The 121,611-nt window shown below is 40.4% G+C and overlaps 7 protein-coding genes across 14 annotated transcripts; 1 reads left to right on the top strand and 6 right to left on the bottom strand.

Annotated features, from left to right (window-relative positions):
• The first annotated feature begins 13,746 nt into the window (after positions 1–13,746).
• Positions 13,747–15,182, top strand: LOC118566476 (neuropeptide B-like). The gene is made up of 2 exons (XM_036148735.1): positions 13,747–14,087; positions 14,783–15,182. The coding sequence occupies exons 1-2, from the start codon at positions 13,809–13,811 to the stop codon at positions 14,909–14,911; spliced, it is 408 nt and encodes a 135-aa protein (XP_036004628.1). The 5' UTR covers positions 13,747–13,808; the 3' UTR covers positions 14,912–15,182.
• A 2,163-nt stretch (positions 15,183–17,345) lies between these two features.
• LOC105936194 (guanine nucleotide-binding protein G(o) subunit alpha-like) lies at positions 17,346–31,939 on the bottom strand. 3 transcript variants are annotated; one of them, XM_021323749.2, is made up of 10 exons: positions 31,744–31,939; positions 31,272–31,461; positions 31,098–31,189; positions 30,893–30,985; positions 29,354–29,514; positions 26,103–26,231; positions 23,993–24,122; positions 23,817–23,888; positions 18,198–18,285; positions 17,346–17,689 (listed from the first exon to the last, which is right to left on the bottom strand). In XM_021323749.2, exons 2-10 carry the CDS (start codon positions 31,399–31,401, stop codon positions 17,499–17,501), a joined length of 1,086 nt encoding a protein of 361 aa, XP_021179424.2. In that variant the 5' UTR covers positions 31,402–31,461; positions 31,744–31,939; the 3' UTR covers positions 17,346–17,498. The 3 variants fall into 3 exon arrangements, with proteins under 3 accessions (XP_021179424.2, XP_012732356.2, XP_021179425.2); XM_012876902.3 differs by having other exon boundaries at positions 31,272–31,407; positions 31,744–31,937; XM_021323750.2 differs by lacking the exon at positions 31,272–31,461 and having other exon boundaries at positions 31,744–31,937.
• A 1,551-nt stretch (positions 31,940–33,490) lies between these two features.
• Positions 33,491–48,310, bottom strand: LOC105936195 (ethanolamine-phosphate cytidylyltransferase). Its single transcript, XM_036148386.1, has 13 exons — positions 47,852–48,310; positions 42,323–42,411; positions 39,793–39,954; positions 39,639–39,705; positions 39,475–39,559; positions 39,346–39,387; positions 37,611–37,743; positions 36,523–36,605; positions 36,295–36,372; positions 36,156–36,221; positions 35,993–36,058; positions 35,818–35,906; positions 33,491–34,702 (listed from the first exon to the last, which is right to left on the bottom strand). The coding sequence occupies exons 1-13, from the start codon at positions 47,983–47,985 to the stop codon at positions 34,588–34,590; spliced, it is 1,209 nt and encodes a 402-aa protein (XP_036004279.1). The 5' UTR covers positions 47,986–48,310; the 3' UTR covers positions 33,491–34,587.
• Positions 48,311–58,355: 10,045 nt separating this feature from the next.
• LOC105936187 (transcription factor MafG) lies at positions 58,356–79,650 on the bottom strand. 5 transcript variants are annotated; one of them, XM_021323748.2, is made up of 4 exons: positions 79,437–79,650; positions 65,261–65,333; positions 64,451–64,512; positions 58,356–64,169 (listed from the first exon to the last, which is right to left on the bottom strand). In XM_021323748.2, exons 3-4 carry the CDS (start codon positions 64,451–64,453, stop codon positions 63,717–63,719), a joined length of 456 nt encoding a protein of 151 aa, XP_021179423.1. In that variant the 5' UTR covers positions 64,454–64,512; positions 65,261–65,333; positions 79,437–79,650; the 3' UTR covers positions 58,356–63,716. The 5 variants fall into 5 exon arrangements, with proteins under 5 accessions (XP_021179423.1, XP_012732338.1, XP_012732336.1 ...); XM_012876884.3 differs by lacking the exon at positions 79,437–79,650 and adding an exon at positions 78,633–79,349; XM_012876882.3 differs by lacking the exon at positions 64,451–64,512 and having other exon boundaries at positions 79,437–79,649.
• Positions 79,651–81,034: 1,384 nt separating this feature from the next.
• Positions 81,035–87,206, bottom strand: pycr1a (pyrroline-5-carboxylate reductase 1a). 2 transcript variants are annotated; one of them, XM_021323751.2, is made up of 9 exons: positions 87,064–87,179; positions 86,916–86,948; positions 86,774–86,845; positions 86,591–86,661; positions 85,522–85,701; positions 85,202–85,423; positions 84,980–85,072; positions 81,811–81,974; positions 81,035–81,566 (listed from the first exon to the last, which is right to left on the bottom strand). In XM_021323751.2, exons 3-9 carry the CDS (start codon positions 86,838–86,840, stop codon positions 81,398–81,400), a joined length of 966 nt encoding a protein of 321 aa, XP_021179426.2. In that variant the 5' UTR covers positions 86,841–86,845; positions 86,916–86,948; positions 87,064–87,179; the 3' UTR covers positions 81,035–81,397. The 2 variants fall into 2 exon arrangements, with proteins under 2 accessions (XP_021179426.2, XP_012732331.2); XM_012876877.3 differs by lacking the exon at positions 86,916–86,948 and having other exon boundaries at positions 87,064–87,206.
• A 1,139-nt stretch (positions 87,207–88,345) lies between these two features.
• On the bottom strand, positions 88,346–90,565 carry LOC105936186 (myeloid-associated differentiation marker-like protein 2). The gene has a single exon (XM_012876880.3). The coding sequence runs from the start codon at positions 89,773–89,775 to the stop codon at positions 88,864–88,866; it is 912 nt and encodes a 303-aa protein (XP_012732334.2). The 5' UTR covers positions 89,776–90,565; the 3' UTR covers positions 88,346–88,863.
• Positions 90,566–94,321: 3,756 nt separating this feature from the next.
• Positions 94,322–102,376, bottom strand: notum1a (notum, palmitoleoyl-protein carboxylesterase a). Its single transcript, XM_012876861.3, has 11 exons — positions 101,750–102,376; positions 98,527–98,579; positions 98,315–98,410; positions 97,950–98,010; positions 97,804–97,862; positions 97,614–97,716; positions 97,337–97,528; positions 97,140–97,237; positions 95,973–96,120; positions 95,819–95,866; positions 94,322–95,723 (listed from the first exon to the last, which is right to left on the bottom strand). The coding sequence occupies exons 1-11, from the start codon at positions 102,091–102,093 to the stop codon at positions 95,420–95,422; spliced, it is 1,506 nt and encodes a 501-aa protein (XP_012732315.2). The 5' UTR covers positions 102,094–102,376; the 3' UTR covers positions 94,322–95,419.
• Between the last annotated feature and the right edge of the window lie 19,235 nt (positions 102,377–121,611).

Here is a 121,611-nt window from a genome sequence, read left to right as displayed (position 1 = left end):
ATGGCCTCAATCTCCAACTGTAATATCATCTTTATTGTCATTGAAACATACATTATAAGGAAATTTGTTCTCTGCTTTTAACCCATCATCCTTGGGGAGCAGCGGGCTGCCATGTGCGGCGCCCGGGAAGCTTTCTGGGGTTAAGGGTCTTGCTCAGGGAGCAAGGGGAAGCTGGAATTGAACCCACAACCTTGTGATTGCCAGTTGACTACTCAACCCATCAAGCCACAGTCACCCTAAGATGTAACATCCTTAACCTGCCACACCAGGTTATGATCCTGCGAGCTCTGCATTTCCAGTCCCACAACTTAACCAGTGGACCAAATCTCAGCCATCTCAGCCACCCAACTGCCCTGTGGTCCCCCAGCATCTCCCTTGTCTTTTCTATATTAATGTGTAATTTATGAGCATCACACCAGTTCACACATTCATCAACTGCTGATCTATGATAGCTTGGATTGGAATCAGTGTTTTACAGGCTAAGTGATATGATATAAGCTGAGAAGAAAGTTTTGGTACATCCATGCATTGATTGGTTGTAAGCATTCATTCCGTGGAGAGATGGGTTCAGAGTCACCTGGTGACATTGTAATGTAGAACTGTGTATCATCTGCGTAGTTATGGTAACTAATCTTGTTTTTTGTTGTAACCTCAGCTTGTGGCACCATATAAATATTGAATAGAAGGGGTCCCAGGATTGAACCTTGGGGTACCCCACATGTGACTTTTGTCCGCTCTGATGTGAAGTTACCTATTGACACAAAGAAGTCCCTGTTCTTTTGGTAGGATTTGAACCAGTTAAGCACTGTACCAGAGAGTACGACCCAGTAAAACCATCAAAGGGGTTGGTCATTGTAAGAAAAAGCTATTTAACTGTTGAAGTACAGCTTTTTTAATACTTTTACAGATAAATATCAGGTTTGAGATTGGCCTGTAATTCTGCAGATGTGATTTGTCCAGATCGCTCTTATTTATCAGTGGTTTAATAACTGCAGTATTTAAAACCTGGGGGAAAACACCTAATGAGAGGAATGAATGTCAAGGATTAACACACAAGCGGGCATAATTATGAATAAGGAAGGATACATGATTTTCTCCCTTTAAAAAAAATATATATATATGACCCAAGCTTGAAAAATGGAGAGCCATCCACCTTGCTCAGGAGTATGCATGCATTTCCACAATCAAATCTTTTTCAGTATGGTGCTATCGGCTGGACTATCTTCTGATCCTTTGAAAATCAGTTCAAAGTGTCAGACTGCCATCAAGTCTTGCTTCTGCTTCTCAAATGGATTTAGGCCTGCACTTAGACTGTGACATTCAAACACATGAATATACTTTAATCTAAACGCTTACACTGTATTTCTTGCTGAATGTTTAGAGTCATTGGCATTAGAAGGCAAGCCCCTAGGTGAGCTATATGAGCCCCCTGTGCAGCATTTAGCACCATCCATATTCCCATTACCTCTGGGCTGCTTCCCTATCCCTGCTAAAGAAAAACACCTCAACTTCTTGACGCTGTCAGCATCATGTTTAGCTATGGGGAGACTGTTTCAGGGTAATTCACAGTGTGATTTGTTTCCTCACAAATGGAGTTCAAAACCTTTCAGTTATGTGTAGCGTGACCAGGGCACTTTCTTTGATGTTTGTTGTATCTCCTGTATGGCTTGTCCCAAACAATAAATGGAGCTAAGTATGGCTTTCTTTCATCAATGCCTATGTACTTGCCAGTGTTACTTAAGGATCTGACTTGTAGCACACACAACTAATAGATGATTGGTCAACAGTATCTACCATCTGAGCTGTGGATCTCTGCAGTTGCTCCAGAGTTACCATGGTCTGCTTCCCTGAACAATATTCTCCTTGCCTGGCCTATAAATGTTGGTTAACTTCTTAAGGCAATCGGTTACACTTTACCCTATTTAAGAGTATCAGTGTAAAAAAGACTGAGTGCATACAAACTTCTCTTTTTTTTTCTTTTAAAAGACAACTGAACGTCCTTCTTCTTTGAAACAATTTACTAGTTTGTGTTTGCCCACCCAGTGTAATCCAAATATAAATACTAAGATTATTGATTTATAAACTAGCTTGTGACATTTTCTTACACGCTTATCCCTCATGGGGTCGTGAGGGTTGCTGGTGCCTATCTCCAGCTGTCAATGGGCGAGAGGCGGGGTACACCCTGGACAGGTTGCCAGTGTAACACAGAGACAGACAGGATAAACAACCATACATGCACACACTCACACCTAAGGGGAATTTTGAGAGGCCAATTAACCGAACAGTCATGGTTCTGGACTGTGGGAGGAAGCCGGAGTACCTGGCGAGAACCCACGCATGCACAGGGAGAATATGCAAACTCAATGCAGAAAGACCCAGGGTGGACTTGAACCCACCTTGCTGCAAGGCAACAGCATTACTCACTGCGCCATTATGCAGCTAAATATATATATATATATATATATATATATATATATATATATATATATATATATATATATATATATATATATATATATATATATGTTACTTAGGTTGTTTAGTGCCGCACATTTTTCTTTCATAAGTATCAAAGAAGAGAAGCCATCAAAGCTTTCTGTGTGTACACCTATAAGTCAAAATGACGTTGCATGAAATCTTTTAAGTCCCAGGGTTTAGCGGCAATGCTATGAAAAAGAAAATAAGACATGATTACACCGAGGCCGCCTTAAGCAAACGGTTATTAATGAAACATGTGCTTGTTGAACTTTACCTGCAAACTTCGCTGTGCATCCCACATTCATCACTCTCACGGGAGTCCGTCTGCTTCAGCCTGCAGGTGACGCAGGGTGATGAGGGTTTCTGTTTCTGCATGAACGGCTCTATGGAAAAATCATTTGTAGCTAAGACAATATCTCACATGTCTGTCTTTCTCATGGAGTAAACATGCTTAGATGATCTGAGCATCACCCTCTTGTGTTTGGGTTTTGTTATGTTATACCAGTTGATGTTAATGAGCAAGGTAGAAACAATTAATCGGATTAATCTTATACAGAAATAATCACCAACTAATTTACTGATTGAATCAAATCATTAAATGGAGTATAAAGACTCTAAGACGCGCATTTGCTGAAAGAACAACCCTTTCAGAGCATTTATTGAGCCAGAACTATACAAAGAATATATACAGTTTCAAGTCGAAAACCCTAATATGCTCTATCCAAAACTCCTCAAGTGGCCTAGTTTTACCCTCACCTGTAGGCTTAGTTTTTGGTGGTATTCATTTTTGCAGACGGCTTTCTAATGGTGCAGATGCAAGCACATATTCAATACCAGTAGTTGCTTTTGTCAGGGTCAGATAAACATGCTTTTTTTTTTAAAACATCAACCCCTGAGTTTCTGAACAATGCCATTGACAGTGTAGGTTTTGTACCATACAATGTGAGACACGTTGCAGCACACGTAGTTATGATGACGACATTTCTGTTGTCAACTGTTAAGTACACTGAAGAGGGAAAAGCATGAAAGGAGGTAAATTGAGGCATCCGTTTCATCCATTTCTTTTTATAACTCAAAGGATCAAAATTACATATCAACGTCAGGATGTCACAATGCAAAATATTTATTTAAATCCAATCAAATAAGCTTGCCATGGGATCAACTTCAGCGTAACATGCTGATTTTTTCATTGTCAGAAGACTATTGTCTTTCTAATGACAAACGTTAGTGGGAATTCATTAAAAAAGGTCGGGTGCACAGACTTCATGTCATGTTTGGTTTGGAAACGACTCAAATGCAGAGCAGAATTGATGTCAGCTGTGTGTTTAGTAGCCAAAAATAAAGACAACTTACAAAATTGGTCTTTTTTCGAGGAAATCAAACAGGAAGCACAGGAATTGGACTGGGCAAGGGATATCTGAAAGACAGAGAGACACGGGACAGAGAATGGGCGCAACGGAAGAATCTAGCAATGGACAAAGAAAACCCTACACCTTATAAACAAGGGAAGGAGTGAAAAAGGCATGCCGACACAGCTGGCATTAATAAGGTGGTAAAATAAGGAGTAGGCACTAATGAAGGCAGAAGAACTGAGGGGAGGAGAGTGATGAGCAGGATGTGAGCAGAGGGAACCACAGGGAAGAAAACAACCAGAAGTGACACAAAATAAACAAAGAACAAGAATAAATGAAATGACTACAAGAATCCTCCATTCATCCCCTGTTTCTGCTTGTGCAAAACTGTGTCGCTGAAGTAAGAGGTTCAGGGAAAAAAAAGAAACAGATATCCATCTGCCTGGTGACACTTTCCAGCTAATTTTAACAATCTCATGAGATAAGCCTGGAAAACCTCCCAAGGCAGACACCTAGGAGGAATCTTCATCAGATAACTAAAACAGCTGAACTGACTCCTTCCGATGCGGAGGAGCAGTGGCTTTAACCTTGACCCATGTTAAGGAGCTCCTCACACTGTCTCTAAGATTGAGATTGGCCACCCTAGTGAGGAAGCTCACCTCAGCAGCTTGTGTCAGGAGTCTTGTTCTGTCAGTAAAGGACCATATCTCAAGAGGTATAGGCGACTGATGAAATGTGGACAGATCACTAAATCAAGAGCTTTACTTTTTGGCTCAGTTTTTTCCACTGCACAGTTTGACCGGAGCAACACTGTCATTACAGCAGACCAAGCCCGAATTGTTCCACCCATCTCCATCTTTATTATATCATCACTCAAGAACAAGAGACCGAGAAATCTGAACAGCTTCACTTGAGGAAACACAATGATCCCCAACCCAGAATGAGCAATCACCCATCTTGTGGACAAAAGACTTTGAGGAGCTGACTATCATCCCTTGCTGCTTCAGAGTCAACTTCATCTCACTCTGCTGCAAGATGAAGGTCATGGCCTGAAGATGACAACAGAACCGCCTTATCAGCCATCTACCACAAGAATCTCTGATGAGTTATTTTCTGTGTCATGGCGGTAAGACATCTAAACTCAACTTGACAACATCCTGCCCATGAACAGCTTGAACAGGCTCGGTGACAAGGAGCAGCCTAGGTGAAATGCAAACAGCACTCAGAGCAAGCATGACTTTATGTCAGTAATGCAGACCCAGCTCCAGCTTTTTATATATAAAGTACACCACGCTCTGGCTGTGGACCTTTTTCTATAATGTCAACGAATACCAAACATTTCTATTGGTACCCAAAGTAGATCTAAATATCAAATTCTGTGCTAAACGTACATTGAGGGAAAGCTTTGAGAAACTTAAAAAAAAAATAACGAATTAAAACTAGAGAAAGAAATACAAGTATTTCAGTCTGCATTACGCCCATCATCTTCTCATCCCAATTCCCCACTGGGAATGAGCTGAACGGATCTCTCTCCTCATCTTTTAGTGCGTTCATAACAATGCATTCCCTCGCCTTTCAGAGTTCCACATACCTTCACTATAAGCAGATCCCTCTGTTCTACAAACTCTAGATCTACAAACTCCAGATACTTGGGAAATACCGTTCCTGAGGACCCGCTGACCCCAGAGGCTGTGGAAAGGTTTAAAGACCTACCGTTTTAAGAAACATTTTGATTTATAAATATTGTGTGAGTGTTTTTGCCAGTGCATCAAAGCCCACTGCTCCCCGACGGATGGGTTAAACATTTCATTGGACGGTATGTTGCAATGACAAGTAAAGATGATTATTAGAATAATTCTTCATCTGTCACCAGGTGGAGGAATCTCCAGTGTAACAGATGCAAAAAGTCAAACAAAAGTAAAAACACAGATACACATATTGAACCAAAAATAACTAGGTGTGAACAGACATTAAACAGAAAACAAAAGCGGTAAGCCACAGCAGTAATGAAAAAAAAAAAAAAACAGGAAGTCCTTAAATAAATGATAATACTCAAATTAAATGTTTCTGTACAAATTATGTGCAGGGGATGCCCCAGGGGAGAGATCAATAGTTTCCTCTCAGCTGACATTATAGGCTGCTTCTTCAGCGGACAGCAACCCACTGTCAAAAATCATCTTTAGGTCCAACACATGAGCTCCGAATGACATTAAATGAACAGCTTTGGGTTTCTTAGCAAATGTTGTGGATAAGACAAGATAATTTTTTGATTCACTGTTGGAAAAAAAATGTATTCACCCAATTTCACACTTTGTACAGGCACTTTTTCAGGATAAGTAAAAGAACAAGAAAAACAATCACAGACCGCAACAAATAGTTTAATGGGCAAATTGGCTACCTTTAATCCATGAAATATATGTAAGACTGAGCTTAATTAAATCATCTTTGTGTTAGCTTGAAATTTAAAACACAGTTATCACCAGAAAAAAACAAACAAAAACAACATGAATATACATTTTCAGTTTCTGCTGTCAGCAGGTGTTCTGCGACCCATTTCCACTCAAGAAATAAAGAGTTCTTGCAAACAGATCATTCACTTTTTCACTCCCTCATCTGTTGCCAGTTACTGTGTTCATTTGTGTAAAAATTTAATATGGTCTTGATTTCGTATCTGAAAGATCATAGACTGAAGTGAAAAAGTGTTCAGAAGATAAAACGGGAAGTGGTATCAGGGGTGGGTGGCGCTGAGCTTTTATTGTGGCGACCAGCTGAATGAGCAGCTTCAGTTTGGGCTAAAGCTTCCAGACAGATGTTCCGACTTGTATTCCGACGATACAATTAAAATAAAAAATTTCTAATTTGTAAGAAAAATTGTATTCTGGATTTATGAAATTAACTTTTAAACAGCTGTTTAATGTGTTCCGACCCTTAGTTTTTTTGACTAGCATTAGATACATGCATGTAGGAACACTATGACCTTTTCGAGGTGCTTTCTGTACGGTTTCGAAAAAAACCTGAGAAACTTCTAGTAACATGTCTCACAAGAATCAAACCATGAGACACTCTTCACATGAAAGAGATGGCAACAAATACCTGACTGTCGGAGTCATTGAAAACAACTCTTTCCAAGAAACATACCAATAAATATGTAAATATGTTGCACAAAAAAAAAAACAGATTCAGATCATGAATTGAATTTGAAAAGAAATTGGGTAAAAAAAGGCATTTTATTCCTGTGTGTTTTACACCTGTAAATCTCTGTTTGTTTATTTGTCGTTTGTTGTTTACAATTTACACATTTCTACTTTTTATACTATGTGTTTGATAGACGACTCTATTTTTGCATTTAATTTAAAAGGAAAGCGCATGCGTCTCAGCAGCTCCACTTCAGATGAGCGAGACGTCGTATCCGAACGATGATGGTTGTTGGGTTTCAGCATCTTCTCAGTAAACCTGATTGGTGTTTTATCTTTCAGACAGTAATGAAGAGCGTACTGTCTTATAGACAGACTGAATAAGAGTCGTGCATGTTTTCAACAACAAAAGAGAAATCCACCGATCAAAAAAAATCTTGCAGACAGGAAGCTTTGCACTTCTTTAAACGGCGCCGTGAGCAGTCATATCAAGAGGATGCCCTATTTGAGCTGGTTCCTGAAAGACAGGCAAAATGTTTCTAGTGAGGCTGCTCAAATAAAAATATGTGTAAAAAAAAATTGTTTTTTTTTATGAACTTTACCTGCAAACTGAGCTGTAAATCACAGTTTCATTTTGGTAGTCCTTGTGCTCCCTGAAAGTGAGATTGCATTTTAGTATTTCTACCATTTGTGCCAAATAAACTTTTCGAACGTTTATTAAAATGTCACAAATGTCAGACAGTCTCACCTGTTTGAATTTCTACTCCATTTGAATTCAATAGCTGCATAAATGACTTCTGCTGTTGTTTCTTCAACTTTGACAGCATGTGATTGGTGACTTTCTTTACACATAGCCAGGTTAGCATTGTCTATTCCCTGAGAAATATTAAGAGTTTAATGAATGAATTTTAAAAGCACAGTTAAAATATACATTAGAAGTTCTAGTTTTAACCCTAACCAGACAACAAAGTAATTTTCTGCATTTCATCTCTGACGACTCTGAGATGGGTTTCATATCTTTCATTGATTTGGTTTCAGATAATCCTCCATTAGACTGATGACGCTAACTGCAATATAAACCAGGGAAGCAAAGCAGGACCACCTGGATTTCCTGCTGATGTGTCGCTTCCAGTATCCTCATTTTGTTTTTGGCGAGCCTGAAATAGAGCAACAGCAATATTTGTTATTTTTTAAAAATCAGAATAAGACCATTTTACAACTTCCTGTGCATTGTACCGAGACAACCAAATAAATTACACAAAATAAAATCTGATGTACTGTCACTCAGCTGATTTTAGGATTTATTATTATTATTTATAGAAAAAAAATGATCATGTTTTCATCAATGATAAAAGTTTTCCATGAGGTATGGTCATAAAAAGAATGCTTGGATCTCCAGTTTGTCTTGTGCTATAGTTGTTATTTAGAAATTAAAATTAAACTACTTCTTAGAAGGATGAGCAACATATAAAAAGACATTTTCTGCACTTTTTATTTAAACATTTAATAGCGATGATTAAATCTGATGAACAGACAGCTTACCTACAAACAGCAATGATAGTGCTCACGGCTAAAAGCACAGCAACAGTAACGATGATGAGCATGTTTCCCATAAATGTCTCCCAATAAGCTGTGAAAGAATAACAGTTTTTTTTCAGGTCTGCCTAAAATATAATGTAAAGATGCAAGACAAAGTGACTTATGAATGCACAAAATGTAGGAACAGGTCTCTCTTGAAAATGACATTCTGATATGATTCTACTGATGTTCTGTATTAATAAAGGTCAAACAGAATAAAAAAAACAAACAAACCGCGATGAACGCATTCTCCAATAACCCGTTCATAGAAAACAGATCCCAAAGTGAAATACTCACGCTTCGTCTTCAGGGTGAAAACTGTGGAGTTCTGACTTCCATGCTTGTTGGAGACGCTGCATAGATACTGACCGGCGTGTACGGCAAACAACTCCGCCTGACGTCCGACCGTCTGCGTCTGACCGTCGGCGATTCTGAACCAGCTGTAATTTAGCACGGGCGGCTGTGCCTCGCTGGAGCAGATCAGGACCACGCCGCCGTCAGCGCCTGCCTCCGACGGTGTTCCCATAAGCACGGAGGTGTTCTGGGGCCCATCTGAAAATAAAGGAACGCGTTCAGGTTTTGTGTTTCCTGTAGGGGGAACGTTGTACAAAAGCGTGACGCCGAGGCTCATCCGTCACGTTGTCCGGCTACAAAGCCGTAGATTGCTGCCACACTGAACACTCGTAATCTGGCCTGCATCATACACTTGTGCGGCGGAATGTAAATGGCCTGTTTTTTGGGGATGGGGGGTCGAATCCTTTTTAAATAATTTCTTCCAAAACTATGAGCATCAATTTATTTGTTCGGCCAAGTTTAATTTTCTCCAACATTTTATACTTTTTAAACACAGGAACAGTGCAATACACATAAAAAGAAGCAAACCACCCGCCCCAACCTGCCAGACAGCACATGTAAGCAGGGATAAATAAAATACATGGAAGAAGAAACACATAATACAGATGCACAAGTGTACTGATTGGTATGTTTCTAGTCCGTTGTTTGTAATCAAAGGTTGAAGGTAGTCAGTCAAAAGCAACTGAACAATTCTGTGACCTTAAGTTCATGAGTTGCAAAGAGAAGCCATTTTTTTCCATACAGAAAACTCTCCACACACTTGAAGCTCAGTTTTCCATTTTGTTGGTATGTATTCAGGGAAGGGTGCCCAAATTTTAAGAACTATCTCATCTAGGGGGTGTCGTGGCCGAGTAGTTAGAGCAGCGCGCTTGCACTCAGAGAAGGATGCAAGTACCCGATTCCATCCCAGTGCCGTCACTCTAGGTCCCTGAGCAAGACCCTTAACCCCAGATTGCTCCCCGGGCGTCGCACATGGCAGCCCACTGCTCCCCAAAGGTGATGGGTTAAAAGCAGAGAACAAATTTCGTTGTAATGTATGTTTCAATGACAATAAAGATGATATTACTATTACTATTAGTTTTACTTTACCCTTCACAGCTACCTGTGATCTTCCACGAGGGAGGATACTAAAGATCTCCCAGTACGGACAGATTTTTAGGCCTGGTTTACATAAGTAAATGTAAAAATATCAAATGTGCTAGTAAGAGACTACTAAAGGTTTACACTTAGCCAAAACCGTTCAACCAAATTTTCAAAAAGTCCCATTATGCTGTTAGCAGTGCAAATGTCCACATTTCTCAGAGACAACAAATGGGATATACTGTATTTATCAAAGTCTGTCTATGGGGGCCAATACTTACGTTCAACAACGACGCGAGCGACTGCTGAAGTTGTTCCTTTTTGACTTTGCAGGGAGCAAGTGTAGTTTCCAGAATGTTCAGTGGACACGTTGTTTAATTGAAGCACAGGTCCTTCGTCTATGGCTTTTCCATCTTTAAACCAGGTGAGCATGGATGAAGCATCATGACCGTCGCAGCTGTTGATGCAGGTAAGAGTCACCGAATCCCCTTCTTTTATCTCATCTCCATCGGCGTTTTGCACCAAAACGTTCAGATCTATGAGGGTTTGAATTGGAATTTTCTTTCTTAATTTTTCACTCATTTGATAAAAAAAGTATAATTTTAGAAAATAACTTACCAATAACCTTCAGTGTTAGACGCTTAGAGGAGCATCCTTTGTTCATATTGAATCTGAAAAAATATTTCCCGGCATCGTAACGCTCCACTTGGTGTACTTTCATAGAGCAGTTGCGCTCTTTGTCTCCAATGTACTCATACCTTCCAGAGCCATGTCCAGGGTGACGTAAAATCAAACGAATATTAGAAGACGTGGTGTGACCCCACATGAATCTGTCTATTTCTCTTTTTTCGGTATTTTCAAATAAACATAAAAAGACAACAGTTGAGCCTCTCACTGCACACATGGTTTCCTCGCTGTACTCCACGAGGCACCTGTTGGACAGCACACCTGAAAAAGATCAATTTCTACATGTCACAATATATTTTATCCCTTTGAAAAACATCTGAAAAGTTTTTTTTTTATTATTATTATTATTATTATTATTATTTACCTCCGACAATCAGAAGCAACAGGGTCCACACCAGTCTCCCGCTCCCAGCTAACATATTTGCGGTGAGTCGAGTCAAACTTTGAACAACATCTATTTGTTACAGATGCTGTAGCTTTTAGAACAGTGAACCATATGCGATGTCTTTCTCCTTCTGTGCTCTTTTAAATCTTTCGCCCTTGATTTGCAGCTTCCTGTCAAGAGAAAAAAAAAAAAAAAACAGGGACTTAGGTCGAAGACACGCTTCTCAGACTGTAAAAACCAGGTCACTTACACAATGTCTGCTTCGGCTCCTCATATTTGAATTTGAGATGTAGGCCTACGAAATCTCTATGCAGGGACTCGCGCTTCGTGCACTGCAGCCTGATGTTCTTTTGTTGTGGTTAAAGCGCAGTTAGTGCAGGGTTGGCACTGTGATAATTTAATGGGTTCTGTGCAACACGATCACGCAGCGTGCCAACAAAAAGTGTTAGCATTACCGCTCATGATGGGTTATTCCCCTTTTACGTGTTTGTTCTTAATGGACTTTCCTGGGCATTGCCGAGGAGTACAGTTCTGCCTGTGGTGTGGAAGGTTGTTAAGTCGTTTGGAGAGTGAAAAAATATCAGCCGGTGTTGTTCCAACAGACTCGTGTCCTTATTCATGCTGAAATAATTGAAGAACGATAGGGATTCACGAGATTACACGCTGTGAGTTATTCCCTACCACTTTCTAATAATCATAAAAAAAAATAGATTACGGTCTTAAACATCAGGATTTCCCCAGAGGCCAAAATATGACCACATTAGAAGTGAACTGTTGTTTTGAGCTACATGCAGGATCCTCTGACCCTTTCTCTCCAACACTGTATTTTGTTACGTTTATATTTGAATTTAATTTGCAGCATGTTTCCAGTTTTGCATCATCTTATATATATATATATATATATATATATATATATATATATATATATATATATATATATATATATATATATATATTTTTTTTTTTTTTTTTTTTTTTTTTATATACAAATTATTGTGTGCAGAATCGTCACATGACAAACTTTTTTTTTCTAAAAAACGTTTAAATTACAGTGTGAACTGTAACAAATTAAGTAAAAAGCAAATGAGGGTGAATAATATTTACAGGAACAAACGGAGAGGCTTGAATTGATTCAAAATCTAATGCTGTTAAATTACTACTTTACCATTTACCATTTGAGATGACTGGAATTTATTTGGACATGGAGGCTCTGAGAAGTCATTCCTCTGTAAACAAAGAATCCAATGTGTGGTTCTACAGTTTTTCATGACATCTGGAAAGGGTCAGCCTAACGCAGTGCCTAATACCTCTATGACTCTGTCTCTCAACTCAAACTCACTTTAAAAGCACAATACTTTTGTGTTTTTTTTTTAAATAAGATAAGATAAGATAAGATAGTCTTTATTGATCTCACAATGGAGAAATTCACTCGTCACATCGGCTCATACAAGAAGGTGCAGAGTAGGGAAGGTGCATTCAGTTATATACAGTGAATCTTCATATCTACAATGGATCAAAAGAATACCAAAATAAATAAATAAATAAATAAATAAATAAATAAATAAAATACAAAAAAAAATACAAAAAAGGAAATAGGAATGTAAATGTCTCATTTACATTCTTAGTGGTCTATATATATATATATATATATATATATATATAAACATATCTATATACTTAAATATATACATATATCTATGTGCCTAAATGCTAAAATTCCTAAGTTAGATGTTAATATAATCTGGGGAAGTAAAACAAATGCTTTTATAATGGTGCTTTCTCAAACTTGACTTAAGAAACCAGCAGGTTTAATCTTTATTGACCTTTATAAAGTGTACAGAACTGATCCGGTTGGAAAAGAAGGAGGAATCGCCCTATAAGCTCAGCAGCTCAATTTTTTTATTTTTTTTTCCTTTTTCTTTGAGATCCTCAAAGTGTTTGAGATCCTTAACTGGTTTCTAAATTCATTCTTCTGGGTAATTTAGATTAAGTCTGACTATCTGGGACCTTGGCTTGTGTGACATCCTTTAATGTACAAATTGTTAATGAACCAACAAGGGGGGGGGGGGGGGGGGGGGGGCATTACAAAGCAACACAGAGAGACACAGGACAAACAACTACACACACCCACAGCAATTTAGAGAGACCAATTAACTTAGTTAATTAATTAACTTAATTCATTAATTAGTCATATTTCTTTTCTCGTACTGTGGGAGGAAGCTGGAGTACCCGGAGAGAACCCACACATGCGCAGGGAGGACATGCAAACCCCATGCAGAAAAAAACCCAGATCGAACCCGGGGTTCAAACCCAGAACCTTCTTGCTGCAAGGCAACAGTGTTTAAATCTAATTTACTTGATTTTATTATAACAAATCTATTTTCTAAACAATCTTCAGTTGGCATATTCTCAACAATGGGACAACCTTATTAAAAGTAAAAGCTGACCAGGTGGCACAAGCAGTTTATTATTGCAGCCTCTGGTTTTGTTTTGTTTTTTTTTTTTTTTGTTTTTTTTTTTTTTGTTTTTTTTTTTTGTTTTATCATTCCGCAAATCAGAAAACCCTGAAGAAAGTTTTCAGTGATGGTGGCACGAACTGATTTATCTTTCTCTCTCTCTCTCTTATGACGTTAGGCTCTGCTGGGCTGATGATCCGGACGCCTATATAAAAGGATCCCGGACAGTTAGTGGAGCCAGAAAGAAGCAGCAGCAGCAGCAGCAGCAGCGACCCAAAGAGCAGATCAGACCTCTGCTCTCGACATGGAGATGACTTCTAAGCTTCTGCTCCCCATCGTAGCCATCTCCCTCCTCGTCGCCTGCAGCCCGTCGGAGGCTTGGTACAAGCAGGTGGCCGGGCCGAACTACTACTCGGTGGGCCGGGCGTCCGGCTTGCTCTCCGGGATCCGGAGGTCGTCATCGTTCGCAAGGAGAGAGGAGTCCCCGTCGGAGAGCGGAGAGTCCGCCAGCAGCAGCAGCAGCAGCAGCAGCAGCAGCGTCCTGTCCCAGTTACTCTCCCATAACTCCGTGCTCAAGACCATGGTGAGCGGGAATTCATCCACGCAACCAACTTTTACATTAGAATTATTATTTTATTTTACTATTTTTTTGTTCTAGCTGATAACACCGCGCCACATTTCAGAAATGTAAAGGCGCTTTTCTGCCTTTACGAACGGAAATTGTCCATTCAGCACCCCTCTGATTTTTTGTTGTTGTTATTATTAGTACTTTATGTCATTCATATTGTCCCGAAATATGAGACTAATAGACTGATCTTAAATAAAAAAAATAATTTTTTTAAAAAGTTTCGTTTTAAAAAAGCGTGCAGCAAAATAGCTTATTTTTTATTTATTTTTTATTTTTTAAATAAAGCTGAGAAAGCCTAATGAACCATGTTGGATTCATATATTTTTCATGTAATTATGTGAAAAAAATGTAAATGTTTACTTTGCAAAATGTATTTAGGAAACTAAATTAATCCTAAATAACAAAGTTATTTAGGATAAATCTACAATATTGTCTTTCAGATATATAGATAAAAATTTGCAATAGGAGCCTTAATGTAAACTGGCTGTAACATAATTGGACTGTTGCTGCAGGTAAAGAATATTTGGTGGTGTGTAAAAGCAGCTTGAAACTTGTTAGCGTCAATCAAGCGCACAGTAGCACTCATGATTTTTAGATGGTTAAATCCTGACTTTCTGGTTATCTAATCTGTCTTCATTCTCTCCAAACAGCCTCTCTGCATCAAAGACATTACCCCAAACCTGCAGAGCTGTGAGCTCTTCCAGGAAATCAAGGGATCGCTGAAGTGCAAAGCAGAGGTCTTCCTCTCCCTGGACTCCTCAGACTGTGAAGGAGACTGATCGCTGTCCGTGGATCACGAAGGCTACTTCTTAAAAAAGGGACATTTTTGAAAGAAATGCATCTGTGTTAAATGTGACAGGTATCTTGATGGAAGAAGTCTGTTTTTCATGCACCATGCGCTAATGTTTTTTTTTTTCCTGATTTTATTTTTTTAGGATGAAATATGTCAAATTGTTTAAATGATACAGTATTAATGTTCATATTCGGTCTGAGTTTTCATCAATAAATGGATCATGCTGTGGATCTGGTTGAAAAATATTACACGCAAAACACATGGGTGTTGTTTGATTCTTCACATTTCATCACTTTGTCAATGGAGGAGCACGTAATGTTTTATTTAGCCTTTAAACGAGTTTGATCGTCATCCTGGAACTTACTCCCAAGGATACGATTTTCATTTTGGGATTTATTTTATTCACTAACTAGGAATGTTACACTTGAATATTGCGGGATTAAAATGAAATGTGAAACCAGCCACAAGAGGATGACATCGAGACAAAAAACATCACCAAGCCACAGCAACTTGGAAGACGAGTAATTAGTGTGTATTTAGCATTTAAAACACAGATTTTAAAAATAACAAACTCATCTGACATACATTGGGGAGGAATCCATTACTTCATCCCTCAAAGACCAAGAAAATAAATTTCTGATAAAAAAAAAAGATAATTGAAAAACAAATAGGTCCCACAGTAAGTTGCCGTTGTTTCTCTTTTCATTAACACACTAAATATTGACATGAAACCCCGCTGTAAGGTCAACCAGCCATGTCGTTGGTTAAATCTGTCCGTCAACCAAAGCAGAGTTAAAACGAAAATACTTAAAACCCCTTGAACTTTGCCATATTTTACCAATTACGTATTGTTGCATTTCCAGCTGCATTTAGGAATACATTTCTAATAGTTTGCGCAGGTAGGGAATTACATTTTTGCCCAGTCTTTGTAAAACAGCTCAAGTTCACTGAAAATGGATGAAGAGCGTCTAAACGGCAATGTTCAAGTCTTGCCAGAAATTCTCAGATGTCTAGGTTTGGACTGGACAATTTTAATACATGAATATATTTTCATGTAAACCATTGTATCTCTGCACCACAATTGCATCTTTTTGCTGCTTTTAACAGATTTTCCTCCAGGATTACCCACTACTAAGCTCCACCCATCTCCCCATCACCTTTGATCGGCTTCCCAGTACCTTTTGAAGAAATGCCCCACCACCAGATGATGCTGCCTGGACAGTGCTTTAACACGGGGATATTGTGTTCAGGGTAATCTGGAGTGTTCATTTTCAACCTCTCATAGCACTTTGACGCAAGCCAAAAAGTTCATTTTGAGTCCCCACATGTTTGTGCTGTCTCCTGGCACTTCTAATAGATTTCTTCTTGCTACTCATCCATGAAGAGCAGTTACAGGAAGGATACAACTCTATCCCTGACTTGGCTGCTGTGTCCCTTGGTCTTTATGATGCCGTTTGTTTGCCAATGTTCTGTCCTTCATTTTTTTTTATATTTGACAGGGACAGTATACATTAATTAGCATTCCTGCAAATTTACCAGAATTGGCCATCTTTTTTTTTTTTCCATCTGTTGTCCCTGGACAGATCTTAAAGTTGTCTACCTAAAAACACAACAGTAAGAGTTTTACAGTGAACAATACAAATATAAAAATAAATAAAAACAGCTATAACTCTTCAAAACGTGTTTAAAAATACAGAGTATATACACCAGAGACACAAATGGCTGCATGGTTTGGTTATGGAAGACACATACAATTAATGCTGACATGTCTGATGTGTTACGAGCCAGTTTTTTTAGATGCTTTATAAAAAGAGTGTATGTTGTGAGTTCTCTGATGTTCTGAGGGACAGAGTTCCACTTCATAGAACGGCTGTATCTATATAGAGATCAACTGACACATTTCTAGTCTCTGTTTAATAGGTAACTCCTAACGGCATTAGGTCGCAACAGATTATTTATGAGCATCGGTGTATAGACAGCCGAGTAAACGGGCAAACCAAATTCAAAATATTTGCACTGTGGACTCTGGATTTTTTTTTTTTTTGTTAGTTATTTTTTTTGGTATGGACCCATTTGTGTCTTTAATTAAAGATAACTAATTTGCCTCCCTCCAGTTAAACACCAAGGGGGGGATATATATATATATATATATATATATATATACACACATACACATACATACACACACACCCCTAAAATCCACCCAAAGATAACACCAACCTGAATTCAGACAATGGGGCATATGGGGAAAATCGGACGAGGTGACCAATTGCAGACTGCAGTCTGTGCTGTTTATAAATGTTATACATGGAAATTACTGGAGCTGGGATGCTTAAACTACTGAATAACTGTTGTTGTTTTTTTCACCCCTCTGGCAGGAGGTTAGTATAGACAAAGAAAGAGAGAGATTATCTGGAATTAAATATTTTATTTAAAAAGCATCATATTAAAAACAGCACAGTTTAAAGAACTGTTGTCAAGTGAAATAAAAGTTGAAATAAATAAAAAGCTTAAATAAATAAAAATAGAATTAAAATGATAAACAATGCTTAAACATAGAGTATAGAGGAGTCCTAGAACAGCTGGACAGCTGCCAGGTTTTCCTTGATGATCTGATCAATGACCATGTGGAAGACCTCCCTCATGCTTTCAGTGTCGGTGGCCGTGGTGAAGTGCTGGTACACAGGCCTGGTTGAGTCCACGTTGCAGGCTGCGAAAACGGCAGCAAGATGGCGGGCGGCAGCATCCACGTCACAGTCTGCTCCTAGATGGGGGCGAAGGAGGAAAATGTGTTTGTCTCCTCACAAACAGTTTATTCACTTCATGAAATATAAGACACCACAAAGCATCGGCACTTTTTTCGCCCCCTCAAAATCCAAATGCATGAAACATGAAAACACAGAGAACCCCTGAAAATGAGCCTGAAATGATGCATCACCATGACCCTGTCCAAACACATAATATGAACAATGTATGTCAATCTGTATGCACAAGGATGTCTGTTTATCAAATCAGCAGATGCGATGTCGCAGGAATCCAAAGAGCTGCATTTGTAAACAACTTTCAGTCGTGGGAACAAACCAACATGGCCATGGCAGGACTGAAGAGGCCATTTTCTGTTTTGTCTAATGTATTTTTTAATGCGTCACTCATTTTACAAATGGAATCTAATATGGCAAATTCAAAACACCATGAAATCAGACCAGATGCTTGAATTGGCTTTAGCCTAAGACATTCAGAGAAAACAAATTATCTGGATGATTTTAGTTTACCTTGATAGCATGAAAGATAAAACCTCAAGTGTCTCCTAGAGTGCAGGATCTTCTCCCGGAAAAGATCGGTTTTGTTCAGGAACAAAAGCTGTAAGATAATCAGAGGGGAAAACAGTATAAGAGATATGTTCCAAAACACAAAAAAATTGTGTTTAAAATTTGAATTAGTTTTAAATTAACGTAGCAGAAGAAAATAACACAATTACCAAAGAAAATGAAAAGTAAAAAATAAAATAAAAAAATACAAACAATATGTTCAAAGGAGCAGGTATGAAAAACTATAACCATTTTAACCCCTCCCCTTTTCCAGCAACATCATTCTAATGACTTCCTAGTCCTAGACATATTAGTTTGTTTAGAAACATAACACTTTCATAGTTCCATCCAATATATCCATAATTGTTCGAGTGCTTTTCATATTTACATGCCAGTAAAGTGTTAGTAATTTCAATCATAATTGTCAAATTTTTTTCAATTTGATGATGATATCATCATCATCATCATCATCATCATCATCAATAATAATAACGTGAATGACTAATATTAACAAGAGCAACAATAAACTAACAATAACAGCAGTAATAACTGAATATTTACATCACATATTTTTACGCTGTGATCATCTTCTTGAATAATGGTTTAACCTTTTTTTATGTTGGACATTGCTTTATCTCCACATTTGAATTGCAATAATTTTGAGCCCACATACCAATACACAAAACTCTCTTGTAGTTCTGACTTATCAAAATTTAAACTCAAAATTGTCCCTCGTGTTACAAAGTCCTTCCTTTTTTTTTTAGGAAAAGATAATTTGTTTACATTGTATGAATGGTGCAACAGAATAATACAAAATAAGAAAATAATCAACCTTAGGGATTACTCTCATTCTTCATTTTTGTAATGTTAACGACAGTACAGTAGTAAAGTTTTTATAATATTTCCCCACAGAACTGCACATCAACTCAAGGTAAAGCTAGAGAACAGTAAAAAATGTGTAGAGCTTTTTTGTCCAGGACCTGTTTGGGTTTATGCAATATAAAAAAAAAAAAAAAAAAAAAAAAAAACTTTTGACAGTTTACTTTGTGTATGTCCAAATTGGGGTTTCCAGATTGTTTTATCATCAACAATGAACCAAAGAAATGTATATTCATGTACTCTAATTATTTACTCCCATGAGCTGTATCTGGATTTCTATATTTGATCCACAGTTTCCAAATAGCGTTATTTTTTATGTTTTGGTCAGATCCATCAAACCTTATTTTCAGTAACTTCATCTTTTTTTTTACATAATCAAACCATTGCTCACCATCATATCCAACAAAAAAAATATATGCATCATCTGCAAATAACATACTTCACATGTTTGATTTATATGCATTAAAACAAAATTTAGGCCCCAACACTGACCCTTGAGAAACCTTATAAGCAATTAAGTACATCCTGTTTTTTATTCCCACTCTCTGTAATCCCGAATATTTCAAGTTTATTAATAAATCATGATTGTGTCAAATGCCTTTTCATCGTCTAGAAATACTCCTGTAACAAGCTTTTTATTATCGATTCTAGATGTAATTTCTTCTATAGACTAATATGGCTTATGTCCTTCATAGTTTGATCTAACCCCGTACAGACTTTCCTGATCAGTTTACACTTTTCCGTGAATGATTCCAGTTGATTATTAAACAACCTCTAATATTTCTGGAAATTGCCAAAGCAGAAAAAAAAAAACAGTCTGTAATTGGTGAAGTGATGTTGGTCCACCAGTTATAAGCAAATGTGACAGTAGTGAACGATAGAAAGAAATTAAAATGCAACTGAAATAGCTCTCCAACTGTAGGATTTTCGTCATTTTCACGTGGATCGTGGCTTCTTAAAAGCCTGAGTCACAATTCAAAGCATGACTCACAGCTGGGCTGTGCAAGCAAGATGGATCAGTATCAACTGTCAGCAGTCAAACTGTGTAAAGTGAGTATTTGAACATGAAATGGCCAGAGTCAACTGTAATGTGTTTGCTGTGTGGCCTATTTACTGTAATCTCTCTCAAAAGAAATCTGCTGCTAGAGAGCTGCAGTAAAACTGAATAGAACTGTTCGCCCCAAGCCCTCAAACTAGAAAAGAACAGCCCAGGTTATTCAGATGAAAAAACAAATAAAAATACCGCAGCTGTTGCAAAATTTATACTATTAGGACAAAGAATTTAATAGACAATATATACATTTCATACATGCATGTTATTTTTAAATTACATATTACACTTCACTAAGAAAATTCTTCAAAAGAATAGCTTTCAAAACAAACAAAAACATTTATTTAAAGTGTATCATATTTATATAGAAATGTGTTCTCACCAATTATTTTACATGGTCAATTTTACATCACTATGCATTAGTTAAATACAGAGATAGAAAAGATCCCAATTTTATATTCCTAAACAACCCTTTTCATACAGTGTCCTAGACCATTGAGTATCTGTTTGTTTTCTTAGTATTCGAGTGTTTTCTTGAGTTATAGAAGCAAATCATTAAAATGCTAAAATCTCACATGCAATTTAATTGTATTTTATTTTCTGAAGACTGTTGTTGCACCTTTAAATTGTTGTAGTCAATTAGTCTAATTTAGGTTTTATTGAGTAGATTATTATCTATTATTAAATTATTATTCCCTACTAATTATTATTCCCTACTACCTATTCTTTTATCGTGAAGTTTTTTTCCTTATCATTGTAATGTGTTTTCTAATAATTGTTTAAATTACTTGGCCATGTGTAGAACCTCAACTAATGCTTTAACAGTATTTGAGAAATAAACTGACTTCACCTGACACCAACTTTCATTATATATATATATATATATATATATATATATATATATATATATATATATATATATATATATATATATATATATATATATATATATATATATATATATTTTTTTTTTTTTTTTTTTTTTTTTTATTTGATCTCACTTGGTAGTCATAATCTGAGTGACCCCTTGCTGGTTGATATTACACTCATAATACCCTTTTTTCAGGAGGTCTTGAGTAAATTATAGAAAATGTCGAAAATGTATTTAAGCTAATTCAGTTAAAAAAAAGGCAGGTATGAAACATCGCCATCCTAGATATTTCACTGTGATGGAGTCCTTTTCGTACCTCAACAAGTCAGGCAAAGAACGGCCAAAGTAAAAGGTACAAAATGCTGATTGGGCAAAACGATAAGCACCAAAGAGGATTTAGTTATTGTTTACAGCTTCACTTCTTGTCTAAGCCAATGGCATTCTGATTGCACTCTGCAGAGCAAATCAGATCTAACACCAAATACATGCATGCGGACTTGGTCTCCTGGTGAAGGAGTTTACTTTAGTTTATTAGTGCTATAAGAAGTTTCCCTCATTATGCACATGGTAGATGACCAAGGAGAACAATTGACCTGTGTGATTAATTATAATTCAAAAGTACCTCTGAGAAACCCTGTTTGATCATCAAATCCAACATAATTAAAGTTCCTGTCCAAATAGGAAATTAAATATCAAGTAATCTCCAGCCACACCATAGTTCTGTTATTTCCAACCACCTCTTTTTCCACAGTGCAGAGACAAAATGAATGAGCCCCATAGCATTTAGAAGAAAAGCACTTAAAATGATTCAAGCGTAAGATAGCTAAAAGGCAATACAGACCTTCATACCTTGAGACAACTGCAGAAACTGATAAATTATCAATATTTTTCTAACTGGTCATGGTAACTTTGTACATTCCAATAAAATTTGTCTTCTGGATTTAACCTAATCCTTAGAGAGAGCAGGGGGCTGCCACTGTGCGACTATGATGGGGCTCACGGTTTTGCTCAGGGACCCTGGGTGACAGCCTGCGGGGATCGAAACAGGGAACTTGCAGCCTGTCTGGGATGCAAGCGCCATGGAAAGACCACCGTTCCCTAATGAAACTTCCTGCCACAACCAAGATTTGAACCTAGGTTTCCTGCATGTACACCATGACTGCACACAAATCGTTTCTGTCCATTTAACCAGACCAACTCAGCGACAGCAGAAAATAGACGCCGCAGCTGTAAAACATGGTAGCAGCAATCTAGAATGTGTATGCCAATTATGCCCATTAGATACAATCAAAGCTTTGTCATGCTCTGTTTGCTTAGCTTGTAAGATTACTTAAAAAGCCAATCAGTGCACCTGACTCTCTGTCATATTTAGCATGGTGTGAAAATAGAGAATAGCAAGAAAGGTTAGGGCTAAACACGGTGCTGTCCAAAAGGTTATATACCCCCTTAAATGATTTATTGCTATCTTATGTGGTTTTGTCTGACATTTCGAAGCAAATTACGGCAAAATGCTAAGAAATTGATGCACCATTTTCAAAAATGCTTACAAACAGAGACCTGAAAAAAAAATGTAGTGTGCTTTTACCCGCTTGTAGACTTTGTACTTTGTGAAACCATCTTTTGCTGTAATTCTTTTTTTCCTACAACTGTTGGTCTTTTGGGTTCAGTCTCTGTCATGCTTGCACATCTAGAGACTGACAATTTTGCCCATTCTTTGCAAAACAGCTTAAACTCAGATGGCTTAGATGGGGTGTGTCTTATCAGCCATTTTTAAGAATTGCCAAAGATGCTCAGTTAGATTTTGGTCCTGACTTTGACTCTGTAATTTGGACCTTGAGTCTGTAATAAAAATCCATCCATCCATCCATCCATCCATCCATCCATCTATGGTTTACCAGTCTTGATCTAAGCCACTCCATTGTAGGTCAGGCTGTATGTTTAGGGTTGTTCTTCTGCTGGCAGGTGGACCTCCACCCCAGTCCCAAGTCTCTCGCAGCCTCTAACAGGCTTTCCATCCAGTAATACCTTGTATTTAAGCTCCATCTGTATTTCCATCAACTATGATGAGTTCCTATGTCCTCCCCAAAAGCATCCTCACAACACTGCTATCACAACAGTTACAGTTTTTAACGGTGTGGATGCCATGTTCAGGGTGTTGTGTTAATTTTCTGCCACACACAGAAGTTTGCACGTTTTACCAAAAGTTCAGTTTTCGTCTTATCTGATCAAAGCTCCTTCTTCAAACATGTTTGCTGTGTCCCATTAATGGCTTGTGGTAAACTACAAAAAAGGGGGCTCAACATTTTTCTTCTTACCACTGTTATAAGGACCAGATTTTTGCAGTGCATGACTAAATCAATGCCCTGACAGTTCCCTCCCGAGACAGGGATATCTGCAGCTCCTCCAGAGTTGGCATGGCACTCTTAACTGCTTCTATGAGCAATGATCTCATTGTCAGTCAGTTTAGGCGGATTTGGTTTTGGTAGTTTAGCAAATGCAATGGATCAAACAGTGAATGGTTAGAGGCTTAAACAGAAAATATGTTTTAACCTAACTGTGTTTTAAACTTCAAACTTTATCCCTGACCAGTCAGCTGCGTTCCTCAGTCTTCATTATTCTCCTTGATCATTAATGTTCTTTGACAAACATCTGAGGCCTTCACAGAACAGAGGCTCTTAGGCTGAGATTAATGACATGCAGGTGAACTCCATTTACTATTCAGGTGAATTGTGAATGCAGTTGTACCTCACAGTCTTCAGATTGCAAATAAAGATAAACTTACCAGTGAGGTTTTCTGGAAGACTGCGTTTGTGCAGACTGATGAAAACAGTTCCAGACTTTCCTGAAGCCGATTCTATTAACAGAGCACGAGAGCAGGTAGATTGAGCAAAGAAAACTAAATAAGTCCGAAATAAAAAAGGCAACTGTTCATATAGTTTAAACACTTTAACGACATACCACTGATGGATCCTCCAACAACGTCTGATCATAGCTGCTGAGGGCCACGACGAACAGCAAGGCGTGAACGGAATCAAAGCAGCTCAGCCACTTTCTCCTTTCACTTCGCTGGCCACCAACATCAAACAGTCTGCCAACAAGCAACAACTAAAGTCAAGATTTATTGGGGAAAAAAAAGGCTCAAAATTATAGCAAAGACTTAAGTATTGAAGGAAATTTGTGAAGTAAACCAAACATCTAAAGCGTATGAAATTAATCCGCAGGTGGGGTGAACTAATACCGAAAGTAATCTTTGTTTACAAAGCAATTTCATTCACCATCAAGTGCACTAAAGCGATAAAAAAAAAGTCAACACTATTCAAAAATACTGAAGGCATCGGTTTCAACATTGTGGCACCGGGTGAACCTGAGGGTCTGGGTGACACAGATAATGAGTTTCCATTTGGGCCAAAGAGTCTCCAGGTGCAAGATTGCCATTTGTCACCGGCGACGAGGCATTTATCCTGTGAGTCAGTTTTACCAAGCTGGAGGAGAAGTGCTTACTGGAGTGACAGCAGCAGTTAAAGTGGTGGAAAAGGAAAACAAAAAATTTTAAAAATAAAGAAATCACTGCAGCTTTTCCGTGCAACCAATTTAAAAAAAGGTTAGAGCCTGTCACTTAGTGAGAAACTTTATCCGACTAAAACTTAATTAGATAAAATATGCAACATGTGTAATTGCACAGATCATTTGGCTACTGTAACTGCCCTAATGTTTAATTATGTGATGCCTCTTGGTCACGTGTTTTATGCATCTGGTTTTGTATTTTGTATTTGTTGTATGCGTTATGCTGCTGTCTCGGCCCGGTCACTCTTGAAAAAGAGGTTTTAATCTCAATGAGTTATTAACCTGGTTAAATAAATGATACCTACAGTATTTTCATAAAACAAAAACAATACCAAAAAGAGAGAAATAATGATCTGAAACAGTAGAAACTTTAGAAATCAGATATTAGAAATAAAATCAGTTAAACTGCTAAAGTATACTCAACTTCTGATTATATCATGTTTTTTTTTTATTACACTTCTAATTCAGCATAGGAGGTCTATGGAGGTTCTAACACATGGCCCACATATTTAATGATGTCTGTGTCCAAGAAAGGTAGGCTAAGCACTTGAGGAAATGTGTCTGATTAGAAAAGAAGAGTTTAAATGGTTCTCTGTTACGCATCTCCAGATTTGTTTGAATGTTCCTGGATCACCGGAAAGTTTGAGGCCATCAATATTTCATGTCCGACTCGTCGCCGGGAGGCGTCCCCTTGCCCGGTTCACCGTCAAAAGCTTGTTCTGTTTTCTGTTGAAATCCCTAAAGGGGTTGTTGGGGAGTCTTCAGTGGTTCAATAACTCAGTGAGACTGCAGCAAGTTTTCATTGTGGATATAGATCAAGATGTCGGTTTTATTGACTGGCCCATTGTCAGTCAGATCAGTTATTTTCTTACATTTTCAGTCATTTTAGTAGTCATCCTGAAGACCACGAAATATGTCAGCATATATGTTCTTAGTCTCAAAAATAGGCTTGAGAACATCTGTCGACTAAACTTCAGTAACTAAGGCTTTTGTGTGTGTGTTTTCTGTGTCTGCGACGTCACCTTTTTATTTAATAAAACAGTGCCTCAGCTAACAATATTCTGTCATAATCGCTACCCATAACTAATGTAATGACCTTTACTGTAGTCTGTGTTGAGTTAATGTTAATTAGTTAACACAAGAAGGGCTTCAGGCCTGACAGACCACCCTTCTACACTTCAACCAATTGTTCCATTTATTGATGTGATTTAAAGTTGTTTGATTAGTGATTTAAATGACCTAGTTTTAAAATTCCATTACTTAAGATTAAGGCCCATCTTAAAGTCACAATGATCTAGTTTGCTATATAAATTTAAAAGATGGAAAAAAAAGAAGAAAATAAATAATCAACGCACCCTCGCAAGAAAGTATTATTTTTATTTAATAAATCTTCTGTATGTCTAGTGGTGGGGAATTTATTACTACTAAATGCAAATGAGCTCATTTTTCAGTCTTCACCTTGGAAGAAAGTCGAAATAATGTGGTGTTTATTATTAAGTCTTACCTAAAGATTGTTTCATCGACTTGAAACTGTGTCTCAATGATGCCACAGGTCCTCACTCTGACTCTCAGGACATCCGTCTCAGTGGGAACGTAGTTTAGGGAGATGATTCGACTTATGTTCTGAAAGAAACTACAGAGGACGGGGAGAACAAGAAGCGATTTACTAATATATACATAAACTGTATACAGAAACCTTTTTTTTTTGTCTTTGGCTTTTAATATTCTTTATGAATTCTTAAGCAACATCACCTCACATACGGAGGAAACATTTTGATAACAGAAAAATGTGATTACAAGATGATGGATTATTTCCACAAAAGGTGCAATAATATCCACAGGATAAATGCAGCCAAGCTTTCACCGCTCCTACAATACATAAACCTGTAGGGAATGTCATCTAAACTATACTATAACAAGTTTACCTACCTAAATATGATATTATGGTACTTTAACACTTTCAACCACTGGACAATGTTGAGAATAAAAATACTTTTGCTGCTGTATTCATAACACCTGAAAATTGCTAACACCCTAACCCAGATAAATGGGGAAAAGCCCTTTACTGTACCGCAGGACTGAACTTTGCAATTCCGAGAGTCGCCTGCAATGTCATCTAGGATCAAAAGAAAAAGCAGGAGCAGTCTCATTTCTTGGAAGCGTAAGTGAGAATAGAAATCTTTCCATGAAACTCTGATTCAAGATGTGTCATGAGAGTCATGCCTGAAATCCCACGATGTGTCTCAATATTGTAAAGAGGGAAATATCTGCAGACTTTTACGGGCAAGTAGCCAAAATCAGACTTGGAAATTAGAATTAAAATTTTGATATTATTCAACTGTTTATCAAAACAATTATTGTTCTTTGTCAAAATGCAGCTTTTTTTTTTTTTTAAACCCACTGTGAATTTTTTTCCTTTTGTTGTGATCCATTGAGAAAAGAAGGTTATCCTGCATTTTTAGCAGATTAACCTGCTTTTATTATATACTCATACAATGTCAATTGGAATGCATTCTATTTTAATTTGGATTTCTAGTTAATTAGTAGTGAATCTGAAGTTATGACTAAACCAGAATAACTTTAAATTTATTAGAGCCGAGTTCTATACATCTAGATATAGATTGGACCCGTTTCTCATGTAAAATGCCCTCAAGATGTTGCTGTAAAACTGCATCACATAAAGTGAAGCAAAACTGAATTTACTTCATCCAAGAATTTGAACGGAAAAGAAACACCTGCCACAACTTGATGCCATTTAAAACATCCCCTGATCGCTTAGATCCTTGCATTTATAAAAATGCTTAATGAGAAACGTTTCCTTAAACACAACTTATAACCACAGATAACTCACTGTAAAAATCTTTTAGCAACATTAACCACTCTCTTCAAGCCCACGCTACCATCAGAGAAGTCATTTTACACATTTGGGTGCCTGGGGAAGTCAAGTGTGTCACGACACAGTCTAATCCAACATTTCTGGAGGGAGAAATCAATGGTCGGGTCCTGCAAGGTGAGCTCACTGAAAGAGAGCCAGGCGAGTCTCGTATAATCCCCCAGCAACCGACTTTATCGAGTTCCAGTAATGAAGCTGTCACACCTCCGTCCTTTCTCCGTCTGACCACCTGGAGTAGATTTTATCTTGACTGATCGGCTCCCTGTTGCCTCAAAGATAAGAAGTTCAATTCTGCCCACTGAGTGCGCGTTTATTTAAAAAGGCTAATTTCTTCTTTCACTCAAGACCCCCCCACAATTCAACATTTCACCAAATGACCACTTCAACATCCGGCCTGAACCAGATATTGTTTTGCACAAGTGCAAATTTGGGATGGCATTTATGCAAACGTATTCCATTATTTATACAATGATGAGAAACAAAAGCCCTTAAAATTACTAAACACTGAGCACAAAGCAGCAAGGTAGAATTTCGTGACGCTGTGTAGGCCACTCTGCTGTTATGTAATTGGCCATGCAATGATGCTCTTTCAAGAGCTAAAGGACGGAGAGTGGGGGAAACCAGGTGTGGCTCGAACGAAAACATAACAGAACAAATGTGTAACAAAAGTATTTGTAACACGGCTTCACATTTCCTCATCTTAAGTCAACTTGAAGATATTTCACTGGACTTATGTGAAAAAGCAACTCAGAGTAAAACAGATGTGAAGCAGAAGAAAACATGTATTTTAGACTTTTTTTTAAAGAGAAAAATCTGAAAAGTGTGGCATGCACTTGTATTAAGCCAACTTAATCGATACCTTAATTGATAACAAAAATGAAAATCTTGGTGCACGTACAAAGTCCAATGCGTGGCTAAAAGTTAGCATTGCACCTAACCCTCTTCATGGTGAAACACTGCAATGGCAGCATCATGCCATGGGGATGTTTTTATGAAGCAGGGACAAGGAAGCTGGTTGGAGATTATGAGAAGATAGATGGAGCTAAATACATGGCATTCATAGAGGTAAACCTTTTACAGACTGAAAACCATTAAAGACTGGGGCGGAGGATCACCTTCCAGAGGGACAAATCAAAACATGCAGCCAGATCCACAATAAAATGGTTTAAATCCATGCAGAGTCCTGTTTTAGAATGGCCTAGTCAAAGTAAACACCTGAGCCTATCTGTGTAGTTGTGGCAAGGCTTGGAAATACATTTTCACTTCTCTAGATTTGATCAAACCTGACCTATTTTGCAACATTTATTTAGGGGAACTAAACAAATGGCATGTTTTTAAGATAATTTTATATTTGTGCTATTTTTCCTTTAAGTTCACAGTAGCACAGTAACTTGTCCTGGTATTTCACATGAGTTATCTGGATTTTAATCCTCTTCAAAGCAATGCCAGTTTTACAGCTAAAATAATAAAAATCATGAAACCTTTAGCTTACATTACCTTTAGCTGCAGCTCCACGCATTCATATGCTGCAATTTAGCTTCTCATTAAACATCAAAATAGTCTCTTTCATCATTTTCCCCACCCCCCCATCTGCTCCACCCTAATTCCTCTCCACATGGATATCGGCAAACAGTTCTTTTTTTAATTTGATGTGGTTCCAATTAGGCCTCCTGTTCCACAAATGTCACGCAAATCATTTCCTGTCGGGAGTTATTCTCAGCGCTGCCTCCACCATTTGCTCTCTATTGACAAGATGTGGCTACACACTTCTTACTGGGCAATTTCCCTTGACATTTCCACCGTCGGTCATAATTGGGAAGGGTCCGTGCAAATGTAAAACCAACTGGGGTTGATGTACTCACTAGAGGGCAGAGTCGTTGAGCTCGTACTCGTATCCTCTGGCTGCGGCGGCCCTCACCCCTTGGTCGGCCCAAAGGGCGCAGAAGGCTTGCGCCACAAAGGGGAGCAGCTCCTGGTCGTCTCCCAAACACTGGCTGCAGGACAGAATGGAGCGGGCCTGGATCTGATTTAAATATGCAAAACATTAACCCATCTCTGTTAAAAATATAACGCCAGGACTTAAACTCAAAATATATAAGATATGCATTGCAGTCTGCACAAACCTAAAGTAAAAATGGAACAGTTTTTTCGGTTGTCATCGCTGCGTTTTGCAGTAGGGTGTTCTGTAATTATGATGTGTTTTGGCTTACAGACAATGGAAACCCAAGATTTACACCAGGGCAATTAAAAAAAATTAACGAAGCGATGTTATGTTATATTCACAATCATGGGAAAGGCTGATGACGTCCCATTTGTCCAGCTACAGTTACAGGAAGGCCCTTCTCTAGGAAGGTGAGCCAATAAGCATCTTTGCCAAAGTGGATGATTATTCCCTGAGTGCCTTTTGATGGAAAGTTTAGTTTAGATAAAGTAGCTTGCATAAACAAGAGGGATAACCAAAAATTTTAGAGAATTGTGAAGCAAACCCCCGTTGTGTGTTTTTGATCTCGGTTAACTGGGCCTGGACTGCAGCAATGCTTTAAGAGCAAACACATGCAGACATTTCCAGGACTTACGCTATGACTATTACATTCGTCGTGCTAAGCCATTATTCAAATAGAAACAATGTGAGAGAAGGGCTTTACCTGGGTGAATAAAAGTAACAGGAATGGAGGGACTCTTTTTTTAGTATTGAGGAGAAGATGAAATATGCCACACCCAACAATGCAGACAAGCTGAGGGCACCATTAAAGCTATCTGGGCTCCCTGTACACCTCAGCAGAGCCACGGGCTAATCTTCTTCATGCAACGCAGTAATTCATGCAGAAGGCATGCACATACTGGCATTTCTGTAATTAAACTACTTTTGTAATTAGACTTGGGTTATCATCCAATTGTCTGAGAAACAGAATATTTGGCTTTCATTAGCCGTAGGTCACAATCATCGAGATTAACAGAAATAAACCCTTGAACATTATTGCCGTTTGCAGCAAATCTATGCGAGTTTTGCCTAAATTATATAAATAACTCTATGAAGACAGTCTAATTTATTGAGGCACAGATCTGTCTGAATTTGAAAGGTTCCCCACTGATATCTGGAATCTAATCAAGTCTTGTGAAGGATTCCCGTTGGGCACAGATGAACGACTTTGATGCTTCAATGTCTCGCTGAAAGCCAGAACAACCAAATGTGACGAGTCAGCAACGCGCCCTCACAGTGCATCATAGAGGCAGACGCTTCGTTTCTCTCATTTAAGCACACTGTAAAAACCGAGAATTAAATCAGCAACACCGGTACCAATGATGACATGCCTTACACAGATAGAGAGGGACATCTAGTGTAGAAACTAGGAGGCACACTGAAATCAAAGCAGCGAGCGCCACGGGTTCCTGCGGCTCACCTTGTTCTTCTTGTTGGCGAGGTTTATCCGCAGCTTGCCCATTCCTTGCAGAACAATCTTCATGGAGGTCAGAAGGTTATCCAACACTGCAGGCTTTGAAAACATTTCTCTTTATCCCAATGCGATTAGAAAGAATCGACTCTGGTTTAGAGCTATAAAAAGGTTAGGTAGGTGAAGGTTAGAGGCCGCTTTGAGTGTTTGGTACCTTGAAACTAAGAAGTTCCTGGTTGGAGAAGCCCCGGCTGTGCATGATCTTGATCTGTCTGATTATTGTGCTCTTTCCACTCTCTGCAGCTCCTGCCACGCAAACCGAACACATTGTTTCAGGACTGACAGCGGAAGTATTTGACCGCAACTAAAGGATGCAACATAAACGCACCAAGCATGAGGATTTTTATTACATCCCTTTCAGCCCTGGCTTGTTCACAAAGGTCCTGTTCGATTACAGAGCTCTTTATTTTGGCTTTCTTATTCTCCTCTGAGATATCCTGCTGGAGGCACAGTCCCATGCAGATCTGAGGGGAAACAGCAACATTTCCCCATTTAAATCCCAGTGATGTCTAAATAACCTAAAACAAAAAGGCAAATATCTGGCTGAGTCTATTGCAAAACAATTAAAAATAATTTTCTCTAACAGATATGTCAATCAGTGCTTCATTGGTGCATAGTTAAACTGAAAAAAATATGAAGAATATGACATCTAGAAACAGATGTTCTAAAGAGTACCTAATTCAGTAACCATAGGGAGTTCAAAAAGGAGGTGACTGGGAAACCAAAACAATTTCCTCATCTCAAACTTCAGGCAAAACCTTCTGAAGTTGGCATTTTATCAAACACATTTTGCTGCTTACCTTTAGAGGCAGAGGGAGAATTTTTATACAACAAAACATCCCTCTTTTGTTGATATTCGTCTTTCCAGCTGCTTTTTTTTTTGTTGTTCTTGATGTCAAGCAAACAAAACAAAACAAAAAAAACGGCGATGGTAATCGGTCTAATTAGAAACACACTAGTCCAGCTTTCTGTCAAAATAAAAGCCCATCACACTTAGAAAGGTGAGTCCCTGCAACATAAAATTGGCAAGCTTTTTCTCCCAGCTTGTGATGTTCATGTGTAGGATTTTAAACTCATCCATCGTTATTTATTATGATATATTTATGATTATTAAATATATCATAATCATATTTATGATGATTATTATGATATATTTATATATATATATATATATATATATATATATATATATATATATATATATATATATACATATAATTGATCATTTTGAAATTTTCGCCTTACATAACACCAACCCCCTACCACATATCAAAGGCCAGAGAAAAAAAAACAAGTGTTTTTGAGAGAGATTGTGAGGATGCCTAACTAATTTACAGAGACAGATCATGCCAGAGTTTAGAACCGGCTGCAGAGAAGGCCCAGTCCACTCTGAGCTCTCGGTACTGACAAAAGGTCAGCTGACTGGAGAGAACGAGGCGGCACGTATGCCTATGAAAGCTAAGAGATGTACAATGATGACAGCCAGTCAGTCTACTGAAAACCGGTGATATGTCTAACATGCTGGTTACAAGACATGCAGCAGGGTTTCGCAGTATCTCCAGACGTTTGTTTAAAGACCGCACATTTATTCCTGCATTTGTATCCGTCTCACTGAGTCGACACCTGGTGCAACCGCCTTCCATTGCAATCACACCTGCAGGTCTAGAGGCTGAAATTTTGTCTTGTGTTTATTTGCAAAAAAATACCCCAAGCTCAGTCAGACTGGACGGAGAGCGTCTCTGAACATTAAAAAGCTTAATTGGATGGAGAACTGGGCTTTACATGAATCATTTTTTAACACAGACAACATGGTTTGCCAAGATCTGAGACTGACTGCCACCCCAGTCTCAAATCTTCTGCAGTCTGTAACGGGGTTTCTTATCATCTTTACCCTCCATGTGGCTTTCTTGCCCCCTTATAAAGAAACCACTCACTGTGTGGGGATGGTCCGAGGAGAGTGGAGCACAGTGTTTGTTTTCCTCCACACAAAGAGTTGGGCATACAGGACAATAAAATCCATTTTGGTGTCATCTGATCAGAGCACCTTCTTCCACGTGTTTGTCGTGTCCCCTAGACAAGATGCGGCGAACTGCAAATGTTGCTGATCGAGGCCCTCCTTACCAAGCCCATCGTCTGAGGTGGACGGTAAAGTTACAATGCAATGTTTGCAACCGGGCCATACTCTTTATCATTTTTTTTAATGGAACAGTGCTTCATGAGACACTCACATTTTTACTGATATTGTTTTGTAACTTACCGTTTTTAGTCTCTTTGCATATTTATTATTTTTTTTCCCTGACCAGTCTTCGGTGTTCACTGGCTTTAATGTTCTCTAACAAACATTACAGAACACACGTATTCATACCGATATTCATTTACTAAATATGTGACTTCTGAAAAAAAAACACAGTTTGATCACAGATCTCAGAAATAAGTCTAACTATAAAAATATAAATAAAACAACTAAATATACATTATAGATTGGCATATACAAATATAATAGATTTAATAGTCTTGATAAGAATGTAAGCACAACGTAAACCAGTCTTTCAGAAGGTCTTTTTTTATTAGCAATAATATACCGTAAATCCAATCGACTTCTATATTATACAGTGTGTCCTTTGGGAGTGATCGATAACATACAGATCATAGGCTACAATAACTACATTTCAGCTTGACAAGAAGACAAATTATGCTTTTAAAACATCACGCTACCATCTTCACAGCAGCTAATGGAGCGGAGTGAAATATACTTCTACAAAACATATATCATTTGACCCCGTTTGATATCCACAGGTGTTAAGACTCCCCAGGATTTAGGGGGAGGTATGAAATCTACTTTGTCTTCAAGGCAACAGCTTATCGTTAATCTCCACTCATGCAAGGAAAACCGAAGTTAAAGCAGACAGTTCTATGGTTTCATAAATCGCAGTGGTACTGGTTTAAAAACTTGCACCCAAAAGGCAAGACCGTCAGGTCTCAACAGTGTGCATCTGTGATTAAAAAACAACAACAGGTCTGTTAAAAAAAAAACAACAAAAAAAAAACAGAACAGTTCAGATGATTTCTGAGCAGTCAGTGCGGAGTGGCACACGCAAGGTCCAAAATGTTTAAGCATATTAACGGCACAAGAAACACAAGGGTATGTGTCCCTTTATTGTTCTGATATAATTTAAAATTCTTACATGTTTTGATACAATTTATACACATGTTGATTAGTTAAGGTTGGGAGTATTGCTGTGCAAAAAGCAGCAATGGCCCGGTGGAGTTTTCTTCTTAGATAAATAAATGTTTGACCCACACCTCCTACCTGCACTCTTAAAGTGCGAAACGCCAAAAATAACCTTTTTTTTTCCTTGTTAAAAGGCAAAAAAAAAAAAAAACAGTTTAAAATATCCAAAGGCATATATTAGACTTTTGAAGATAAATGTACAGTACATGTTCCTTGTTCTGGCTTATTTTTATCTGACCACACACAAACACCTAATGACCCCACAGCAGGTTTGATGTCTGTCTACTGTAAAGACTGCTGATATTATCCAGGGGGTGCTATAACACTTATGAAGACATGATTTTGCTATAGAAGAGTTTATATTAATGTAGCTTATTATTGTTAGGTCAAAACCACAGCTGGTGGTACATGTCTACAGCAGAGGTTGGGCGTTCCCTGTAGTCTTTTCCTCCTCTTGTCGCTTCATGGCCTGGATCACAGCGATCTCTTTGGCTTCTTTCTTCTTGTTCCTTGCCTCGAATAGCAGCCTGCTTAAGTAAAAGGAAACACAAACAACCAAACAAAGAAGTAAGAATAAACCTGTATGCTCCTTTGATGGAACCATGCTCAGAGATCCAGTATGCAAACTGTTCATGGTTAATATTAGGATAATGGTTTACTCTTAAAGGGGACATATCATGCAGAATCCACATTTGTAGCCCTTAAATATATTTTATTCCGTATTTGGAGTCTTTTGCAAGCTGTTCAGTTTTCTCTATTGTCTGTTATGTTTTTGAACCATTACATGACAGTATTTTCTGCTGAACAAGGTCATGGACTTCTGGCTATACCAATTTCGCAAATCCGCCATATTTTTTTTCTTGGAGCGATTTTCTATCCCAAGCTGAAGGATGCCTGGGCTACAAGTGGATAAGTCAAAATATCCGGTTGTTCATTACACCGTCCCCCAGCATCCTACAGAAAAAGGTGAACAGGGTGGAGTGGAATGCTTTGCAACCGGGAGGGGGGCGGGGTGTGAAGTGGCGCCTTGAGATTAAAAGAGATGGCACCAAAACGAGTTGCTCTTAAACAGTTCTTTAGGGGGAAAAGGGGGTACCTTGGGGGTAAATTAACGAGGAATTCAGACCAAAGCTGACATGATTAAAAATAAAAGCAAATGTATGTATATATATATATATATATATATATAGATATATATATATTATACATGCATTTTCATCAAGGAATTTTTATAATTTGTTTGCTTTTCCTTATACAAGCCTTTGTTTTTTTTACATTTGCTTGTCTCTTCTTTTTACTTTACCGTATAGATTTCTGCTTCATTATGCAAATGAGGAGATGTCGGTCTTAAGGGGACAACTGCTCCCTATTGGTTAGTTAGCATCTGCCTTCCGTAGCTGGAAACTTCATGCTACACTGTCACAGTGGCTATCCAGGTTATCAGTGAGCATAGGCATTTATTAACTTCAGATTTGCCAAAATGTTCTAAATGTTAATTTTAAGAAAGCAATTTATCATTTCCTTTTATGGTAAATAACAGCTGAAAGTAAAAAGTTTTTTGCATCTTAAAATATAGCTCGGACAGAGTACATTTTTTAGGTCCACAAGAAAGAAACCTTATTTCTAATAACAATGTCATCACCTGTTTTTTATTATCCTTTGCACAATAGCATCTGTAGTAAGGCTGTTGCCACTGTCCACAGTTCGTAGTATGCTTCTTCTTCTTGGCTCCTGTGAGTAAAGCAAAAGTGATGAGAAGACATATCACAACTCATCACCGCGGAGTGTTGAAGTGTTGCAGGTGACTGAGGTCTTACAGCGTAAGGGTCAGATCCGTCCCTGTCAGGGTAGATTGCTGTCTTACCATGGCAAACGAGATCCACCTGAAGACACAAAGGCACAAGGACTTATAGAACCGGTGACCCAACAGCAAGATACCGATGCATTCTATTATTTTTTTTATTTTTTTTTGGTGCTTGCCTTGAAATGATCCAGCAGATCTTTTGTGACAGCAAAGGGTGCACCAATCACCACTTCTGATACGTACTGAAAAACAAATGGAGTAAGGGAATGCATGTCTGATGTGGAGCAAAATGGTGATTCACGAAGAAGAACCTACTCTGCAAGCCAGGACGCTGAGCGTTCTCTCGTGGACATTCATGATGGGGTAGTTTTTCCCTTTATAACGATTCACCTCCTGAAACACAAGGAAACGTATCAGGCATGCCACATCCATATATATATATATATATATATATATATATATATATATATATATATATATATTTTTTTTTTTTTTTTTTTTTATTTATTTTTTTTTTTTTTTAATTGCAGTAAAAAGCCTCACCTGGTCAAAGTGCAGCCCCACTATGATGTACGGCTTCTCAGCGAGCTTATGGACTGCTTCCAGGAAGTCCACATGGCCGATGTCTGATAGAACTACCGTCAAGGACGTCACTGGTTTTCGTAAATGCTAATGTTAATGATGTTGCTCATGTTTTAGCAACATTATCCAGAACAGTAATCGTATATTGTTAGATACATTGCTGTCCTGTTATTTTCCAGTACATTACCAGTAAACTGACAACAAACCAGAAAAGAAATCTCACAAAATAAAGCAGAAACAAAGCGTTTTAAATAAATTAAAGTTCAACAAGAGAAGAATTTTTTTTTTTTTTTTTGTGAATTTCATCTTTTATTGTTAATTTGAAACGGCTTCACTTGGGTAGGGCTAAATGCTCAACACTTTGTTTTTGTTTATTCTGATATGGTTGTAGCGGCTAAAATCCTCTTTTTTAGGCTACTGGTTGTTGCTTCTGAAAGGCGTTGGTTTTACGTGCGCTCGATTAAGATTCGCAAGGCCGATCTTCAGTTTGACTTATTATAAAGTCATTTATTGTTAGCACAATGTCCATATTCTCAATATTTCATTTAGATCCACAAACATTCCCCTTCAATCTAAACCAAGCACAGTAGAAAACTGTTGCCTCTTCCCATTAACAACACATGAACACAATCATGGTTGACCTTAAATAACCCCATCCCCCATCAGACACTCAAAACTCAAAATGAAATACGCCCCCTGGTGGCGATAAACACAGGAATGGAAAAATGGCTCCTACAATGGTTAAGTTCATTAGTTTTTAGTTTTTTTTTTATGTGGCTCTTCTGTAATGTTTGATCAAATTTTATTGTGTTATCTCTGGTTTCTTTTTGGTCAAGTATGTGGTCACGTTATAATTTTTTATTTTTTGTGTATTTTGTGTGTGGGTAATTTCTGTTTGTGTTTACTTTTACTGTTATTTCACACTATATTCTCCCAGGTGTGATTTCACACAGCATTTCCACGTATCTTATTTGTTTTATACACTGAAAACAGTCAGCATGAAGAGATGTGCAAACAAGCGGCATCGAGTTCAATGTATAAAAGGATACGGAAGAGGTCAAAGGCTCCTGCGACGTAGATGATGGTGTCTCCGGGTTGAGGCTCTTGGCCTGAAGCGAACTGAATTATCTTCTGAGAAGTCTGCAGGAACTGAGACACTCCTGTCCATGGGCTGTGGCCCTTCTGACCATGTGACCAAACCAAAAAAAAAAAAAAAAAAGTAAATGAGTGCTAAAATTATGGAGCAAAATTAAAACTTCCAAAATACAGTCATATTCAATTCACTTGAATAGGCCTCCCAATGGAGGCTCATTTGTGAGATTAAAATTAAAAGTAAATAACAACCTGCAAGCAGGTATTAAGCATGTTTCTCATTAAGTCCACATTTCTGTCTTGCATTTTTTTATGTTATTATTTATTTTGTCTGATTTAATACTCTAACCTTATATGATCCATTTTCATAAGCTGAAAATCATCATAATTAACACAATTACGATGATTCAGTTAAAAGGTAGAAAATTTCCATTCTTCACAATCACAGTCAGAAGATTACTGCTGCTGCTACAAACCATTTGTAAAAAGCTAAGATGACATCATGGCCGTGCAAGCTGTTTAGTATCCATAACACCACGGGAATGGATTCTGTGTCCCAGAGAGGAACCTGTTTTGATCCTAAATGTGTGTTTCAGTCTCAGCACAAAAAGCAAAGATCTTGTCAAGATGCTGGCTGAAGCCGGGGAGAGGGTGTTATTATCCTCATTGAAATGAGTCATGTACCAAGATTAGCTGAAATCCGCACAGCTAAAAAGATGCCATTACTTCAAAAGCAACATAAAAAGCCAGAAATGGCCACAGGGACAAAGATCTTAGTCTTTGGAAACATGTTACGTGGTCTAATGAAACTAAAATGAATATGTTTTGCCAATTGTTACATTTAGAGGAATAAAGGTAGGGCGCTTGCAAGCCTGAGATCCACATCCCAACAGGGAAAGATCCAGCGGGTAGCATCATGCTTGGTGAGTGTTTTGCTGCAGGAGGGACTGGTACACCTCACAAAACAGATCGCACGGCGAGAACAGACCATTATGTGGGAAACGTCGAAGCAACATCTCAAAACACGAGTAAAAACTTCGTGCCCTCCAGTTGGACCAATTCGATCCAACGTGGCTTCACAAAGCTCTGATCTTAGTTCCATGGAACATTTGTTCATTTTCCTTGTGGAAGGGTGCCAAAGCGTGTTTGATCCAACTCATACGGATTAAGATTTCTATAAAAATATCAAGAGAATGTTGATAAACTTTAATTTGAGTTCTGAAATTCCCTCCACCTTTAGGTACTGGCAAATATAAATAAATTTGGAAGATCTAACAGATCTAGACTAACTAAAAGGGCTAGTCTGCTTTACCAGAGCAGCCTTTATCTCTGTACGCCATCACTGCCACCTAGTGGGCAGTGCAGCAAAGCAACCAGTAAAACAACAGAAGACCAGGCAACAAATCCAGAATGCATTTTATCCAACACTTGCCAAATGACCGGCATTAGTCTTCCAGTCAAGAGACCCTTAACCGCTTGTGACTAAAACGTTGTTGGCTCCAAGTTACTCTGCTCGTCCAGGAACAGAAGCACCATTCAGTGTTTGCTGGCAAGGGCCACTAAGCGATTTCTAAGTAGGTCCAAAACAAAGCCCTTTCTTTAGCATCGGCCGACATCTGGCCCAAACAGTTGCCGCTTTCTACTTGCAGAATAAAACAGTTATGGAAGGAAGCGAGCAAGGCACAGAATTACCTTTCCAAAGTTGTCTGTGTGCTGCTGGTAGTCTGAGCTGTCCTGAAGAAACATAAAATAAAGATTACACATTTTGGCTGAGTCCTTTTCCAGTTAGGGCTTTAACCTAGATTTTGGTAAAAAACCCACAATGTTGCTGTGGTGTGCTTTGGTCATCAGCAGCATCCTGCCAACCAGGTCTGTGGTGGAAACTCCCTGCGTCCTCTTACACTCCCTGCAACAACGCAATAATAACACGTAAGTTCATAAAACACACAGAAAAACCAGCCCTGACAGCGCAGGGAGAAGCTCACCTATAGCGTCCTGACTTCTTCACCTCCTCATAGGTGTCTTTCCCATCCACAGTTAATGTTATATCATCTGAAACAACACGACGCAGGCAGGACGGTAACGCTGTTGCTCTCGGCTCTGATTGCCTTCGTGTGTCTGAAAAAGGGGGTTTCGTACCTCCGTGCACACAGAAGTTGCAGTTGTACTTGTCGAGCGTCCCGAGGGTCGTGACGTACGGGGCCCCTTCCACCACTTCGTCCACCCACTTTATGGCCCGCACCATCTTGTACCTTTCTTCCTGAGTGAAGACTGGCGGACCCTTGTGCTTTGAAATCTCACCTTAAAACGTTAAAGCAAGAAGATAAAAGAAAATCTAAAAAAAAAAAAAACATCCACCGGTAGATTTGGGTTAAATGAGCCTAGAAACAGAGATCTCAGTTTCAGGATACTGACGACAGTATTCAGTGAATTCAAATATTATTGAGAAGTCAATTTGTTTCGTTAACTCAGTCGTCTGAGTCAGACACATCATAATTAAATGCAGGCTGATGTTTTCAAGCCTTTTTCTTTCTATTAATTATGATGGTTTCCCGTTTAGTTAATACATTTAGAATAGAAAGTACATTTACTACCTGCCCAAAGGTTATTATTTTCCAAAGATACTGGCAAACAAGCCTCACTGGAGCTAATATTGTAATTTATTGTATATGATAGTACGCTGCACTTTAATTACTGTAGGTTGGTATGAGATTTCTACAGTGTCATGAGTAAAAAATACCAGTTTTTACAGTATATGCTAACAGTACAACGTACATGCTGTGTCCACAGACTTTAAAACTAAAGTGTGCAGCGTGACCTGATTGTTGTTGTTTTTTTTTAAAAAAAGGAAAAGCAACAATTATTACTCCTATTGCTAAAAGATATAGCATATTGGTCATTACACTCAGATTAATGCTATATCTGAGTGTATATTTTGACTGATATTGTATTTTGTGATCATGTGTTGTTGTTTTTTATTTTTCCTGCCTCAGGAAGACAGATGTAAATTAGCATCTATGCTATAATCTGGCTCATTTACAATCTGTACAAGAGTATATGATTGTTCATTAATGTGCACTGTCCTGATTAAATAAATAAATAAATGTACTATTTATAAATTCACATTGGGGAGAACATTGAACCCTTTGGTCATTCTGCTCTTTGTAGCATCCCACAAGTCTGTTTTAGTCCAGCTGATATTGGTTGCTTGGTCTGGGTCAGTTGGCTACTTCACTAATTTGTAACCGTATGGTTCCCTTGCTTTGCAATTTGATTTCCACCCACGCCGATTTCATTCACCTATGTACTGCCAATTATTGATGAATGATGGAGACAAATGACTCAAGATTTTCTTTTACATCCTATTTTCATCGACTGCACTTGACTCAGATTATGAGCCTTGATCAAACTGAAATAACTCTCTTTCTGATTATTTATTGGATTCATAAAACCAGATCTCCTGACAGTAGACTGTAACAGTAGATCATTATAATAGTAGAATATAAAAAAATTATAGGCTGTCGAAGTAGGTACAAAAATATAGCAAAGGGAGGCATGAACTGAACGGGTTAGTAACCGAATCATGTACCAGAGAAATAAAATATTGTCAAAAGACAAATAAAGGGGCAAAAGGACTACCAGTACGGTAGCTAGCCTGTAATCCACTGCTCAGCTGAAACGCTGCCTATGTCTTGCTAAATGCTGTTTTAAAGTAGCATTACCTTATCATGAGTGATGAATGGCACACCATTAGTTTTTCAGAACCAAAATAATTTATTCTGAGCTAAATTCGTCTTTTTTGTAAGCGATCGAAAGAAACAGCAACACGTGGGGGACGGACATTATGCTCCATCCAACCAGAGAAAACTCTGCTCACTCCACCACTTTCTCTGGCTTTCTCCTAAAGCTAAGACTTTACGCGACAGGAATTGTGTGATTGAATACTTTAGTGACGCTAATACTGTAATGTTTAAAAAATCTCGGGATACCTTAATACCGGCAACTGGCCCATGGCTTCTCTATTTCACACAACAAAAAACAGTGCATCGCTTTAACTCATCATATTGTTTTGGTTTCATTTTGATTTATTTTTTTATATATATAAGTTTCAATTATGTGTCCCTACATCAACAGAGCTGAAATAACCTCTCAGTAAGTTCAGCAGAGGCTTGCTGATGAAGCTTTCATTAAATTCAGATGTGTTAAACCAGTGGAACATCTAAAACATGCAGGGCATTGAAGGTAGGATCAGTTCAAACCTTCAATAGTTAATCAAAATGGACCTAAGTTGTGGGATTGAGTTTCTACTTTTCTAGTTAAACAGCAATCCAGGTCGCGCATGCTTCCCCTCCAGTGTTTAAACAGCGGAGTTAGATGACAGGACCTTTACAGCTCATCAAAAATAATTACGTACCTACTTACGGCCCCTTGTTCTAGCAAAGGCCATGACCCATGGGAGGAAATCTTAAAACAAAGGTTGAATTTTTTTTTTTTTTTAAAGGGAGGCAAATTTAGCAAATTTCATGATGCATATAAATGAAAACTTTAGATAACTATTCTGTCTATTTCTTAGATTTTGAAAAGCCCACACTGGAAGAGGGACTTTATGCTTTATAGAAGGATCTTTCCAGCTTCATGCGAATGTAAGTATCTGTTGCATTTGCCTTACTGTCTGTGTGCACTCCAACGATGAGGTAATCTCCCATTGCTTTGGCCTGTCGCAGCTGGTTTGAGTGGCCGTAATGCACCATGTCGTAGCTATAGTGGAAAAACACAAAGAAAAATAAGTTGCATATATATATATATATATATATATATATATATATACATACATACATATATATATACATACATATATATATATATATATATATATATATATATATATATATATATATATATATATATATATATAAATAATGGGATTGTTATTAAAATTGTGGAAGGAAATCAAAGAAATTAATCTCAGCTAAGCACTACCACCACGTATTTCTTTGTTCAATTCAAATTCAAACTACTAATTAAATTCCTACTCCTTACTTAGAAGACAGAATACTTTATGACCTACATGCTACATGACCTACATATTTTAGGACTTACATGTATGCAAAAGAGCAAAACACAATTTATAAGATTTTTTTTTCTGTGTGTGTGTGTGTGTATATCTCAAAAGATATGAATATCATGAAAAAATAGTTTTATTTCAATAATTTCCTTTAAAAAGTGAAACTATATATCTTAAATATTTGTTACACACAAGTGATAATATTTAAGGTATTTATTTCTGTTATTTTTAATGACAGTGGATTACAACCAAAGAAAGACACAAAAGTTCAGTTTCTCAAAAAAACTGAATATGTTTTGGAGGAAAAGGACAATGATAATTACTTTTAATAGAAGTCAGCCTACTGAAAAAAATTATATTTACTGTAGAGTATTGCTTTCAATAGTTGGTCCTTTTGTATTAATGCTGCATCAATACAATGTAAGCAGGACTTCTAAAAAACATAAATCGGTTCTACTTCGCAATCCCCTCAAAGCCGAGCTTATCCTTTTACCTTGTGCACCTTTTCCTGTCCCACCTTTTTCCTTCCACTCAACTTTCCACTAAACTGCTTGGATACAGCCCCATTAGCTGAGAACCAAAACAATAAAAAGGAACAAAAATAAATGCTTGAAAGATGTCACTGTGTCGTTAGAATTATATTCAATTTATGAATTCCTTTTTGACTCAAACTACTGAAGTAAATTAGCTTTCCAAAGATACCAGTTTATTGACATGCACCTGCGTATACAGCATTTTCTTATTGACCCATTAACACAACGCGCCCACTTTGCCCGATTACAAAACTTGCAAATTGATGCGTCTCAGCATAAAAGTGAATGATGAAGTGTGTCCCTTCCAATGCCGCTTGTCTGTCCTCGGCTATGATAGCGTCGGTAGTTAATTAGATTAGCGCAGATAAGAGACCGAGAGTGGAGCGCCGGAATATCACAGAGGAACAGAACAGATGGGTGTTAGCCTCCCATCAGAGGCTCTGTAACGCTCGCAGCCTACACGCCACTGATGTTTACTTGTTGTCTCTCCTTTACTGCATAAGGATCCGTGCTGTGGGAAAAAAACAGCAGGGTTGATTGCACATATTCCTGTCCTCTTGATTTATTTCAGTATACAATGAAAAGCGCTATAAATAGCGCGCTCAGGAAAATCAATAGGATAAAAAAAAAAACACAATCATTATTAGATTACAAACATGGCACAGACGGTAAGCGAGCCAAGTGGTGCTTCCAGCCACCCCCCCGATCAGACTGATGACAGCTGCACCTACTGCAGAGCTGTAACGCCCAATCCTGCTGAATACTTTGCTCCAGAGCTTTAAAATAGCAATAAACGGACATGTACTGTAGTGCAACTGCAACAAGAAAGCAGTTTTACATCAAAACTTCGGTCAAAAAAACGGCTTGTTACCAAGAGCAACCGCGGGTAATGCATCCTGGGTAGTCAAACCATTCAGGCTCCAGATCCAGGAGCTCTAAGATCACTGAGAGGGCCAAGAGGGATGCAATGAGCAGAGTTTGGGGGTGACTGAATAAAAGACCCTGAGTTACATAAGACCCTTCTGTTTGGGGGGGCTTATTGCAGCGGCGTGCCCAAAGAGTGGCCTTATTCTTCCTGTATTTTTTAGCAGGGAGGCATCAGGGGCGTATCGCTGTGGGGGATGATGAAATTTTAATTAGAGGAGCCTGTTAGCAGACACCCAAGTGGCACCTCAGGCTTCTCAAGGGCAACGGCTCCGCAGACGTGTGTGCACACGGCCGATGGACCGCTCGGGCATGTGTAGGAAACGGCAGACGACAAACGGCAGGATTTTTTTCTCAGCTAACTCTAAATGTTTCTGATAATCGAAAAAGACGAGCGCGAAATCAATAAGCAGCGAGCGCTTATTGGCCGAGTCGTTACAGCCTCGTGTGTGCAGAGCGCCCGAGCAGATTGTCAATTTGGACTCTGCACCCTGGGCTGACGCCGATGATGTTTCTCTGACAACGGACCTTTAACCTCGCCACTCTGCAGGTTGACTAATAGGAACAGAATGTGCGAGTGACAAATATCCAAACTACCGCTTCCTTGGAAATTTCCTTTCAAAACTGCTGACGAAGAGTGAGGCGGGAGGGGCGACGTGTGGTCAGAGGCCTTAGCAGGTGTGCACCAGAGGGCTTGGGGCGTTAATGGCATGAGCTCTGTTGACATTGGCTTTCTTTGCATGCTCACCCCACCGGTTAATATTCCGGCATCCCAAATATTTCGTGACACGCCGTCAAAGCACAGATAGGCAGCCACACAGAGAAACGGCAGGAATTCTGCAAAGAGAAAGCCGCCGTAATCCCGGTCTCCATACGCAGAAATTCAAAACATCTTTTCAGTCGCTGCAGGGCGTGTCCATCAAGGACTGGGGTCATTCGAATTATTGCTTAATCAGCAGATTCGTTAATCAGGTAATTTTTATCTTTAAAAAACCGTGAATAGTTTCTGCTGGGATACAGTGTTCAGTTTAATTAACTTTTTTTTTTTTTCCAGAATCCAGCATAAAGGCATAGGAACTCGAGAGATAAAAAAGTGATGATGCAAGTGTAAAAGGAAACAAGTGACTTGAGTGAAACAGGAGTATAAGTTTGCACTAATACAAAAAGTTGAATACAGTTTTGAATTGCTCAAATCAGACCAAAAAGTAATAAATACGTCCATTAAAAAAAAAAAAAAAAACTAGTCTTGACCTGTACAGCAATGAGATAATGGCCGTTTTCTCAACAGTTAAAACATCAGACGCCAATATACATCCTAAACTACGGACTTGGTTGGAGGCGGCCATCCGCTGTGGTTTGGTTTTAGAGAATCGGTGAGTGCATTAGTGTGTTCAGGTATTAAGTAATTACCGCATAATTATTTAAAGACATTTTCCAAGCTGCATAAATTGGGGTGCTTATTGGATTAAAGGAGATCAGGTGATATATATGTGTAACAAGAGAAGGTGAGGCCTAAGGGGAGCAATAACCTACAGTGGAAACCAGATATTATCATCCACATAAGCATTTTTTCCCCTTGCAGCCATTAAATCAGACAAATGTTTCTCTGTTTTTGGGTCTGTTAGGATTCCCTAAATGATTTCTATTTGCTAAATGGTGGAATAAATGGACATAAATGTTCTTAGTATTTTGGCTCATTCTTCCTGACAGAACTGGTCTGAGTCAGATCTGTAGGCCATGACTTTTCAGCTCTGCCCACAAATTTACTGTAGGGCTGAGATCAGGCTTGCCCGACAGCCTCTCCAAAAATGCTGATTTTGTTGCCCTAAACCCATTTTTGTAACTAATTTGCCGGCATGCTTTGGGTCACTGTCCATCTGGAAGACCCATTTGTACTCAAGCTTTGACTTCCTGGCTGATGTCTTGACATGTTCCCTCAATACTTCCACATGATGTTCTTTCCTCATGACGACAACTAGTTTGAAAACTGCACCAGTCCGTCCTACAGCAAAAAAAGAAAAAAGAACACACACAGCATGATGCTGCTACCCCTGTACTTCAAAGTTGGGAAGGTGTTCTCAAGCTTGCAAGTATTCATATATATATATATATATATATATATATATATATATATATACATATATAGCAGCAGTATCAGGTGCAAAAAAAAGGCAGTGTTGGAGAGTTATGTATTTCAAACATCTTGGTATTCCATTGAAATGCCAGACAGAAATGCACGAAGCGACAAGGTTACGATATTAAAGAGCCTTGCACTGTTTTTGTAAATATGCATGTGACTGTTTAATATTCCACCTCATGCTGAAACACGATATTTAGTGTCATGGACGTGGGTTCGCAGTAACTTCCAAGGCACTCAACAGTATCTGTTTCAAGACAAGCCATGTCATAGCTGATATTGTAATCTGACCACAATTTACAGGCTGGCTGGGATGTGTCAAAACAAGAGGATTTCAAAAGAGGCAGTAATCTCAGGAATTTGGTGACAGCCTTGCCGTGACAGATGTAGATGCAGACACTCAACAGCAAGCCCAGAAAAAAAGCACTGTGTTGAAATGGACCGATCTTTGTCTTCGTCACCTCCTGCCCAATCAAGAAATGGCCAGATGTAGCCGATAACTAGTGTGGGTGTTTGAATATCAGATTCACATTTCTCTGAGCATCAATTTTGACATTGCTCAGTATAACCGTGCTATACCATCTAGAAGTTTGCAAGAGCACGTGTTTAATTTGTTTAAATGAACTGTTTTCTTTGTGTTGGGTTCTGGAGCTGTTTTCCCACGTAGAAGCTGCACTTTTTGGGCTAACTCGGAAGATTTGAGCAAAAATCGTACAAGTTATCCAAACTAAATCTAAACTAGTCTGATTTCTTTTATCTTTCTGAGTAGAGTAGCAAAACAAAAATTAATGTTTTTTTTTTTTACCCAGGGAACTACATTCTGCTTTCTCAAACATATTGTGTCAAAAAGATACAGATAGAATCATTCAGACAAGATGTTTGTTGCTGTTCTTGAATGCTGACTGAAAGTTGAAACAGTTTTCAGTTCTTGAAAACGCTCAGCAGATGAAATGCAGAAACATGATCTCCTCTTGTAAACCTACTTAATAGGGGACTAATAAGCACCTAAAAGACAAAATTGCCTTTTTACAAGAGGTTAACATGTGCAGCTTTTATAAAACTTTAAAAAAAGAAAGTGAAGCAGGTCCATTTTAATTTTGCCCAACCTTGATGATGGCATTAGGTCACAACAAACACTTTATGACCAATTTAAAACACTCAGTTATGAGCAATAGCAGCAGTAGATATCTATTCTCTCTATATGTTATTATGTAATGGCATGTTTACTAAGAGGGAAACACCAAACGAACAATTGTAATGTTCGTTTGGTGAAGTCTCGATTGATTTGCATTGTAACACACAGGCTCTGCATAAGGCGATTACCCCTTCTCATAACAGGATATACAGGGGAATATTGCATTAAAAGTTTTGCCTGCGCTGAACTGCTGAGGTGAAGCAGCCTCCTGCAGCATGCATGGAGCAGGCCTGTCCCGATGAGACAACTTCATTCAAAGGCGAAGCAAAACGGCATGGGGGGTGGGTGGCAGCGCTGTGTGGGATCTGCATCCCACCAACCAACCCATCCAATCAGCAACTCACCAGCCGTCGCACCACACACGGATCCTTCGCCTCCTCTTCTCCGGGCTGCACGCCGCATCGGCGGGGGTCGTGCCTGCGTTTTTGCCCGCAGCGCCGCTCATTTGGTGGCAGTGGTGGTGACCGTTCTTGATCATCCTGGGGCTGCTGGTTGTGTTTTTTAATAAAACGTGCACCTTACTGCCGCTGGTCGGTTCTGCTGGAGCGACGCGGTTTCTTGTCCTGCAGCCTGACAGGTGTGAGCCGCCGTCTCTGTACAGGACGGCCGGGCTTGAGAGTAGCAGCAGCAGCAGCAGCAGCAGTACGGCGGCGGCGGCAGTAGCAGGAGGAGCGGCAGTGGTGTGATGCGCCAACGCCTCCTCCACTGGCGACGCAGAGACGCACGGTCCACGCTGCGTCAAGCTACTGAGGTCAAGTGAGCCGCCACTTCGAAAGCGGTAGTCAAGCCAGCCCTCGCTTGGTTTTGTAGGTCACGCAAACACTAAGCATTACGACAGTGACGGCTGAGACTACTTTTCAAAATAAAAGCAATATGTTTGCGGGGTAACGTTTATATTTTTACACATATTTACTTCGGTTACATCAAATATTTGACTGCTTTATGTAAAAAAAATAAAAATAAAAAATCAGCAGAACACCTGCAGATGTTGCTCAACCACTTTCATCCAATTCTGATGTGGAATTTCAAAATAAAAGCCATTGAAAATCTCTATATAGTCACTTTGACCTACGTTGCTGTCAATGTTGCAACCAAACCGTAGATATTCAGTGGATACAGCATGACAGTAGAACATCTCTAGATGTTGCTTAACCACTTTCATCCAATTCTGATGTGGAATTTCAAAATAAAAGCCATTGAAAATCTCTATATAGTCACTTTGACCTACGTTGCTGTCAATGTTGCAACCAAACCGTAGATATTCAGTGGATACAGCATGACAGTAGAACATCTCTAGATGTTGCTTAACCACTTTCATCCAATTCTGATGTGGAATTTCAAAATAAAAGCCATTGAAAATCTCTATATAGTCACTTTGACCTAAGTTGCTGTCAATGTTGCAACCACACCGTAGATATTAAATGGATGCTTTAACTTCAGCTTGACAGTAGAACACCTCCAGATGTTGCTCAACCACTTTCTTCCAATTCTGATGTGGAATTTCTAAATAAAAGCCACTCAAAATCTCTTTATGTAGTCACTTTGACCTAAGTTGCTGTCAATTTTGCAACCAAACCGTAGATATTCAATGGATGCTGTAACTTCAGCTTGACAGTAGAACACCTCCAGGTTTTGCTCAACAACTTTCATCCAATTCTGATGTGGAGTTTCAAAATAAAAGCCATTGAAAATCTCTATATAGTCACTTTGACCTACGTTGCTATCAATGTTGCAGCCAAATCGTAGTTATTCAATGGATGCTGTCCCTTCAGCATGGTAGTAGAACACCTCCAGATGTTGCTCAACAAGTTTCATCCAATTCTGATGTGGATTTTCAAAATAAAAGCAATTTAAAATATCTATAGTCATTTTGAACTAAGGTACTGTCAATGTTGCAACTAATCGTAGATATTCAATGGATGATATCTCTTCAGCATGACAGTACACATCCAGATGTTGTTCAACAAGTTTCATCCAATTCTGATGTGGAATTTCAAAATAAAAGCTACTCAAAATCTATGTAGCCAGACAAAGAAGAAAGCACACAGTATCTTACTTGTTGTTGTGATCTTTCTATAACTTGGACAAAATGAGAGTTTCAGTGGAAAGTCGCCTACTTTGTTATTCTTGATGACACATTAATGTGGCGTACACCGCCATCGGTGGGATGGACATATAAACAGGTACTTTCCGGGTCACGGTTATGGCAGCGCTTAAAGCAGTGTTTTTCTTGAAAGAAGGAAGGCCAAGAAACAGCCAGGGTAAGAATGCATACATCTTTATGATACAACAGTTAGATTCTGTATTTTATTTTCAATATGAGAAGCCATATCATAATTGGAGACAAGTTGTACGAAAGTATTCAACTGGGGGAAAAAAGTTGTTTTAAAGAGGGGGGCGGCAATACATATTTCCATAATCACCACCAGACCTGATCAATAAAGATTATTACATAAATTAGTAAAAAATGTTTCAACTAACTGAAGTAAATATGTATAAAAATAAAAAAACTAGGTCGATACACCCCAAACATATTGCTTTTATTTTGAAAAGTAGTTTCAGCCGTTACTACCGTAATACTTAGTGTTTACGTGACCTACAAAACCAAGTGAGGGCTGCCTTGACTGCCGTTTTCGAAGTGGCGGCTCACTTGACCGCAGAGTCTAGCTGGGGGAACAACGCGGACAACACACAGAGGAAGCCCACACTGAGCTAAAAATACACCCTATACAGCGCTTAAAGAGGATTTTATTTTGAAAAATAAGAAACGTGCTTCTTAGTTTTCACTTGACAGGAGTTAAAGGGCAAAACCAACCACCCCGTTGCATAATACAGACCATGTCCTTCCTGACTATCTATCTATCTATCTATCTATCTATCTATCTATCTATCTATCTATCTATCTATCTATCTATCTATCTATCTATCTATCTATCTATCTATCTATCTATCTATCTATCTATCTATCTATCTATCTATCTATCTATCTATCTATCCATCCATCCAGGCTGGAAATGCATGAAAGTTTATTGCACACATCCATCCATGCAACCATCCATTCTCATTATGGTATTATTATTATTATTATTATTATTATTATTGTTATTGTAACAATAATAATAATTATTATTATTATTAAAATCCATCCATCCACTTTCTAACACATCTATCCCTTGTGGGATCGCAAGCAGTGCTGGTGCCTATCTCCAGCTGTCAAAGCGCCAGAGGCAGGGTACACCCTGGACATGTTTATTATTATTATTATTTTTATTATTATTATCCATCCATCCATTTTCCAACCCGCTTAATCCCTCATGGGGTCGCGGGGGTTGCTGGTGCCTATCTCCAACATCCACTGGGCGAGAAGCGGGGTACACCCTGGACAGGTCGCCAGTCTTATTATTATTATTATTATTATTATTATTATTATTATTATTATTATTATTATTATTCACCTGTTGCCTATATCTGTTTATTGGTGCAGGTTTACAGGAGGACTCATTGGGTGGGAGGCAGGGTAGGCTCCACCCTGGACAGGTCGGCAGTTTACAGGGCAACATAGACACATACAGGACAAATAACCATGCACACACACAAACCTAAGGGCATTCTTCATTAACCTTTCAGTTAAATTTAACTCCATCCCCAAAAGAAGGTTTCATTATAGTAGATCTTTGTCAGACAATGCTGTGTCAAACTTTAAAGAGTCTGTACCCCTTTTAATTTCCTCAGTGTCACAGAAATGCCCAGCAGAAGGCAGCAATGTTATTTCTTCCCATTCACAAATTGTAGCTTTTGTTGCCTGTGTCACTTCCTAGTTACATTTTGCACTAGACAACGCAGCCCCCTTGAAAAAGAAAGTAATTATTCACAGGAAGCGGGCTCTCTTGTTTAATCCAGAGCTGTGTTCTTTGAAGCACAACGTTAGGAAATTGGAGATAAAATGGCACTCTACACATCTGGAGGAATCCTACCTAATCTGGAAAAAACAGTCTACTGTTGTATAAAAAGACTCTGCGGAGTTAGAGCAGCATATCTTTCATCACTGATAGAGCAGAAGAAAAATAATCCTAGATTTCTCCTTAGTACAGTTGCCAAACGTACCCAGAGTCATAGCTCTGTTGATCTATACATTCCTTCAGCTCTTAGCAGTAATTATTTTATGGGATTCTTAATAAATAAATTGATTCCATTAAAAATAAAATCATTGGCATCCTCTCAAACATGATTACCTCAACCTCAGTAAGTGAGGCACATTTTGGAGGAATATTTAGAACCTGATTGGTGTTTAGACGCAGTAGAGCTTTGAGTTATCTAAAATTTTAGCTTAATCTAAACCTTCAACCTGTATGTTAGACCCAATCCCAACCAAGTTATTTAAAGAAGCATTCCCTTTGATTAATGCCCCCATTTTAGACATGATTAATCTATCCTTAGTAAATGGATATGTACCACAGGCTTTTAAAGTAGCTGTTATTAAACCTTACCTTAAGAAACCCCCTCTTGATCAAGATGACTTAATAATTTACAGACCTATATGTAATATTATTTTCTTATCTAAAGTTCTTGAGAAAGTAGTTGCTAATCAAGTATATCAGATAATGGTGCCTGTACTTGTCCTGTTAGATCTCAGTAATACATTCAATACAGTTGATCACACTATTCCCCTAGAAAGACTTGAACATACTATAGTCTTGTGCCATCAAGCCACGAGGAAAAATCAGCAAAGGAACTTTAGACTTTTACATGCACCAGAAACTGCCTCCCTCAGCAGGGTGCCGTTGCTATAAAGCCTTGTGTCGGAGGAGGTGACGTCTCCGGACGCAGAGGCAAGTTGTGGAGGCAGGCAAGCTCACTGGGGTGTTAGCAGCTGGAGGTGAGGGTTGTGAAAGGTTTTGCTGGGTTGTGGGTGGCCGGGTGTAGAGCTGGAACCTGGAGACAGAGAGCACAGGTGAGGTTATCGTAGAAAATCTCAAGTGGATGAGAAGGTGTGTTTCACTAAAGGAACACTGGCCGATCTACCAACAAGCAATGACCGTCTGGCAGCAAGCACACAGGAGGCCAGGCTCTAAATACTGCTCCAAATGAAGATTGGTCACAGGTGTGTGCAGCCAGCTCCTCCCCAAGTCACACCTATCCGAGTGAAAGAGCACACCCAAAACACACCCACAGGCTCACACACTACATAGTTATAACAAACTTGATCTCCATAAGGGTTTTATACATTGATGGGATATCGATATTGTGTTTTCCGGTCCGCTCATTACAACCAAAATAAAGCCTGAAGCTTTTTAAAATGAGTTTTGTTCGCTCCACCATCGTTTGATAGTGCTATGAGCATTATTACTGCATTAATACGGAACATTAATGTTGATTTAATGGTGTTTTTGTATAACTTTAGGATTAATCGATTTTAGCGGCCGATCGCTACAGCAACCCCTAGCTTCTCGGAGGTATAATCGCATTAATAAAATTGAGCGTACTAAAGTTTACTGATTTTTACCAAGAAAATCATTCTTTAAAATATTATTTTATTAGATAATGTTTTGTTTAACTCAGGATTTGCATTGTTAATGGGTTTAAACACACCAAATGTTAACCTCGTTCCATGTTCTTTAAGTTGAACTTTGGTTCTTTAACTTAGATCTGCAGTGAATCAGGATTCACTGAATTATTCTGAATTATTTTATTTTGTCTTTTGTTTCTTCCTTAGCTTCTTTTTATCTTCATTTTGCTTAGTAGTCTTAGTTAAGTTCACTAGCCTAGTAGAGAGTATTTGTTGACTGAAATATAGTGTTAATTCAAATAAACAGCATTCTATAGAGATGTTCTCTGGATAATCATGTAATTTCTGTTAGTAAATTCTTGAACCTGAGGAGAAGTTGTCACTCATTTATTCTATATGAGTGCAGAGTTTGCTATTAAGAGAACGCCAGTGCTCAAATCATCCCCGTGTCCTGGTGTCTCCTGAGAACTGCCAACCTGCCAAGCCGCCCTGGAGAAGCTCCGCTCTGTGCCCTGGTGTTGCTACGAGGCCTGCTAGCCTAGCAGCACTTTGCTTTCCTAGCCACCCTAGCTTTATGGACTCTCACTCCGGGCCGTCAGCTCCTGCCATCACCTGCACTCCCGATCCTCTGCAGTTCTGTGTCTCCGGTCACATCTTCCACCACCCATGATCCCTACAATAAAGACTCTCAACTTTAGTCCTGTGTGTGTGATTCTGGGTCCTTCAGTAAATAAATTGTGACACCTAGAGTCTCTAAAAGTAGAATGGGAGGCAGATCTTTTAGCTATCAGGCTCCTCTCCTGTGGAACCAACTCCCAGTTTTGGTTCGTGAGGCAGACATCCTGTCTACTTTTAAGACTAATCTTGAAACTTTCCTTTGTAACAAAACTTATAGTTAGAGTGGCTTAGGTTACCCTGAGCTACCTCCATAGATGTATTGCTATAGACTTAGGCTGCTGGAGGACATCAGAGACTTTCTTTCTCTCTCTCCGCTGAGTTCTCCTATTCTACTCCATTTTGCATTGTTTGTTATTTCAACTTTTAACTTTTTGTTCTCCGTCATTTTTTTTTCTTCATAGTAGGTGTTCTGTTACATCTGGGGGGGGGGGGGTGAGATCACCTGCCATTACCATATAACTTTGAAAGGATTTCTGCACCATTGTTTGCTTCTGTGGTTTTTGTGTCTCTGCTCTGTCTTCTCTAACCCCCAGTTGGTCGAGGCAGATGACCGTTCATATTGAGCCTGGTTCTGCTGGAGGTTTTCCTTCCTTTCCTTAAAGGGGAGTTTTCCTCTCCACTGTTGTTTCATGCATGCTCAGTATGAGGGATTGCTGCAAAGCTGTTGACAATAGAGACGACTGTCCACTGTAGCTCTACGCGCTTCCATGAGTGAATGCTCTTTGTCAAGACACCATGTAATCTACTGTGATTTTCTTAAACAGGAAACTTTTTGACCAATCTGTATGATTGAATTTGACTTTGTAAAGTGCATTGAGATAACATGTGTTGTGAATTGGCGCTATATAAATAAAATTGATTAGAATAATCACCTTTATTGTCACTGCAACTCTGTATATTCCAATGAAAAAATTTGTGCTTTGCATTTAACGCATCCCTTAGGGAGCAATGAGCTACCACTGTGCGGTGCCCGGGAAGCATTCTGGGACCCAGAGTGGCAGTCTATGGGAGTCAAACCAGGAACCTTTCTGCCTCTCCAGGATGCTCTCTCTCCACTAGGCCACCACCACAAGAGAGACCAGTTAACCTAACAGTTATGTTTTTGGACTGTGGGATGAAACTGGAGTACCCGGTAAGAACTCATGCATGAACAGGGAGAACATGAAGACTCCATGCAGAAAGACTCCAGGTTTAACATTGGGTTCGAACTCAGGACCTTTTGCTGCAGGGCAATAATAATGGACTGTGCAGTCTATTATTATTATTATTGACGACATCTTTGCTCCACACATCATGTAAAAAAAAATTAATTGTTTTGGAAACAAAAAGGTGGATTCATGAGCTCCAAATGAGTTATTTGATCTGTCTTACTTTACCTTTTAGATTTTATGAGGGATATACTTTTTTCACCTCCACTATAAATTTTCAGTTGAAATGACTGTTTGCCGGCCATGTCCTTGAGCTGACCTACATTTCCCAAAGAAAGTTATTAGCCTCAAAATGCCCAGTTACTGTCACAAATCCTCTTTAGATTGATATAATGAGAAAGGTGTTTAAAATGTTAATGTCTCTCTGTATATTTTCTGTAGAGCACAGCTCCATGTACTGGTGCCCGACAAACAACAGAATTAATCAGTGAATACAGAATAGGGTAGAGATATAGACACAAACACCGAAAGGCATAAAATATGCACCGTTAAACAAAGAGCAAAATAATGAAAAAAGATCATCCTAAAGAAAACCCCAAAAAATATATCTTTTTAAAATTTTTACTACAACCAAGGGAGGCTGGTTCACAGCGTGTGACCCATTACAGCAAATTCAAAGTCCCCTCATACTTTAAACAGCGTTAGGAACAACAAGTTGGCTTTGATAAGAAAATAATTAGAAGTCTGGGAGGTGTGGGAGCCCGACTGATATCATTTTACAAATAAGGAGGAATATTTAGTTCTTATTTTTGGCTTCAGAAGCCAGCGTAAAGGCATAAGAGCTGGATTAATATAGAAACAAATAGGTTAAGCAGTCTAGCGGCGTAATTTTGAAGTAACTGTTGAAAACAGACTTAAAATTAAACTGCAATGTAGATCTGCAGTAATTTGCATGTGATGATACAAAATGTGTATTCTAGGTGAGAACTGATGAAAAAAAGGGCAAATTAGATGGTATGCACCAAATTTCTGTGTGTTAAACCACTGTAGAAATTTCATTAGATCAAAAAATGAATAAATCTTTCCATTAACAATAGTTTTAACCTGCAAAGCACCATAATAATAGGTGTTGTGTGACCAGTGGAGAGAACACACTGCAGATCAATACTTATTCTAAAAACTGGTGAATAGGTTAAGAGCAGCAATTAGTTGTTTTATTTCATTATGAGAAGTTAAATCAACCATTTTTTTTATTTAGTTCTATTTTTTCTACATCTTCTGGGTATTATCTGCTACAAAAAAAATCCAGTAAGAGCTCGGGTTCTGTGTTCAGGACTTCACTGGAGGTCACAAATGTAACAAACGTTACATTTGTGACCTCCACTTTAATAATCAAAGTTAATTTCAAAAACTGTTATTCGTAAAGGCACATTTATGTTATAAATTTCCCAAATACATAAAACAACTTGTTGTAATTTCCCACCATTGTGTAATCAAATGGTAGCCAAGACACCCTCTGTTGTTTTGGGGGTCGAACACTGATAAGTTGAGGAAAAACTTCATTAGAGCATTTATGCCGAGTGCGAGAAATTAGGAAACTTATGTTTGAGCAATTACTTCCTTGTAACAATGCTTGCTGAGGATAAATCGTAAGCCGTTGGAAATCCTGTTCATTTCTCTTGAAACGGTGACCCATTAGACAGGAAAATGTGTTTGTGGGTAGAGGAGCAGAGTTAATTTCGTGGATTAGAGATAGCCTCTTAACAGCTTATTCTGCTATTAACCCTTGTTTGGTGTCATTTATCGGATTGAATAATTGAAAACATATTGACTATTTAATAGTTTATATGTTCAAACAGGTGTCTGAGTGTGTGGAAGAACCACACACAATCACAACAGCCTGTCCCTCCCCTCCTTATGCTGGGGACCCGTTTACTACAAAATGCTGTGGGACGGCATCCCATTCCACAACCAGCATTGTCATGAGTCAACCAACGCGGTTGTCTTTGTCTCTCTGGCTTTTACAGCATGCCCAAGGTATGGCTGAGAGTGGAGGTACGGGATTCTCTATGGTTACAGGATCTTTAAAATCTTTCTATATTGAGATAACCTCCAGTGATGATCATCTTTATTTCACCTGAGAGGGAGATGCCGCCTCACGCCATCGCACCCAGCCTCCTCCAAAAGCCGCTTGGCACTGGCAGAGGGGGAATTGGCAAGTTTCGGCCGCAGCCCACACTCTTAACCCTGCCGCTCAAGCCACAAAAGCCTTTTCTCAGACAGATCTGGCTCTATTTACCGGGAAATAAACAGGCTTTCCAAAAACAAACGTCCTTACTTTTTGAGCTTAGTTTTGTTTTTCCAGCAGAGGGAAACCTAACCCCACACAGGCATGAAGCCACTTCCCACCAACCGGTGAAATTAAATATCTTTTGTCTTTTTGTTCTGCATCCTTTATCAGGACGGGGGGGGGGGCACACGTGGTCTAGCAAATGCACTATTAAACAAAACGCTTCTGAGAAAATTCCTTTAACGTTTGAAGTCGGATTGAGCCGACGGACAACCTTCAAATCAAAAGCCAGATCGACCTTTCACCAAATACATAAAACAATCTCGGGCGTCTTCAGCAACGCCGCAATCAGCAGCGTGCCAGAGTTCAGCAGGGCACTCGTGGCAAGCGTTTACCCCTGCTGATGGGAGATGCCAACGTTAATTGTACGGCAGGTTGTGGTCTGAGAACTGGGGCAGGCACCTGCTGCAGAAGTGGGTGAAGATGAAGAATGCTGTCCTACATAGCCCACCAGCTCACCTTAGCCCAACCCGCCAAATTAATCAACTCTTCAGAGGCCGTGCGCTCGTCTGGGGCAGCCATCCAAGGAGAGAGAGGCACGGCCTGTTTTTAAGGCACAGGTCACACAGACCTGTAGGAGCATTTAGGAGGCGCGAAGAACAATAAAACACGGCGGGGCATCTGGGGGGTTCGGCGTTGCCCTCAAGGATGAAGCGGTAGGATGTAGCCTGTCTGAAGCCATCTGTCTCTTTGTGCGAGCAGCTTCTCTCATGAGATGTGTTTTGGTTGAAACGCTGCTGAGGAGGCTGATGTTTGATGAGGGGGGGGGGGGGGGGGGGGGGGTTGGTTCAGGAGCTCCGCAGGGAGCTGAGATGACTAACTCACAACTCCTCCTAATCTAGGACAAGCACACCTAGACATCCTTCATGACTCTAATGTTTTACTCGTGTCGGGCCAAAAATACGTCCGCTGAGGTTAGCCAAAGTGGGTCGCCCAACAGCTTTTTTTGGATCGCAGAGGAAAAAAGGAAAAAAAAAAAGAGAAGAAAATAAAAAAAATAAAAATGTGCCATCTAAATGATCGCTGTCTTCTGAAACCCACCCTGGACGGCAAAAAGCCTTCCCAGCCAGTTTATTTTTACAAGCGTCAAACTGGGTCAATGACGCCACAGAATATTGCGAAACCTCAATTTCAACAAATTCAAACGACGGCGACGAAACATAAAGTCCTTTTCCAAAACGTTTTATTGGTCTTATAGAAAATAAAGGAAGCTGTATCAACATACAATATATACATCAATAACTTAGACACCTCGGAGAATCACATTTAAAATCCACAGCCGATACTGTATAGGAATACATAGTGCTTATCTACAGATTGCAAAAAAGTACAATAATTTAATTTATAAATAGTTACAATTAACTATAGTCTGTTTTCATACAAAGTACTGCAATATTTTATTACAACCCATACAGAAAAAGAACAAAAACAGAATATTAACTTCATATTACTCACTTATATTCCCTTTGAAACACAAAACCCACTCCACAGAGCAAGAAGAGAGAGAGAAAAAAGAAAAAACCCTGCACAGTCAACCGTTTACAAATTCCACTTTTTTCTTTAAAAAATCCCGACGTCTTGAGAGCTATTAAATTCAACTGCCACACAAATGCTGTTGTGATCCTCTCTAACATGTTGCTTACAAAGGAGAAGAAAAAAAAAAAAAAAAAAAAAGCAATGAACAATTATAAAATTACATCTGCAGAATAAATTACAGTGTTGAGATCAATTAGAACTACGCCACATAATGAGAACAGAAAACGAGGAGCATTAATGACTGGTGTAGCAGCAGAGGAGAACACACACACACACACTAACACTCACAAATATACCAATAAAAAACACAAAAACATTGATTTTTGCATGAGGCCCTTGGGACAGAGGCTACAGCTGCATCCACATTACAAACATCTGTAGGTCCAGCTTGTCTTGGAGCCTGTCAATGTTGAATCTGGGTCTTTGCAATCCGACTAAGGCTGGATATTTTATGGATTCCAGGGTTACTGCGCTTTATTATTATATTTTAGAACTCCATACAAAATTTTTTAAAGAAAAACTGGACCTGACATATGGCTGATTTTTGTCTTCTGAAAATGGTTAGGGTTATTTGCTGTGAGTGGAGCAACAGAGTGTGTTTGGTGGGGGCGTTGAGGTTCCCCTTTTGATAAATGGATAAATTGCCAAGATGTCTTGTATCTGCAAACTGCAATCCCCCAATTTAATAAACGCCGCCAAGTTAAGAGTCGACAGCCGAACACTCCCGTTTGGTGCTGGGAGAGGCGATCTGGCAAGTTTTTCATGTCTTTTATAGACCAGATACAAATTCCCTTACATTTTCTGCTTATTTTTTTTTTGTTTGTTTGTTTTAGTTGTAGATTCACCAAATCATAAAACATGACACTGAGGTTTGCTTCTGATTCAGCAATGTGGCAAAAGTCACTTTTTCTTTTTTAAAACCAGTTAATTAAGCTCAACTTTAGATTCCATAACAGACAGATTTGGACAAAACTATCCTACAATAATTGCAGCTTCTTTAAAGCACGGTTTGTACGTTTCTCTTATACTTTTATGCAATTTGCTGAAGTTCAAAACTTGAGCTTCAATGATTTGACATTTAAACCACATCCAGTTTGGCCAAATCTGGTAGATGATTAAAGTCAATTTGAAGACAGCAGAGAAACCCTGGGATCCTGTCGGCCAGTGCTTTTCATCCCTGGTCCTCCAGGTTACAGACGGTCCCCAGCTTCAGCACCACGGATAGCGATGCCGGCTGATTCACAGCCTTCTGCTGAACTCCATCATCTGAACCGGGTGATTAAAGTAGGGAAACATCTAAAACCTGCTGGCCAGAGTTTCTTGAGGACCAGGGATTTAAAAAATAAATAATAATAATTCTTTATGTACACAAGGGCCAAATGCTTTAACACTTCTCAGGAAAACAACACACACTTAACGAAACAAAAAACGCATCCCAAAACAAAGCAGCAAGAAGTTTTAAACAACATACTAACAACTCTGACAATACTAATTATTCACATCTCTCCAACATCTTTCCACTGAGTTGCATATTAAGGGTCACTTTTTTTTTTTTTTTACATTTTTTCTTTTACAACGGTCATCAGTACCTACTGCAGCTACATACTATACACCAGTATGCGTGATAAAGAGTCGTCGCCTTCGAGGAGGAGATCCAAAGATTGCTTGACAGTGCCACTTGAACACCTTTTTGAAAAAGACACTTGACACGAAAAAAGATTAACTCCACAAGACGGCCACGGCAATAAGGACGCCAACATCAATACTGGGCTATGTCAAGAGTCACAAATACATTTTCCCCCCCGCAGTTAACCCGTCACCGCGGGAAAAGCTGAGCACGTTGACAAGGAGGGGATACGGAGGAACGTGCGCCCAGATCTGTGATGCCGAGGCCTGCTGAGATGTCCGTTTGGAGAGCGACTGCGAGATTAAACGCCTCGGTGAGAGCGCCCCTCCCGGATGAAGCGTGTTCTGTTAATGGCGTCAAACGACCGCGCCCGCCGTCAGGTGTGCAGCTGCTTTAGCGTCGGATCGCCGTTTAACATTACCAGGCGGTGCGACAGTTTGGGGGGTGGGGGGGTTGGGTTGAGAGGTGCTGCTGGCAGCTGCTCTTGATTGTAACTCTACATGTTCATGCCCTGTCTCTTTCTACGTGTGGATTGAAGCCCTTTATGACAAGAAAACTAAATAAAGAGAAAAAAAAGAGGAGTAAACAGAGCTGCCATCCCTGCTGCCACTTTGCTTCTCATCTAGGTCTGTTTGTTTTATTTTTAGAGGCCCGTTTTGTTCCGAGCAAGAACAAGCAGGAGCTTAGTGCACGCGTACGGACCCTCGGCCGAGGCCTGCCACTTTTAATCTGAAGACCAACGGGTAAAGTTACGGAAGAGATGCCGCTTTATTTGGTGGATGATCCAGATGTCGACTTAGGAAACTGCATATACTGTGAGCTACAGTTCTACTTGTGCATCTGCATGAAGGACAAGAATACCATATCAATTCTGAGCTTTGAATGCCGCATTTAAAACAGCCTTCTTCCAGGATAATTGTGCAACAAAAACAAGAATCGGGTACTGAGGTTTAAATTTACTGGGGATTTTTATATCCACGCAGGGTCCAAGGGTGTGCTTTGAATCACTGTCCTGTTGGAACGCCCAACCGTGTCGACGTCTCAACCGCTTTCCCCAAACCATTGCCCTCGGATGAAATTGGCCCGGCGGTCCAGGAACGACACAGGAACCGCCGGAGGTCCAGCCGATGGTAAACTGGAGGCCGCTGGAGCCCCAGCGCTACGGTTCACAGTGAAACAAGTTTAAACGTCGTCATGGATCGAGGTTGAGCTATTTGGCCACAAATGGTGAGGCATTGGAGGCGAGGCTTTCAAACGCCAACTGTCAAGCATGGCAGTGGCGGTATTATGCTGTGGGGCGGTTTTGATTCTGGTAGCACTGATGCCCTGCACAAAAAAAAGGGGTGGGGCTTCAAATTCAAAGCTGTTTCAGACCAGCAGCTTAGTGGTTGAGACTTAAACACAGACGTTCCAACAGGTCAATGTCCTCAAACCCGCATCGAAGCAGTTCCCGAGCGGTCGACAGTGTGTTGACCATGTTTAAGAAAAGAAACCGGAGAAATGTACACTAACCCAAGAATGGCTGTAAACAGTCAGCCAGGATGATGACAGCAGCCGGCTGTTAGCAGCAGAAAGTATGTGGTTTCTCTGCAACTTGCTTAAGGGACAGTTGACCAAATACCACTGGGGGGAGCATGTCAATATTTGGCCTGGATGTAGAATTTTGATCCGATGGCCATTGCAGAAAATACCCCTCCTTCTTAAATAATTGACGTTGTATGGTGTAACGTCAATCAGAATATGAATAATAATTCACATTATAAAAGGGAGGGAAAAAAAGTACATTTAAAGCCCCCAATTAATACGGCCTTCATGTCGACGATGAGTGCATGTACATTTCTGATTGAAACTGGATTTAGGATCCGGTTGAAGGCTGGAAAACGAATCAAATCTTCCCAATACTGATTTTATTTTATTTATTTTTTACTTCAGTGCACAGAGGATGCATTTTAAAAGGTATCCAACATCAGCTACAGCATATATTTCGCTTCAGTTTCAGCTCAGTTTAGGTTCGCCGGCTATTTCACTGATATCTGCCTTACGCTGCTCGCTGACGTAAACCCTTGATGACGCTATGATTCGTAACTAACACCGAGAAAGCAGAGGATATCACAGATGCCAATACGCACACAGACAAACTGACCTTGTTCACACCACCTAGTTTAGCTCTACAAATTTGTATTATTATTATTTTTTTTTAAATAGCACAGCGTTGACATCTATACAGTGAACAACACCGCCACCTTGCCACTTACACTTACACGTCACGCGCTACCCCACTGTACGCGCCTAGTCACTAGAAAAAAAAGCTATCAGACTTCAATAATAAGCCACTTTCGGTACAATTGCAAAAAGAGATGTCACAGGATTTATTTATTTTTAAGTTCTTTTTTTTTTTTTTGACGAGTTTTCTTTTTCTGTATTTCTATAAACAAATGGAGTTTGATCTACCCAAGTAATAAAAACCGAGAACTCAGCGATAGACAAAAGTTTCCTACACTTTAACGATTCAAACAGTAAAGCTTGTGTAAAGACTTTCTTTTGGAAATATCTGACGGACATGTTAAGAAGTAGTTACAAAAAATGCAATATATATTTATATATATATATTTATATATAGATATCTTTTAAAGAAAATTACGTATTTTCTCTATGACCAAAATGAGTGTCCTCACAAATCATGAGGGTATTACTGTAATAACATTCAGGTTTTCGGATATTGTAGCGCAATCTTGTCATATTGGAATGGCACTCAGCTCTGGAACGATATCGCTAAGATAAATACGCAAGATCTCCTTTTTTCCACCCCCACAATGTGTGTGTTTTCAGTGCATACATATATTATTGCATCTACCAGTCATGTCGATAATGAAAACTTCACTGAAGCCTTTCACGGATGCATAAACGGAAATGAACGCTAGGTTTTGTCAGCACGGTTTTATGCCTATTATCACTGAGAGACACCTAACACCAAAACAAAAAACAAATATCACGATTTGGACTTAAATTGCTAGTTTTGGGTTAGTTAAGTTGTTTTGAAGACTTCCGTAGTACTAAGGCCAAGAGTGTGACCTTTTATTATTGATCCTCGTTCAAGTCAGTGCAGAATAACAAGCAAGAGGGCCTTAAATTGTAAGATTTGTCTGAGTCAGTGTCATGAAACTGAAGGGAAACAAAGAGGGTCGCTTCTTTTTTCAGGTAGTGACCACCTGTGAGACTTTCTTCAGACTTGAAGAAAGGAGAAGACTGCTGAGTTGCATTGCTAAGGGTGAATTAGGAAGCATTTTATGAGCGGACCCTGCACCATGTTAAAATGCACTGACAAGCTTAGAGGGCGAACATCTTCGCTCTGCCCGTTCTGCTACTACGACCTGGCCTCCGTTTTGGATTTGACGATGGTGATGACGCTGGTGGCAGCTACTTTACCAGGGATGAGGGGCCCTATCACAGAGGCCATGGATCCCCTTCCTGTAGTCACGGGGCTGCGGGCCACAGTCCTGGCAAAGCTCTGGAGGGCTTCGTACTTTGAGCGCAGAGCGTCCAGCTCCACCTTCATGCTGGCGTTCTCCGTCACCAGCTTGTCCACTTCCTGTTGCAGCTGGGCCTTTTGTTTCTCCAGCTCCTCCTTCTGGGTGACGCGCTTCACCCGGCAGCTGGCGGCATAGCCGCGGTTCTTCAGGGTGCGCCGCCGCTGCTTCAGCTGCAGGATCTCCTCTTTAGAGAGCCCCCGTAGATGCTGGTTGAGTTCGCGCACCGACATGGTGACCAGCTCATCGTCCGTTAGACTGGTGCCGTTTTCCCCCGGCTCCCGCTTCACCTGCAGAGATAAATCAATTAGAAATGGCTTGATGTTAAAATGGGTTTGTGTAAGTCACCGTGAAAACTAGGGGTGGGCGATGTAACGATACTAGATCGTGGAAGGTGGGCAATTATTTTTGCTCCGTTTTTACCAAAAGGCCATATAAGCAACTATGACTTGTTGTCAATGGCTGGATCATTAGCTGGACAAAAGTATAATTGATCATAAACAGAAAATACACATTTTATCATCTGCTGGCAACAGTAGACATTGCAACTGAACAATGAAATGTGACCCACCATCCTGAGAACTGAAACGTTATACTTGTAACCCTTGGGAGTCCCTTCATTTTGTGCTCCACCTGTGTCCGTTGGACACAAAGAAATATTCTTTTAAACTTTGACAAAGAAATTTTTTAACAGTGAGCATATATCAACATGTTTTTTTTGCCATTGAACAAATAAATCTATTTAATTCATTATTTATCAATTTTCTGAAATTTTAACCCTTTTCCGGGTTTAGCCATCCTTTGCAAAACTCATTGTAGCAAACAGAAACGTAAATTTGACAAACATTAAAATTGTATTTTTTTTCCCATCCCATATGGGCAAATTGTATTTTTTGGGGGGATGTAATCCACGCTTGGCAATTATAAAAATAACTAGCAGCAACCTTGAATCGGATTTTGTTTAAGAATTTTTGAGCAAAGTCAATAAAAAGCTGCAAAATACTATAATTTGTTTCCATTTCATGTAAGGAAGTTTATGGATGCCCAGTACATTAAAAAAAATAATAATCAATCAAAATTGTCTGTGGAGAATACAAAAAACACAAACACAAACAAACAAAAAAACATGAAATTTTAAATATCAGAGAAGGATATACGAAAATTGGAAATCAAATTGCAATGTGTTGAAAAATGTGTTTTGAATAATTAATTGGGACAACATGCAAAAGGGACAAGGGTTACTCTACTTAGACATATAACATGGAAGAAATAAATATGGAAAATTAATATTCAACAAAAGAAAAACATAAATGATATATTGTTGCCACAAAGGATAATCATAATAAATAAAAAGGAATTTAATCAGAAATGCGTTTTTTACCTTTAAGGCCTTGTTTCCTTTGTTTATGGTATTCATGCCACAGGAGCAGCTTCCACCTGTACTGCTGGTTGTTCTGTGAAGTCATAATGATAAAAAAAAATTATAATAATTATCTGTCAAAATGAAGAATTTATTTCAATGCAAAATGTTAGTTTTCTGTCAAATAGGCCGCAGCATGAGCTTGACCCAAAAATGCAAAGTAGGTCAAGGACTTCAGACATCCTTCTCGCTGAAAGTGTTGGAATAGAGCGCTCTCCCAGCATCTGTCAGAGCAAACAGATCATTTGAAAGCCTGTCTGCCTCCAGCGGAGGTCAGACTGAATTTAAACGTTAGTAGGAAGGTACATGAAGCTTCTGCGCCGTGTTCAGCCGGGATTATGACTAGTTCCGGGGGAAACGGAGGAGTTTCTTCTCTCAGGTACACGGGGCAGCAAGCCACCCAGTCTAGACGGACGCACCTGGCCTGGAATCAGGCCGGCTATAATCCCACAAATCGATAAGAGAGACGTAACTAGCGCAGTGGCCAGAGTAAGCGGGCTGCAATGCAGGTTCATTGTGTCGCGTCAGGACAGAGGGAACACCCAGGGAAGCCGTGCCAGCGAGAAATCTAACCGAGGGGTGTGAAGACGGAAAGGTCGAACGCCGTCCGTCGGGTGAGCTCTATCACAAGATGAGTTACAAAATAAGAAAAAAGAAAAAAAAAATGCACACACTCAGGGTTGTGGTTCTGGGAGTTTTGCTCTGCGCGCAAGAAATGCTGTGTCAGCGACACCCACCACAGTCCGCCCACCCAGCACATTGCCTCTGTAAGCTGATTTACACAGCCGACAGTGTGTTACTACAGAGTACATAAACAAACATGCTGGATTTCAGTTCCCCCCCCCCCACCACCTTTTTTTTTTTCTTTTTCAGACGGCAACATGTTAAATAAAGAATCGCACAAAGAGCTGCGGCCACTGTGATGTGTGCGTTTATGGCCTCCGAGCACATTAAGCAAGTCACGTATGATGTGTGGAGAAAGCTCAGTGAGGTAAGACGAGCGAAAAAAGGAAAAAAGGGAAAAAAAAAAAAAACAGATGAGTCGCAGCTCTGGAGTGCACTATAAGAAGGCCAGCGTATTACCATGGCAACAAAAGGGGAGCTACAGGTGGACCGGTCACCTGAGCCAAACAGGGAGAGACAGACGCTTGTTAAAAATGACCTAAATACGACACAATTGTACAGGCTGGGGGGGACACAACATGGGGTCAGATTGTGACTGGAATTTTTGATGCTTTTCACTCCGAAGGAAAAATAAATAAATAAATAAAAAACATGGCCTGGCTCCTCATAAAAAACAGCAGTGTTACACTTTGATGTGGCTGTTGATATAAAAAGCCCGCACCCCACCCTGCCTTTGGTGGACTTTTTTTTTTTTTTTTTATTTATAAATGTGGTGTTTTCATCCCTGATGCGCCGGCCGTGAACACTCGCCTGATAGTAACACCTACCGGCTTTGTGGTGACTCATTTCCAGTAAGCATTTGGACCACAGATGCAGAGCGTAATGGGATAATGGTCCGTCTGATGATGCACGGATAATGGACAAATAGACAGGAAAGCACCAGGCTAATAGCTATTGGGATGAGAGCAAGAGGGGAAAAAAAAAAAAAAAAAAAAAGAGAGCCATGGATGCACCGATCAGGCGTCGGGCGACCAATGCCGATTTCCTTTTTCTTCTTGATGCCGGTTATAACTTTGAACAAGACCAAAAACATTTTTTTATTAAAAAGGGACTATTCACTACTGAATGACAACATTATGACATGTCCCTACCATTTATCAGATTGTTAATAAGCTCAGAAAGAGTCCAGGAAAACACGATCCGTTTATGGATTAGAAATTGTGGGAGTTTTTACGCATACAGACCGACTGCAAGGTAATAAATAAATAAATAATGATTTATTATCGGAGCTGATCAAGAGAAAATATTCAGCTTGATTTCAAAACCGCCAACATTGTCCAGTCTGCCTTACCTATGATTTAAAGTCATTTTAATGAGATGCCAGAGAAAGAGCTGATGGACAACGCCCTCCCCCCCCCCCCTCCCTGTTGCTGCCCACTGCCTGTCAGCTGACTTGGAGAGAAATCTGGTTGTTTGCTAATATCTTTTGCCACAATTACCCCATACAGTGAAAGTGTGGAAACTAAACCCATCATTTTTATTACAATTACACTCTTTAAAACCATAGCTAGCAAGCCGGGCCCTGTGTAAATCCATCAATTTATTTTATTTTCCTCCTCTCTCAGACTCTGGAAAAAGAAAATATATTGATAATATTATATTGATATTGCTGGCTGGCTGATAGCACGATTAATTAACGAGCAAACAGCCGCTTGTTCAACTCGTCTAGTTCCTCTATAAGGAGCAGGAGGCCAAAAAGCTACATTATAATGTGCAACTCGCACTAAAACATTATCGCTAAATTAGGCAGGCAGTATTTTTATTTTATTTTTTAGATCAAGTCTAAGTAAGTAAATTGATTTCTTTTAACTATAGCATTAACATAACTGTCACAATCAATGTTACATGTTCAGAGACATCGGTCTTGGATGTCTCTGTCGGTGTGCCGCAAGGATCAATACTTGGTCCCCTGTTATTCTCCCTGTACATAAATGATCTTCCCAAAACATGTAATAATGTAAATTTTCAAACATATGCAGATGACGCTGTAATTTATACTCATGCAAGGAGTGTTAAAGAGGCAGCTTCTATTCTGATCTTAGCCATGGAGCAAGTAAATGACTGGCTTTTTAAATCATGTTTGCTTCTCAATTCCAAAAAAACGGTCTGTTTCATGTTCTCAAAGCAATCAAAAGAAATCAAAAGCTCCGGAGTATTCTTGAGAGGAGATGAATTACAACTTGTCACAGAATTCAAGTACCTCGGCGTGATACTTGATTCAACTTTGTCTTTCAAAAATCATATTAAAAAAAACTTGCCAATACTGTCAAATTTAACCTTAAAACTATTTAACACTTGGTGCTGCTAGAATGGTTCTTGACTCAATGATTTTATCTCACATTGAATACTGCATCACAAGTTGGTCTCTCACCGCAGTTACAAATTTAAAATTAATTGAATCACTGTACAAAAAAATCCGTTAAAGTGTTTGACCAAAAACCCAATTCTTTCCATGTATGAAATATCTTGAATAAGTACAATCTCTTAAATTTTGAACATTTTATACATTTTAAGTATGTATGCTTCATTTATAAAGCGCTACATGGACTAGCTCCACCTCCTGTGTCTACCCTGTTCAAACCTTAGACTTCAAGTGGCCTGAGAACCAGGGCCTCCTCCAGAGGAGACTGTGAGGTCCCTCACAGAAGAACAACTTTTGGTCAGAACACTCTCTCTGTGAGAGCCACTAACATATGGAACAGTCTTTCTCTGCACATACAGGAGAGCCCTACAGTGATCAGCTTTAGAGCTCAACTCAAACTATAGATGAAAACAAACCAGTCATGTGACCACTAAACTTTTAACATTTTCCTTGTGATGCTTATATTGTATATTATATGTTCTTTCTTATGCATTTGCCTGCCTAGGGACTACGGATGAAAACTTGCTTTGTAGCTATAATCCGGCATATTTACATTTGTTTTTATACTGATGTTCATTAATGTGCTTTGTCCCTATTCAAATAAATAAATAAAAATGTTTGTAGTGACAGGAAGAATCGGTTGTCTGGTAAACAACATTATAATGAACAGTATTTTTATAACTGTAATACTACAAATGCTATTTATTCTTAGGAAAGGGGTTATATATCATTTTTTTCTTGTGTTAAAGAGAAACAGCAGGATCGGTTTATACTTTTTTTTTTTGTTATCAATTGTTTATGTAAATACCGCGATACGGTGAAATTGAGGAAATTTCCCCCGAGGCTACCATAAAGTGGTGGCCGGGGGTCTCACACTGGGCCATGCCTATTAAAGAGACACGTTCTGTCACACAGCTGTGTGAAGGCATGGCTTGGCATTCTGAAAGCTCGCCATATGACACCGAGGAAAGATTGCGCCCAGGCTGCAAGCCTCCAGCACAGGCTGCTGCCAACAGACGGCTAGCAGTGACAGGGCATGGCAGAACAACACAGACAAGGTCCAATGCACAGCTGCTCCCTTCCACTGCCGGGCACGTCATACCTCACGGAGACAAAGAGGCATCCACACAAACGGCTCGGCCGGGGGAGAGGAGAGAAAGCACACCTACAATTTTCTGCAGAAATGACAAGGAGATGTCAGGGGTGCTCCGGCGAGTTATTTGATTGTGACATGACGGCTTCGGGTTCAATAATTCAACCGAAAAAAAAACAGAAAAGTCCTGCAGCGTATCGCCTCGCATTAATAATTCCAGGCCCTGAGCGAGCGTCTGGCCACGGTAGGTGAGATCTGCGGCTTCGGAGCGCGGGGGGGGCATCGCAGACAAGGGGCGCAGGCGTCTTTTGTGGATGCTTGCTGAATTTTTATGAATCGCCTGGAAGAACGCTGACAAATCATGGCTGATTGCTTGTGGAGGAGAGACATCACACCCACAGGAAATGGGGGGGAGAAAAAAAAATGCTGAGTGTGGTCACCCACAGAAAAGGAATGGTTAGAGACAGACAGAGAGGGAAGCGAGAGAGGAAAAGAGAGGACGGGATGAAAAGAAAGAGACGAAAAAGCCTTGTGTAAAAAAAAAAAAAAAAACGCGTGGTCGGCACATTTAGAGGTGCCTTGAGTGGAGCAGGTTGAGTTAGAAAAAAAACAAAAAACATAAAGTACTGATCTCAGCAAGGACCAGAACCAAGGTGCCAATTAGAAGTTGTGAAGTTGAGCCAACGCAATAAGAGCAGGCCAGTCAACCATCACAAGCTGCCTTTGTTCGTCCAGATCTACACGGGCAAGCTCAGGTTCATAACCAAGAATGATGATAACAACAATAGAACAAAAAAAAAAAAAAAACCTGCTATTATTAGAGCTGAAGTAACCAGATAGGTCTGGCCAGGAGCCAGCAGCCTGCCTTAAAGATCTCGCCCCCTTTCACAGGATCTCTCCTTGGGGTTGCCAAGGATGAACACCATCAGCTGGGGGACGTTTTGTGATGGGGATCCGGCTCCGAGGCTCCCGTGCGCTGTGTCCCTATGATGAATATTTATCGGTGTCATTTACAGCCTGAAACGGGGGGTGGGGGGGCTTAGAGGGGAGGGGTGGCGGTGGGGTGGAAGCTGAATAGAGATGCTCAGGAGGTGATTCTTTCAAGGATACATCCAAGGCTCTTGTGTCAACAACTGCCTCAAAATGGCGGCAGGCTGGTGGGGGCAGGGAAGGTTATATTTTTGGGGACTGGAGGTGGCACGCGTGGTGGGCTGCAGGAGAGAGCCATCTCCACTTGACAGCAGCGTAACGAGATTAGCGGGGCCCGTAAGAGCAAACCAAACCCCCGAGAAACCTGCCTCGGAATCCAGATTACGACGGCGCCTGCTGTCTGAATACTAAACAAGGGCTGGGAACGACGAACAGGTTGCTGAGCCAAGGTAGCGGATTGCACATCACCTAACGCAAGCGCATTCACAAAGACAGAAAAGCAAAACCACACATGTGCATATATATATATATATATATATATATATATATATATATATATATATATATATATATATATATATATATATATATATATATATATATATTCTGTGTTCAGGCATATTGGTGATGGGGTAAATACAAGCAGACGGTGGCGCTCCATGATGATAAAGGCTGCTCCCTGGGTCTATTCATCTCTCCACTAATCCATACCCACGTATTGCCATCACCTCAGCCTGCCAGTTTGGGTCTCTTGGCAATTAAGCAATGCAAGTTGACAAATATATAGAAATTCCCACTTATTGTGGTTCCCCTTATGGCCAACTTGGTCCTAATCAAAAGAGTAAATATGGGTGACCTCCCTCTGGTATTACTGATTGAAGCTTTTTGGCCACAGACTTTATAATTGACAAAGGGTCAATCATGAGAAGATTACTTTAGATAGTTTGTCAAAGCGGGTAGAAAACGTCCCCGTTTATGAATCGATGCGAACGCATGGTGGGTACAAAACCGCTGAGACAGCACAACTACGACGTGGCAAATGGACAGAATGACCGACATCCACAAAACTGTTTTCAGTAAAAGAAACTTGGACTTTTTTTTACTGTTCAAAGTTTGGACAATTTCACAATTGCAAGACAACTACCATTATGGGACAGTTTCCATTATCAACTTATACCAAAGCTTTAAACATGTACAGTTTACACCCGTTAGAGATGTTTTATTATAACTTGACGCTAAAGTTTAAAGTCCCTCTAAGTAGATGCCAGAAGAAGCGTCTAATGCTTGTTAAAGATTACGTTCTCTTGGCTTGGCTCCTTTAAACACATCAACTTGAAAAGCTATTTGATTATGTTATCCATTTTTATTTGATTTTTCCAAAGTTATACAGTGACAATTTTATGCCGGCCAATGTCAATTTCTCACACTAGAAAAGCAAAAATTGTATAGTTCAATGTCAAAAAGAGTAAAAAGTAAACAATAAATATCAGTTTACCTTAAGGAAATTAAAAACAATCTGCTTGCATCTGTTGTATAAAGAAAAAAAGAACTGTATGAATGACTTTAATTGACCAAATTCTTGGAAAGTTTCTACTTATTTCGCCTGCTGATCCAGCCTAACGTAAATGAAATACTTTCAGCTCTCAGGCCAAAAAACAAACAACTTTCGGAGGATGATCCAGAAGTGTAGACATTCACAGCTTATCAAGCATCTCACTTTAATGTCATTAACAAAGAACAATCCTCATGCTGGTTACCAAAACGATATTAAAACGCACAAACAAAATGGATAAAGCTATATTAGCTCGTTATGATTCAAGATTTTATCCCAAGTCTATATGCAGCCTCATTCGATTGTTCTAACCGAGTTCAGGACGATCTAATGTGATTCGCCAAAACACTCCGAGGCCGTACGCCACGAGCTTCCCGCCTCAAGAATTCAACGCGCCTCCGCAAGACGCCCTACTTTCAGCGCCTCCCTTCTAATTCGGATTCAAAAAAGATCACCCAGAAACTCCGATCTAATCATTTCTCCTGTCAGCTGAGCGGAGTCAATTATCAAGCAAGCTGCATGCGTCGGGAGGCATTTAACTGCAAATTAAAAATCAGACTCCTCTGATTGCTCTGGAGGAGAGACACGGGCTGAGCGGTGCAAACCTGTGGATGGGGGGGGGGGGGGGGAACCTGCGTGCGAGTGCATCTGAGTAACAGTAAGGTGCGACGGGAAGAGGGGTGGGAAGCCATTAACTACTAAGTATTCAGAGCGTGAAATAAGACTGGCAAAAAAAAAAAACAGTGAGGGGAGGAATCATTCGACGGCTTTCAGAGTGGAAATGTGATCCGCGTGTAGTAAAAGGGAAACACTCATCTGTGTTCCTTTGACCAGCGGAGGGTCTAAAAATAAACTAATCAGGCTGGTGTGCGATCTTTGTTGTCGACGTGGCTCCGGCACTGAGGGGGGCCAATGGACAGTTAGTAAAATCCCGCTGGCAGCGGAAACATGTGAATAAATTGACGGCCTCGGTTCAACTTTATGCCAATACCGCAGTATTAGGATGCGAAATTATTCAATAACAAGCGGCACACTGACAGCAACCGTTCCAAATAATGACAGTAATGGGACTTTGTAATTATTGTGACAGGAATTGGAGTCGCTGCCAGTTTAGATCGTCTGAAAACAGAGGATTGACGTGAAATACAGCAGAGAAAGGAAACTGATGACTATTTTTTTTTTTATTACTGAGCTCTTCTTAAGAGGTTTTCTTTCCCCTCATTCTACAAACACAGAAGTAGACACACACACACACACACACACACACACACACACACACACACACACACACACACACACACCTGTAGTTACCTGTCTGCTTTAGGTTCAACCCAATGATGCAAAAAGAAGGGCCAGCAGCTTTGACAGCTTGCATATTATCAACCTGCACTGATAAGGACCCTAAATAATATTTACTATTTTAAAAAAATATATATATAAAATATTAGGCTGAGGTCTTAAAATGAAATTACAAACTATACAAACAAAAAAGCAAATCAAACTATGTTTTAAGACATTCAGACATAATTATTTCAATGCTTTCAGATGAGATGCAAAGGAAACATAAAATTTGCATTATTCTGTTCCGCAAGTAAATTCAAACCCATGTCGTTTTAGTGTTGTTGTTTTTTTTTAAATAATCAGGTTTAAGCATTTTTTTAAATAAATTCACAGATCAGAAAATGTATCTTTTCAAACGAGGATAAGATTAATCTTCCAAAAAAAAAAAAAACATTTGAATGTTCTGCTATTAATGGTTTTCTCCAATTTGTAACATCTCTTTGTGAATCCAGTGGTTTTCCCTGATTGTTTTGTCTCATCTGATTCCAAAGTTCGGACAGTTTACCAACAGGTCGCAGTTTTAAAGACGGTATTTGTCAGACTTTGTTGGGGGTATGGCTCAAGCTGACCGCCTCTGACACAAAGTCAGAGAAGCAAGGCTGGGATGGCTCAGACGTGTGTGGAGGCAGGTTGGGGGATCTACTGCTCAAGGGGCGTTGAATATGAAGCTGCCAGGGAGAAAGAGAAAAAAAAAAACATAAAAAAGGTGCATGGATGTAATGCAGGAGGATATTCAAAGGGCTGGTTTGACAGAGGAGGGTGCTACGGACGGGTGGAGATGGAAGTGGGGGATTTGTGGCGGCAACCCTTCAAGAGTGCTGCTAAAAGAATTTGCCAGAATTGTTCCTGGTTTACGTTTTTCATTTGGTAAAATGAGGTCATATATGTCGACGGAGCTATACAAGAATCACAACCTACGATGGAAGCTCATCAGAAAAAAAAAAAAAAAACTAAAACAAACACAGTAGCTGCAGCCCTGCATAGAAGAAGAAAAAAAAGCATCCAGCACATTAATATCTTGACTTCTGCATCCAGTTCATGTTGCTTTGAAGTGAAAGCGTGAATCACTGCCCCCGGGGGCGTTTTTCCTTTTTTTTCCAAAGTTGCTGAGAAAATGAGGCTTATTTAAAAGGACTAGTTTGTACTCTCCGATGTTTTCTAGTCTTACAGAATCTATTTCCAGGCTCGGCCGCCACTATTTACTCTCTGAGCGGCTCCGCCGGTACAAGCTGGGGGCCGGCAGAAGAGACTCTGGACCTTCAACTGGATCTGCCTGCAGGACTCGCTTATACAGAAGACAATAAAAGAGAATGCCAGATACTCCAGATACTGGCAGAAGGACGAAAAAAAAAGAAACTGGCATTTGAAAAGTATATATATATATATATATATATATATATATATATATATATATATATATATATATATATATATATATATATATATATATATATATATATATATATATATATATATATATATATATAGTATTGACTTGACAGCTCAACCTTTTACAGCACAAATGCTAAACAGAGCAGTTTCATTAGTATCACTGCGCATTGGGGATTTCAATCAGTTGAAACATTTCATCGACTAAAGCTTCGAAGCTTCGTCAAATATTTAAAAGAAGACAAGAAACAAGGACCTTTTCATCGCCTTTTCTCTCACTGCTTCTTTTTGAAATTGATTAAACGAGCGGGGTTTCTACAGAATAACAACCAAACAAAAAAGAAAGAGATTAATTACGTCTGCCTTCAGGTTATCACACTTGTGTGACTCTCCAAATACGACAATCCAATAAAAATACAAGGTCCCAACCTTTTACTTCAGGATAATTAAACAAAAAAAAAAAAAAAAACTTTAATCAAACATAACTGCACATTCATTACATGTTCCTTAACTAATTTCCCCCAAAAAGAGTTCTACGCCCATCCTTAAAAGTCAATAGAGAGGAACTAATCAAAGATTGAAAGCATAAATAAATGTTTTCAATTAAGACGTTTGATGTCGTACACAAAAGCATCGTGTAATTCTTTTACAGATGCCGGACTTCAGAACCTGGCAACTTTCCCTTCATCATCAGCAAGCCATGACAAAGCATTTCTTTTCCTCGCTGTCAAATGCATCAAAACTACGAAACCCAACAATTTACAGTTAATAAAAGGAAACCAACAACAGCTTCAGTCAATTTTTGGGGGGATTTGTTTACTTAATGCATGCATTGATGCAAACATGGGAGATATTGCTGTTAGATATAACAAAAAAAACTTCCAAATTTCAAAGAAACTGCAACACGTTTCGATTTTTTACGTGGTTTTATTCTTCGGGAGAAAATCTGAAGCTGCAGGTCAGGACTCAAACAAAACTGGAAATTTGCATCGACTAAAACAGAAGCAGGATTGGGACAATCGTGCAAAATCTCAGCTGCTGCTTTATGTAAACCCCATTCAAAGAGTTTTGCGCATAAGGTCAAAAGACATGAAAACATATCAATTGTTTCCCATTTAACAATTCAGTTATATGACGATCGCAACCATCACTCACAGAAATACCGGACGGTCATTCAGAGAATGGAATGGGCCAATTAATCGGATCTGATCTGTGATCCCTGGGTCAGATCACTAAAATCATTTTCAATCCATTTCCTGATCAACCAGCAGCTTTCAGTTGTGCTTTCATCGACTTTTTCCGATTAAAGCCGCGGTTTGATGCACAAAAAATAACTAACTCTTGTAATTCCTTTACTTTCAACCTACAGCACATGTTTTTGTATTTTATGTGTTAAGGGCCTTAGAACAAAACAAAAGGGGAATCGGTCAAAATTGCAACTGGCAGGTCAGCCCTCAAAGAAAAATAGTAATTAGTACAGGGCAGGAAAATCTGAATCAAGTTTAATCACCAAGTAGGTTTGCACTTACAAGGAATTTGACTTGGTGTTGATGGTGCAGACAAAAAAATAAGATCACAGTAAAATAAGAAGTAAAAAGGATATATATAGAGAAGCTATATACACTGTGTGTGATGGTAGGAGCTTTAAAATAAGCTCCTACCACCCTTAACCTCCTCAGAAAATGTTAAAACATATCCTGCGAGACATCCACTAAAAACAGTCTTAGTTGTGTCTTTTAAAGCACCTGAAAAAAGAAAAGCAAATCCAAGGAGACTAACCCCGAGCCATTCACTAGTTTCATCTTTACTTTGTTTCTAACAGCATTAGGGGGATTTCTTAGTTTTTTTAAATCACCTGCAGAAGAGTTTAACGCCGATCTGTTCCGCACAGAATTTAGTCAAGATAAAAAATTAAAAAAAAATAGTATTAATGAAAAGGTTAGCCACGAAAAGTACACGCGCTTATGCTCGTCACGTTTACTCCACTAAGTTCTGAGTAAACAGAGAGCGCTAATGAACACGGCATGTCTAAGTCAAGCTCCAAGAAACCCATCAAACACAGTTTTTCCTCCCGACTCTATCTGGATGAAAGTATTACTTTGAGGAGTGAAAGGGGGGAAGGGGGGGAGATATCGCAATGCTTAGCAATCCTAATCCGCACAACACTTGCAAGAGGTTTCATCACCAACATTCCCTCCCTATTCCAAAAAGGGAGGGCTGGGGGAAAAAAATAAAAAATAATATTGATCCTTTCCCCTTCCTTCCTCCGAGGCATTTCTATTTCCCTGTGCAGCTTAAGCAGCACTTTTGTGGACAAATCCTGCATTTGTGTTCCTTTCTGGAGGCTAATAATTGTCCTGAATAGGCGTAACGACTCCCAAAGCGCGGCTGAGTTGGCTGCGCGGCTGGTGTCGGCGGGCCGGGCTGCACCTTCTGCGCAGAGCTATAGGTCTTGCTTCGCGTTTCATCAACCTCACATATCCCTCTTCCTCCCTCTGCCGCCTGCCCACTACGAGCAACGCCACCGGGCACGAGTTGTGCTCTCAGTTCACCTCTACAATAACCGGCCTTTATTTCATCCTCACCGCCTCCGTGAGAGAGGGGATAAATCTACGGGCCGATCCCCCGCCACTCCGTCCGAACCCCTTTATATGGACCATCATCTTTCCTTGTTACCTGCAGAGAGAGGCAGGACAAGGGGCATTACGCTTTATTGCAAAGCCGAGGTTTTGATGTACGGCGGCCCCGTCTGCTAAACACACTTCAATGCACTCCCCCCCTTTCTCTTGCATGAACAGAGATGATGAAATAAGTTGGGTATCTGAGCAAGAACGGGCAACTTCTATGTGTTTTAGCCGCGGCTGCTGTGTGTGCTCAACAGTTTCCAAGGTGACTTTTCAAATTGCACAGAGACCGTCCATGGATAATTCATTACCTGCAACCCTCCGCGAGCTTTAATAGGCAGCAAATTTCATCACGTCACACTCAGGGAAACAAGAGCAAGCTGTCATCCCCAAAATGAGAGTAATTAAGAGTTGCAACCCTTTGGAGTAAATCACAGGGAAGGTAAATCTTAAAGAAGAAGAGATTAAACACACAAGCCTCATTTGTTTACAAAATGTACATATTAAGTGCAAGCTAATGTTATTTCCCCCCTCCCTCTCCATTCTGTCAACAATTAGACCTGACCCATTTAAAAAAAAAGAGCCTTGGATTAAAATAACACAACACATATTTGCTTATTGCGCAATTTTTAAAAAACGCTTTTGACACCGCAGTTGACACCTAAGCACTTAGTCTAAATGCGTTTGTTGATGTCCATCAAGAGAGCGCTGCAATAAAAAAATAAAAATAAAAGCCACATTCTCAGCGGAATGTCGATGAGGCTATTGATAAATTGCATGATGGGTCATCACTTGATGCTGAAGGCTTTGACGGCAGGAAAGAGGGAGAGAGAGAGGGAGAAGGAGAGAGAGATCAGCAACCAGATCTCTATCCCTTCCCCTGCTTATTACGACGGACTCGGCGATAAACATCGACCCTCATCAGGCGAGGAGACCTTTGTCCGGCTGGTGCCATATTTCTGGGTGGATTCTGACCGAGAAGAGCGCCTGAAATACACCATTGTGATGATTCAGCATGATAATAATAATAATAATAATAAAACATGTCCCTCCTTGCTAGTTAGGAATTTTCCTTTTTCTTTTAATGAAGCAATAATAATAAAAAAAAGGGGGGGGGGGCGCAAAACCGATCGGTGTTGCTGCAGATTTTCAAACAGTGGTTAAATGAATGAGATTGTCACTCCAGGCGAAGCGATCCCGATACGAGAAGAGGATGGATTTCCTGGAAGATCAAAATTCATGCATGTACAAAAAAGCTTAGCGTTTCAAAACAATCGCGTCAGATTTTGACCCCCCCAAAATCCCATTAAAAATAATAAATAACAATAATAATGTCACAAAAGGACACTGCAACCAACCTGATCTGGCTACACCGCTGGCTGGCGCTCGCTCCTCCGCGCAACGAGGTGATGAAGCAGCAGGTTTGACCAGCGAGAAGCGCATGAGTTGACAAACCCCAAACCGAGAGGCGCTCAGACGCGACGGGCAAAGCAAAGCAAAAAAAATAATATTAATAGTAATAATAGAAAAAAAAGCTGATCCAGGCGTGACTTTCAACACCGAGCAAGCTAATCACGGCAAAGGGGAACCTGCACAGGTCACACGCTGGCGACACGCTCCCGACATTCCGCGACCCAACCTCTCGGCGGCCCCCGCTCGTGTGAAAAGTGGCAAAACAACTCCCCGCCTACAAAAAACAAGCAAGCAGCAAAAGGGCGACGCGAAAGCGAGGAAATCCCCGCGCCTCTGCTTAAGCATTACAACCGTGGCACCGAGCCATCCCCCCGCAGGGTGGTGGGAGTCATAGCCGCCAGGTGCGAACCGGATGTTCAAATCCCGCTCCGCGAACGAGAAAATCTGCTTTTATGTAGTCGCATTTTTTTTTTTTTTTCTTCCTACGAGCGTACAAAATATTAGCCAGGCGTAGTAAGAGCCAAACCTCGACCGCTAAACAACCCTAAAACGCTTCAGGTTTGAGCTTTCAAAATAAAATCCCCCCCCACCGCCACTCACCAGAGGATAAACGTTGGGATTCGGGATTCGCTTTAGTTTGAAATCCCGTTTGTGGGAGCTAAGGGAGTTAGCTTGACGAGCTAGCTGCGCTAATACGTCTCTGCACACTCAGCACAACAACAGCGCGTCGCTTCGCCTCACAGACCCACCTGGGTTTTAAAACAACGTCGCCTCCCCCTCCCGAAGTCAGAGCTGCCGAACTCCTCTTCCACGACCTCGGCGAGGAGGGCCGACCATTACAGACGAATGCGCATCTGGTTTTAGCGACAGGGTGGAGGAAAAAGGCGATTTCCAGACATCGGCTCGTGCGCTCCTTGTTGATGGCTTTCTTGTACCGAAGCCAGACGTCATCGTGTTTGGTCACGTGTCTCCATTCATGAAAGGTCTACTTTCCTCAAAAGAAAAGCACGCATCTGAATAATACTAATAAAAAAAAAAACACTCAACACACATTCTTATAAAATATTTAGATTAATTTCCATTAAGCGACACGAACACCGCGAATATTTGCTGTATCCAAATAAACAGGGGCTGCATCGGAATGCCTTCAATCAGATTCAGAACACAATCAGCACCCAGTATTTGACGAGATTATAAAATTGCATTAGAAACAAAAAATCTTACTTTGGAATATATATAACTGATCTGAAAATAACTATATTGTTGTCAGTTATGTAGATTTCTTTAAGAAATGTAATGATTATTTTGTTAGCGTGGTTCGAATTTAATTGCCTTTACCCCCATCTACCATTAAACTAAAGCAACAGCTGAACAAATTTGTCGCACAAATAGGAACAGTGCAAAACTATCAATACCCCTTAAATGCCTTCCCATTTTGTCATGTTCAAACTTCAGTTGATTTAGTGGGGATTTTATGACAGCTGGGAAATGAAAGAACAGGGACAATCTACGCTTTTCATCAAGAGTGGTGTTAATGTGTAACTTTAACCCCTTTCACTAAGATCCATATATTAAAAAAAAAAAAAAGAATGTGATAACTAGTTGCCTTGAGAAGTAACCATTAGTAAATGATGCAAAAACAGTTGCAAAAAGTTTGGAATTTCTTTCCAACCAATACACGTAGAGGCAATTTTTTAGTCCATTTTTAGCCCAAAATATCTCAAGTTTATTTAGCCAGATTGAATGGTTATCAGCCAGCCCCAATTAACAATGTTTACGTTTTTTAAAGTCTCAACAGAAGTTGGGTCTTGAATCTACACGTTTATGTGTTGATATGTCATGTTAGCTCAGGCTCTATGTTTAGTGCCGTCAGATGGAATGTAAACTTCCTGTACAGTACCAAGTCTTTCATAGCCTTTTAACAGTTTTTCTTCTAGGATTGCCTTGTGTTCAGTCCCATTTTACGCCGAGTTTCTGACCAGGATTTCTGTCCCTGCTTCCGAGAAGCATCTCAATAGCACGATGCCATCAAGATGAATCAGTGTTGCGATTAAATGTTGCCCTCCATTTTTGACACAGCATTTTGCACTGAGGTGAAATTTTTCAAGTTTGGCCTCATCTAACTATATGATCATAGATATGTAAAAATAAAAATATTTTGTCATGTTTTAAAAATGTAAACAAATTATTAAAATAAACTGTGCCCTAGTTTGACCTTTTAAAACAGACTATAATTGTAATAGCTACTGTTTAAGTTATCAATTACAAAATACTACAAAGTTCTATAAAATGAGTTAAGAAACAAACCCTGTAAATTATTCATTTACACAAAACAAACACAATGCTATTTTTTTACATTAATATAGGCACAACTTTATGAAAAAAAAGCAGTTTTAATACAAGAATAATCTTTATAAAGCCATTTGGTTACCCAGTAAAATGTACAATAATATCAAAGTCAACAAGACTATCAAAGTTTCCCCACAATATCTCAAACTATAAAGTCAACTTTATTTAATCAATTCAGAAAACAAATTCCCACAAATCTTGTTGCTCACATATCCTTTCCTTTAGCCAGGCATTGACCTAAATAAATCAGATTTAATCTCCATGAAGTGACAATTCTACAGCGATCGAAGTTATGGCTGTTCTCAAACAGTGGTCTCTCCATAATGCATACACTGCAGCAAAAGGGCTATCTAAAAAGAACTCAGTTCTTCTTAAATCTGGGGTTAGTGCTGTTAAAAACACTGATCCCACGAGTTCTGACACCGACGGCTTCTGCGCTGACTCCTGGCTGCTGAAGAACTTGATCCAGGGTGGTTTTCTTGATGGCAGCAGGGGAGATCTTCTCTTGGTCAGCCAAAAACTGGAGCTCCCTTTCAAAAGATACGTGTACATCAAGAGAGATACAAGATACGTAGCTTTCATTGCAGTATAAAGTCAGGTAATGTAGAACCCCAGACATCTTTAAAAATCGTTCTGCATATAGCTCCCCCTGCTGTCTGAAGTTCATATTTAGTTTAGAATCAATTTACTTCAAAATTATCAATAGTTTAATTTTTGATATGTTCTTTTTGCCTGTGATAGAAAAAGATAAACCCATGCGTCTGATCAGCCTACCTCGTTCTTATACAGGACGCCTCTACAGCATTGATGAGGAGGCTTCGGAAGCCCCCACTCTCCATGACATGGAGGGCGTGGATGGTGGCGCCCCCTGGTGAGCAAACGTTGTCTTTAAGCTGTCCAGGGTGTTGCTCTGAGTCCAACAACATTCGAGCGGCCCCCTTTAAAACAGCACGTAGAACAATATATGAAGCGCAGCATGATTCTGTGGTTCTATTCAGAACCTGAGCGTCCAGATTCTGTCAGCCCGTCAGCCAAGACCACTCCACTGGAATGGGAAAGTGCCTGAGTAAGTGCCAAGACTGGCTAATACCTGTAATTCCTACACAGAAGGTTGGGAGATCTGTTTAAAAATGTTAATTATTAAAAAAGTCACAAAATCAAAAAAAAAAAAAAAGAATATATGAAAATCCTCAAACCCACCAGTGATACAGTCAGCTAAAGGCTAAATAGACAAATTAATAAATGAATAAACAAACATGTACAGCAGAGACAAAGTTTCATAATTAACATCATAATTAACGTAACAAAGTTTCATAATTAACATTAATGCATCAATAAATTCCAAATCTGCAGACAGCAAAATTAACAGTAGTCCTGACAACAGATTTCCCCACCAGAGCGGTGGATCTTTGCAGCTCCTCCAGAGCACGGGCCTCCTGCCTGCTCATCGGATTAGTCCTCTTACTCTCAAACCTGTCAGTATTGGTAGATGAAAGCGTCTTGGTAGCTTTGCAGTTGTGTCCTACTCTTTCCCTTTTTGGATTGAAGTATTGGTAATTGTTTTTAAACATAGTTTTGCTGACATGTCTGCAGCGGTGGGCATAGTCGCGATATTACAAAAATAGATAATTGCAGGGCTAATTTTTTGTTCAACGCATTATCATTCAAGCTAAGTTTAGAAAAGGTTTGCAGACCGGTTATCGTCCATTTTTATTGGGTTTCGATAACTGTGAGTACCACAACGTTCACAACAAAATATTCGTCCACCATTTACGTCACGTCCGGGCTCTCAGTACACATCCACACAGACTTCTCTACAGCATTAAGAGTCGAGGCTCCACAATAAAAAAAAAATAAAAAAAAAAACATTGTAAAAAGTGATGCCATTTTCAGCTTACCTTTCTTCTTGTTAAGACGCTGTCGGCTCCCATTGCTCAGTGTTTCCCGCAGGAATTTGATTAGGCGAGGCGGTAAGTTTGGGGGGGGGGGGCGACGACACGCTTTCCGCGGACCGAGTCGTGGAGCGGGGGGGGGGGGGGGGGGGGGGGGGGGGGGGGGGGGGGGGTGGACGACAAGTTTTACGCGGCCCGACTCGTGGTGCGGGGGGGGGACGACAAGTGTTACGCGGCCCGACTCGCGGAGCGGGGGGGGGGGGGGGGGGACGACACGTTTTCTTTCCGCGGACCGAGGGGTATCCATGTGTTTTTTCCCTGCCATTCACGCACGCGCGTGTTAACGTCACACTTTTTTTTTTTTTTTTGGGAACGTTGGCGTGGCGGGGGCGTGAGTTTGGCGAGGCGGCCGCCACGCCAAGATAGCGCTGCGGGAAACCCTGCCATTGCTCAAAAACAAAGATGCCAGTATCTGTATTTTTTTTTCTGAAAACAGTGCGCCCCTGTGTGACTCTAATCGCTTTAATTAGTAGTGTAACCAAGCTGTCTGGGTTTGTCACCAGCACCGCATGAGGTGGAATGAGACTAGACTCGGAGCTGGGCTTTTGGGTCACTGCATGGCTCTGCGGGACTTCTCTACAAATACCAGCCATCCTCGAGGGACATTTAACCAGCATGTGTAAAATAGGAAAACATGTTTCTTCTACGCAATGATGAAGCTGATCTTTATTTATGCCTTTCTGGTCAAAGTGCACATTGACTATAATGATATAACGGATGTTACGACAATAAGTAACTGTACACATCATGATTTATTGTTAAAGAATGATGATAGAGGGAAAAAGTGACCTCCAGAAATGCTCATCAATGTGTTCCGAGCTTCCAGGAGTGTTGCCAGATCCGCTTATTATCAGCGACTTTGGGCTTGTTCATTTATACTGTTTACAAGGTACAGGTAATAGAGCTGGTTGCTTGTTACTCTAGCGATAACTGGCAACACTGGAGGGGCTTCCCCAACTTGTGCACATGGCTTTTTCTAAATGCAGCAGTCTGGGCACAGAGGGATAGAATATTCTCCCTATAAGCTTCCGCTGCCGTGTAAAAAGTAATTTAAAACAAAAACACAATCCCCTCAAACATGCAACGCTGTGCACAGTCGTCATGCGCTATGTGTTCATGCGTGCAGCACCTTTTGCCTCAACATGTGTGACACTGACTGAGGGACAGCCGTTTGTTAGAGGTTCGCTTCCTCAAATGTCCTTATTTATCTTCGGTTTAACAACTGCGAAGCTAATATTTTTGTGTGCGGACTATGAGTTTGCAAAGCAAATCTTTTGGTTAGCTGTTCCCACCACAGCCTGTCTGGTGTGTTCCTTGATGCTTTTTCACTAATGTTCTGTAATAAACATCAGAGGCCTTCGCTGAATAATTTACAGAGTTAAATTACACACAACTGGTCTACTTAGATCATTATTTCTGAAGGCAAATGGCTGCACTAGATTGTATTTAGGTCATCAAAGTAAACTCTGCCGAATACATATCAATACGACAAGTTTTAGATTTGTATTTTTAAAACAAATTTAAAACCGTGCTTTACAATCATCTCACAATTATGCAGTACTTTGTCTTGTTGTATCCCATAAAATCTATTGAACTTGTCGTAATAGTGTGACAAAATGCTAAAAGCTTTAAAGGGCCATGGAGACTTTTGCAAGGAACTGCATGATCAAATGTACAACCTCTACAGAAGAAGACTTTAGGAGCATGATTCTATCCCAAATGCATTTTTGACAGGAGAAAAACAGACGCCAAGTTTGCCCTACGGAGCAAGGACAACAGTCAGAATAAATGCAGAAAACCCAAGAGCTATATCTCAGAAATGATTTTTAATGTTAAAGATCATGATAGCAAAATAACAAAAAAAGAAAGATAAAAAAAGAGTGCCCCTGTTATGTGAATAAGCAAAGATGACATTAGTGGTGAGTAGGTGTACTTTTCCCCCCCATAACTGTGTAGTTAATTGATTTTAGAGTCAAATATGAGGGTCCTACCAGCAGGGCTTGTGCTCCGAGGCGTACAGCCAGCCTCCTGGGCAGACCCATTTTCACTCCACCGTCGGCAAGAGCATCCACAGCTAGGAATGCCTGCAAGACCACAATCATACAATTAAAATGATAGAAAAAGGGGGTAGCTATAAAGAAAGCATTGGTTTTAAGAACTGCCAAGAGGTAACCCAGTATTTTCTATATGCACTGGAGAAAGGATGAGCTCACGTAAGCGGGCCCACTGCCGCTCAGGCCGGTGACGGCGTCGATCAGGTCCTCCTCCACCTCGGTGCAGTAGCCAACGCTCGCCATCAGCTGTTCCAGAAGCTTGCCGTCCTCCACCTCCGCATGCGTGCCCGTGGCGTAGACCGTGGCCCCTTCACGCACCACCACTGGAGTGTTGGTCATGCAGCGCATCACCTTTGGCGAATTGCGGTACTGCTGCAGTTTCTGTGATGCGGCGACAACAAAATCTTTAAGTACTAGTGATTTTAATCACATAACAGGTGAAGGGGAGGGGGAAAAAAAATGCCACAACGTTGACTTTCCTTCTCTATGGAGCTGATAGTAACGCCTGCAGCGCAGGACACAATGAGGTGACGGTCTTCGATATCTGGACCGATCTCGTCCAGAACAAAAGGGATGATGTGGGGCTTCACGGCCAGGAAGAGGACATCGCATCTGCTCACCGTCTCCTTGTTGCTGGTGGTGAAGTTGACACCCAACTTCTACACGCATCAAAAACATAAAAATGGACACATTTCTAAACACAGAAGTTTAATTCTAATTTGTCAAATGTGGACGAAGAAATGCTAAGTTCTGGTCAAAATTTTACATACACTCATCGGCTGCATGGATATTAGTTTACGGCTTACAGTGCTGCAGAGGAACCTCTCTATTTCCAGGACGGAATCATTACCCAACAGACAAGTTCAATAAGTATGACAAGAGATAGATGAATCTAAGCCAGACGGGCTATGATCCACGCAGGGTCAAGATGCACGAATGGGCTCGAACAGGGTGGGAAAAAAAATAAAGAAGCAGAACAATATTCAAAATCAACTCAAATCAAAAGTTAGATGTTTGATACATTTGGAAAGACCTGGCCGCTCCAATAGGAGGCGAACAGACATCAAAAGTCGTTTTTGAATGAATAAAAAAGGAAGTCCTTTCAGAAGCTGGAACGGTTTCAACCTCAACTCTTTTGTAAACGTAGCAGCTGTGGCTAGAAGCAGAGTCTGTGACTGGAAACCAACCAGTTTATAAGAGTTGAGTCATTTTATAATAAGATGATAGGACAGAAATCCAGTCAGAACTTTGTCAAAATCTTCTTAATGGCAGAAAATCTTTTTCTGTGGCGTTCACTGCCACTAGCCCTAGATGTTTAACTACATATTAGTGGTGTATGCATACATTTGATCCTGTTTGGATTTGATAAAACCCACAAAAAACAACAACTTATAACTCGTTCCCCCAATAACTGTTGTTTTAAATTAATGGAAAATAATCACCTCCCTGGAAAAAAAAAATAACAGTTTAAACGCATAATTAAAAGTCCAAAACTAATAGGCTGTGACATGCATGTCCGTGACGAGTTTTCTGTAACCGTGTACCCACCCGCAGCTGCTGCACCGTGGGGAGCTCAGTGTCTGGAGAGCTCGCTGTGATTCTGTGGGTGGCAATCACGCCTTGGAGGGGACACAAGTCCAGAAACAACGTCAGTGTATGATTGCAATCTTCACACGTCAAAAATACAAGCACAACCATATTAAAACACGCGTTTAAAAAGTCTAAATTTACCTGCAGCCGAGAAGCCTCTCACCAGAGCCTGCGCCAGCTGGCCTGCTCCTATGAACCCGACGCTCATCGTGCCTAAAAAAAAAAAAATGGAAGAAATCAAATGGCCAATTACAGTAGGTTTTCTGTCTCGCCGGGTTTTCACCGTTTCCAGCTGATGATGAGCGGATGGGTCTTCCTGAGGATAGTAAACAAACCCCTTTACTTCCTTGTTGTCCACACGAATGACGTCACGCAGTGTCTAAAATCTTATTTCTGACGGAACGCGTCTTTAGAGCGAAAAATACACTTACCTGAGAAAAAAAAGAGCGAAGATCCTTCAAATTGACAACGCGGCTGCTAAATGTTATGACCCAACAGCCAGCGTGTTCCAGCTTCCTCACCACGTCACGCAGCTACCTGTGAGGACACCAGTGATTGGCAGACACAATTGGCCAATGAGCTTCCTGTTTAGCCAGCACGTAGCGTGCTTAACCAATCATTAACCTAAATGGGCGGGATTTGGAAAGCCGGAGAGCCAGTTGTGTCGTTTTTTTTTTTGTTTTTTTTACCACAGGGCATCAGATCCTGTGACCCAGATATGGAAGTTTGTCATACCTTAAGCTGGAATTGCAAAGGTGTGTGACATTAAAGGTGTTGGCAATGATTGCTCACGTGTAACTAGATATGCAAGTTTACTTTTAAGTCATTATTTTATAGCTGGTAGCCCACAAATCTTACAATTGTAAACCTCTGTTGTTAGTGTGCCGAAACTAATTTCTCCTATTGTTTTAAAAGGGCCATATATTTAACAACCTCCCACCATCTTAATGATTCCCAAATACAATTTTCCCAGCGCATTGCAATCATGATGTATTAAAGGTGATAAAATAGCGTTATTATCTGTGGCATTTTGAGATTAACACTGTGCTAAATGTCTACTTTGGGTTTTGGCCGGTCGCTCTAAAATCAGATTGCCTCCGATTTATTGGCTACGCTTCAAAAGTTGTGCACTAGTAGACACTAACTGGACTATACCCTAAAAGGGCTTTTGCTTGTTACATTTCATATTTCACAAGTACAAATTGTGTGCTTTTAAAAAAAAAATACAAATCTTCATCACCTTCTTAGTTCATCAATCTAATTTATAAAATCTATTTTTTGGATTAATAATCTATTGTTCAACTGACAATGTTTGAATAAAACATAGGTTTGAGTGTTGAATGTATAAGCTCTACATTACGGGTAATTTGTCTGCGTTTAGGCTACTTTGCAAATAACTTTGTTTACATTTCTTGGCTATGAGTTTACTTTGTTTTTGTATATTTATTTCTTCAAACTGATATAGAACTTTTTTTTCCTCCAAACAGGTCACTTATAAAGCCAAGTTTATTAAGTAGCTTTAAAAAACTCCAACATCTGACATGTCAGTAAAACAACCGCTGAATTATTTTGCAATACGATTAGCATTTTCTGACTTTAAGCTGCCGCTACAACATTTTCTCTCTCTGCACAAATGTTAAATAGTTGAAATCATAAATGACAGCTGCTCCTTCAATAGACAAAAAAAAAAATAATGATGCAAAACTAAACACAGCCTATGTTTGGGCATTTTATTGAACACGGGAAATATGGGAATAACAAATCCTACACACATTCAGTGCTCAAAATGTAGTGAAACAGGAATTCAATTAAATACACTGATACTTTACAGGTTTCATTTTCAAATTCATCAGACACATTTCTGTAACAAGTGGCAAGCCACTTATTATTAAGGCATTTAAAACTACAAAATCGTATAGAAAGAAAACACTATAAAACACTAAATCCAACATCAACACTTGGTGCGTACGTAAACCTAACATATTGGACACACGTCCAAGCTATATTTTACTTCTAGTTGAAGGCTTTACAGCAACAAATAAATAAATCTTTCAGTCTTTGTAAGATGGACAAAGTCTAGTAGGTTGCAGGACCATCCAGGTGCAAATGGAGAAAGAAACATTTTTAACACTGCATAGTACATATTACATTATTCTAATGTATAACACTATTAAGTTATGGGTCAAAGGTCCTTCACAAAAACTGGAATTAAAGTTTTTTTGGGCTTATTTTCAGACGGCAGAGCTGGAGACAAAGCGAATCCTCTGGGAGTAAACAAGGTCGATAAAATATAACACCATGTTGACACCGGTGAAGACTGCCACAACCAGCTTGCTGTCCCAGGGACATTCTCCCCGCGGGCAGTCCTCGGGGCGAGCCGTGCTGCCGTACTTTTTATCAAAGCTGAAGATGGGCCAGATCAGTACAGTGCTGAGGTAGAGGATCACAGCGAAGAACGTGTAGACCACCACAAAGCGATCGAAGGGGAACCTCAGCGCGGATGTTCTTCCGGACACCGTCAGCACGATGACGATCACCGTGACAGAGAAACAGAGGCTGTACACCACCACGCAGTACTGTGTGGCGATATACTGGTTGTACTCGCTGTCGTTAGCAAGGGCCCCAAAAATGATGCAGGCCACAAACCCCTGGACCACCTTGAGCAGACCCGACACCGTGGCCATGTAGCCAACCACGGCTCCCGGTTTCGCTCTGGTCAGGAACACCTCCACCGCGTACGGGAAGCAGCAGACGCTGGAGCAGACCGTGACGGAAATGCGGTAGATCTGGACTTCGTAGTCCCCTTCGGCGTAGTCTGTCTGGAGGAAGTAAACCGGGTAGACCACGGAGGCGGTGATGTACATGAGCGTCGCCAGCATGGCGAAGGCCACGGTGAAGTTGTCCCAGGAAATGGGCATGCAGCCGTGGAGCCGCGTGATGTCCAAGGTGAACACGACCAGTGTGACGGTGAAGCAGAAGCACCAGACGAACATGCAGAAGGTCCCGTAGTTTGCGCTGTAACCTGCGCTGTGGGACACCAGGGAGATTATGGTGCAGCCAAGTACCAGCTGGCATATCCGGGCTGCACCCAAAGGTGACAGCACGGCGTCCTTGTTGAGGTAGTGTCCCCCATGAGAATCCATGCCGCCGCCAAGCCTTTGAGTCAGATGCCTCTCTTCGGGATATTCTTGTTCTCAGTGTTGGCGTTCTTACGGACAACTCCCCGCTTTCGCACAGACCTCACCCTTTTTCTGGGTTTGCTCTTCAAGATGACCACTAATTGCAAATGTCTGAGCTTGCTTTGCAATCAGAGCAGCCTGCTTTAGATCAGGTTACGTTTACAGGCAGATGTGTGGAAGTTTTCTGTTAACGATTTCAACAATCAGATTGTAAATGGATTTAAACAAAAAAAAAAAGGTACATTTATTTCTTCTTTGGCTTATAAATCCTTAAATTGCATTTATCTCTGCAATGAACAAGCCATATTTTGTTTTGGTCTGGTCCTTTTTTCAGTAGATGTCCATTAAAGTCTCAATGTCTTGCTTACTGTCTCCCTCTGCTCTTGTCCAGTGTAGAAAAGTTTCCTATCTCATTGCTTTCCTTTAAGAGTTGTATCCAGACATCGGTCCTCAACAACAGCTCTCCGCGATGACAGGTGGACAAGGTTGTTGTCAAGTCCAGCAGGCCTTTAATTCGTCACCGAGATTCAGCCCCGCTGTCCGGCTTGCTCCTCCAGTCGCCTGTAGCCTCGCTCGGATTTGGTTTTTCACTTCTCCCTACCTGAGCAGGCACATCCTGTTCCTCGCCGTCTGTGTGTGTCACTGTGCATTTGGTGGACTGCTACGGGGTGACTGTTTAAATGAAAAGTTTGTGAAGAGCCCAGGCTTGCCAGGCCTTCGCCAGCTCTATAAATAGGGGGGTCTATATTCCACAGAGGGGCGGGAGGCTACATGTGGCTGGCAGCATGGGAGTCGTATTTCTGGAGAGGCTGACTCAGAGCTCCCTTCAGTCTTCAAGAGACTGGCATTACACGGCGTAATGACAGGGAGGGAGGTTAAAAACTTCCATTAAAGACAGAAATTACACATGAGCCGAGAGAGATGATTATACACAAGCGATGGCAAATTTAGCTTAAACACGTGAGAGGGAGGCAACACTTCCAGTACAAAGCTTCAACATGTAGGATTAGTGTTCTATGATTTAGTGATTTATGAATAAAAGGCTGTTTTTTTTGTTTTTTTTACTGGAACAACTGCCCGAAAATCTTTCAAAATTGAAACTTTTGCGACAGGCACCATTGCATTTTAATCCAGTGCGTAGACAATATTACTCGAGGATTGCTTAGAAAGACAAGATGTCGGGACATGGTGCCACACCCACAAATTTCATAGGTAAATAAAGTGGAATAAAAAAACTTGTTGCTCTGGAGGGAGTTGAGAGGGAGGGAGAAAACACCACATGCAAGGTACAAGGTCCCTACACAGTCTGGAAATCCTGGATTATTGTGGTATTTTATTTAGAGTCCGATTTTAAGATTCTTTTATTTGTTTTGAAAACTTTAAACAGTCTATCCCTGTCCTACTTCTCTGAGCTTTTACGAATACATTTGCCCCTCCTGATCCTTCGTGTCCGCGGACCAGCTTCTCCTGGACGTGTCGAGAAGCTCAGAGGGAACAGAGCCTTTTTTCTGTGGCAGCTCCAAGACGTTAGGATTACCTGCCAGTGCACGTTAGACAGACCCCGTCATCGTATATTCTAAATCTGCTACGAAAACTCACCTTTTTCTGCTGGCTTTTGACCCAGCATGAGAGAGCTTATTTCATTTGATTGAGTTGCTGGACTGGCGACCTCTCAATGGTTTACCCTGCCTCTCGCCCAATGACTGTTGGAGATTGGTACCCAACCCCACTGCAACCCTGCAGGGCTAAGTGATATAGGCCATGGATGGACGGACGGATGGCTAAAATGGACTCTTTATGACATCTTTTGTGTGTCTTCTTGTATTTTGTGTTTTACTGCTCACTAATATGTTCTCTGTTCAGCACTTTGGTTAGTTGTGCTGTTTTTAAAGTGCTTAAACATAAAGTTGGCTTGGCTTAGCTTGGCTAGACCATTTCCAGGTCTGGAGAAGTGCACTAAAATTAAGCAGAGTATGGAAATATATCTATATTTCCAGATTTTTTTTACATGTCCTATCCATCCATCCATCCATCCATCCATCCATCCATCCATCCATCCATCCATCCATCCATCCATCCATCCATCCATCCATCCATCCATCCATCCATCCATCCAGCCATCCAAATAAAAGTATCTTACAAAGAAAGGCATAAAAACGAAGTGAGAACTGAATTTTGACATTACATTCAACTCCAGTTGAAATAATCCCAGATGAGACAAGAAAAATAGATTCTCTTTTGTTTTGGTGTACAATTTAGCACGTGGACAGAGTTGAGCAGGGGGGGCATTTAAATATGAGGCCCAGTTACAAATAACACACTGGCTCCTAAATTGTAAAGTCTAAAAGGGGGATTGATTATTAAAACAAAAAAATAAAAATCAGACAGCTGAGAAATGTTCACCTTATATATACAATGTAATGTCTTTCTTTTGGATGTGATACAAAGAAATAACCTGACAACAGCCAGCTGCATGTATCGCTCCGCCTAGCTCCACTCACATACATCTGGGACACCGCCATAGGCATTGCCTTTACTGAAGGCTGGGCCTTATCAAAACTCCTTGCATATGATTGGATAAGCCACTTGTCTGTCATCTTTATCAACGTGCTATTTCAACCAGTCACACCGAAGCTAACCCGTGACGCTGATGAGACCGACGCCGGAAAAAAAAACCTTTTTTTTTTTTTTTTTTATGTGTTTGCGGCTCTAGTGCAGGGTTTCCCGCAGCGCTATCTTGGCGAGGCGGCCGCGGAAAACGTGTCGTCCACCCCCCCCCCTCCGCTCCGCGAGCCGGTCCGCGGAAAACGTGTCGTCCACCTCCCCCCCCCCCCCCCCCCCCCCCCCGCGGAGAAAAAGTCATCCACCCCCCCCGCTCCGCCTCGCATAAGCAAATCCATGCGGGAAACACTGTAGTGGCACACCTTTTATTGACAGTGAGCTGACAGGAAGAGGGGGAAGACAGGCGGCAAAGCGCCGCGGGTCGGAGTCGATCCCGGGCTGACCGCGTTGAGGACTAATAGGCCTCCCAATATGGTTAGCGCTAACCGCTAACCGCTCCGGGGCGCGTCCGCGTACGCGCCCCGGAAAACAAAACTTGCCAAATCCGGTCGGGAGAAGGGCGAAAACATGGTTTCCACCAACAAAAGCCTTCAGAGCCGTTCTCTGATGTTCTTTTAATGAAACAATATCAGATAGATTGGACAACACGGAGGAAATAGCAGCATCAATGCTAACGCTTGCTTCCTCGATGCGAGCCGCCATTGTTGTTGGAATCTCACGGTGGCTTCTCCACTACGTCACATCCATGAAACACCCGCCCTGCGTCCTGATTGGCCAGACCAAAAATTTGGTTGGGGAAATCATTTTCAATCAGCCGTGTCCCAGATGTATGTGAGTGGAGCTAGGCGGAGCGATACATACAGCTGGCTGTTGTCAGGTTAACAAAGAAATGCAATGAGCACAAAGCAAAGAACAGCTATGTATTTACAATTTACAAAGAATCACTTCTCTGCGAAAATACCACTTATAAATATGATTTACATAACAAAATAAATATGTAAAAATTACCGATGTAGCTTGAGTTACTTTTTTGTTTGTTTTGTTAAAAAAATATGTTACAGAATAAAATTACAATTAGTAATACTTCTCCGTCTTCTGATACGATGTAAAATAGAGGTCCTTTACAAGCATCATTTATAAAGTCATCATTACACACAAACATTGTCATTATATTAAAACGTGATCTCTATGGTGAAATATAAGAATCGAGTTAAGATGGTGAATGAACACTTCCAAAGAATCTATACAAATACTCATACAATATACAATACACAACATTTGTCTCCCTTTAAATGCTCATCGTGCATTGAGTCTGACGGCTGCTGAGGTGTACGGAAGTGGCCTGACATTAGAGTGCCTCCTCCACTCAGGTCCCAACTCCCCTCTGATGACGACTCAGCCCGTAAGAAGGAGGTAAGGATCTAACGGCACTGTGACATGCATGTGTGGCTATTTGTAACGCGGTTCCAGGTCCACCTTAGCACCACTTCAGAAATATGATCAGAACTGATTTAGTAAAATCTTCAGTTGCTAAAATTCAGTCGAATTTGCAAGTTTGATTCCAGTCAGGCGCGGACCAGTTACAAGTGCCAAGGTATGGAGGTTTTAGAAAGTTACCATTTGAAAATGACCGAAACATTTCACCACACAGTTCCTACAGATTCAGGTTATTTTAATGCGACCCCGGCGACTGTAACTGACATTTTCTCCGGCTGTGTGGAGAATGGGAAAGACTTGGATTTTGGTTGTTTGGAAATCCTTCTGCTTGCAAAAAAACACCGTCAAGTCATGGTGGGAAAATTAAAAGGTGTGTCACGCTTCACTCTTATTTAAGGTAACACTGTATTAAAACTATGGTACCTGAGCTGCTACCTAAACTAATTACCCACTCAGTTATTTTATACTTACTTGCATCAGCAAATTGATCAAAATGTTTTATATTTTAAGCAATTTCACTTTAGTGAGGCATCAGATCATGACTTTCCCACACATTTAACTGTTTTCATCAAGGTGTTGGTGTTCTTTTATTTGTAAAAAGCTTGCTTAATGGAGAGGAAAAAAAATCATCCTTCAGAACTGATTTTTATTGACTATAGTATAGATTATGAAATGGAATGGCACTGATTATGTGCATTATTATATATTAGGATAGCATATATAATGAATAGCAGTTATAATGAAAATGTTTGGTCATTCTAGAAGCGGTTGGAATAATTGCCATTTTCTGTTTTAAATCAAATCAATTTGCACCTTTTTGCTTTAAATCTCGGGGCAAATACCATGAAACTGTGGTGCTTTTACTTAAGCTTATCATATCGTAACAATCTCTAACCAGCCAGTACCTATTTCCAACTTTGTCAGCTTATTTTCACGGTTATGGCAGTATGAACCGTCGATGCAATCTGGCCACTTTCCATTTGGGTACCTTCCATATAAAATAAAAGCACCCTTCACTTGTTTTTTTTTCCTCCTCGTTTTAGAGCTTTGCGGACTACGTGCTTTTCTCATAATTTTACCCTGTTTCTTGCTAAACACATCACCTGATGTGCTTTTCTATTAGAAACTAGACATCTAAGGGAATAAATCTCTAATACACAAGAGGTAACAGCTTTTTTCTTGTTTGTTATCAACTCTACTGACTACCTAAAATATAAACAGCATTTTGTTTTTTGTACCATCATTGAGTTGACTTAATCTATTCTGTACAAAACGATGACAGCACTATAGACGCAAGGTCCGTTGTAGCATACTCAAAACTGGATTACATTCACAACGTTAGTTTGTTTTTGCTTTTTAAAAAAAAAAAAAAAAAAAAAAGATCATTTGTGGTAGTGGTGCCTGGTCGTGGTGGAGACTGGTGTGTTAAACCCGACTTCAGGTTCAAATCGAAGCACCTGGGATGACAGGAGGTCAGAAAGCAACAGAATGGGATGTGAGGTGTGTGTTGGGGGGGGGGGGGATACAGAGGTATCGGTTATGGGAGACAGGCTAGAGAGACCGTCCAGTCCTGCTTGGTTCTAGCTTAAAATAGGACTGTCGGTCCCTTTTAGCTGCCACTGCTGAGCATGCCCAGTAGTTTACTCGGGTCCATGCCCTGCTGCTGAGCCATCTTCTGCACGTCGAAGCCCATGTGCATGAGGAACTGCACGACGCTCATCTCCTGCCCCGTGAACTGGTCCCGGATGGTCGGGCAGGTGGGGTTGCAGTGAGGCCAGGGGCAGTTGTCAATCAGATGCACGGGGCAGGCTTTGGGCGGCGCCTTGTTGTTCCTGCTGTCATGGAGGCTGCGGTCCCAGCAGTGCAGGGCCCGGGGCAGAGAGGTCCCTTTCACCTGCACGTCGATCCAGTAGCTGGATCGCAACACAAGAGGGCGCTGTTAGCTCACAGCAGAAAAAAAAAGGAAAGCCTACACGCAAAGTCTCTTGAGACAGTAAATTTGACTCACTTTCTGGTGATAACTTCATGTGACAGGCATGCTGGAGCAAACATAGCTCTGAAGAAAAGAAGAGATGACGTGCCGTGAATTAAAATAGAATAGTGAATAAGTAATCAATTTTTTTTAATTATTCTCCTCCTGAGTTGCAGCAATGCAGCCTTACGGGACATCTTTCAGCGTGTTCCTCAGCTCAATTCCCAGATTCTGGATGTAGCGCCACTGGCCTTCTTGCACAGGCTGGCCTGTTAGCTGGATGTTGTCCACTGTCAACTGGGCCTCATCGAACAGCCACTGGACCACAAACACAGGACCTGCACAAGGAGAGATGAGCAAATCAGCGTAAAATATTGTTAACCTTATAAATAATTTAACATAATCAAAATGCGAACAGAGGCCACCCAAGTTCGAAACAGGTTTTCATTTTGGGGGCTTCCAGTGAATCCAGCAGGCAAATGACCTCTGTTTAATTCCATTAATTCATAAACTTTTACTTTTTGTATTTCCTTACCATTTTTGTATTTTTTGAATTGTGCTTCATTGCAGATTTGGTAGAGTCATGCAGGAAGAGCCAAGTTTAATGTTGCTTTCAAAAAAAAAAAAAAAAGCATGGAAAAAAGTTTCCATAATTAGTGATTTTGCCCCTTCGCTAATTTCTACCATTGAAGTTTTGGTAGATATTGGGCCATCTATCGCATGACCTTTTTTTTTATCATTTTATACCCACTGGAGGGATTTTTCACACAACCAAGGATTGGAAGAAATTTCCTATATTCTGGTTATTGTGGCTCAAATAAATAATATCTATAAGCCGGAGTCATTCACAGTTATTTTGGTTTGATCTGGGGTCATCATCTGTCATATTTGATAAAGGCGAACTGGGCAAAGCAGGGGTCAGCCAGAAAATAAATAGAAATATGGTTCAAATACAATGTAGTTAATGATTAAAAGTTAGAGTTGAACATTTTACGGTTATTTATTTCTAGAATTGAATAAAAAAACATAATTACAAAAAGAAATGAACACCCTTTTTTTAAGTGCATGGTTGATCTTGGGTATGCAATGGAAGCAGGAAAGGACAAAATGACAAAGTGTTTACACAAACTGAAGGGATGTACTAGAAAGAAAACTAATGCAGTTACAATCAAAAGATTTTCTCCCAGCTTAGACACAAGCTGTGGGAATCATCAGTTTAACTTTAAAATATTACTTCTGTGAAGAAATGAACTGAAGCTGTGAAGATTTTCTTATCATGTGTAAATCTGGTGCATTTATGAACATGTCCAGTCTAAGCCGAAGAAGGCCAGCAGGGGGCCCCAGATGATAAACTCACTTTTAATTGAAGGGAAGACTCTGTATCCAAAGAAACAATTCCACTCCTCTCCCTCATGGCTTTGCCTGCACCTCTCGGGCACCACGCTTCCCCAATACCTTGTAGGCGAGGCAACAAGACGGCATCAGCAAACCATGCTCTCGCTTGTAAAGCAGTCGACTCTGTCAAGACTTTCTGATTAGAGATTTATCCCCTACTTGATTCCTCTCTTGATAGTCTCGGTCGGCGTGCAGCCGATGGTGTCCACGCAGTCCGTGCAGTGGTACTGTTTGTTGTCCAGGAACCAGCCCGAGTCGGACAGGCCCCGCACCTGGATGCCAGCGTACCCCATCCCCTCCAGGAGCTCAGCTACGCGATCCACATTCAGGAGGACCCCGGTGCCGCCGGCACTGACAAAAGAAATGATTCCCATTCACATCGGCAAGCACACAAACAAAGCTTCCCTGATTCCTGAGATCTTAAAATGAAAAATACCTGCTTCCTGCTAACAGAAGGACCCTGGCGTTGTCCAGACCTTTGCTCAGGAGATTCTTTACAACCTCCTGGATAATCAGGGAGCCCATGAAGGCATACGCACCTGAACACAACAGAAATGAAGAGTTGTAAAGCAAGCCCTCTTTCGGGACGACATGTTTGCCCTAACTGAGAGGACGTAAAGTCTTACTCTGCTCTGTCTTGGCCGTAGCGCCGCTCCACACGTCACTGGAGCAGTAGGGAATGTACCTGCAGAAGTGACGCACAGTTTAACATCACCGGTTGGGATCTCGGTGGAGCAGCAGTGGACGAGCGTAGAAGTAGGAGTCAACTTACACCATGTTTGCGTTCCACCAGTGAGGGTTTTCCTCCGGCAGTGGAGACAGGATCCCCGTGCCTGCAGAGACAGATGTATCATTAGCCATCCTGGCTCCCCCCCCCCCCCCAAACCCCAGACACATCCTTCTCTTACTCATCATCATTACCAAATGGATTATAGTCATTACACTGCAATGACACAGAGTGGAATCTCTGCTTTGTTTGCAGCGGGCGCCAGGTAACTATTCTGCAGCAACTTTAAGACTGGATGCAAGATCTTAATAACACTATAAACGGGTCCACGTCATATCCAGTCTCTGCCGATTGTAAAAACGTCAAAGCAGCGTCTGCTTTTTTCCGCTCCGCAGTGCAAACAGGCTGACCTCTTTTAGTTTGGGGCCACTTGGAAGAGCTCATAAAGCGCCTCATGGTCTCGTATCGGCTGTCGCAGTTCTCCTTGTTGAAGCAGTACCAGCCGCCTGGAAAAATGACCGGGGGGAAAAGGAACCGTCACAGATCAGTTCTTTCATTATTTAATTCCTAATTTGATCTGGTGATGGAATCAGAAGTTGTACGAGTTTGGTTAAATACATACCTTCAAGGAATATCAACCAGCGTCTGCTGCCTCGAGACTCTTTCAGGTAGTACCTGAAGGGCGGGCAAAAAAAAAAGTCAGTGTTTACAGCATGGATTGCATGTCTGCATAAATTCCTTGCAAATAAAAAAAAATCGAATTGAATAAATGAATGTAAAGTCTTTTTTTTTTTTTTTACAATATATTTAAACAACGTGACACAGACTGAAAACTGCAAGGTAATGTACTCTGACTAAACGGCAAAAAAAAAACTGAGCAAGTGTGACTTCAACGCTTTAAAATCAAACAAAAGGTCCTTTTACTTCATTGATTTTTATCAGTAAAAACTGACAAAAAAAAAGGGCAACAGTTGGAGAACAAAGAGCTTATGTGTACTTTCTCCTCTGATGTGATGCTTGAACAGGAGATAAACATCAACCCCTATCCCACGTCGTACCATCATTTCCCAACCTAGAGCTCATCATTCTTCATTTTCACAGCGGGGTGGAAACAACATCAAGAGATGTTTAAGAGAAATGAAGCATTTTTGAGATCTGTGTGCCCACTTGGGCATATAAAAGAGAATCAGAGGTAGCGTTTGTTTCAACCAAGGACTAGAAAAAACAACTCAGCTATTGCTGGAATACTTGAGAAGCATGCTGTTTGGTTTCAGTCCAGAAGAGGGCATTGCTTTAATGATTCTCTTATGCTTTTTGGAAGCGCTTGTGAAAAATATGCCACTATTTCATTCAAACTGAACAAACCTGCTGCGTGAAGGAGCAGCTTCTAACAGGGATTTTTTCATTTTTCTATCCACTCAACTTTGCCAATGACTCAACTCAAGAGGCTGCCAAAAGACATTTGAGTGAGTTTAAAGAGAACAAAGTTGGCGTGAACCTTCCAACTGCTTGTTCAGACCGCTGAATCACACTTTTGGCTTCGGCTCATGCTCTATGTTACTATTGCCAGCTAGAGTCGGCGATGCAGGCGGAGGGCCCTCAGTTTCTGAACAACAAAGCATTTATTGAAGCATTCTTGGGAAGGTTAACAAGCTACGGTGTAAAGGGGCAGCGTCAACCCACTCGAGCTAAACAAGTGCGACACGGGGAGGTGAATCATAACAAAGTTCCTGTAAGTGTGAACTTCAGGGCTTTATCTTTGGATGTGTGTCAGTGTGATTAATAGGTGTCAGGGAAAGTGGCGTTAATATGGATTAACATCCTAACTGCGAATGAAAGGCAATCCACCGATATCATGCTGGGTCTCTGAAGCGCTTAGAGCTTTACAGTGAAAACAGCCTGCTCTTACAGCATGGCACTTTGGGTTTTAACAGGTATTAGGCTGGATATCAAGTCTATAAAGAGATATGGAATTCAAGTCAAGGTGATTGCATGACTAAACTCCTCCAGGATGGGTTACTGTGCACAAAAACAAGGTGGTGGAAAAAAAAGCAGTTGATTTGGCATAAATGACAGTATCTAAAATGTATGTATTCTGAATTACAGTTGATATTTGAATGCCTATGGGAGCACAAGACATGTTTAGTTCATTGTATCTTGTCCTTTTATATCCCTTTGTTACCTTCTATATTCAGTTATCTTCTTTTTTCCCCTGTCTTTGCTGTCATTTTGGATGCTGATCATTTGGCCAATTTGGGCCTTTGCAGCTTTGATCAATTTGTACCAGATATTTACCCGAACACGGTGCTGTTTAACAGAGGACGTTTCCTACTGGTCATGCCTCAATTCGTACTCACCAGGGGGACGTTCCACACCCACTTTTGCAACCAAGGATTTACATTTTCTTTCTTGTCTACTTCAAGGAAACATGGTTATATGATGCCAATGAATCCTGAAATTGACCAGGGGTCAAAATCTGTCATTAGAGCCAAATTAATGTTTTAAGAAAGTAACATTTACCTAGACTGACTTATACATGGGATTTGGGCTTTTTAAAGACCAGTTCACTTCAAATCTCATTAAAAAAAACTTAACTATGAAGAGATGTTTAAACACCTGGATACAAAATGGTTTATTCTTTGTATAAAATGGAAAATCGGAAAGGATGGAATGTCAACCCATGGGAACGATATGTGAGCGCAAATTGGAGACAAGCCGAACGGAAGAGACGCCCCTTATTCCACCTGTCCACTGTGTTGCTTGAGTTGGAGGGAAATATTTATGTGAAGAAGTCAATAAAGCCAGTAGTGACAGAAGAAGTACCCCATTTACCCCTTTTGAAGCGCAAATCTGACCCATTTGCAAGGCAGCCAGGTCCACTATACTGTTTGCCTAAGGTGCCAGAACAGGACACACATAAAAAGGGATTTATGTAACAAAGAAAAGTTCAAATAATGGTTATATAACATATTTTTACAGTATATTTAGTGATGCTTTGTATATGTTTTTCATACCTATAAAAACAATTTGCTTTTTTTGGAATTTTGATACCTTCTCCGTTAAAAAAGTAACTACCAGTTGAATCTGAAAGTTTAGATCTCTTTTCCCAACCAAGTACTTCTAGGCTTAGCAGTCAATTACAAAATTAAGAAGAAAGACATTTAAACTCCAGAAACATCCCAACTGCACAGTACGTGATCCCGTTCTCAGACATCTATCAGAAAGTGACGGGCATCCAATGGGCAGGGATCTGCTAACTTAAACCTAAGCTTTCTGGAAAGCAAATCCTGCATTCTAATTTGAAGCAAAGGAAATGAAGCATGGACCATGTGGCTCTCCGCAAATTTCACGCTCCGCTGACGCAAAGCAGCTGTCCAGATCCTACCTTATCCTGACTGAACCTCTGCTTTTTTTCTTTGTTTTTTTTTTTGTACTTGTGCAGCATTTTACACACTATTTTGCTATCCATCTGTTTTCCACACAATACACTGTATATAAAGGTTGAAAACTTGACTTTTTTAGTCCATAGGTTCTGTTCAAATTAAGCCAAAGAAGGATAATGCAAGTCAGGTTTGCTTTGCCTTTCATCAATAATAACCTAGTCAATTCATCTAAAAGAATGAAAACAAGCAATCTATTCTAAATTTTAATGTTGGAAACAAACTTCACCAATGTCTGAAAGATGATCACTCATCCCTCTCAGGCCAGATGTGACTGACTATAAGCATTCAAGTGGCCGGGAGAACAGTGAGCCTTGCTTGGGGCACAGCAACAGCTGTGCAGGTGACCCTGGAACTAAATCTGACCCCATTACCGTCTTCACTCCGCTGTACATTGCTACGTACCCGGCGGGACTCCCGTCGTTGCAGGTGACCGACGTGTTCACCAGGAAGTTCAGCTTCATGTCGTGGTCAAGCTTCTGCGCCGAGCACGGGTACAGGGACTGCGCGAGGTTCTTCACCTGCGTCATGAAGTTATCCATGTTCTCCTCCACGGCGGTGAAGTCCAGAGGAAAGCTCTCCGTGGTGTCGCCCCTGTCCGCCCGGTGCGTGGGAGGAGGCGGCGAGCGGCGCTGCTGCTGCGGGTTGCGGCCGCCCCGGAACCTCCGCACGCAGAGAACGCTGGACTGCATCAGCACCAGCAGAAGCAGCGCCGGCAGAAGTGATGGAACCATTTTGACGGCTTTCATCTCAGACGTTTTAACAAATACAACAAACAAATAAAAAAGGAGTGATGCGCGCAAACTTTCCTGAGTGAACAAACGGGTATTACGCACGGATTTGACGGAGCGCGTAAAGCTCCAAAAATGTAAAATGTACTATAGACTAGGATCAAGTAGTCCTATTCGACTAATAAGTCACCCACTAAACTTTGTGGACCTGGTTCGAACTTACGAAGACAGCGGGCAAGCCTCTGTTTTACAAGACGGACTGAAGCGCCTCTGGATCAAGCGCACAAGCTTGAACAACACTTGTGCCATACTCTTGTATTTTATTCAAACTTTCCCCCCATGCGCGTCCACCCAGCCAATCGCTGGTGCGGGGGCAGGACTCAGGGCACGATCAAGCGTGGCAGACTACCCCCATTTTTTTCTTCATTTATACAGGGAAAAATGTCATGCGTCGGTTCTTTTGATCCACAATATTTTATTTGATTTAGTAGCTTTTACTGGCCTTCAAATGCCCATTTCCCATTCAACCGCAAGTTTATGAAGTGAGAATACACAGTGACAAAGAAAAAAAAACACGACAAAAATCTACGATAATTTATGGAAAAAAAGTATTTTAAATTATTATTATAATTATAGAATGTACGTGTATCTACTGTATTTATTAGTTTCGTATTATTTATGTAATTTCGGACATGCTTACGTTTCTTAAAGAAAAGGGCACGGTTTTCATCCAGACTTTCTGAAGATCAAAGCAGCCATCACTCTTTCTTCCCCTGTTTGCGTTCTTCCTCCCACTTCAGTCCTTCCCAAACTTTCCTGCTTCACTGTATATTTAAGTGGAGCAGAGCATCCTGATGGAAAGACTACTTTTTCCTCATCCTTTTTATAAAGAAAAAAAAATTCTACAAAATGAAAAAAACTTGAAAAAAATAAAACACGCATACAGCAACCAAGAAATGTTCAGAAGAGTGGTGCTGTTATAATTAAAATTAAAAACTCTTGCATCAATGCATAAACCAAGACCCAAAAGTAACGTTTTTAGTGGTAATGTATCTCACGAGGAGGAGGAAATGATGATAAATGTCATCTGAGCTAAATAGCAGGGAGACCTAACAAACCGGCACGCAGCCAGAAATGTAAATGCGCTTGACTGCTTGTAACAAAACTGTAATTTGAAAACATAAAATTCTGGCTGCATACAGGTAGACGTACTTATTTTTCTACAGTTGCAGTTACCACTGTGGATGTCCATGAGTGTCTGCGCTAGCATCTCTCCAAACAACTGTCACCAGAATGCTTTGTACAGTATTAGGGAGCCGTGCTGCGGGATAATGCCCTTCGAGGCGTCCATTATCAGAAATTAATGGACTTCACAGAAGCAACCGTCCTTCGCGTCGGACGGTTCACTCCTCCATGTAATCCATTAATATCTGATAATAAACACCTCATCGGGCTTAACCCTTTCCATGGTTGACCCTTTCTCAGCGAGCAGGACTAAAGTCCTGCTATCAATTTACTATACAGACACGTTCACTGTAAAGTGCAACATTCAGTTTAAAATAAGATTTCAAGTGAACATAACTAAATTGGCATCAACATGTTGTTTATACTCATCTTAAACAAATAGTGTGACCTGTTTAATTGGATGACTATTAGGGAATGGACGTAGTCAGTGCTGCAACACCATGCAACAAGGTTGCTGTTAGAATTAATGGGATCTATTCAATGTTACTGGAGTTGTCAACAATATTGTAACGTGGTAGTTGCAAGGTGTGTAAACCACTAAATTAACAGATGTAGAAAGAACACCATGTCCTTAGTTCTTGAATTTGATAAAACGCTAAAAGTAGATGTTGAACTTAACATTGCAACTGTTTTGAATTTTATTTAGACAATATCAGAACCTGAAGCGCCATGTCGGTAGCAGAAGGCCAGGTCTTTTAAGCTAGCCATGCTTCCCATCACAAATAAGCTACAGACACTGACTCAAGTTAAGTTATATGTACTCAAAATTATTAAGTTATTTGAGTTGTGCTAACATAAGGTGTACACCTGGCACACACCAACATCTTTAAGTAAAAGAAAAAATATTATTTTGAGGCAACAGGTTAAATTGTTTAAGTAAGGCCATTTTACAGTGTTGAGGATTTGTCTATTTGGCACACTGAAACTTGTGGTGCTCAGATCTTTTACGTGGGAGGTCCAGCAATTTGAAACATTCTGAGGGCCACTGCGAAACTGTGCAAACATGCCTGTTAGGTCCGGGGCGTGGCAGGCATTTGTCATATTCAATTTGGTTCACATTGGATGTTTTATGTGATTTTTGAGGCAAAATTATTGACACGGCATGAAATCAAAATCGGCCATGCCACCATGCCCATATGCACAGCCAAACTGTCAAGTGAAAAGTCACAGTTTTTAATCTTGAACAACATCAACTTATTCTTCATCATCAGACACAGTTTGTAGCTATATAGTTATGGTGCATTTACACTGAATGCAAATGACAACCAGAGCAAGTAATTTACATGTTATCGCTATGTAGAGGTTCCTTCAGGGATGAAACAATGTGAAGCCATGCGAAATATACGGTTCTAGCGATGCGTTTCTAGCGATGCGTTTCTAGCGATACATTTCTAGTGATGCAAACGCCGCAATTAGGGCGATTAGAGCGAAGAGAGGCAAAGGGAAACCAGCGATGTATCCAAAACGAATTTCACTGGAGTTCAAAAATCAGAACTTTTCTGTCAATTTGTGTCGTGTCAACCAATCAGGGACTGGATGCTGTTGTGACATAGGGTGAAGGAGCGCAGTGGAGACAAAGCTTCTCAAAAGATTTATGTTGACATAGGTTTGTAGCTGGCTTTATTTAGCCCATAAAAGCCCATAAAACTGTTCAATCATCCTTTATTTGTCGTCTTGTAGCTCCAGAGCTCCTCCCGTACAGTCGCCCACCTCTGCCCCGCTCCTGTGCTCCCTCAGCCCGGCCTCTTGCTGTTCTCCTTTAGCTCCAGAGCACCTCTTCATTTTACCTCTGTTGTACAGGTGATCTGTCCCTGAACGGTATAACAGTTTTGGATGTACTGTGGGAAGCGACCGTGATTCAGCTGTAGCTCCTGGCCTCGCCAAACTGGGAGCATCTCTGAAGGATCTGGTGAACCTGCAGGGACGCATACCAACATCGGTGCCATTGTTTGGCTTACCACATTATATACAGCACCGTGACTCGCTCAGTAAAATCCTGGTCCACCTTGTTGAGTTGAACATACAACAGGCAAGCGGACAGAAGCCCCTCCAATATCATGATGCAGTGAAGTGAGTGGAGGGTTGTCCCCGCTGGCAAAATATCAAGAGAGTGACAAAATATCAAGAGAGTGACAAAATATCAAGTGAAAAATTGACTGGAATTGTGTTCAGTGTCAACACACCATAAGAGTGCCTCCACCAATAAAACAGATCACTTCCTGTTTTCAGTGGGCGGGGCTTGTGTACCTGTGGAGGAGAGTGATGCGCCATTAAAGGTTTTGTGTCGCTCAGATCTTGCATGTTGGGATTGTATCACTTTTATTTAAATCTTAAATTTGAAGCTGATGCATCACAATCCTACATTAAAATAAAACTTCTGTAAAACCCGACCATAGTAACTTTAATACAAAATGGTCAACTTCCAGTTTGGTTATGGGAATACCTCCAAAAGATTTATTATCTGCCCAACAGAGATCTATTACTATGCCCATTTTCATAGCTCTAAGTGAAACTAATTTGATGGGTAGCCGTTTTCACGCAAATGAGGTAATACTTCTCCAACATCTTTAGTCTTTCCGAAATAAACAGGTGTACTCGTGGAGATTAACAATTTCATTGTAAATACAGTTTTTAAAAGTTTTGATATTCATATTATAATATCAGTAAAACTATATTCAAAAAGACCATGTTACCAAACAGCTTAATGTATCCTCACTCAGTCTTTTGAAACGATGTGAAGCTGCTATGAGCCAGGTAAGTTGGATCTGATGGTGCTCAATGGCAACTTCAAACACATGCTTGGATAGATTAAAACATGTGCTAAGGCCCAGGAGCAGCGGCTCTGTCACAGACTGAGTCTGTAGTCCCTTTGACCCGTAGCTCATTGTTTTATCACACGTCATCTTTAAAAATGAAACCTCTAAATCACTCGCAGATGGAATATGGTCTCTGACACGCTCATTGCCCTGGTGGTGAGACGATCTCCCACCTAGGAAGAATTCATTGGAGATGGTTGCATCTGAAGGACTATGCAATTAGACCACTATCAGAGGTCTAAGAAAAGAAAAGAAAAAAATGTGTTGTACTTGCTACTGCTTTGTGACCGGTGTTTTTATTTTTTTTTCTGCACACCTTGTTTGAACTCGAAGCACTAAGCCTTTCTGGCTATTACCAATAATTCTCCTTCTCTCCTTTTTTTGCCCTCTTTGTGTAGCATAGACTCAAATTTACCCATGCAAGTCTGAATGGATTAATCCAAGAATTAGGTCATCTGAAAATGACCCAGCTGTTCTGATGGCAGTCCCTCAGAAGTGCCCCTGTATAGCCACCCCCACCCACCCCACCCGAACTCCAGGCCTCCTGTGAAAGTCAAAGTTTGTCTTTCATCTTCGATCAGTTGCATGTGCCCTCACAGATTCCCAGGTTTTACTGCTTAAGTCTGGGCTGGCAGCATTGATCATGTGACCGCTGGCTGCTTGGTGTTCAGACACTTCATACCTCCACGAGCCCCCTTTCCTTCTTTGTGCCCTACCGTTTCTGCATGCACATCCCCATCTCCCATCTCCCCCATGGCTGTTATTTCTGATTTGTGCAGGCTTGCTGCTGAGGGTCTGTCCGTGATCGTCAAATCCTGCTACTTGGAACTGTTAGGTCAGGTTACATCAAAGAGATCAGGAGGGATCAGCCTCTTGAAAGGGACAAGCTCTGGCTCACATCATCAGAAACAGGTGGAAGTCCTCATTGGGAGAACAAAGGAGGGATCACTAGCTATAAAACTTTTATAATTCATAGAACAGTTTCCTTAAATTTTCCTAAATTACCGCTCTTTTTCCCACACATTACGCAGAAGCGACAAAGCAAGAGTGTAAAACATATGACGGCATTAAGGCAAGCTGGAGATTGTGGGACTTAAGTAGAATGCTGAACCCCGTAAAGGTCACAACACCAAAGACCAGGATTTAACGGTATTATACCACAAAGTGTTTTGGTGTGGAAATCTGATCAAATCCAGAGCATAAAGGGATCCGGATATGTCTGAAATACAGCTCAGGTGTGATTAATTATGTTAAAGTGGCTGAATACTTTAGATCTTTTAGTACACAGAAGGGGAGATGATTAACTGTATCAATATTTTTCTTCGTAAATGTATTTCTATTGGAGCATTTGACATGAAATCAATACTGAATGTGAGCAAAAACTCAAGTAACCCATGCATTCAAAAAGGTGAGCCCCATTCAGTCAATAAGCTCAATTATTAAAAAAAAAATAAGTTAAAATGTTACAGTGAGAACCTTTGAGGTCATAATCTGGATGTGAAAAGAACACCAGCTCACCATAATCTAGCCACAGCCAGGAGCACAAGATTTCTGACAGAGGATTGAAAAAAAATATAATTTAAATACTTTAAAGAGTCGGGAACCACTTGCAGCGAGACCTGGAATTAGCAGAAACTGTGTGTTTTGTAAAGACAATAAATAGTGCTCACTGCGCAAGACTCCACTGTTAAAGAAAAAGCATGTTGAAGCTATTTTTATGTTCGCTGCTAAACATTTGATCAAGCAGACCAAATATTGGGAGAATATACTTGGTTCAGAAAACATCAGAACTTAACTCATTGGATTTTGTTGTAAATAAACCATGATAGGAGGAGATATTGTCCTGCACATCATCCCTAAAATAGCCTGCAGACAGTGCAGTTTGGAGGGGAGAATGTCATGGTGCATGGCTGCTTTTCAGCATATTGTACTGTAAATAACTGAAGGGAGGGTGAACCAAGTAATCTTCTAAGACAATCAGTCGATCGCTCAACTTAAATCCAATTAGAAATCTATGGAAAGAAACAAAGGGTCCAATTAAAGACAGTGAGTCCATTCTTCCACTGGAGAAAAGGGGTTTACGTCACACTTGAGCTGTGCATGAGACACGTGTCTCCGCACAGGAGACATCTTGATGCTGTGATTACCAAAAAAAAAAAAAAAAAGAGAGAACTTTTCTACTAAGCACTAAATATGTATATCTCAACAGAAACCTAATCATGCTAATTCCTTTGTGAGCATGAATGAATGTGAGAATGAAGGGATTTATAGCAACGTCTGGTGGAACTGCATGTCAAGATGCACTTTAAAAATATATTTCATGTGAAAAATGTTGATATGCAGTTTTTATTTTTACTTATTTCCCACTGTATACAGTATTCACGCTGCTTTTTTCCACCTTACTTGCCGTATTTTCAAATTTCCTGTAATTGAGGAGTTTCATTTACAGCCCGGTGGAACACGATGGTGTCCCGACGGAAGTATTTCTAACCACAGCTTCTGTTCTGCGTCACCTTGAGGCAACCCTCCGGAAGCAGGAGGTCCCCCTTAATTTAATGCCAGAGCCTTTGTTGGAAAATCAAAACAACAACATGTACTGATGCTTTTGGGTGGCAACGCACAGTGGAGCTCCTTTTATGTGCCCTAACCACATGTTCCTGATATTTCCCAGAGAATCAGTAAACAACCTTGATCCTGACTGAAGTCAAGAGGTGCCATCTAAGATGTGCATGCAAACTGGGCGGGTGGGGGGGGGGGGGGGGGGTGATGAGGTGGGGTGGAGAGGTAAGTAAGACCGAGTAAGAGAGGCAGGAGACATCTGTCGAGCAGGCTCTCATTTCGTAAGAGGAGAACATCTATTGGTTGCAGATGATCCAGTGTTTGATAAAAAAAAAGAAAATAAACGCTTAAGATAGCGTTGGGGATTTCTTTGATACTAAACAGCAATAGAACTGTTGACTTTACAGCTCGGCTGTTCGTAATCGGCTGGTATAAAGTAGCTCTTGCAGCCTGTGAACATTTTTTGTCCCGTCCTTTACGCCCGGCGAGATGGATGTGCACGTCTGTCAGGGTGCATGTTTTGCGTGTCTGCCTGCACGTGTGCAGGAATGTGTCGGTACGCTGCCGGATGACTGGGGGTGGACCGGGCCGTGATGGAGATTCCGGCCGCATGAGAGCGCGTGGAACCATCCTCCAGGAGTTTTCCATTCATGCTTGGTGCCTGAATCACCCTTTACAATGCCCTCTGCCAGGTAGTTGGGATAAAAGGAGACGGCGGAGACCAATTACCTTTTAAACCGTGCTATTATTATCCCTGGAGAGGCGGCAGCCCTCCTGCCACTGTGTCTAATCTCATCCTCAGTGAGACAGACGGCAGAATCCAGCTCATTCGTCTCCGAAATGTTTATTTATGCCACACATGTGCCATAGGACATGGAAAAGCCCTTATTACAGGTCATCACAGCAGAGCCACAACACATTACTCACTTTCTGTCCTTTAACCTGCCATTCTCTATGGGGAAGCTCTTTTGAAGTCCACACCCTGTCGAAAAAACATGCCCATTATTCAATTATGAGAGCTGTATTTGAAGCTGTTTTGAAGCTGTAGAGTCAAAAGATGCAATATTTGCCATTATTTTTTATGAGTTTGTTTTGTTTTGTTTTGACCCCGTTGTCATGCAATATATATTTTAAAAAACAGTCATAAAACAAGGATAGAAAACATAGACTTAAACTATTGGCCAAAGATAAAGGTAGAATTAGGGGGGAAAAATCCTTTTCAATAAATTTGGCACGTAATACCCTTCTGCTGTTGTCCCGCTGTAAGGTCATCAGCTCGTTGTCAGGTCCACATTAGCTTTGACACTCTTAACACCAAGAAGCCATAATGCTTTTATCCCCTCATGGGGATGATGAGGCTATTGTAACTACTGAAGGCAATGCCAGCAACTTGGCCTGGCCTCATACCTGCTTTGATGTCACATTTTGGTGCGTAGTGGGCTGTGGCTGATGCCAAAGAGCACCCAAAGTCGCCAGCTGTCTGACAAGCCGTCTTTCATCAGAATGACATTGCCTTGCCACTTGATTACTTTCCACAGGCTCGTCCCAGCCTGGGAATTTTTTTTTTGTTGCCAAAAACATGAAATCATCATTTCAGCTTTTACAGCCCTTGCAAAAAAAACACACAAAAAAACACACCACACACACACATCTAAGACATTAATCTGTGTGGCATCCAAGTGGTTGCTCCTGGGGAAATACGAGGAAAGTACGGGCAAGGATTTTAGAAGCTCTTTCTTTGCCAATAGTCTTGCATCCCTTCTCAGGGTCACCTTCACAGGACTGTTAACACCTGCGAGTCTGGCTGCTCTTCTTTTGACCTTCTTGCAAAGAAACTGCAGTGTTCAACGAAAACGTTTAAAGGGCAAAGACAGTATGTTCTCACCCTTGCAATGCTCTTTCACGCCAACTCTGGATGTAGCTCATTCCGATTTATTTCAACTCAACTCGACTTTATTTATATAGCGCCAATTCACAACACATGTCGTCTCAAGGCACTTTACAAAGTCGAATTCAATCAAATCATGCAGATTGGTCAAAACGTTTCCTGTCTAAGGAAACCCAGCAGGTTGCATCGAGTCTCTCCAAGCAGCATTCACTCCTCATGAAAGAGCGTAGAGCCACAGTGGACAGTCGTCTGCATTGTTGATGGCTTTGCACCAATCTCTCATACTGAGCATGCATAAAGCGACAGTGGAGAGGAAAACTCCCCTTTAACATGGAGGAAAACTTCCAGCAGAACCAGGCTCAGTGTGAGCAGCCGTCTAACCTCGACCGACTGGGGTTTAGAGAAGCCTTCCCGCCTGAGTGATGATCAAGCAGAGTCAGTGACTAGGAAGCATGCTTTTAATTTATTAAAACAAATCATTTTGACATGTTAAACTGCATCTTACATTAGCAATTAACCCCCCCCCCCCCCCCCCCCACACACACACACACACACAAATAAGCAATTAGCACAGTCAGCCTTATTTGCTGTACACATCAGTATCTCAGTGTGTTTCCCAATGTCAATGGTTCTCAAACTATAGCAAAGCTGGCAGTGGTAATTCTTGGGATGCCATTAGAAGCACTTGAATTAAATTTTGGTATTAAATATTTGCAAGGTGAATACAGCCTGACTGTGATTAAACACAAAATAGCGAACAGGCAACAAGGGCTCTCAGCCTTTTTTCTTATATTCCGCGTACCTTTAAAGTTTCAACCTCTAGGATTGGCTTTGGCTTAAATCTCTTCCTGTTTCAATATTTAAAAAAGTGGTATAGTAGTTGCTGCTAAAAATGTTCAGTGATCCAGCTAACGACAACGAGCAATGCAAGCTCACAACAATGACTTTCTCTTCACTGTATACTTTCAAATACATTAAGTGATGAAGGTTGTACAGTACTTTGTGTGAAAGTTTAACTGCGATAGAAAATGTGAGAAGTGCAAACAAAAAGTTTTTTGCAGCTGACGCTGATTTATATGCAGAGCAACCATAGCTCTGATTGAGCTTCCAAATTCCTGCTATTTCTCTTGAATAAGAAGGGAGTACATGCTTTCAATCAATAATACAGTAATGCATGCATTTTTTTTTTTTTTTTTTTTTTATTTTTTTTTTTATAACACAACATAACCTGGAAAAGTCTACCACCTGCTTAACTACAGCTCTTTCATTTCTCAGAAGATGGTGCTATGTGTAAAACGTGGTATTTTCTGAAGTGTGTCATAAAATGTTTGCGAACCCCCAGCCTTAGAGAAAGCTGAACCCCATCTTAGCGCTGAGATTTCCGAATTACATCCAACACAACAAAGAGAGGTTAAACGCTCACAATGATAAAGCAGAACAGCCTTGCTGTAATACATTCAGCTTTATTTATTGCTAAAAGTTTAATTCAGTTTAATTAAATTTTATTTATAAAGCGCCAATTCACAACACATGTCATTTCAAGGCACTTTACAAATTCAGTTATCTTATAAGTTAATTATCTGAAGGCAGGTTTTAGGGGTTGTCATCTATTTATATCACCTATTTCAACAAAAATGCAGATAAAAATTTCATATTCTGTGCCAGAAGACTTATTTTTTTTGTAAATTGGAGTGAAATGGAGAAAGAGCAAAATAAGCAACACCAGGCAAATGGAACATAATATGTAAAATACACTTTTTCAGACCTTAAATCAATTTTGTTGTGTACGTGGAGTCTGTAGGAGTGCGATCTCTTTAAAGAAGTGCCTCCTTTAAAGAGACCGCACCAAAATACCCTTTGACACACCTCATAACCGGGGTGAAAAGGGAAAACGTGTGGGTAAAGTTATGAGGAATTTAGACTACTCTATATAGACCACAACTCAATGATTTCAAAATAAAAAGGAAGAACTGAAAAGCATGATATGTCCCCTTTAAAATCTAACTCTCTAATATAGCAGTCAGACAGAACAGCCAACAGGCCACTCTAAGTAACATAATTTCATTTTCATGGGTTTTTAGAGTTTTTGTGCTTCCTCTGATCTCATTTCTAAACATGTTATCGGTACTACAAATGACGAACTCTCAGCCTTCATCCCTGAGTAACGACTTCCAAACAGTAGAGTCTTATGTTTGGGTCAGCCTGATAGGTATATTGAAATTGCTGATTGGAAAGCGACTCCATTTTTAAGCCTATTTCTCGATCCCTCGTGTGTCAACCGTATCCAACGTAGTCTTTGATGTGTTCATGTATGATCTTACTAGAAGAAAAAAAACACAGACATATTGAAACCACTTCCTACAAATCCACACGTTCCGTTTAAAACCATGTGTCATCACCACAAATATTCTGCCTTTTGTTTGATGTCACCTTAAGGTACATTTTATTCTAAGCAAGTGAAGCTATCTGTTTGGGAATGTACAACGCCCAGTGTCTTTTCTCCTGTGTCCGGAGGAAGGCGGTCATTTGCGGTTAGGGCGAGAAGCGTTACTCAAGCTTAACTCACAGAGGGAGGAAAAAGCCATGAGCGGGACACATCATCTTGTTTTTGTCATGACTAATGAGCTGACTGCTACCGGCATCTTGTGCTACGTCTCTGTGAAGTTATGATCGTGGCATTCCTGGAATTTTTCTGCGAACTCCATCAAAAAAAACGGTGGTAGAAAAAGTACCCCCCCCCCGTCAATACTTCTTATAATAGTACAGGGTGTGTTTTTCTACTAAAATCATGAAAAATAGGATTGATTGAAGAACTAAACCGTTATTAAAATTGGAATAACGCTGACACGAGGTGCGCAAAACAAGACAAAACATCAAGAGAAGAGCTTGAATTCCCACAGGGCGAACGCTGTCACATCTGGAGCACAGGTGCAGCGGGGCGCATCTCGTATCAGAAATGTGTTTGAGAAGTCCTATTTTTAGGGGGCTCCTTGGAGTAAGATTGAAGGGATTACCCGCTATCAGGGAAACCGAGCGGAAAGCTTATCTCCCTTTAAAGAGATAGCCGGACAGCCGGGTACCCGCTCGGAAAGGACAGCTTCGACGCGTCTGAAGCGTCAACCTGTTCTCCGGCTTTACCTTTGAAACAAGATGAGGATCAGCTGTGGCCCTGAAGTCATTGCACCTTCAAAGGTAATTAACACATGGCTTTTGTTTGGGCCCGGTGAACCCCAGAATACGTAGGTACAGATGGTCTTCGGGAGGGCCGACGACAGAGCAAGGTGTGCTCCGATGCGCTTTCATGTCAGCAGGAAGTGCTTGACCCCCCCCCCCGGCCCCTCTTGACCTCAAATCGAGACTGTCAACACCGCTTCCTTGAGAGGCCCGTAAAGTTTAACATGTGGACAAAAGACAGAAGGTTCGAGGAGCAAGTGGACCCAGCTGGCATCTCTGCCTTGCGATCCCCTTTTTTTTTTTTGCCAGTTATGCAAATGCAGAGTTATGTAAGATCAAAGGCTTGTTTTATCAGTCGTGTGAGTGAAACATCAGTCTCCAAAGCATGAGAACGGAGATAAGAAAAAACGTTTTCTATTTTAGCCAGAATGATTTCTTGTGTCCTTTTTTTTTTTTTGAGCTTGCGCCTAATATTTTGATTTTTTTTTTTTTCAGCCGTATCAAAGGGACAGGTCTTAGTTTCACCTTGATAGATCACAAGCTTAAATTTGGAGAAACCTCAGAAGAGGCACTTTTCTCTTCATCTCCTCTGATCTCTTGTTCAGTGCAAAGACCCACAGGGATGTTGGCCATCATGTTCAGAAAGGTGCTTTGAGTCATCCATTACCAACTTCACACGTAATCAATTCTGTTTTTTTTCCGACCGCATTTGATGGAAAAACTTTGATCCGTTTATTCAATATCTTTCTAAGATTAGCCTGATATCAATTATTCTCTTTTAAACAAAAATTGAAGTTAATCCTAACTTCACGTAGCTAAAACACCATTAAGTATAGCAGCAAGGCATATAATTGCGGTCTATTAGAGTGATCAGTCCTGGTTGAGTTGATTTATTTGTTGGATGAAAGCTTCTGAGGACTGCTCTCACAGCAGGTACGGCCTTTTTTTGCCAGAACCATGTCAACCAGGACTGAGCAACAAATTTTAACGGGGAACTTTTTGGGCAATGTGGGAATTACATCAAATTGTCCGGCCAAAAGTTAGAATGTGTTTAAAGGTAGCCAGTTACGCAAAATCTTCCTTTGTGATATCAGAGAGCTTGACAGACGAGCAACCTTAGGGAAGTAGTTTCCATAATAATTTACAAATACTTTTTTCTACTGAATAAAGGCAGGATTGTTCCACTACAAATGAACCCTTTACTCAGTATTGAACCTGAGGAATAATTCTGAGGGAAATAATATTGTAAACCTTAATGATCTCATATTTTGTCTAATAGGAGAATCCAGTACAAACGCAGATGGCTTCACGCATTCAGAAGAAAATACTATTTGAAATGTCAGAAAAACTTTATTATTACATACTTATGAGACCAGGTCAGTGGTTTCCACTCATGGTGGACAGGCTCTGTTTCACCTGCTCCCGGTTATAGGTTCATCAGAATGCAGCAGATTGAGCTTCTGTTCGCATCAAGCTCGTCCTTGAGATCCCCAGAGTTTAATAGGAATTACTTCAAGCAGACACATGGATCTGTGGGTCAGCAGCCTGTCTCAGGAGAGCGTTTGATGATGGCATTTTATTGTTCCAGAAGGTCAAGATCTTCAAAGCTCTCCTTCTGTTCTCCGCAGGGCACCCGGGCAGCAGCTGTCAGAATACGCTCAGCTTTGTGTTTTTATACGAGACAAGCGGTAGGTCGAGCCCACTCTCACAGAAATGTTTTTATTGGGGGGGGGGGGGGGGTAGACTGTGAGTGGACACCATAATATTGTTGTTCTGCCCCTTTGTGCTGAAGAGCGGGAAGCGTGTGAATCCTGTCGGATGGGACGTCACCGCAGCCGGGGCATGACGCTAATCAAAATCGCCTTTTGGACGTGAATCAGCAGTATGTGAACTGTGAACAAACCAAACAGATCACCACTTGGGCCTTAGATCAAATGTCTCTTCTTTTATGCTTCGGTAAAACACCAGCGCCAGACCAAAGTCTTGCACAACTACCTTTTGATGGGTTAGCATATAATCGGACCCGACTTCCTGCTCGCGTTAGACAAACATTAATCTTGCCCGTTCATCTGTGCAGCAATAATAAACTATGCCAAACTACATTAATGTAAATGTATTAATCATCTTACTGCCAAAGTCATCTATAAAAAAAAAATCCCTTAGGGAAAATAAGACTTAAACTGAACCAAGGCAATAGTACTAATCATTAAAACAGCATTCAGCCTGCAGGAATTGAAACCTATTAAGGACCCAGAAGTTAACAAAAGACTATCAGTTTCTTGGAATCCAAAACGAACGTTATCGTCTGGCTTAATTTAGGGTTTTAACCTCACCAGGGAAGAGTAAAAAGGGTGAAGATCAAAACAAGGGAAGATCAAAGTTTCAAAGCGACAAGGATAATCCATCAGCTCCTCGCAGCAGAATCGGCTGAGATAGTACTGAAAAGAGTGCCTCGCCGGTTAAAACGGCTTGTTTATTTACTCAGGATCATCTTGTGTTTCTGCTTTGGGAATTTTGGGCAGAAATGTATTTAAAAAAGGGACAACTCAGAGTAGCGCGCGATGTAAGGCAAAGACTGATCAGACTGCGTAAAAAAGGTCATCTTTGGTGTGCCTATTATTTTTATTTTGTTTTTCTATTAAACAAGGGAGCCCAAAAACGTTTCCCTTTATGACTATTAAAAATAATAATTCCTTATTTATTCAGCCTGCAATTCAGACCTGACGAATAGATGAAATTGTATAATACTTTACATAGGTTACGATCAGTGATCGCCTCCTGCCTGTTAGAAAACCCTAAATCCTACGAGGATGCAGAGATAAGAAGTGGATTATGTGACCAACAAGGTTCCTTTTGACCTGCTGCACTTTCCAGCTGACCACCCTGAAACGCTGACTTCCTTTAAACTCTGCTGGGATGTCGCTACACCCTTGCCCTTCTCCCGTGACAGGATGTGCATGGAAAACTCCCTCTACCTGTTTTCACATCCAGTAAAGCTGAAGAGGCTCCTTTTCAGGCCGCATTTGAAGTGCTCCAACGCTGCTGAGCATGTAGTCCTCAGACGGTCTGTGGTTTGTGTCTGGAATGCTGTTTTGGACTTTCTTCTCATGGGTCAAAACACTCCATCACCATCCCCAAACCTATTTATTTTCCCGCTTTACAGCAATGTAGAATAAGGGAGACTTTGTGCGGCAGCCCGGAGCAGTCGGTACAACTTGATCTTTATACCGAAAATGCTACTGAAGACAACAATGAGGAAAAATGCACATGTTTTTTTTCCTTTGGAGTCTTTTGTACGACACGTTTTTTTCAATCTTTCATCTGTAATCTGTTTTTGTGTTTCTGCAGCGTCAAGGAACGACAGTGTGCCGTAACGTGCTTGCAGTGTATTAGCCTTTGATGCCTCTGCGCAAAATACAGAACGCAGCAAAACCAAGTTTGGTCACATATCATTAGCCCCGTTGCAAGTTCACTCGCTAAGGACTGGGACACAGTAGCAGAGACAGCTTAGCGCTTAAACAAAATGCTGTCACTTTGATCATTTCCTGCTGGTCTTTCATCTCAGTACTCTTGAAAGGGCCAGTAATGATGTTTAATTGATTACATAGCATAAACAAGCTTGGTTTGCTCTCATATCATTCATTAACCCCCCCCCCCCCCCCCCTCCTCTTTCGTGTGTTCTCCCCAAAAAGAAGATCGCTGGCGTGCCATGTTGGGCCTTTCTCTTTCTTCTTCTAAAACAAATAAAGACGTCAAACATCAAAGCCGTCCCCCGGTTAATAAAAGGAGACCTCAAATATTTTCCATTATGTTGAACATGGTTTTGGTTTTCGCCGAGCAAAGAAACAACAACGGGACAGAATAAAGCGACGCCTTTTTGTTGCGCACAATTTCTGCGTTACAGAGATTAAGCAGACCAAACTCGAGCCGGTTCTTTTGATCTGGTTGCCTCTAATTATTTAAAGGTAGTCTTTCTTTCCTCTACTTCTCTTCAGAGACATCAGTCCCTCCACACACTCCTTTGCTCTCTCTCTTTTTTTTCCCCCTTACTGTCCCTTTCCTCTCTTCTGATTATGATAGCCAGAGTTCCTGGCTAAAACAACAGTCTGTCAGAGGATCCCTTTTCCTTTGAAGTTCCACGTCAGTCAGTCGAGTTTCTGTCCGGGCCCAGAGCTCTGACCCCTGACCCGCAGTGATTACTTCCGTGGTGCAACCAAGCAGAGATAACTGTAAATGGAGCCCTTTGATATCCACTTGAGAACAGTAGGCTGGGCCTGGAGGGGGAAAAAAATAAAAAAAAACAATGATGCTCAGGCATCTTAGCATGTTTGTGTGCAGATACTTGCACAGATATACAGACAAGGGAGCCATATGGCGGAGAACAGAGTCTCTGATCAAAGTCCCAAAATCATCTTTAAATGTCTCTGTGTCTAAGCAAGCGAAGCACAGACGCCCCTAAAAGGGGAGACAGTGCAGCTCAATATGGTGACCCATTCCCTTACTAACAGTTATCCTAGCTTAGAAGAAAATAAAGCAGAAAGAGCAAAATGTGCAATTTAAAGGGTAAATAAGATCATACGCACTTATTTCCTATAAATATTGACAGTTTAAACTGAAATAAATCACGATCAGCCTTTCCATTAATTTCAAAGTAGATTAATTGCAGATTCCCACATAAGGATGAGTATGTGTCATCTGGATCCACAGTGACTGGTGGACTATTGTTTGGATTGGAATATTAAGGTTTAGATTAACCTGTTTGATTTTGACCAACTCCTTTCTTCTGACTAAAAGTTATGGTAACATTTTAGAGTGGCTCAGCCAGATTCCAGGCTTGAATTAGTTAGAGTCGATGAAGAGATCTAAAGATTAAGAGGATGGCAAGGAGGCTTTCCAACCTCAAAGACTTGGAGCCCATCAACAAAGATAAATTATTAAAATACCAGTGGAAACATACACAACAAAAACTGTTTAGCAATGAAAAGAGGGGTTTAATTGATGTGATACCAACAAAGATTCTGCCATTCAATATTGAGAAGGGTATAAATAACACTATTTTAGTGATATGTGAATAAAAGCAAACAATGATTTCGTTCAAACAACAAATTTTTTTTTAAACTGAAACTCTATTTGTATTGGGTTTTTTTTATCTTTTTCTTTCCGTACAGATGGCCTTTCACACAAAAAAGACCTTTTCAACAAAAATGTGCCTAATAAATGTGTTTGCAGTGAAACATCAATGGATAGTGAGCATCCATTGTTTCACAGCTGAGCAAGGAAATTGTGTGATAGTCCTCAAACCAGATGAAAAAGTGTTATTTGATTAAAACAATTGATGCGACAGGATTCTAAAACAAGTCCTCTGCAGATTTTTAGACTAAAGTGAAGAAACAATTCAAGGCAAAGAGTTGATACACATATTTATCACAAGACCGTGTTCATCTTTAGGAATCAAAACTCATCTCCTTCTTGAACTTTATGATGGCAGGAAATTCCCATTATGTTTATATTTGCATTTAAGTGTTTGAACTGATTAACATGACACTTTCAGACTTCTGGGAATTGGTACATTGGTTCAAATTCAGACTTTTGCAGAAGTCTACAATTCTCTTAATGATATCTGGGGAGATTTGTTTTGATTTTCCAATGATGTCACAAAATAATGCATCGTGTTTGTGTGTTGCCTTAAAAAACAACCGTATGTCTAAAATAATGTTAAAATTGTGCTTATCATTGATGTAAGATGCTTCGGGTGGTTTAAGTATCTGTAAAAATTTTGTCCGGTAAAATATCGGCATTAATAGATCAGATCTGATCAGTGCATCTCTGCTAATCAGACTTTAGTTTTGGGTCAAGTTTCTCACAGATTGGATTTTTTCCTAAACATCTGGGGCCTTGTGCATAAAGGAGAGCACAGTCTTCACACTAGAAGTTGGTGGTAGTGAGAAATGTTTAAACTTGTAAAATTCAGATGTGTAAAACCGTGCGTACACGTGTCACCGCACACCTTTCCTTTTATATGTCCTGATTTGCAGGAAATTCAGCGCAACTGCAAGGACCGCTTTGAACGCCCAGTGTCCACCTACAAATAAATATGTAAAGTAGTATAAATACCTGGAAGGCAACCACCGCGTGTCCAAATAACCATGGCAGTGGCGACGGTCAGGATGGGAAAACGGAAATGGATTAGGTCATAGAAATTACAACATGAAAGCGCGCGTTTCATTTCACGGTCACATTTTTTGCCATAAACGAAACCAAAAATAACAAATGCCAGTCAACATCTTCCATTCACAACTGTTCACCCTAGCTGGTGGTTCCTTGGAGGTCCATGTTGCTACCTCACAGAAAACGTCTACCCTGTATCTGACTCCAGTGTTAACTGGTTGCAGCTCCAAATTGACCCACATTCCCAAAAGAACAATAACGACGACATCACATCCAGCACACTTTAATCCAGGAAACATGGAAGAAATAGGTGTTTTTGGTTTTTAAAGTGCCTGTCCCACCAAAGCCGTTCAATGTGCTAGCAGAAGCCAAGGAGGAAATGCATGAATAAAATGAGATTGAAATTCTGTATCCTGGCATGGTGCTCACCTTTGGCTGCCCATTCTACACAGTTCCTATATGAGCCCTACAATTTGGCTTGAATATAGGTATCACCACATATATGCCAGTGCAAATTCTCAGTTATCCAGGTAATTGTAAAAGGAAACAGGCTTAAATCGGAGGCAACTCGACTTTTGCTCAGTTTTTTTTATGAAAACGTTTCGACACCTATCCAGGAGTCTTTGTGAATTCTGGTGGTGCTTAAGTGTGAGCCACCAGAATCGACAACGATTCCTGGAAAGGTGTTAAAAGGTTTTCAGAAAGAAGGTCTGGTTACCTCCAGGTTAAGCCTGCTTGCTGATTAATCAGGTATAACATCCAGTTGTCCCCCCACTTTGCAATACTGTACAAACTTTCTAACAGCACAAATTTGTATCAAACGTCAACGGAAAGTGACATGAAAGTCACATTAAATCTGCCTTGGTTATTCCCACCGGAGTTGCGTTAAAAAAAGATTGGATATGAGTCAGATTCAGGACCACATAACGAAGTGGGTCAAATTTGGCATGAAGACAATCTGATATGAGCCAGATTTGAGAATGGTTGATTGTGTTGGATTGTTAACTTTGTACCAATCCCTCATACTAAGCACGCTTGTAGTAACAGTGGAAAGGAAAGACTCTATTTTAACAGGAAGAAGCCTCCAGTAGACCCATGTTATTAAAGCTCCACTGATAACTTACATGTTATGCCTAAGTTTTTGTCCCTTATATTTACTGTGCATCATTCTGACGTGCTCACGTAACGGCCCTGTCCATGCTCTTTCCTTCCTGGTTTCCGCTTGCACTTCTAGTGGGTATGTATCCGGTTAGCTTTGCGGCTATGTTACCAGTTAGCTTAGCGGTTAGCCGTTCATTGTAGCTGCTCTCCCTGTATACTTTGAACATGGCTGAGAGTTGCAAGAAGCGTACCACGTTCATGTTTATGAGCGGAAGAGGAAGGCCTCAGTAGAAAAAAAATAAGACCAGAGTGGATTTGGGAGATTTTTTTTCACACAATCTCCCTGAAGAGTGGGAGATTTATTCTAAAAGGGACTTGGGGAAACTACCAGAACAATAGAAGACTCTACCTTTAATCAATGCCTTTTTCTCTAATTGGCTCATGGGTTTTTCGTGGGTTTCCCACAATTCATTTGTTTTTTACATGTATGCATATTGTGTCTTTGAGTCCAAACTCACAGATGAAAATGTGTCCAGATGGTAGTCTCATGTCACGTATCCAGAGCAGCATGGACAATGCCCATCC

The sequence above is a fragment of the Fundulus heteroclitus genome, chromosome 16, assembly GCF_011125445.2.
Source record: "Fundulus heteroclitus isolate FHET01 chromosome 16, MU-UCD_Fhet_4.1, whole genome shotgun sequence".
Lineage (NCBI taxonomy): Eukaryota > Metazoa > Chordata > Actinopteri > Cyprinodontiformes > Fundulidae > Fundulus > Fundulus heteroclitus.
This window is presented reverse-complemented; position numbering and strand designations above follow the sequence as displayed.

Bases quoted from the DNA above. Each gene is read 5' to 3' on its own strand.
- LOC118566476 (XM_036148735.1), top strand. From the start codon at position 13,809: ATGGAGATGACTTCTAAGCTTCTGCTCCCCATCGTAGCCATCTCCCTC. The intron at 14,088-14,782 runs GTGAGCGGGAAT...CTCTCCAAACAG, and splicing joins ACTCCGTGCTCAAGACCATG to CCTCTCTGCATCAAAGACAT.
- LOC105936194 (XM_012876902.3), bottom strand. From the start codon at position 31,782: ATGTTTTGTTGTATAAAAATTCTCCCTCTGCCTCTAAAG. The intron at 23,889-23,992 runs GTATGTCGTTAA...CTCTGTTAATAG, and splicing joins TGTTGGAGGATCCATCAGTG to AATCGGCTTCAGGAAAGTCT. The intron at 18,286-23,816 runs GTAAGTTTATCT...ATTATCTTACAG, and splicing joins TCTTCCAGAAAACCTCACTG to CTTTTGTTCCTGAACAAAAC.
- LOC105936195 (XM_036148386.1), bottom strand. From the start codon at position 47,985: ATGATCAAGAACGGTCACCACCACTGCCACCAAATGAGCGGCGCTGCG. The intron at 39,955-42,322 runs GTAAGGCAAATG...TAACGTTTTAAG, and splicing joins CGTTGGAGTGCACACAGACA to GTGAGATTTCAAAGCACAAG. The intron at 36,373-36,522 runs GTGAGGCTTTTT...CTTGTGTTTCAG, and splicing joins TGGGGCTGCACTTTGACCAG to GAGGTGAATCGTTATAAAGG.
- LOC105936187 (XM_012876882.3), bottom strand. From the start codon at position 65,296: ATGAATACCATAAACAAAGGAAACAAGGCCTTAAAG. The intron at 64,170-65,260 runs GTAAAAAACGCA...TTATCTCTGCAG, and splicing joins AAGGAAACAAGGCCTTAAAG to GTGAAGCGGGAGCCGGGGGA.
- pycr1a (XM_012876877.3), bottom strand. From the start codon at position 86,840: ATGAGCGTCGGGTTCATAGGAGCAGGCCAGCTGGCGCAGGCTCTGGTG. The intron at 81,975-84,979 runs GTAGGACCCTCA...GCTGTTTTAAAG, and splicing joins TCGGAGCACAAGCCCTGCTG to GGGGCCGCTCGAATGTTGTT. The intron at 81,567-81,810 runs GTAGGCTGATCA...ATCTTTTGAAAG, and splicing joins GCGTCCTGTATAAGAACGAG to GGAGCTCCAGTTTTTGGCTG.
- LOC105936186 (XM_012876880.3), bottom strand. From the start codon at position 89,775: ATGGATTCTCATGGGGGACACTACCTCAACAAGGACGCCGTGCTGTCA.
- notum1a (XM_012876861.3), bottom strand. From the start codon at position 102,093: ATGAAAGCCGTCAAAATGGTTCCATCACTTCTGCCGGCGCTGCTTCTG. The intron at 95,867-95,972 runs GTAAGGCTGCAT...TCTTTTCTTCAG, and splicing joins AACACGCTGAAAGATGTCCC to AGCTATGTTTGCTCCAGCAT. The intron at 95,724-95,818 runs GTGAGTCAAATT...GTTGCGATCCAG, and splicing joins CATGAAGTTATCACCAGAAA to CTACTGGATCGACGTGCAGG.